Source organism: Marmota monax, unplaced genomic scaffold (genome assembly GCF_021218885.2).
Source record: "Marmota monax isolate L192 unplaced genomic scaffold, Marmota_monax_Labrador192_F-V1.1 WCK01_AAM20220418_F8-fsc00003, whole genome shotgun sequence".
NCBI classification, from domain to species: Eukaryota; Metazoa; Chordata; class Mammalia; order Rodentia; family Sciuridae; genus Marmota; species Marmota monax.
The window spans coordinates 3,742,725-3,846,650 of NW_026694084.1; the positions used below are offsets into that span (position 1 = coordinate 3,742,725).

At 36.4% G+C, this 103,926-nt stretch overlaps 1 protein-coding gene across 3 annotated transcripts; it reads right to left on the reverse strand.

The window, feature by feature from the left end:
* Positions 1–11,276: 11,276 nt before the first annotated feature.
* Virma (vir like m6A methyltransferase associated) lies at positions 11,277–76,705 on the reverse strand. 3 transcript variants are annotated; one of them, XM_046464758.2, is made up of 24 exons: positions 76,538–76,705; positions 65,813–65,928; positions 60,139–60,225; positions 58,556–58,604; positions 56,525–56,693; positions 53,315–53,437; positions 52,077–52,349; positions 49,050–50,190; positions 43,958–44,446; positions 42,488–42,642; positions 40,157–40,239; positions 36,908–37,001; positions 36,233–36,777; positions 35,472–35,707; positions 34,790–35,042; positions 32,547–32,764; positions 30,441–30,573; positions 19,243–19,395; positions 18,401–18,561; positions 17,025–17,121; positions 14,824–14,990; positions 13,917–14,248; positions 12,801–12,944; positions 11,277–11,616 (listed from the first exon to the last, which is right to left on the reverse strand). In XM_046464758.2, exons 1-24 carry the CDS (start codon positions 76,598–76,600, stop codon positions 11,462–11,464), a joined length of 5,436 nt encoding a protein of 1,811 aa, XP_046320714.1. In that variant the 5' UTR covers positions 76,601–76,705; the 3' UTR covers positions 11,277–11,461. The 3 variants fall into 3 exon arrangements, with proteins under 3 accessions (XP_046320714.1, XP_046320716.1, XP_058441605.1); XM_046464760.2 differs by lacking the exon at positions 60,139–60,225; XM_058585622.1 differs by lacking the exon at positions 76,538–76,705 and having other exon boundaries at positions 60,180–60,225; positions 65,813–65,829.
* Between the last annotated feature and the right edge of the window lie 27,221 nt (positions 76,706–103,926).

Genomic DNA, 103,926 nt, shown 5'->3' on the forward strand with positions numbered 1-103,926 from the left:
AGAGAAGGGGAATAGCTGGGTCAAATGGTGGTTCCATTCCCGGCTTTCCAAGAAATCTCCATACTGCTTTCCAAATTGGCTGCACCAATTTGCAGTCCCACCAGCAATGTACAAGTGTCCCCTTTTCCCCACATCCTCGCCAGCACTTGTTGTTGTTTGACTTCATAATGGCTGCCAATCTTACTGGAGTGAGATGGTATCTTAGGGTGGTTTTGATTTGCATTTCTCTGACTGCTAGAGATGGTGAGCATTTTTTCATGTACTTGTTGATTGATTGTATGTCCTCCTCTGAGAAGTGTCTGTTCAGGTCCTTGGCCCATTTGTTGATTGGGTTATTTGTTATCTTATTGTCTAATTTTTTGAGGTCTTTATATACTCTGGATATTAGGGCTCTATCTGAAGTGTGAGGAGTAAAGATTTGTTCCCAGGATGTAGGCTCCCTATTTACCTCTCTTATTGTTTCTTTTGCTTCAGAAACAAGCAGGAGTGTCCATACTCATATCAAATAAAATAGATTTCAAGCCAAAGTTAATCAAAAGGGATAAAGAGGGACACTACATACTGCTCAAGGGAACCATACACCAACAAGACATAACAATCATAAATATATATGCCCCAAACAATGGTGCAGCTATGTTCATCAAACTCTTCTCAAGTTCAAGAGTATAATAGACCACCATACAATAATCATGGGAGACTTCAACACACCTCTCTCGCCACTGGACAGATCTTCCAAACAAAAGTTGAATAAGGAAACTATAGAACTCAATAACACAATTAATAACCTAGACTTAATTGACATATATAGAATATACCAGTACAATGTCATAGAAGGCACTCAATATATACTTGAAGAATGAAGAGTTGTGTGAAAATCAACAGAGCTTAATGACTGCTCCCTTTTAGAGGAAGGAGATTGACACTCAATTTTCACACATCAGTACCAGCATCAGAACCCTCTGAGGGATTGCTGGACTCCTCTGGAGAGTTTTGGATTCTGTGGGTCTGATCCATGCTGATAATTTGCATTTCTAATGAGTTTCCAAAGATGTTACCAGTGAAAAATGCAAGATTTTAGGGATGAGCCCACAAATTACAATGCTATGTTCTTTTTGTTTGGTTTGGTGATGGGGATTGAACCCAGGGCCTTAGTGTAAACAAGGCAACCACTCTACCAACTGAGCTATACATATCCCCAGCCTCAGTTACAATGCTATGAAGATAAACTACTACATAAGCTACATGTAGTTGCACAGTATCAGGCACACAAAAAAAATACTCAATAAATGCTAAGTGTGCATCTGATGCTTCCTTCCAACTGTGACTGAATTAATTGCTCTGTGCTTATCTTAAAAAAAAAAAAAGAACCCTGGAACTACAAAAAAAAAGGAGGAGAAGGAGAAGAAGAATAGCAGCTCCATTCTGTGTCAAAACTCAAGGATCTTTCACAAGACTTCCTTCCATTAGTTTAGCATAAATCTTCTGTTTGGAGGGGCTTTCTCCATCTGGCAACAGCTTCTCTTTTAACAAAGGGTCCAGAGGTAAGGCATGGGAGATGAAGATCTGTTCCCACTTCACTATCACTCTGTCCAGCTAAAACTGTGGACACTTCAATAGAGGTATGTCAAATTTTCTCTAAGTTTGGTGGTATTCCGAGTTATCGTCAAACTGAAGTAATAAGCTTCTTTAAATTGCACTCAAAGAATCCATAATCAGATCCCTGTACAACCTTTATAACCTCATCTACCTTGTACTCTCATGTTGGTGTAGGACCTCAAGACCCAGGCCCAGCATTAGATGACCAAACCCCTAGGCCTCAAAGCTGCAAGACACATCCTCACCCAACCCCCATGTCAAAACCCCTCCAGCAGCATGTAGCACCTCAGGTGTTGCACAATGTTACCACAAGATGTTCCATGTAGATAACCCTAACGGGCCCCCTATCACAAGATGTTCCTTTTAGACAGTCCTACTGGTTAAACTTGAGAACTAGGTTTAAAAACAGGAACTGAAAGGACAGAATGCAATTTTATGGTTTTTCTGAGAACAAAAAGTTGAAAAACAAGTTTACCCCCCTAGGTGACTCAACTGCTGAATTCAGAGGGACCAATAGGAAGGCTGTTGCTGTGCTAAGCTAAGACCTAACCCACCTGTTCCATATAAAAGATCTATACCCCAAAGCCCGGTGTGCCAGCTCATCGAAGCTCCGGCTGAGGTTTTGCTGTGCACCCGCAGGCGCCTGTGTGAGAATAAACGCCTCCTGCTTTTTGCAGCCAGTGTCTCGTGTGGTTCATTCCGGGTTTGGGATCTGTGGATATTTCATTGGGAGTTCCCAGACCACCCCCGGGTTCCATGACTTGCTAGAAAGCCTTCAATCTCAGAAAAGCTTCTATAAACACAATTGTGATTTATTACAACAAAAGCATACACACTAAAATTAGCAAAGGTAAAAGGTGCATAGGGCAGATTATAGGAGAGATGAGATACTAGCTTCTAGTTGTCCTAGAACAATATGGGACAACACACCCAAAGTATTGCCAACCAGGAATGCCATGTGAACACTTGTGTCAAGGATTTTTGTTGGATGTTGTTGGACCACAGAGCACCCACATGGCTAATCTTAGTTACACAGTCTCTTCCTGAGGTCAAAGTTATAAATACCTCAAGACCTGTACCATAAATCACATTGTTAGCATAAGTTACCTACCAAGGTACCAGGTATACAGAAACACTCTTGACAGACAGGATATTCCCAGGACTAAAAGGGACTGGTACCTCCCTTCCCAGATGCTGTTTATCCTCCCATACCCTGACTTTTGACTGTAGCTCAGGGCATAGCTGAGGTCACCATTCATAGAGTTCAGCAAGGCAAAGTCCAGACAGCACTGCACTCTCTCAGGAAATAGGTCACCTAACACTTCCCTTTGACTGCCTGTCAAGACACTAACTAACTTATGGGAGTCTTTTTTTTTTCTTTTTTTGGTCCTGGGAATTAAACTCAGGGGCACTCAAACAGTGAGCCACATCCCCAGCCCTATTTTGTATTTTATTTAGAGACAGGGTCTCACTGAGTTGCTTAGTACCTCGCTAAATTGCTGAGGCTGGTTTTGAACTTGGGATCCTCCTGTCTCAGCCTCCAGAGCCTCTGGGATTATAGGCTATGCCACCATGCATTACTGGGAGTCTGTTTTCTTATCAGCCAACCACTGTTGAGTTTACCTCATAAGTTTTTCAGATTTATAGAATTATAGAAGAAAAAAAAAAAGGAAATCCAAGCTGATGATATGACATTGCACCAAGTTATTCCAGAGGTGCCCTTGTATGAGACAGTCTGGGATTCCAAGTGACTCCCAACTACTTTAGCCTTCCCAAGGGGGCAACTCACTTTTCTTTCTTTTTATATTTTTTTAGTTGTTGATAGACCTTTTTCATTTTTTATATATTTACATGCGGTGCTGAGAATCAGAACCAGTGCCTCACTCGTGCCAGGCAAGTGTGCTACGGCTGAGCCTCAAGTCTTAGCCCCAGCCCCAGCCCCTCTTTCTTTCTTTTAATGTTTACCATGGGTTTTAGAAATTAAGAGGTTTTATTTCTATTATTTGTAAGTAAAATTGCAGATAATGTTCCAAATCATCATCAAAAATTCAGAGCACCTGATTTTCACATGTCAGTACCAGCATCAGAATCCTCTGATAAAAAATTTGGTTTACATAGATTCTCAAGAGTTCACATCATTAAGTACAATTTTTGGTTCATTTTAGCACTGGCAGCAGCGTTCAGAACAATTCAAACCCAATGCTGAAGGAAGCATTTCTGAATGTATATGACGATATGAAGGGCGCTTAATCACTGAGCCACATCCCCAGCTCTTTTTATATTTTCTTTAGAAACAGGGTTTCACTGAGTTGCTGGAGGCCTTGCTAAATTGCTGAGGCTGGCTTTGAACTCAAGATCTTCTTGCCTCAGCCTCCCAGCTACTGGGATTACAGGTATGTGCCACCACCTGGCTGGCAGACATAATTTAATGGAAGCAATTCAGTCTTCTGAGTAGCTGGGTTATAGGTGCATCAGTTTCAAGTACTTTTAAATTAATGTCTCTACATTGGACTTTTTAAAAAAGATAGCATATCATATCAAACTTATATGCACTGGGGAACCAAAAAAGTGTGTAACCCATTCTATTGAGATATTTGCTTTATTGCAGTAATCTGGAGTTGAACCCCCAGTATATCTGCAGGATGCTTTTTGTAGGAGCACTGAGCGCAGAACTAGAGCTTGTAAGTTACAATTTCCTCTGCATAGTGACTATTTAGTATTTATTTCATCATTTCAGATTTCTTCATTTGAAAATCTACCAATAGAAAGATATTCTTGGATGTTTTGTGGAAACTGAGTTTTCCCTTCCACTTTTCAACAGATGTCTTTGCTTTTCTACTGCGATTAAAAATATATATTTATTTTTTTAATTATAGGTGGACCCAGTGTCTTTATTTTATATTTATGTGGTGCTGAGGATCGAACCCAGTGCCTCACACATGCTAGGCAAGCGCTCTACCTCTGAGCCACAACCCAGCTCTCCACTGCAATTTTTAGATGAACTTCCAGAATTACACAAAACAAACAAAAACCACCTTGGTACCACTTTATTTACCTCCAGCAAGTTTTTGTTCCAGGATCCAGTCTAGAACCCTACAATGCATTTAGCTGTGCTACTTCTTTAATTGCTTCCAATCTGTAATAATTCCTTAGAATTCCTTTTTCTTTCATGAGCTTGACACTTTTTTTCCTGATAGGAGGAGGTACTGGGAATTGAATGTTGAAGCGCTTACCACTGAGCTACATCCTCAGTCCCTTTTTTTTTTTTTTAATAACCCCAATTGTACCTAGGATTTATTTGTTTCAAATATAGATCCTGTCTTCTAATCCTGTCTGGATTAGAAGGATGACAATGGGAGAGTCCTCACTTGGACCAGCTGAGCTGGTCACAGGCAGCACTCCTCCACAGGCATGGGTTTCCTTATAGGCCATCCAGATGTCTTTCCACCCTACAGGAGGAAAGCTGAATGCTCCCATATAGTATAGAAAACAAAGATGCAGTCCAGGAGGAAACAGGCTGAAACATACATTGCAGCTGAACCAAGCTGAGGAGAAGCAGGTCCTCTAGGTAGTAATGCCACAAGTAGAGATTATTACAGTTTAAGACTTGGGAGGTTCAGGGGAGCAAATCTAACATCCTAAGCAGCAAGTCTCCATTACAATTATTTGTAACTGATAAATACCTAGGAGAACATGTTCTGAGATAATGTTAATATCCTCTTTCTACTCAGTTTTACCCACTGGTTTTAGCATCTATTTTGCTGATCATAATTTTCAGTATGATATTTACCCAATGGGATTACGTATTTCCCTCATTCCTTATACATTTATTAGAATTCTTCTATTAGGAAGAGTTCTGCTCCTCTCCTCCACTTATTTACCTATTTGATTGTTTATTTTTTTCAGTATAGAATCAAAGATATTTATTTTATTCTGTGAAATAATCGAGTTTATCAATATTTTGTAAAATTATTCAAAGTTTGGTCATTAGAGGTTCTACCTTAGCTCATCTGGTCTACTATAATGAAATACCACAAACTGGGTAGCTTATACACAACAGAAATTTAATTCTCACATTTCTGGAAGATGGCAAGTCCATGGCACCAGCAGATTCAGTGTCTGATGAGGGCCCACACTCTGGTTCATGGATGCTGCCTTCTTGCTGTGTCTCTTGAGTGCAGTGAGGACTGCACTCTCATAACCTAACCACTTCCCATAGACACCTACATGCTAATCTCATCACATTGGGGGCTTTTTAATTATATGAATTCCAGGTAGTCTTAGAATGAAAAAAAGAAAACTCTTTTTTCCTACACTCCAGTTGACTCAACACTTCTGAAACTGGATGTGTGACTTCTGTGGAGAGGGCAACAGTTGAATTCTGGATATGTTTTGAAGACAGAAGCCAGCTATCTCAGAAGTAAAGTGTGAAACTGAGGAGGTAAGGACAACTCTAGGTTTTTAGCCTGAGAAAGCTTGGAGTTGCCACTTAGAAAAAGAAGATGGCCAAAGTTCAGTTTGTTTATGTCAAACTGGTTATGTCAAACTGAGGTGCTTACCAGATATGTAGTGGAAATGTTGAGATGCAAATCTAGGAGTTACTGACATAGGTTGGAATTTTAAAGTATGTAGACCTGCTATTTAAAGTCATGAGACTAAAAGAAATCAAAAAACAAATGTAGTTTAAAAAATTAAAATTTGATCCTAGTAGCTCAGGAGGCTAAGGTAGGAGGATCTAGAGTTCAAAGCCAGACTCAGCAAAAGCAAGACACTAAGCAACTCAGTGAGATCCTGCCTCTAAATGAAATACAAACTAGGGCTGGGGATGTGGCTTAGTGGTTGAGTGCCCCAGAGTTCAATCTCCGGTACTCACCCCACAAAAAATTAAAAGTTGGGACTAAGGATGTAACTCAACGGTAGAATCCTTGCCTAGCATGCACTGCACAAGGCCCTGGGTTCAATCCCAGAAACCACCAAAAAAATAAATAAAAGTTTTATTCAATTATGTGAACTGAACACAGTAGCACACACCTGTAATACCAGCCACTTGGAAGTCCAAGACAGGAGGATCATAAATTCAAGGTCAACCTTAGCAACTTAGTAAGACCCTGTCACAAAAATAAAAGGACTGGGACTGGTGAGCGGGGTGCGGTTGTACACACCTGCAATCCCAGCAACTCTGGAGGGTAAGGAAGAAGGATTGCAATTTCAGCAATTTAGTGAGGCTCCAAGCTATTTAGAGAGCCCTGTCTGAAAATAAAACATAAAAAGGCTTGGTGAGTAAGCACTCCTGGGTTCAATCCCTGGTATCAAAAACAAAACCAATGGCTGTGATTGTGGCTCAGAGGTAGAGCACTCACCTAGCACATGAGGCACTGGGTTCAATCCTCAGCACCATATAAAGTAAAATAAAGACATTGTGTTCACCTATAACTAAAACATTAAAAAAATTTAAAAATGGTGATGTGGTAAACCAAAATTGGTGTAGCTTAGTGGTAAAGTGCCACTGGGTTCAATCCCCCATCCAAAACAAACAAACAAACAAATAATTAAGAGGACTCAGACATCTTTAGAAAAAAACATATTGGTGGGCTGGGGATGTGGCTCAAGCGGTAGCGCGCTTGCCTGGCATGTGTGCGGCCCAGGTTCGATCCTCAGCACCACATACAAAGATGTTGTGTCTGCCAAAAACTAAAAAATAAATAAATAAATATTAAAATTCTCTCTCTCTAAAAAAAAATGCTTCTTAAAGAAACATATTGGTAAACTTCAGTTCATTTCCATCTTTTTGTTTGGGCGCAGGGTACTGGGGATTGAACTCAACCACTGAGCCACATCCCCAGCCCTATTTTGTATTTTATTTAGAGACAGGGTCTCACTGAGTTGCTTAGTACCTTGCTTTTGATGAGATTGGCTTTGAACTCACAATCCTCCTGTTTCAGCCTCCTGGGCTCATTGTGTGCCAATGCGCCTGGCTCATTTCCATCTTTAATCATTAAATACCAAAGTATATCACCACTAAATATTTTTTGTAAGGATATTATGTTATCTTCAGTTTCAGGTGATGTTACACAAGTATTGGAGGTATTTATAGGGCAAATAATAGTAAATCAATACATATATATATATATATATATATATATATATATATAATCAAATCATGATTACCATCTCTTTAAACATTAATAATTTTTATATTGGGAATTTCATGCTCTTCTTGTCATCTTGAAATATATCATTGATAGTAGTAACCACGTTATGATACTGTTCTATAGAAAACAAGACCTAATTTGTCCTCTCCCTGTAAATCTTAATTTTGAGTTAAAAAGCATTATTTATTAGTCATGGTAATGACAGCTAACTGGTTAGCAAACAACCAACATCCTGGGAGGTAGAAAGAAGAAAAAGAATTTGGAGACCTCCTTTTAAACTGGTTCCTCTTTTTTTTCTTTTGAAATAGTACCAGAATTGGACTCAGGGCCTCACTACTACTAAGCTACACCTGCAGCCCCTTTTTAACTTTTGTTTCAGACAGGGACTTGCTAAGTTGCTGAGGCTGGCCTTGCCATCATCCTGCCTCAGTTTCCTAAGTTGCTGGGTTACAGATGGGCCCTGTGCCCAGCAACCCTTCTTTTTCCAGTTGTTATCTCATTTGTCTTTTAGTAACACTGTATCAATTCTAAATTGCTTTTTACTTAATTGCTTTATATGTCAGAATACAGTTTTTAATTTATTTTTTTATGGTGCCGAGGATTGAACCCAGTGCCTCACAGGTGCTAGGTGAGCACTCTACCACTGAGCCACAACCCCAGCCCTAAAATTCATGTGTTTAAAAGATCCCTGATGATTTGTTCATAACACATAGCAAATTAATGATTCATTAACCAAGCCAGGATTAATACCTAGCTCTTTTCATTACTAATTTTCCTACTTTTTCAACAGAATAAGCTTCAGAGATAAAATTTTGTTTTATACAATTCTTTCAGATGAATTATTTTCAATTTTTTATTTAACTTAGAGAATAATAAATTTCAGAGAACCCTAAGTTGTTCAAGAAGGGACAGGTGAAATGCTTAAACAGCAAGTGTCCCGTTCCGGGGTTACCAAAATGTCTAAAGAGACATTGCTCCACCCCAGGATAAATACTTAAAGCAGCTGCAGACTTGGGAGAGGAGTAGGAGAGCCATTAAGCCTACTTCAGTTCAGATCTTTACAAAAATACTCCCAAAGTCTCTCCAGCAAACCAAGAGACCTTCACTGGAGAATAATATAGTTTGCCAACTCAAATAATTGTCAAGATTTATTAACTTGAAAACATTTTAAGAATTTTCATTTGGTTATTTTAGGGTTGTCTTTTGCTTTAACATGAAAGCCACGGCAAAGTGGGGTGTTGAACACCTGTAATTCTAGCCACACAGGAAAGCTGAGGCAGGAGGATCACAAGTTCAAGGCCAGTTTTGGCAACTTAAGCAAGACCTTGTCTCAAAACTAAAAATAAATAATTCTTTGAAACTCCACTTCCATTTGATTAATTCTGTTAATACTTAACCTAAAAAGTAGCTTCTTACTTTTCCAAAATGGTCCAGAGGTAAGGAATTTGGGAACTAGCCAAGCTGGTTTTAAATACTATTTCTACCATTTTTTTTTTGGTGGGGGGCAGGGGGATTACTGGGGGCTGCACCTAGGGGGGCCTAACCATTGAGCCACATCCCTAGCCCCCCTTTTTTAATATACATTATTAGAAACGGGGTCTTCTGAGTTGCTAAGTTGCTGAGACTGGTTTTGAACTCACGATCCTCCAGCCTCAGCCTCCCCGGCCTCTCGGATTATAGACGTATAATCTGCACCTGGTTTATCTGAGTCAAGCTCCTTAGCTTTCTCCATCTGAAAATAAGGATTAAACCTCCCTTGCTGAATTGTTATAAAGACTGAGTGATATATGCAAATAAGGTGATCAACATGTTGGATTCCTTCCCTTCTCATTTATCTAGAAACTTTCAGTTACTCAGGACATTTTCAAATTTTCCTGACATTGCTTCTACACTAATAATTTATTATCTTTGCTGACCGGCATTACTGGGTAATAACCTAAAAGACTTATAAGGCAAAAACAGTTCTCTGATATTTCTTTTGATATTATATTCAACTTTATGGAAAAAATATCATAAAATATGTATCTATATATAGTCAGATCTTCTCATTCAAGAAACAAAGTTACCTAGGAAACATTAACATGTATTTGTGTCAGGCATTATAGACAAATTTCTAATTCATCTAATATGTTAAAAATATCTTTAGAGAAGATGAACCTATTAGGTTTCAGGATTGAAGGAGGTTTAGATTAATTTATGTGCTAAATTTCTATATTGAAACTAACCCCTGTATGTGAGCATATTAGAAGATGAGGCCTTGGGGAAGTTTGGTTTAGACTGAGGGTAGGATCATCATGATAGGATTAGTACACTTATTAAAAAGAAGAAGAGACATGAGAACTTGTTCCTCAAGGAAACCATTGAGGAAAGACTGTGTGAGAAAAAGCAAGAAGGCCCTCATGAAAACCTAATCAGGCCAGAACCCTGATCTTAAGACTTCTAAGTCTCCAGAAACGAGAAAATTTTGTTGCTTAAGCCTGTGGTGTTTTGTTATAGCAGTGAGAGCAGGCTAAGACACTTTGGTTTTTCGACACCATTAGTTATGAAGATTTCCACTACCTTTCACTTAAACATCAGAATCTTTAGAGCTGAACTTTTCTTTAAGGCATTTTCTTAAAAGAACTGAGACTTTCTATTTACTCACAAATAATTTCCCAAAACAAAGAGTGATAAAAGAATGGAATAAGACTCATACACGTATTTTTTTGTTTAAGAACTCTATATTTTATGCCATTTATATAGGCTCAGTGTGTTAAGACATACCTTGGGGATATGGCTACTTTCTCAAAATTATAAGCTCCACTTCTGAATATAAAGTCCAGCATTTATTAGATGTTTCTGAGTCCCAAAATAACAGTATCAGGATATGCCTCATTTCAGGCTTTAATTAACTATATAATAAAACAACATCAGAAGGTCCAAAGCTGAAACACAAAGTAAGTTTGTCTTTCTATGTAACATGGGAGAGAGAAGTGTTTTGTTTCTTTTGGTACCGGTATGGTTCCCAAACCTTACCAGGGCACCTTAGTAAATTAACATGAAGGCCAGAGAATATTTTAAAATTGTGAGGAAACATAGCAACACCATTTGGACACCACATACACTACTAATTTGAGGTAGTTTACATTTTCAACATTAGATAACATTATATTCCTTTCTATGACAGCATATCTTTGTAAAACTTTCAGCAGTTGGATAAAAAGTACTATGAAATAAGAATAGTAGAGAAGGAAATGCTGCTGATTCCAAATTTTGAGATGGTGTGCAATGTCCGCAGTTACTAGTGATGTTAACATAAACTGCCTGGACCTAACTAAATATTTAATAAACAGAAGTATCAGATATTTCTTTTGGCCTAGGTATGCTGTAAAAAAATTACTGTGACATTAAAGGGTGCCATGGGCTGAGAAAGACTGGGAACATCTGTGGCATAGGCAAGAAAAATACAAAACAATTCATTTAGTCTTTCTACCTAGAAATTTTCTAAATAAATAGTCATATAAAAAAGGGGAAAAATATATACAAACATACATACAAAGTTTGGCTTTTTATTGAAATCTTAGGTTAGGTATCAAACAAAATCTGCTTTCTTCAGATAAAAATATTCTCTCAGATGTCTCCAGATAACTGCTAAGTCTAAATTGGTCCTTAAATGTCTTTTTATTGTCCTCATGAAATGTCCATATACACTTAGGATGTTCCCCAAAGCATTTTTATCGTGTAAAAGACCGTACATGACGACCTCTACCACTGCCTCCACTCACAAACTTTCCTCTGGAACCTCCACTGCCACTATTAGCACTAGCCCAGGAAGGTCCAAGTCCCCCACGACCTCTAGAAGCACGGTCTCGAGGACTTGGGCGGTAACCTATAAAAGAAAGAATATTTTTAGTTCCATCATCCTTTTCTTTCACGATAATTAAAAACAAATTTATGACACTGTTCAAACCAAGAATTCCTCTTCTACTTTTTTTTTTTTACCCCTCCTGCCAGTGATTGACCCAAGGGTACTTAACCAATGATCCACATCCCCCCCAACCCTTTTTAATTTTTACTTTGAGACAAGTTCTCACCAAGTTGCTTAGGGTCTTGCTAAGTTGCTGAGGCTGGTCTCAAACTTGTAACCCTCCTGCCTCAGCTTTCCAAATCCCTGGGATTACAGGAAAGTGCCACCACACACAGATTCTTTTTGTTATTTAAAAACTCTTCTAAAATCTCTGGGAATGTGGTAAAGACCACTGAATTGTATACTTTAAGTAGGTAAAGTACATTATATACAAGAATTATATCCCAAATAAAACTGTTGTTTAATAAATGTGCATTTAAAACCAAAGCTACTTCTGGCAAAAATTCTGAATGTGATATAGTAATGTTTAAGAAAAAAGTAAGATTACAAATCAGGCACAGTGGCACACACCTGTAATCCTAGCTACTTGGAAGGCTAAGGCAGGAGGACTGCAAATTCTAGGCCAGCCTCAGCAAATTAGCAAGATCCTATTTCAAAATAAAAAATTCAAAGGGCTAGATGTAACTCAGTTGTAAAGCACCCTGGGTTAAATCCTCAGTGCTGAAAAAACCCAATACGTTCTTATATACACAATAAAAGTAAACGAAAACAGAATAAATCATATAGACATTTCTATTACCAAAATTCTTTACAGTTAACCACAAGAATGGGATCCTAATTAGAATAATTTATATTCCATGTATGTATAATATGTCAAAATATACTCAACTGTCATGTATATCTAAAAAGAACAAATTTTTAAAATACTTTATGGTTAAATAGGTATAATACGTTAAATGAGTATAAGGATTGACTTTCATTATTAAAATGGAGCACATCACCATGAAATGGTAGTTCCAAATATAAAAATATGATTACCTTGACAGAAGATGTGTATTGGGCATTATTTCACAGATATAAATTTGACTCTAGAATTTATGTCAACATTCTAAATTATTCTGTCTCAAATAAGAGTCATTCAACAAATAGAAAAGAAGGAATTCACTTCCCTTCTATCAGTAGTATCAAGTAGGAAAAACACATACCTGTAGAACTAAGTGGTCTTAATGGTGGAAGAGGGCCCCTGTTAAAATTGCTCTGGCCACCACGACTTTCATTGTAATTTCCTCGAGGAGTATTCTGAGCACTCCAACTGGAGCCTCTAGTTCCCTCCCGACGACTGTAGTTTCCTAAACACAAATAATGCAACCAGAATCTACATTTTCACAACCTCAGTTGGATTAAGGCAGATGTGACAAGTTTTTCTTAACCATCAAAAGTAATGGAAGAGAAACTGAAATTCTATGAACTGAATATACTATAAAGTGGAAGCATCACCCAGTGGTTTATAAGCAGAGGCTACCAGCATTCAAACACTAGTCACCTGAAGGATAATTTTATTTTCTGTAAAGTGGGGTATTAACAGAACCTACATCATGGGATTGATACAAGAATACTATAAATAGTGTTTATAACAACAGTTCCTGAAACTGCATTTAAGTGTTTGCTATTAAATTCCTATCCTGTTCCCCCTATCCTCCTAAATCAGCAGTTATAAAAAAACAATTCGACAAGTCACCAGTAAAGAGTAATTCATCTAAATAGAGTCAGTTTCTAAAATATTCAAACAATTGAAAATACATGAAGCTGTAGCTCAGTGGCAGAGCCCTTGCCTAGGATGCATGAAGCACTGGGTTTGATCCTCAGCACCACATAAAAAAATAAACAAATAAAATAAAGGCATTCTGTCCATATACAAGTACCAAAAAAAAAATAAATAAATAAAACGCATTAAATACAACACTTGGAAGCAGAGATAAGAAGCAATAGTGAACTACACAGAACAATTTCAAGGAAATTGCTAAGTTCAATTGTGAAAATAATGTATGAATATTACATAGGACAAATAAAATTGTCAGGGTAAAAAGGAAAATAATTAGCCAAGATTTATTTTACATTCCTCACTAAAACTACACTGTATCAAAGGTCAACTTAAAAAGCAGAGTATTCTACTTAATAGAGTATTCTGCCAATAGTACAACTGACCTACAAGCAGTTTAACTGAAGTAAAAGAAAAACACTTTATCTGAATCTGCCATTTGAATCAGATACTTTAATAGTCCAATATTCTAACCTATTAGAAAATACACCTAAGTTCTTACCTTTTGAAGCAGGTGGTGTAAAAAACCTATTTTGACTATGAAAAGCACCGCGTCCTCCTCGATTGCCTGAAAACCCACCACGAGAAGAAATCTTCTGTGATACTTTGAGAGGTCGTTTTGGTGGGGGTATTCCATCTTGAGGGACCACTTCTTTACTTTCAGCTGCAACAAAGTCATCCACATGCATAGATGGTGGCCTACTTGTGTTCTGTTTTCTCTGACGAAAAATATCATGGGGTCGTATTCCCTGTCCAAATCCTCCCCTGCCCCTTCCTCGTGGTGGTGGCACAACATGAGCTCGTTTGGCAGGTTCAATGTATTCAGATTTTCCACTATTAAAACAAAAATACTTCATGAAACAATTTTTCTTCATATTTCTCATGAAAATAGTCAATTTTGCAATACTGAAAATTCAATTTCATTTCTTTCTTACTCCAATTCTGTTAACTTTGCAGGTATCTATATTACTTTCTGCAATAATACAACAAACTAGCTAAGAATAGTACTCACATTTTATATAATCAATAATTTTTTAAAACAATTCAGTTCACTTCTTATTCAACACTTCCAAACTTTCATAAAGAATAGCATAATAGGGGCTGGAGCTAGCACAGTGGTAGAATGCATGCTTAGCAAATATGAGGGCCTGGGTTCAAGCCCTAGTGTTAAAAAGAGAGAGACATAACAAAAATACTGAATGTGTACTAGCCAAATTTTCTTTTTAAAAAAAATCCAAATAAGGGGCTGGGGTTGTGGCTCAGTAGTAGAACCCTCACCTAGCATGCTGGGTTCAATCCTCAGCACCAAATAAATAAATAAATATCCAAATAATATTCACAATTCAAGTGCTATGTTTAATAGTCATGCATTTATCTTAAAATAAGATCTTTAGCAGAAAAAGTTTTACCTTGAAGTTATAAAAGTCTCATGTTTGTGCTTCCCAAGTTTGAATCCTTTTGTAGTCTTGGTTCTCCCTGGAGATGATGGTTCTGACAAAAATGAACGCTCTAATTCTGAGTGCAAATCAAAGTCACTACAACATTTTTCAGACAACTCAATTAAGTCAACCTTTACCTGTGTCATAAAAATGAAACAAATACATCTTAAATGTAGTTATCAATGTAACATTTGACTACAGAAATTATAAATTATATTTAACTCTCACAGTTAATAAATTATAGATCTACCTCTCCTCATCTTTTCAGAAAGCAACATCATTGATAGTTAACAATAATTTTAAAAAACCTTAGGAATTCAGTAACTTACTTTAGTGGAACTCTTCTCAAAGCAGGACTATAAATCTAGAGAACTTCTGCTGCCTAAGAGGGAACTCAGGATTTCTCCATATAAATTAACACTGCAATACCTCCAGATCATTTCCAAAAGAATCTGAAAATTATGTACCCTGCCAGCCTTGTATAACGACCATTTCTACTATAAAACAAATCTTCACCACAGATTCCCAAAGCTCTGTGTATTTAATGAAGTTCCAATGTAAGTAATTTCAGAGAAACAAAATATAGTTTACATTTCAAACTTATCATGCTTAAGAGACCTAAAATTTCTCTAAACCATGGTCACAATGATCACTGCAAGACAGTTATGGTTCAAATTTATGGTTTAAAGTTACAAAAAGAACAACTTTTGGGGGGGGGAAGGATTGAACCCAAGGGCACTCAACCACTGAGCCACATCTCCAGCCCTATTTTGAATTTTATTTAGAGACAGGGTCTTACTGCTTTGCTTAGCACCTCACCAAGTTGCTGAGGCTGGCTTTGAACTCACAATCCTCCTGCCTCAGCCTCTAGAGCTACTGGAATTACAGGCATGTGTCACCGTACCCGGCCAAAAATTACACCTTTTAACACAAATATTTTACCTCTGTACTGCCCATATGTAGACACTAATTGCAAGTACTTTTTAAGTCTAAATTAACTAAAATTAAATCAGAATAAGATTCAGTTCCTTAATCATACTAGCTACATTTCAATCCCACAAAAGTTACATGAGGCTATTACTGGCTACTGTATTGAACAGGGCAGACAGATTATAAAACATTTCCATCACTGAATAGGTCTTACTGGAAAACAGTTCTAATGGTTCACTGATGAATTTATACTAAAAAGATATTAATACTTTAATGAAATTTTAATTGAATTATATGTGATTTTTAAACAACCTTATTCATTTATTTATTATGGTACTGGGAAATGAACCCAGGGTGCTTAACCACTGAGTCACATTCCCAGCCTTTTCATTTTTTATTTTAAGACAGTGGTGCATGCCTATAATCCCAGTGGCTTGGGAGGCTGAAACAGGAAGATTCCAAATTCAAGACAACCTCAGAAACTTAACATGGCCTTAAGCAACTTATTAGCGAGACACTGTCTCAAAAAAAAAAAAAAAATCCCCGCTGGGGATGCGGCTCAGTGGTTGAGCACCCCTGGGTTCAATCCTTGGCACCAAAAAAAAAAAAAAAACTAAATGCAAGAATGAACAGTTGAGACTGTGGATGTAGCTATGAGGCAGAACAAGAACATGTGCCTAACATGCATGATACCCTGGTTTGAGCCTCCCCAAGAAGAATGAACTGTTATTTTGTGGGATAATTTTCTCTATTCTATACCTTAAAGACATAAGAAAACAAAGTACTTTGAAGCAGTTACATAAAAATGTGATTCTGGGGCTGGGATTGTGGGCTCAGTGGTAGAGTGCTCGGCTTAGCACGGGCGGAACCCGGGTTCGATCCTTAGCACCACATAAAAATAAAGGCATTGTGTTGTGTCCATCTACACCTAAAAAAAAAATAAATATTAAAAAAAGAAAAAGAATATTCTTAAAAAATAAAAATAAAAATGTGATTTTTTTCCTCCTTAAAAGCAACATTCCCAAAATATAAATCACTAAAAAGAAGCAAAACAATTAGCATGAAAAACAGAGAGTTCTACATACCAGGTAAGTAGGCAACTGGCATAATAATATTTAATACTCATCATCAAGTAGACCTGACCAGCTATACAATATGTAAACTGTTATAATGCTAACAACACAGAGAAACAAAAAAATCAGTAACTTTTTTCTAAATATTTGGTAATAAAATCTTTATACCAAATCCAGATCTGTATCAATCTCTTCAGCTTGAAATGGAGTAAACCACATAGATTTCAACTGATCATCCATGACATCAGCTAACACATATGCAGTCCTAGGAAATGAAAAGTATTTGGTAAAAAGCAGAATTTCAAAATCAAATATTTTAGCTCATCTTCTAAGTATAAGCTACAGAAAGGTACAATTAAAAATATTACCCTCTGAAGTACTACTAAAATTAGCACAGACAATTTCAAAAAGCTATTCAATAATTAAGAATTCTTTAAAATTAGTAACTTCAGAAATAATCCTGTTGTAACAACTTTTGACCTTTGGTAAAATAAAATGGACCCCTGGCCTTACTTCCAAAATGGCAAGTTCATTACACTGTACCAATCTGTACAGAAACTGCCTATATTTAATTTTTCTAAATACATAGTTTAATTCTATCACATTAAATGGCTATTAGAAGCCAGGCATGGTAGCAGATATCTATAACACTAATGGACCAGGAAGGCTGAGGCTAGAGAATCCCAGGTTCTGAGGCAAGCATCCCTGGGTTCATTCCCCATTACCACAAAAAAAACGGTCATTAAAGCTATAATGCACCAAAGATTAAGAGGTATATATCCTCTACATTGTCTATTGGTTTGGATTTTTTTTTTTCTTGAAGCATATGGTGATTTGGTTTATTTATAATGAATTTTCCCAGACACATACATTTCTGTAGTCTACAAATCTAACATAATCAATTTATTTATTACACTAGAAATCATAGGTTACAATAATTGTTATAATCTTAATTTTTAACATGGAAATTTTCATATGCAAACAAGAGCACATGGAATGAGAAATGCTTTTAAAACCTTTATAAACTTCAGTAAATGTTGATTTCCTCTTGTTTGGGTTGGATTATTCCTGAACACATCCTCCCCTTACCTTAAACAAATTCGAAATATCACATCATTTTATCAGCATCATTTACGTTATTATTACAATTGCATATTTTTTTAAGTTTTTCTTAAAAAAGCAAAATAAGCTGAGCACAGTGACGCACACCTGTAATCCCAGTGGCTCAGGAGGCTGAGGCAGGAGGACCACAAGTTCAAAGCCAACCTCAGCAAAAATAAGGCACTAAGCAACACAGTAAGACCGTCTCTAAATAAAATACAAAATAGGGCTGGAGATATGTTCCTGAGTTCAATCACCAGTATCCCACTTCACTCCCCAAAAAAAGCAAACATGCAACAGAGAGGGTATATGTGACCTGCAAAGCTAGAATTTTTACTGACTTACCCTTTACCAAAAAAAAAAAAAAAGTTTGTTCACCCTCTCTAGCCTCCAAGCATTGTATAGGTAATATGTACTCAAATACAAAACATTACTTGATTTACCTATTGTTAAACAGATTCTGGAGAGATTCTGGAGCTGAAAGTACTGGTTCTACATCCTGGTCACTGAGAGGTAAAGGATCACCTGATGACTCCAGCATCTGCTTAAGTCCAACTACATTGTCCAACAAAGAATCCAGATTGTCGTCATCTTTTGAATGTTCCTATACATAAACAAATGCAGAATAAGAAAGTGCAGAAAGACCTTGAATAATTATAAATATAATCTACTGACTCTTTAGGAGAAAAGGCTAAATTATTGTATTGCTAAACAATGTGGAACACCATCAAGAAATCATCAACTTAACATTAAACATATTAAAATAAAACAAATACCAAAATCATACATCTTTTTTTTTTCCTTTGTTTTCTTTTTTCAGTGTTTGTGATTGAACCCAGGGCCTTGTGCATGCTAGGCAGGAGCCCTACTACTAAGTTATATCACCAGCACCCCCCATTTTATTTTATTTCTAAATAATGGCAGCAGGGAGTAACCTGCATACAGAAATAGACAATTCCAAAAATACTGCCTTTATTTACATTTACTCCTTTAAGATTCATTATAGTATAGAGGACTTCAAATTATTAATCCAAAGACTTATCAGAATGGTAGAAATATCCAACTAAGGATTATCTCTTAGCTTTTTGTTGTTATTGTTTTGTACTACTGAAGGATTGAACTCATGACCACATACATTCTAGGCAAATGTTCTTCTACTGAGCTATATCCCCAGCCCTAAGGATTAGTATTTAAAAAGGTCACTATGAAAAACTTAAACTAAGAAGAAAGTATGCCTCAGGAATATTCTGCTTTTGTTATTTTGTTTTTCTTTTTTCTTTTTTACCAAAACAAGCTTCTCTAGCTCCAGGAACAAATTTTCTGGACTTTCTTCTTTGCTTTGTAGAAGTTGTTTTAACTCTGCTGCATTAATACTCATTGTCCGTGATGGATGAGCTCCCTCCACTTCCATGAGACCACTATCATCTCCACAACATCCCTGGAAATATCACACACAAGTTAAATTTGAGAGCAGAAAAATTTGCAAAGATGCTTCCAAACTTATTTAGATATTTAAGCTATTTGCTGCGATCTTCTCCTCAATGTTATGGTTTTACATTAAGTATGAACAGATAGTTTAAAGGATTTTAGTTGAAGCTGAAGTAAGTTTGAGACTCACAAAATAAACAGGTAAACACATATGTATATTCAATTTACTGGCACCAAGAAGTCTCAAGAAAAATATTAAATGGCAAACCCTCTGGTACTTATAGGACACACAACATACTAATTGATGTTCAAAAGTTAATAAAATATGGTCAAATTACACTGTTATGTTGTATACATGTACTAGTATATAACAACAAATATCATCGTTATGTACAACTATAATGCACTAATTAAAAACGTGAAAAGAAAAAAGAAGCTAATAAAATACTTACTAAAACAAAGAACTGAAAGACCCTAAAATTGTATTTCTAGAGACAAGGCAAACAACTAAAGAAAACAGTAACAATCACACTTAAGACTACCTTCTGTCAAAGTGAATATTTTCTATTTTAAAATCATCCACATTGTTACATATGAAAGAAAACTTACAGTACAGCATCATGTACAAGCCTAACAGTACTTCTAAATCTTTATTAAAAAAAAAAAAAAAGAAAGAAAAGAAAGAAACACCAGATGGGTTCAGTGGTAAATTCTACAAAATATTTAAGGAAGAAATTAGACCAGAAGATAGACACAGAGGAAATACCTCTTAAGTCTTCTACGAGGCCAGCACTTCCTAATATACTCAGGCAATGCAGAACAACACTTTGGGTAAACAACATAAAGCACATACTACAGTGATCCCCTAAGGTTATAATGAAGGTGAAAAGTTCCTATCACCTAGTGAAGCCACAGACATCACTACTGTGTTGAAACTGCCTACAGTATTCAATATATGTGAATACTGCCTACAGTAATGTGCTGCACAGGTTTGTAGCCTAGGAGCAAAAAGCTATAGCATATAGCATCTGGGTATTAGTATGCTATACCATATAAGTACACTCTATGGTGCTTGCATAACAATGAAATCACTTAACACATTTTTCACAATGTATCCCTGTTGTTAGGAGACACATAAGAAAACCAGATAGATGTTACAAGGCCAATATATCTACAACTACAGGCCAATACATCTCATGAACACAGATAGAAAAATCTACAACACATTATTAGCAATCAAACCCAACAAAGCATAAAAAGAACTAGTGGAATTTATTCCAGGGGTATTTAAAGATGTTTTAACATTCTAAAATCAATGTCTATCACATCATAGGGCTAAAGAAAAAAATCCACATAATCACATTAATAAATGTGGAAAAAAGTATTCAACAAAATCCAATACTCATTCATGATATAAATTTAGTTAACTATGAATACAAGAAACTTCCTCAACTCATTTATCTACAAAAAAATCTACAGCAACATCATGCTGAATAGTGAGAAACTAGAAGCTGTCTTACTAAGATCAGGATCATGGTACCAGAGATTTAACTACTCCTTTTAACTAGATTCTATAAAAAGACAAGAATGGATATAAAAGATACAGACAGAGAAGGAAGAAATTAAAATGTCTTTCATGGAGGCAAGAGATATGTGCAAATTCTGTACTTTCTACTGTTATTTCATTTAAATTTTTTTAAAAGTCCATTTAAAGGGGGTGAGGTGAAAAAGATTACTAAAGTTTGTTTATTTTTTAGTACTGAGGATTTAACCCAGGGGCAATTTACCACTGAAACACATTCCTAGCCCTTTTTATTTTTTATTTCGAGACAGAGTAGCACTAAGTTGCTTAGGGCCTAAGTTGTTGAGGTTGGCCTTGAACTTGTGATCCTCCTATCTTAGTCTTCCAACCTTTTGGGACTATAGACATGAGCCAATACACCTGAGGTAAGGTTTATTGATATAGATTAAATGAAAAAAATTTCAAGGGAAGAAATCAAACTATGAACTCATTAAAATATTTGGAATGATCTAAAATTTTCATCTCTCCATACTACCTTTCTTTTTTATCATTATGAATAGAAATCGTTTTGAGCAAAACAAAATGCCTTTATATTCTAATCCAATTGCTTGTAATTAAGAGTAGTCTTAGAAAATCTAGAGTCAAATTTAGTGTATTTTCAAGTTTTCTGTATTTACATTACTGTGATAAGTAGCAACAAAGAAATTTTTATTTATTATTTTTAATTATTTATTTATTCTGGCAGTGAGGATTGATTTCAGGGGCCTTGGTGCCTCCACAGTTAGCAGAATTACAGATACACCCAGCAAGATTTACATATATATATATATGTATGTATGTGTGTGTGTGTGTATATGTGTGTGTGTATGTATATATATACAGAATTGTTTTAGGAAAATGGAAATTCTATAAAATTTGTGTGCAATACCATTTCAGTTTTTGTTATTCATTTGTTGAACACCAGCTTTTAAACTGTATGAGATTTTCTCTTGCTTTTTAAAAAATTTTTGTTCTTTTGGTTTTTTGGTAGCAAGGATTGAAACCAAGGGTACTTAACCACTGAGCCACATCCCCAGCCTAATATTTTATTTTGAGGCAAGGTCTCACTAACTTGCTTAGGATCTCATTAAGGTGATGAGTGACTTGCAATCCTCCTGCCTCAACCTCCCAAGCTTCTGGGATTACAGGTGTGCACCACTGTGTCCAGCTAACCCAGGGGTTCTTTACCACTGAGCTATATCCCTAACCCTTTTCACTTTTTATTTTAAGAGAGGGCTGTGCTGAGTTGCTGAGTCTGACTCGAACTTGTGATTCTCCTGACTCAGCCTCTAGAGTTGCTGGGATTACAGGTGTGTACCACTGTGCCTAGCTTGTATCAGACATTTTACGAGTATTCTGAGAAAAAAACAATTCAGATTTATGGCCTGAGCTAATTTCACAAAGTAGGGTGGGGAGAAAAAAATATGTATATATGATTTATAATAAAGAAATCCAAGTAACATGCTATCAAGAGCAAAGAAGGAAAAGTAAATCCAAAAAAAAACTGCATCTAATAGAAGAAAAAGTAGGCCCTAATCTCCATCATGTGGGATTAAACCCTAACTTCCTTAATAAGACTCCTGTGGCGCAAGTTAAAAGCCAGCCTCAGCAACTTATGGAGACCATGTCTCAAAAAAAGGGGGGAGGGAGGCTGGAGATGTGGCTTAATGATTAAATGCCCCTGGGTTCAATCCCTGATACCAAAAAAAAATTAAATGCCTAAGAATTATTTCTTTAGAAAGCAAAAATAAAAATTCTGAAGTGGAAAACTGCAATAACTAAAATTAAAAAGTTGGGCTGGGGGTTATAGCTCAGTGGTAGAGCACTTGCCTAGCACATGTGAGACACCGGGTTTGATCCTGAGAACCACATAAAAGTAAATATATGGGCTGGGGATGTGGCTCAAGCGTTAGCATGCTCGCCTGGCATGCGTGCGGCCCGGGTTCGATCCTCAGCACCACATACAAACAAAGATGTTGTGTCCGCCGAAAACTAAGAAATGAATATTAAAAAAAAAATAATTCTCTCACTCTCTCTTAAAAAAAAAAAAAGTAAGTATATAAAATAAAGTTATTGTGTCCACCTACAACTGTGTGTGTGTGTGTGTGTGTGTGTGTGTATAATTGAAAGTCAGTAGAAAAGCTCAATAGCAGATTTGAATTGACAAAGAATCAGTGAATTGGGGGCTGGGGATGTAGCTCAGTGATATAGTATCTGCCTAGCATGCATTAACCCCTAGATTCAATCTCTGGCAACAACAACAACAAAAATCAGTTAAAAGATAGGTCAACTGAGATTATGCACCTTTAAGAAACAAAGAAAAAAGAATGAAAACCATGAACAGCTTCAGAGATCTGTGGGATACCATTAAAATCATCAACATATAACAAGAGTTTCAAAAGAAGAGGAAAGAAGGAATCAGAAAGAATATCTGATCGAAAAAATGATTGAAAACTTCCCTAATTTGATGAAATAAATTAATCTACACTTGCAAGAGGCCCCACAAACTCCAAGTACAATAATCTTGAAGAGATCCTCACTTATTATGCCACAATCAAACTGTTAAGAGCCAAAGACAAAGAGGTGACACATATAAGAGGAAACATCAATGAATCAACAGCCGTTTTCTCATTAGAACCCATGGAATCAGAATGCAGTGGGAAGATACATTCAAAATGCTGAAAGACTATCAATTATAAATCCTTTAATTTGTAAAACTATCCTTTCAAAAATGAGAGAGAAATTAAAGACAGAATTTACCCTAGCAGAACTACTCTACAAAAAATACTAAAGGGAGTATGTCATGCTGAAATGAAATAACATTAGGTATTAATCTGTATTCATATGAAGAAATAAAAAGTGCCAATAAAAATCAACTACATAGGTGAATATTTAAAAAGTACAAACATATTTGTATCTCTTTTCTTCCATCTAAAATAAAAGAATAAAAGCCAGGTGCTAAGCAACTCAGTGAGACCCTGTCTCTAAATAAAATACAAAATAGAGCTGAAGGACTGGGGTTGAAGCTCAGTGGTTAAGCGCTTGCCTCGCATGTGTGAGGCACTGGGTTAGATCCTCAGCACCACATTAAAAATAAATAAATAAAACAAAGATATTGTGTCCATCCAACTAAAAATAAAAAATAAAATTGGGCTGGGGATGTGGCTCAGTGGTCAAGTGCCCCTGAGTTCAATCCCTGGTATCCTCCCCCCAAAAAACACAATATGGATGAACTCTCAGTGTATAAAGATGAATTCTGTATGGCAGTAACAGCACAAAGGAAGGAGGGGAAGGAAGGAACAAAGCCATATTGTAGTAGTTCTCATATACTACTGAAATTAAGTTGGTATTAAGCTGAACTTGATTATATTAAGTGAAGATGTTAATTGTAGTTCCAGGGTAATCACTACAAAAATAAATTTTAAAAATTAGTAAAAGTAATTGGAAATTAAATAGAAAATATCTATTTAATACAAAAGACATAGTAAATATAAAGAGGGGGGAAAAGATGTAAGATACATACAAAGTAAATAGCAAAATGTCCAACATAAATACAACCTCACCAGCAATAAAACACAAATGAATTTTCTACACCATCCAAACTGGAAGAACACAAGAAAACAAAATACAATTCAACTCTATATGCTATCTACAACAGACAGATTTTAGATTGAAAGACAAGCTAGGTACAGTGGCACACACCTGTAACCCCAGCAGCTTGGGAAGCTGAGGCAAGAGTATCACAAGTTCAAAACCAGCCTCAGCAACACAGCAAGGCCCTATTTCAAAATTTAAAAGTTTTTTAACAAGGGCTGGGGATGTGACTCAGTGGTCAAGCACCACTGGGTTCAATCCCTGGTTTAAAAAAAAAAAAAGGCAAAATAGGCTGAAAATAAAACAGAAAATACATATGTTATACAAATGGTAACCAAAAACATAGGTAGAATAGCTGTACTATTAAAATAAATGGACAAGAAATAGAGACAAAAAAGAAACCATTTTTAAGACCCAGGAAGACATAATAATCATGAATATATAGCACATATAGTCAGTCATATATATACATATGTATACATATATATACATACACATATATATACATATATATATATCTGATAACAGAGTCCAGAGATACATGGAAAAAAAAAAGAAAAACTGACAGAATTAACAAGAGACAAGAATAACTGAAAATTTTAGCACTCCACTTTAATAGTGGAAAAAATCTATAAGGAAACAGCTTAAATAATTATAAATCAACCACAGACATTTATAAAACATTCCTCCAAACAACCACAGAAAACAATCTTCTATGCATAAAAACACTCTTCAGAATTGACCATATGCTAACCATTAAAAAAAAGGCTCAACAAATTTAAAAGGACTTCTTCAATCAAAGTATGCTCTCTAATCACAAGGAAATGAAACAAGAAACTAATAACAGAAGGAAATTTGGGGAATTCATAGGTATGTGAAAATTAAACACATTCCTAAAAAAATCAATAAGACAATGAAAAAAAAATCACAAGGGAAATTACAGACTTTTGAAATGAACAGCAATGAAAACATAATATACCAAATCTTTTAGAATTCAACAAAAGCAGTGCCTAGAGGGAAATTTATAGCTATAAATGTCTTCATTAAAATGGAATCTCAGTAACATAACTTTTTACCTTAAGAAACCAGAAAAAGAATAGCAAACTAAATCCAAAGCGAACAGAAGAAAAGAAATAATAAACACTGGAGCAGAAATAAATGAAATGGAGAATGTAAAATAGGGAAAAAAAAAAAAAAAGGTGTTTACAGTAGTACGTCCATTATCTATAAGGGAGACATTCTAAGACTCGACAGTAGATGCCTGAAACCATTGATATTACTAAAGCTCTACATACTATGCTTTTTCTTCTACATATATACCTATGATAAAGCTTAATTTACAAATTAGGCAGTTAGAGATTAACAACAATAACTAGAAATAAAATAGAGTAATTATAACAATATGCTGTAATAAAATTTCCATCAGTTAGATAATGAAGATAAATGTAAAGGGACAAATCTGACTTCACTGGTAAATTCTACCAAATGTTTAAAGAATTAACAACAATCCTTCATAAACTCTTCCAAAAACAAGAAACCTTTCAGGTTACTCAATAAGGCCAAAGATATCACAAGAAAAAAAAGTTATAGACCAAAATTCCTCTAGACATTAAAATAAAGCAAACTTAATCCAGCAACATTTAAAAAGAATTACATTATCAAGATCAAGTAAGATTTATCCCAAAAATGCAAGGTTGGTTTTAACATGCAAAAACTCAAATGAATGGTGGGGGTTTATCAAAATAAAAGAGTGAGCAATGGAGTAGAAGAAGGGGATTAAAGGGAAGGAGAAAGGATGAAATAAGGAAAGAACAGTGGAATGAATCTGACCTAACTTTCCTATGTACACATACGAATGAATAATGTACACATATTGAATGAATACACTGGAGTGATTCTCACCATTATATATATCCACTAAGCATTATGTAAAACAAACAAACAAACAACAACAACAAAACCCATAAGTAAATAGCAGAAAAATTAGGAGAAAAGAGAAGGAGGGAACAGGGAAGTACTGGGGAATGAATTAGAGCAAATTATATTCCACGCTTTCATAACTATATCAAAATGAATCCAATATTATGTATAACTAAAAAGAATCAATAACAAAGACGAAAAAAACCTCAATGAAATATATATCATTTGGTAGACTATGAAGAAAAACCACATAACCATTTCAATGGACTCAGAAAAAGCATTTGAAAAAATCCAAAAACTTTTCATGATAAAAACCCTTAATTTAGGAATAGAAAGGAACTTTGCTAATCCAATAAAGGGCATCTTAAAAAAACATAGCTTGGGCTGGGGATGTAGCTCAAATTGGTAGAGCACTTGCCCAGTGTGCTCAAGGCCTTGGGCTTGACTTCCAGCATAACACACACATACACAAAAATAAATAAATAAAAACCATAGCTAAGAAATTTAATAATGCAAGACTGAAGCCTTTTCCCTAAGATCAAAGACAAGGCACGGATATCCTTTTGCTACTTCTGTTCAATATTGTACAAGAGCGTCTCACAAGGGCAATTTAACAAGAAATAAAAAGGCACCCAAATCTCTGATCTTGTATATAGGGAATCCACTAAGAAACTATTAAACTGAACAGTGAGTACAGCAAGGTTGCAAACAACATTGTTATAGAAAAATAAATTGCCTACCTTCCTTCCTTGTTCTAGGAATTAAAGCCCAGGGACCCTTAACCATTGAACCACACCCCCAGCCCTTTTTATTTTCATTTTAAGACTGGTCTCACTAAGTTGCACAGGGCCTCGATAAGTTGCTGAGGCTGGCCTCAAACTTACAATTCTCTCCTGTCCCGCATCCTGAGCTCCTGGGGATTACAGGCATGAACCACCATGCCCAGTAAATACACTATATTTCTAAAGAGTGGCAAAATCAATAAAAATAAATAAAAGTGAAAAACTCACAAATGAAATTTTCAAAATAATTCCATTGGCATTAAAAAAAATAATTCCCATATTAGGGACATAAACTTAACAAAAGAGGTACAAGACTTGCATACTGAAAACTACAAAATTTCTTAGGAAGAAATTAAAGATGACCAAAATAAATGAAAAGATAATTCATGCCTATGCACATGAAGAGTTAATATTATTAAGACAGTAATATTCCCAAAATCCACCTACAGATTCAATACAGTCCCAATCAAAAACTCAGCAGTCTTTTTTGTAAAAATTGACATAAAGACAGAAAATAAATTAATAGTTGTCATGAGATGGGGAAAAAGGTAAAATGGGAGTTTAGGCTAACGGGTATGGGGTTTCTTTTTAAAGAGATGAAACTAAGACTGAATTGTCAGTTTAAATAGGCAAATCTTACAGAACATGAATTTTTAAATGTCTGAAAATGTTATTTAAAAAAAAAAAAAAACAGAAACCAGCCAGGCATGGTGGTGCATGCCAGTAATCCCAAAGTCTCAGGAGGCTAAGGTAGGAGGATGAAGAGTTCAAAGCCAGCCTCAGTAAAAGCAAGGAGCTATGCAACTCAGTGAGACCCTGTCTCTAAATAAAATACAAAATAGGGCTGGGGATGTGGCTCAGTGGTTGAGTGCCTCTGAGTTCAATCCCTGGTACCCAAAAATAAATAAATAAAATAAAATAAAAAGACCTGGGCATGTAACTCAGTGGTAAAGCACCCCTGGCTGGGTTCAATCTCCCATGCACCAACCCCCCACCCCACCCCCAAAAAAAGGAAGAAAAAAAAAAAAGAAACTAAGGTATATGTTAAAAAAATAAAATAAAACAAATTTATGGGAAAGACCATTTGATTTTGAATATTTAATGGTTAGTGGTTATTGACTTGGAATTATTTAAAGACATGTGTAAGAAGCTCTGTTATTCTGCTAACAACATCCCTTAGGATCCAGTGAAACCGATAAGTAATCTTCATCAAGTAAAACATTAAAATATAAAATCTCCTTAAGGTAGCCACATCTCTACTATTAAATATGTCTATGTTTTAGAATCTAAACATCTGGTAAATGACTTCAATAAACCAGACATGATACAAAGCAAATAATAATTTGTCAAAAAAAATGGCAAGACAACATCTACAAACATAACATGCAGCCAAAGACTGGCTGGATTAGACAGTCTCAATATAAATTTTACGTGTAAGAAAACACACACACCAAATAGTAAATGTATATTTTTCTTATGAAATACCATATTTATTTTGGAAACATTACACCTAAACAGGTCCTTTACAATGCTCCCCAAACAGAAATCTTACATATGAACTGAATTTTTTAAACCAGTGTTAACAGAGTACATGCTGACCCACAGAGTACACACACACACACACACACACACACACGTTTTATAAGCAATACATTTAAGCAAAGCTGCATTAATTGTAAAACTTTCAGGACCTATTAGAGATTTTACTATAATAATTTATACAGATAAGCTTCATTGGGGGAAATTTTTAAAAAAATTTTTTTCAGTTATACATGGGTACAATATCTTTATTTTGTTTATTTTTATGTGGTGCAGAGGATTTAACCCAATGCCTCACATATGCAAGGCAAGCACTCTGTCACTGAGCAATAGCCCCAGCCCTGGGGGAAATATTTTCATAATTATTTTACCCCAAATATTTCTTGTAGGAAGGCCTATTAATGGTTGCTGGAATTTAGTCAGCAATACAACATGATTTTGAAAACTACTAAGAGGAATCTTTTTATTCAGGGAGGCAAGGGGAGTACTGAGGATTTAACCCAGGAATACTTTACAAGTGAGCCAAACCCCCAGCCCTTTTTTTCATTTTTTATTTTGAGACGGGGTGTTAGGGCCTAACTAAGTTGCTAAGGCTGTCTGCGAACTTGCAATATTACTTATCCCAAATACTCTGGTAAATGACTTCAATAAACCAGACATGATACAAAGCAAATAATAATTTGTCAAAAAAAAAAAAATGGCAAGACAACATCTACAAACATGACATGCAGCCAAGGACTGGCTTATATATTTATTATTATAAACTTCAGTCACCCCAAAATCACAACATCTAAAATACAGTTAATGCTTAAGTGACAGTAAATAAATACTTTAGAGACTAGGGTTGTGGGGAGAGAAAAGGGATGTGCTGGGAAGTGATACTGACCAAATTATATTGTTAAATTGTGTACATTTACAAATATGTAACAACAAAACCTATAATTATGTACAACTATAATGCACCAATAAGTAATGTGGGGGGAAAAAAAAACATCACATTGTACCTCATACACTGACAGGCTATCGTTTAAAAAAACAAAACAAAACAAAACTTCCTGGATGATTTCAAATACTTGACTATCATGTGCCTAAGGTTAGTTATATAGAAAATAGTGAAAGAGGATCTGTCTTAGTTCCTTTGGTCTCTCTTTTCCTTGTCCCCTATTTTATCCCTTAACTTTAATTGATTTTCAAGGAATTAAAGAAGAGATAAATTATTTGCCCTTTAATTTCAAAATATTGGAAAATGTCTCTTAAACAAATGCATATAATCGTTTTATTTTCTTGTTCTTTTTCTATAAGTTACAGATCACTCAACATTAAAATGGCAAAACTTGACTATACTGGTTGCTATAGCAAGGTAACTCAAGGACAAAAATTATTTACAAATGAAGGCAATATAGGTAATACTTTTCTCCCCTGAAAAATAATAGGGTTTTCATAAATAAACAATGGCTACCAAATTAAAAACAATTCAATATATTCTACTCTTCAATATCATTTTTCTCAAATCAATCAGAAGCCAGTGTTTAGAATGGGATGAGGGTAGAGAAAAAAAGCACTCTTCTAAGTTCCAAGATATTTTTAAGCTTAAGTGTTTTTTAAAATTATGATAAAGTTGGTAAAATTTAAAAATACCAAATATACACACACACTTACCATTGTGTCAGAGTTAAGAATTTGTCTCATAAATTCCAAAAATGAAGATGCAAGTTCTCCTGTGTCCTTACTAAATGTGCTGACTACTCGTTTTAGTAAACTATGCAGAGCACTACTGTTTTTCCTTAAAGAACTGTAAACAAAGAAAATAAAGATGAAATATTGCATTGGAAGTATGAGCACATAAAGCTAGCATAAGAAATAAATGAAGTTCAGACAGAATAAAAATATTTAATAATATAAATATAAAACATTTAAAATAAAAACATTTTAAAAAATGAAAAAAATACTTTCAAGTATACACAATGTAATAAAACAATATTTATAGCTACCAACTCCTTTTAGAGCTTCAAGCTTGTAAAGAAAAATTTTTCCAAATAATAAATTTATAAAACCTACCATGAGAAACTTAACAGTTCCCTATTTGTTGAGGGACTTGAGGACTTCTCTAACATAAAATGGGTATAACTGAGGCTGGGGTTGTGGCTCAGTGGTAGTAGATTGCTTGCCTAGCATGTGTGAGGCACTAGGTTTGATTCTCAGCACTGCATAAAAATGAATAAATAAAAAAATAAAGTCCACTGACAACTAATTAAAAAAAAAAAATGGGTATAGCTAACTCGAAAACCTGCCCAGAAAGAATCAAAGGTCTAAAGCAGAAGTCATCAAACTTCTCTGTTAAAAGTTAGATGGACCCAATCGTAGTAGCACAGGCCTGAAATCGCAGCAGCTCCAGAGGCTGAGGCAGGAGGATTCTGAGTTCAAAAAAAAAACAGCTCAGCAACTTAGCAAGGCACTAAGCAACTCAGTGAGACCCTATCTCTAAATAAAATACAAAATAAGGCTAGGGATGTGGCTCAGTGGTTGAGTACCCCTGAGTTCAATTCCCAGTACCCAAAAATGAAGATGCAAGTTCTTTTGTACATTTACAAGTATGAACAACAAAAGAGAGAATTTCAAGGAAAAACTATTAGAATATTTAATTGTCCTTTTAAGTTATAAAAAACATAGCTAGCCAAAATGGAAATAAATATAATATTAATACTAAACATGCAGTGTTTATGTTTGGAAAATATGGTTAGATTCTGAAATGACATCATGCAAGACTTTGGGGAAGCAACACAAAAGGGAGAACTATAAGATTCCAGCTCTTGAGAACTTAACAAAATGGAAAGATACAGCAAACAGGAATGAGAAAATATGAAGACAAAAATAACTGTTAACAAAAAAAGAAGGGGTTCAGAATTAGACAATACAAATTACTAGCTGTTACATAAAACTTGAAGCAAGTCTATGAAAAATAATATAAGCTGCAGGTACATGCCTATAATCCCAGAAAAGTTCCAGGCCAGCCTGGGCAACTTATCAAGACCCTGTCTCAAAATAAAAAATAAAAAAGGCTGGGGATGTAGCTCAGTATTAGAGTGCCTCTGGGATACAGGGGAAAAAACAAAAAAGAAGAAAGAAAAAAGAAAAAAAAATGTATTAGAATATCTAAAATAAAAAAACCTAGCAAAGCTGGGTACACTGGTACTGCCTGTGGTCCTCACTATTCAGAAGGTTGAAATTTTAGAACTACTTGAGCCAGGAGTTCAAGGCCAGTCTGGGCAACACAGCAAAAACCCTTTAACAAACAAATTAACTGACAATACCAAGTTCTGATAAGAATGAGGAGCAACTAGAACTTTAAAGCACTGCTACTAGGAATGCAAAATGACAAATCTACTTTTGGAAAACAGTTTGGCACTTTCTTAATAGGCTAAACATATACTTACCATATGACCAAATAATTCTACTCTAAGGTATCTACCCATGAGAAACATAGGTAGGTACACACTGTATACAAAGGTTTAGAACAGCTTTATCATAATCACTAAAAATTAAAAATAACCCAGACTGCTAGAATATTACCAATAAAATAAAATAAAAATTTAAAAATTCTTTTACTGCACTGCTAATGAGTTTTTTTCTATAAACATAAAAATTTTCCCATGAAAGAAATCATACCTTCAGCCTCTACAATAGATATAAATCAATCAATTTGGGGGACGTGTACAACAGTAAAAAATTAAACCTAAGAGTATATTATGTTTGACAAAGCATTACCTTTTTAAATGAAATAATCCATAATCATGCTCTGCAAGAAACATCATTGTTCGAACACATGTTAGCAAACAGTTGTAACTGCTCTCAGAGTTAGCTAAAGTAGCCAATAGACAGTCACAGATTGAGGCCATCAGTTCTTTGTTTGGTAGAGAATTGGAGAGCTGCTCCAGTTCAGAAATAGAACCTTCTGAAGACGCTGGCAAAATAAGTGCAATGTCCTGTAGTGGAGAAAAGGAAAAACATAGATTTTAACTATTTATTCAGATGTTAACTATTTTAACTATTTATTTATTAATTACATAGCAATTAATTCTTAACAATTATCTAATTAAAATTTTGTCGTTGTGGTACCATCCATAGACTCAAATATATCAAGAACAAAGAATTTGTTTGGCCCTTATTTTTTTTTTTAATATCTTCATTATTTATTTATTTTTATGTGGTTCTGGGGATCGAACCCAGTGCCTCATACGTACAAGGCAAGCACTCTACCACTGAGCTACAGCCCCAGCCCCTTGTTTGGCCCTTTTATAAAAGTTAACTTAAAGCCAGGTACAATGGTGAACACCTATTATCATCTTTATGGGGACCGAGGCAAAAGGATTCCAAGTTTGAGGTCAACCTCATCAATTTAGTAAGGCCCTGTCTCAGAATGAAAAATAAAATGGGCTGAGGATATAGTTCAGTAGTACAGCATCCCAGAGTTCAATTTCCAGTAACACACACACACAGAAGGAGTTAATATATGAATACACACCTAAAGAAATGCTTAAATATTTCATTTTACAATATTTTTATTTTAAAAGAACATATTTAAAAAATATTTTCCTTCTATATTTTACTAAGTGTAGCTTCTATTTCCAAATGATTCATTAAAAAGGTTTTTGGGGACTAAAATATTTTAAATCACTTTATTATTTTTTCCCCTGTATCTTTTTTTAGCTTATAAAGAAACCATTCAGAGAAACATATTTTAATAAACATATCAATACTGGAATTTAAACTATCATAAAAAGTAATGGAACAAATAAACATTTAAGCAGTCCTCCAATTAAATATCCCCCTCTACTTTTTATATACTGTAAAATACTAGTTTTCCATAAAGAGCAAGTTTAGCTAGTGATAACTCTAAAAACTTTCACAACTCTTTTTACAGAAGCAAACTGAAGTAAACAGAGGTATTCTGGGGGTATATTTCATCACCTTTAATTACTTCAAAAAACTGCAAATTAGTACTCAAGAAAGCTTAGGGCTGTAAAATAAAGGTGTGAATCAGAAGGGAAGGATAACAAAGTGAGGCCACAGATGTGGTCTGTGTGATATAAGAATAAGGATTGTCACGCAAACATGCAACCACAGATGGGTTACTTAAATACTAATCAAGTGGACACTTTGAAGTACAAAGATTTAAAATAGCCTTTGACCACATCCAAATTATTTTCTATCAGGTCCTTTTTTTATGAAAACAAGTCACACAAAAAATATTCCTCCTTGACTTGAATTTTAAATGTAACCAACTAGATTTTTGTCTTCTAACCTGGGATTTTATTTAATAATATCCTGCCTGGAAAAAAATCATATCAGATAACCACTTGACATTAGCAGACAAGATAAAATACCATTAGGCATGGAAATCTTCTTTAAAGATTTCAATAACAATGGGCTTTAAAAGCTAAACAATTATCATTATCTCATGAAATAATAATATACACAGTAAGGGAAAATACTACACTTTTAGCCAATAGTCATAGCACAGTAGTCTGAAACACACTAAAACTGTCAGAGTAACCTTTGATGCCTTCAAAAGTTGCCCTAACAAGATAATATTTTAACTCAACCAATAACATAGCTATAAAATTTAAGAATCACTTGGTATGTAATAAAACTGGAAAGAAAATTAACATAGCAGATATTAACCAAACCTTAAAAAATCTAAACAATAGCATATAAAGCAATTGCCTAAGTTTGCAATCTTACAAAGGAGAAGAAAAAATTTTTTGCAGAAACCCATGAAATATGAACCCTATGAAGCACAAGTGAAGTTCCTTCACTTATCAAATTTATCTTCCTAAACAGTAAGAATAATAAAACACATGAGAGCTCTCTGTTGAGTCAAGATGCATATAAAGATCTCAAAAAAAAAAAAAAAAGATGCATATAAAGACAAGTTTTAAAGCACATGCGCGCACGCACACACACACACACACACACACACACAGACTTTATAAAATGATTATAAATACCTGATCACATAGAGACTGCAAAATGGATGTAATATATTCAACACATTGCTGACGAATAACACTGTCTCCAGGAGACCGCACCAAAGCTAAAAGATCCTGGAATATCTCTGCGTATCTTTCATCACCTTTAATAGTTCCATTAATTAGATGCAAAATTGCTAATTTACAAGCTTTGTGTGAAGCCAGAGCATCAAGAAGAGCAAGCAACCTGGTGGTTTGGCTAGTATACTGTTTTTCTTTATCTTCTGAAGTGCTGAAATAAAATCAATACATTTAGTAAACAAAGTTCTTAATTTTAAAGGCATTATTTAAACTTACACAAATTTTGCATGAAACATTTCATTCCTTGAATATAATGACAATTTTTCTGGAATTTTACAATTACTATAAACTTTTATAAATTCAGGTTTCCAATAATATATTTTCTGAAGTCACTATTTCTTTATAGTTCACTTTTCAAAAATCCAAATCAAGGTATCTTATATATAAAATGATGAAATAAAGTGTTCTAATTAAAAATAACTTAGGTATTTATTTATACATACATGTATATGTGTATATTTACAATGTATATATGTTATCTGGGCATTCTAAACCATGGTTTCCAATTTCTAAGTGAAAAAAAGTGTATCTGTGTCAAGAATAACTTGAAGAAAAATTTCTTAATGCAAAATAAAAATACCTTTGCAAGTCTTCTACAATCAAATCCAACACAGTTCTCATAATCAGAAGTGCAGTTGGTGAGGCAAGGTCACACAATTGAACACAAATACGCCGCAACATATGTTGAATGGGCTGGCAGGTTGTGCCAGAGAAAGAGCGAACTATTTCTTGGAGCAACTTTGCTTGAACATGAAGGTGCATGCTCCACAATTTTCGGGTGTTGAGTGCCACTGATATATCATGTGGCTCAATAACCTGTTAAAAAAGTATAATGTGTGTGTACGTAGATTTTTAATATTTATTTATAGTCACAAAAACTGTTCAGGAAGAACCATTATAAAAAGAACATCTTTATGCATGCTTAAAACATTTAATTTTCTATTATACAATTAAACATTTGCTTTGAATTCAATGAGTCTAAAAAAATCTCATGGTTCTCAGGTTAGCAGTCAGTTGAGCAGAGTCCATTGGTGAAGCAACCTACTTATTTGCAAATTCTAACACATGATAAAGGGGGGAAAGGATTTAAAATAACAGAAAAATTTAAGTACAAATACATGTAACAGCATAATAAAACTCACTTTAACAAAAATTTATTTAAAACATTACCCCCATACTTCTTCAATGACCAACTTGCTTCAGTTTTAACTCACCCTCATGCAGTATGTCTTTCAGGGGGAAGAGGGATGAGAATTAGTTTTTGTTTTTAACAAAATCACTGGCTTTATTAAAAGTGTTATTGCAGTCATTTATAAGATGCATGTTATATGTAAGTGATACCTGAGTTGTTTGCATGGGCAAAGGAAGAGGCAGCAGCTCTGAAAGAAGTATGAGACCAGAAAAAAATCCTTCAGGAACCTTCAAGATGGAAGAAAGAACTTCTTTTAACATTAAAGACCAAGTATTATTGGCCAGAGTCTCTTCTGAGATTGTGAGTTTTTCATTAACTCCTTGGGTAAAAGTCAATAAAATATCAATGATGTCATTTTGAATTTTCTGTTCGTCACTATCCAAACGACCTGAGAGGGGGATAGAGCACAGGAGCATGTGTAAAGTAACAAGTGCTGAAGGAACTCGCATGTCCTTAAATTCAAAGGATCCACCTCTCAGGAGTTCCGTTAACATAGTTTTAAGAAGAGTGAGCGTGCAGCGAGCCATTGAAATAGTAGTAACTCTGTGAAGGGTAGTCCCCATGTTCACATGGAGCCTCCAAGGTTGAGTCAAAATACTGTTCAATTTTTGCAGAACCCGAATAAAGGTGTCCATTCCTTCAGCAGAAAAAAGCTGAATAACAGCAAGATTCCATTTCAGGTCTTTCTGCTGACCTTTAGATAAAATAAAGAGATAAAATTAATTATTTATATGTTAGTAATCATTTAAGAATTTTGATTATTTAATAAATAGTATTTATACTAGACTTAAATAGTAGTTTTTAACATATAATAGTCACATTACCTTCAACAGGAGGTGGTGGGCATGCCACATTACAGAGAACACGTAAAGCAGTAGTAAGGCCAACTCCTTCTGCAGTCATCAAGTTATCAATATTCTTTAAAAATAAAAATGAACAGTGTTTAATTTCTTCATACCCATAAAATAAGAGAAAATTTCAGAATGGCATTAGTTAAAAATATGAGTTTCCAGTGGTAGAGTGCATGCTTAACACGTACAAGGCCCTGGTTTGATTTCCCAGCACAAAAGAACAGAACACCAGAAAATGGGGTGGGGGGAAAAAACAGCTTTTAAGTTAAATACACAGGATATTTTACATTTTATATATTAAAACACAAGGCTCTCAAACTAAAGAAATTTATCAAAGTTCTTTTATCTGGCATATGTTGTAATACATTAGTATTACATAAATAAAAAGAACTGTAATGTACAAATATATTTACACTACTTAAACAAAGCAAATACACAGAAATGTATGAGATGCCCTGTATTAAGAGTTTAAAATAGCTTCTTTCTGGATACCCATTTTATACATCTCTCCCCCAAAAGCAATGGCCATACATTTTAAAAGCCCTTGGGCTAGGGTTGTAGCTCAGTAGTAGAATGCTTACCTAGCATGTGTGAGGTACTGGGTTCAATTCTCAGCACTGTATATAAATAAAATGGCCATATATTTTAAAAGCCCTTGGGCTAGGGTTGTAGCTCAGTAGTAGAATGCTTACCTAGCATGTGTGAGGTACTGGGTTCAATTCTCAGCACTGTATATAAATAAAGGTCCATTGACAACTAAAAAAATATTTAAAAAAAAAAAAAAAAAAAGCTCTACCAGTACTAAATCCCTTTCAAAAATGGAGAAAGCCTGCAATCTGTATTTGGGGTAAAATTGGGAGTTCATAACCAACTTGAATCTAATGTATGAAATATGATATGTCAAGAGCTTTATAATGTTTTGAACAACCAATAAAAAAAAATTTAAAAAAAAAATGGAGAAAGCAACATTGAATGCTTCTGAATTACATAGCATAGCCTGGTTAGAGGAAGAAGAAATACAGTTGTTCAAGTCTTCAGCTCCTGCCTATGCTATTTCCTGACAACAAATAGTTAGACTTGTTTCTATAACTTTCATAGACTAGCATTAAAAATGATTTTAAAATGTGAAAAAAATAACATTCAAAATTTTAACATTCAACATAAAAAATCTCAGAATATAAACAAAAAATTTTAAAATTCCTTTCTCATGTTTCCCACTTTAGATAATGTTTTCCTCTAATCTTTTTCTTACAGCTCTACAAAATTACATAAGGCAACAGGGAGCCATACAGTGAAGTTTCAGTCTTGGATCTACTGCTTTGTTTTCGTTGTTTATTTTTTCTTGTTACAGGGGATTAAACCCAGCAGTACTTAACCACTGAGCCACATCCCCCAGCCTTTTTGATTTTTTATTTTGAGATAGGGTCTCCCTAAGTTGCTCAGGGCCTTGCTAAATTGCTGAGGCTGGCTTTGAACTTGTGATCCTCATGCCTCAGCCTCCAGAGTCACTGGAATTGTAGGTGTGCGCCATCACACCCAGTTTGGATCTACTGTTTTCAGAATTTGGGATAAGAATTATGTAGGATAACAGCAATTAATAGGATAAGAATTTACATAAAACTCAAAACTTTTAATTATAACATATAATACAAATTTCTAAAACTAAATTTATTACTAGTTAAATACTTTTACTAAAGCTATTTAATATTTATTGGACATCCTGTTAATTCACTCTGCCATGCACAAGTACTCTGATTACATGACCATCTAAATTTATAGGACATTAATTATATTTCTGCTAAATAAAAAACAACACAATTAAAAACTGTATACGTCATTTGAAGCAAGAGTTAAGAACATAAAAAGACCTATGATGGCACCACAGGATTTAAAAGTATTCTTAGAAAAGAGTGAAAAGAAAAGAGTAGAGATATTAATCTGAAACAGATAAATAAGACTGTGCTCTTAGGTCAGAATGGAAACAAAATGGATGATATATATAATATCTATTAATTGCTATTATCCTAAGTTGTTCTAAAAACAGTAGATCCAAACTGGGATTGTGTGCTTGTGTTTAAATATATATATTTCATGTACACATATATATATTCACACACATATATATCTCATGTGTATATAGTCTTAATTAATACACTGCAATTTCAAGACCAAAATGGTTTACACGTATCCTCCCCCCGACACACACCACATCTGCTAAATGAAAAAGGAGAAAACTCAAAGTCCATATTGCCTATCAGCTTAAAATCATTATGTATCTTTTAGTGCTTTTATCCTTCCTTCCTATGTTACACATTGATTAACTAAGGAGCCAAGAAAAAAAGAAAAAAAAAAAATCCAAGACTAAGAATGCCATGAATATTACATTACAAATTGTTTTTAAATTACATTATTATTATAGATTTTAAGAATTCAGCTTTTATGAATTATTTTAATTATAGACATGACTATCCCAAATTAGCAACAGAAATAGTACCCACTGCATTGAACCTGGCCTATCAATTTCCACTTAAGTATTTTATTTTAATTTGTTCTAATTAGTTATACACGACAGCAGGATGTATTTCAACTCATTGTACACAAATGGAGCACAACATTTCATTTCTCTGGTTGTACTCCATGCAGAGTCACACCATTCAAACAATCATACATGTACATAGGGTAATAATGTCTGTCTCATTCCACCATCTTTCCCCTGTCCTACCCCTTCTATCTCCTCACTCCCCACTGCCCAAATCCAAAGTTCCTTCACTCTCCCCTTGCCTTACCCCCATTATGGATTAGCATCCACTTATCAGAGAAGACATTCGGCCTTTGGTTTTTTGGGATTTCCACCTAACTATTTTGAATGAAATTCTTTTTCAGTAATTAAAGTTTAACTGAAATAGTTATATGCTACATTACCACAGCATTTAACTTTAAAACACTTTAGTAAATGTTATCAAAATGGCAAGTGGTATCTCCCAATTCATACGAAAAATTAGGACAAAACCTGGTAGCAGAAAGCAATACAGTACACAGGGTTATGTGCATGGGTATTAATGTACCCACACAATTATCTATAACCATATACCAATTTACCTACAAAATCGAATAAATCAATGAAGAATACAATTTCTATATTACCTACACAAGCGATTTATGCTTTATTACTACATACTATCACAAAATTCCAGAAAATCAAAACACAAAAGTTTTACTTACCTGTTTAACATATTCAATTAGGTTTGGGATGCAGTTAATTTCAAATCTAAGGTTTTTCAGAGGTTCAAGCCACTTGCCAAGTTCTTAAAAACAAAAAGAATAATCTATAATTTTTAAAAATAAAAGACTATTTCATAACAAAGGAAGTAAGGTATTTTTCCTCAAGGAAAAACATTATCAAAACTGAACTGATTTCAATATCTAAATTGAATATGGGAATAAATTTGTGTCTAATTGTTTAAACAGTTTTAAAATTAAATAAAAATATAGCCCTACTATATATTGGTTCAAAAAGAAGTAGTTGACTACTCTTAGTTTGTTTTCTGAAGACTTAAATGTAAATGCTTCAACAGTCTACCTAATTAAAATGAATAGTTTGCAATTTACAACATTAAAAAAGATTTATAAAACTGCTTTTAAATTAATAACAATACAGGTGTATTTACCTACCCTTGCTGCTGCCAAAAACATATAAACAAAATATATTTATTTCCCATAGGATCAACCCCATGAGAAGATATTTTGTTGAGTACCTCCTCCCTCAACACAGAATTTTAATGTTGTCAATTTCTTAATTTGCCTTTAAAAAATTAATCACTATCACCACAAAATAACGGCAACAAACTCTGATTATCAAACACAAGTGAAATACGCCATTTACAGCAACCAAACTAAAAACTCTCCAAGAAGTTAAACCTTAATACCTATACCCTATATCCAAAAATATTTTTAGGAAAAGCATTCTAGTGTAAAAAGTGATATACCAGTTTCAAACTGATTATAGACATGATTAAAGGAAAATAGTGTCACATCTCTCTTTGGATCTATACTCCTTCAACTATGCACCACTTAAATATTTTGCCCATGCATTTTAAAATTAAGTTTTATATACAGAATATATAGCTCAAATAAAAGATATAAAGAATAAAATACTAAAAAGACATATCCATGTACCCATCACCAAGAAAATATCATCATTAAAGGTATTGTATGGGCTGGGGATGTGGCTCAAGTGGTAGCGCGCTGGCCTGGCATGCGTGCGGCCCGGGTTCGATCCTCAACACCACATACAAACAAAGATGTTGTGTCCGCCAAAAACTAAAAAATAAATACTTAAAAAAAAAAAAAAAAAAAGGTATTGTATGCCTTCTTTTATAAGAGCATACTTCAGGAAAAAATAATCTACTTCACTATGGGAAGTTGAGTTGATACCCAAGTTTTAACTGGAGATATCTCACATAAGATTTAGGATTAAAAATAAAAGAAGACCTGGGCACAGTGGTGCACAACTGTAATCCCAGCAGCTGAGAGGCTGACAGGAGGATCCGAGTTCAAAGCCAGCTTCAGCAAAAGCAAGGCACTAAGCAACTCAGTGAGACCCTGTCTCTAAATAAAATACAAATAGGGCTGGGGATGTGGCTAAGTGGTCGAGTGCCCCCAAGTTCAATCCCAGGTACCAAAAAAATTAAAAATAAGAGGCTACATGCCATTTTACAGCATTTTTACAATATTTACTCAATGTTATCAAAATTTCTACTTGATAATGTCTAGAAAGCCATGAAACAAAAAAATAATTTAAAAATTGTGATTAGCTAACTGACATGTTTTTAAGACTGCCCACATAAGGTTTGCAAAATCTTCACTCAATACACATTGGTATACTTTAAAAAAAAGCTCATATTCATTATTCTTCATTTTTGAGGATAACATAAATAAGTTAATCCATAAGTAGATTTCTTTTTTTTTTTTTGTGGTGCTGGGGATTGAACCAGCATATGAGGGCTTGTACATGTGAGGCAAGCACTCTACCAACTGAGCTATATCCCCAGCTCAACAAGTAGACTTTAAGTTATATTTAGAACAGTGTTTTACTTAGAAATAAATATATATAAGAAAATATATGCACAGGCAAAGCTATACCAAAAACTAAATTTTTGAGTTCTTTTTTAACCTATCTTTTGTTGTGTGTGTTACTGGGGATCGAACCCAGGGCCTCACACGTGCTAGGCAAGCACTCTACCACTGAGTCACATCCACAGACCTTAAGCTATCTTTTCTATTTTGATTAGAAACTTTAACCAACCACCAACTTTAATAACTTTTGAGAAAAAGGCACTTTTAAACCTTTTCATTTATATATAAAAACAAATCGAACCTTCAAGTTTTATAAAGATTGTTCTATAAACCATCTTCACAAAAGGTCATTTCAAGAAGTTAAAAACAGTATTTCTATGTGTATTATCAAAACATGATAAAGCATTAATTTATAGATATTCTAAGGTTTTTCCCTTTATGTATTATAAATGGTTAAAATAACTTCAGGTACCATACCTTGCAATTTAGCATTATTTTCATCTGCTTTACAAAGCTTCAAGAGAGATGCTGCATGTTGTTCTAGCATTTGAACATCACTGGAAGACTGAACCACCACCAAAATAAGTATGCATGCATAATTATAAGCTACTGACTTCTTAGACTTGGAATCACTGAAACAAAATAACGTTTTTAAGTATGGGATACAAAAACAATTTTTTAGGAATAAATTTTAAACATTATTTTCTATTTGGGTTTAAAGAGACTAAGGAAATTTACAATGAAACATAACTAACTTCTTAAAGATAAGAAATCATATTTTACAGTTCACATCCAGTTTACCTGAAAACACTACTTAACAATACAGTCGTCCCTCAGTATCCATGTAGTACTGGTTCCAGGACCCCCTGTGGATACCAAAATCGGTGGAGATAAAAGTCCCTTATGTAAAATGGCTTAGTATTTCCATATAATCTACACATATCCTCCCATATACTGTAAATCATTTCTAGATTACTTATAAAACTTAATACAAAGTAAAGGTCATGTAAATAGTTATTATACTATATTGTTTAGGAAATAATGACAAGAAAATAAAAGCCCATGCATATTCAATATAGACACAATTATATTTCCTGAATATTTTCAATTCAAGGTTGGTCAAATCCCCAGAAGCAGAACACACAGATAAGGAGGGCCGACTGTATATAAAAATAAAAGCAAACAAATTACAATAGAAAGTAAAGTACTCCTAAGACATAAAAACAGAATAATAATGAAATATTAACAAGTATATTTCATTAACAATGAAATATTAGGACTATACTTCATTGATCTCTTTTAAATTCTTTGTCCAATCTGAATAAACAGAAACAAATGTGATCACCTGACATTATCACTCAGTCTTCCATTACAAAACCATTAAGACATAGCTAGGCATAGAAGCCACTGTGGTTTGCCTTTAACAGGCTCCAAAGAAGAGTTGTCACTCAAGAAGTCACCAAGTCCACATTGTGAAGGCAGTTATCAAGATGTTACTGCACTGGAAGAGGGCATGTCTCTCTTCTCATGCACTACAAACTCTCTGCCCTAGTGGGCAGTCTCTTTAAAATCATTCATTCTCAATTCCCCCCACCTAATCAAAGCAATTCTGAAACCAGAGCACTACAAATGACTTAGAAGGCAAGATCGAAAGACAACAAGAGTGCTCACTAGGTATCCCTGGGATTCCCCTCTGCACATATCAACAGTGTTACTACAATTACAATCTTTGTCATGACCATAGAGCAAATGAAAGACACTATCAGAAGGTCCATTGCTTTGGAGCCACATATTATATTTTAGATATATTTCTGTCATTCTTATTCTTAATTAACAAGGTATGCATTATGTCAAAAAAATAATTTTTCATTCAAAGAAACACATTTTTCAAAGAAACTAGCCCATTAATGATCTAACTGAAAATTTAAGGAGTAAGTAGAAAATTACCCCAAAGCTTCTTTGGAATAGTACTCCATTAGAGTAATGAGACTTTGGAGATTTTTCTCAAGACTGAAAACGTGGCCAACAGCTGATCTTCCCACAGGATTAAAAGTAATCAAATAAAGATTGTGAAGGGTTCCCAAGAGATCTGAATGGTCAGTTTCTTCACTGGCTGTACAACGTTGAAAATGGCTGAAGAGTTCTGTTATACATTGCAACGTCTGAGTTGAGTCCTGTAGCCACAAAGCAAATGCATCATCAACACCATCAGACTGGAGACCTTCCTCTTCATCTTGATCATAAAGGTGACACAGAGCTCGGATTAACAAATTTGTTGCTTCATATTCTGACATAAAAAAAAGAAGACCCTTTTGTGACTGTGCAAGAAACTTTAAAACATCTTTTGTAGCTTGTAGCACACCAGGGTGGGCACTTGTTACTGGAATTGACAGAAGCAAGGTAACCAACTCCAAGAAGTGATGACTGTGAAGATACCTGTGGAAAAGTTAATGGATATATTGTCAAATAAATGCAAAACATTCTTCATTTATTCAACATTCACAAAACAGGGCAAGAGTAAAAAAATTTAATGGCTTTAATTCCTTATCCTCAGAAATATGCTGCTTTAACTAAAAACCACAAAAATAATGATAATGTGATAATCAAGTCTTCTCTCCATTGGGCCAAATAAAAATTAAAGTTCTCTGAGGCTTCCTCCTAGTACACACTCAGTGAATCTTCAATAAATAAATGTGGAAGAGTTTTTTTCTCCAGTGTTAACCTTCACTCTAAATTCTAGACCTTTTTTTTGAACCACCAATCAAATGTACATTTTTCACCATGGTCCTACTCTATCTGAAGCATATCAATATGTGAACTAGTGTACACAGGGAAAAGATACCACATGTAATGTAGAAATATAGTAAACATATTTACCAGAGACCTAAGTATCTCTAGGGGGAAAAAACCTTTCAAATCATCATTTTTAGCATTTGAATAGTTAATACTACCACATATAGATAACACTCTTATCAAATCGAAGTATACATAATTTTAGGGGGAAAGTCTGAAATTTACCCAATACTCCAAAACAGACAAATGCCACTGACAATTTCTTTTGAGCATCAGGTTCCTTATCTGTATGAATTTCCTTCCTTACTTATAGGCCCTACCAGGCTTAAACTCTTCTAAAATCAACCTTTTCAAAATAAAACTTAAAAATGATTTTAAAACATTTTTAAAGGCATTTTTTTCCCAAAAATTAAAAAATGGGGGGAGGGATCTAACAAAACATCTCTTGGTTACAAAAGAAGATTTGATTAATGTTAAGTTTGTAATTCCGAGTCACAAAAAAATTGCTAATTTTTTGAATGCTAAAATTATTTGAAAGTCTGACTCTACATTTTTAGTTACTGCAAATGGTGACAGAACAGTTTCTGTAAACAACTGTAACAAGTAGATTAAAGACCAGAATTTGGGGGCTGGAGTTGTGGCTCAGTTATAGAGCACTTGCCTAGAATGCGTGAGGCACTGGGTTCGATCTCCAGCACCACATAAAAATAAACAAATAAATAAAAGTATTTTATGGTCCCTCTACAACAGGAAGGAAGGAAGGAAGGAAGGAAGGAAGGAAGGAAGGAAGGAAGGAAGGAAGGAAGGAAGGAAACCAGAATTTAGTGGGTTGGGGCACAGCTCAGTGGTAAAGCATTTGTGTAGCATGCACGAGGCCCTGGGTTCAATTCCCCTGTACAGCAAAAAAAAAAAAAAAAACCAAAGACCAGAATTTATTTTGCTGGGTTCAACCCTCAGCACCACATAAAAATATACAAATAAAATAAAGGGGTGTGTGTGTGTGTGTGTAAGCTAAAATTGATTCTTCAATTCTGTTATTGCTCAGGCTTCTATGATATTATATTTCTATCATGGTTTTTGTGACGATATATATCATGATCAATAATTTGTTAAATATCATGTTGCTGGTAATAATAAACACCACCCAGCTGACTGATTACCACAAACTCAAATAGAACTCTGAAGAAGACAAAACCCCAGAATTATTCTAAGCGTATATCTTTAACTATCTTAAGGACCATTCAGAAATAGTTAACACAGCAGGACTCAGACTACTCATCCTTAGAAAAACCTGCTTTTGAGGATGGCCCTTTCCAGCACATAGAAACTTGAATTCTGAACAGATCCTATGCCGTCAAACTGTTAAGAACCGCTTACTGTGTTTATTTATGCAACAATATGATTTAAGCTGAATACCTGCTTTCCTTCTGAGGATCTAGAATTCTAGTACATGGTAGCTACCATGAATGACTACATGGCTATCTCACAACAAAAAGCCTGGATGCTAATTAGCTTGATGTAATCATTCCACACTGTGTACATATATCTAACCACTACATTATACCTCATTAACATATACAACACATACAATAATTTGTCAATTAAAAATTATATTTCTTTAAAAGCCTGGACAACATTTCACATTTGTTGTCACACCTGTTGTTGAGGGAATTAAGCAGGCCCTTTGTGACTCTTATTGTGTCACCTTATTCCTAGACAAATTGTGTTTCGGATCCTTTGCTGAATACAACTACATGCTAAGTTCTAGGAGTCCTCCTAAAAAATCCTCGGGTTGATCTTGGGGACACCAAAAAAGTGTCAACTTCCCAAGGTTGTTAAAGCGTTGTTATCACTTCAAACTAATCCCTCCAAAATTCAATTATCCACCTTTAAAAATTCAGTCTTCCTCTTAATTTGCCAGTTTATATCAATGAAAGCACAGTTCCTTTAACTAGAGTTAACTAAGGTCTCCTTAACTAGAGACCTCAAAATTGTTAGCTACTTCCCACTTTCTCTTTTGTCTACAAGATCCCAATGCTAAGTCCTAGTCATTGTTCTGTTTATATATAAATTTTTTTTCAGTTGTAGATGGACACAATACCTTTATTTTATTTATTTTTATGTGGTGCTGAGGATCAAACCCAGTGCTTCACATGTTAGGCAAGTGCTCTACTACTGAGCTACAGCCCCAGTCCCACAACTCTTGATAATAAGCATAATATTTGTCCTTTCATTCCTGGTAAGTGCCACTATATTAGTCCTAGTACTTAATACCTAATATTTAGAATCTTCAGACTAGTTTATTTACCGAATAACTCTAAATTCTCTTCGACTGCAATATATCTGGAAACATAAAAATTTAGAACACTACTTTAATCAAATCTGCTACTCCAAAATATTCAAATCTTCCCATTTCTAAAAATACAATTCAAATTCCTTAGCACAGCATTCAAAGCCTTAGTCTTCTCTAGTTTGATATGAAAACATATCTCCTCCAGGTATAAGGAAAATAACATTTAATAAGCAGTTAATTACTAGTTTCTCTTCTGTGACTGAAAGCAGCACCTATATTTCCTACCCTCAGTCACCCTCAATGCATGACTTCACATCTTATTTCATTAAAACTGAAGTTATTAATAAGTGCCACAATTCCTTTATTATCTCAAACACTACAAATGTAACTATATTTGCATTCTCAAAAGGCTTCCTTTCTCCTCTCTAAAATTAAACACCCATATCTGTACTCTTTGACTTTGCCTCCTACCAAAACTTGCATTAGCAATTAACATCTCCTACTCCTGTATCAAATTATATCTCCCTCTTTCCTAACTTTAAACGTCACTCTTCTCAGTCTACAAATATGTTCTCCAACTCCTAAAAAACTACAAATCTTCCTTTTTGACCCCAGAATCCCTTTCTGGCTGCTGTCTCTCATTTCTTAACTTTCCCTCTTAGCCAAGGTCCTCAAAACAGTAACCTAGACTGCTTTCACATCCTCATTTCACAGTAACTCTTCACACTTCCTCTCCCACTACTACATTAAGCTGATTTTGCCCAAGTTCCAATTGCAATCTATATTGTAATATTTATTACATGATTTCCTGTCCTTATTTTCTGAAATCCTCCACTGAATTTGACACAACATACATTTCACTGTTTCCCAAAACTACCTTCTTCCTCAGTTTTCAGGGCAACATTCTTTCCTAGTTCTCATTTTACCTTTTTATTCCTTCTACATATCCTCCCTAAACTCCTACCCTGCATACTACTGCTCCCCAAGGTTGCATCACTGACCTTCTCCCACTATTCAGTCTGTGGGCTAACAATACCCAGTCTTAAGTATTCACTTCGGGCCTCTCTACCTTTCTTTCTCAGAGCTTTCTCTAAAGCCAATAAGTTTAAAAACACCTCCTTTCCTGTCTTTTCTCTTCTCCCTTACCTTATTTTTCTCATACATTTGTTTCCTAGGATAACCTCTCAAACAAAGAACCTGCATCCAAGACTTTGACACAACTTATGCTTTGAGGGAACTCAAAAGGACAAGCTCTTATGGCTTCAGCTAAACCCAGGAATGGATAGGTACAGATTTCAAAGTGGACAGGGATCCCTTTCCTGGTAGTGAACTTTGCCCCAAATCAAGACAATAACTAATCCCAGAAATAATAAAGTATAATAAAAATGCCATTTTTATGTTGGTTAGAAATTTATTTATAAGCAAAATGCCAAAAAAGTAAGCCTCAAAAGTTAAAACAAAATACCCATTGTTGGAGGCTGGTGCTAACAATGGTAAAATTGTATCAACTAGAGGTAAGTAGAGAGGTACATGGCACAAACAGTTATAGAACCCTGAAGATGTCTTCAACCAGGACTAAAAAATTAAGTTAGCAAAATAAAATTTTAACTTTAATTAGAATATAAGTGTATTAGAGTAATAGGGAACAAAGGGTTTCACAGAAAAGGTCTCTCCTTCCTACATTATGTCTTTCTAGCATCTTCCCAGAAGCAACTCAGTAGTTCCTCATTTATTTTTCCTCATAGACGTGCTTATACAATATCACTGTTAATTATGTACTATCTTTCACTTATGTTCCTAAGTCTGCTCTAAGTACTAACACAACATATTTCAGTTCAGTATTGAATATCTACTTTGATATATATACCTACGAAAAGATATTCTAAAAATTGCTACATAAAATTGCCTTCAATGATTTGTCAAACGTATTTCCCCAAAACAATTATATCTCACCTAAAGAGAACAGGGTATGGATCATCTCTCTCTGGAGGTCCAGTAATCCGTGCCATCGTTGGGAAAGACTTAACAGGAGGTTGGATCATTGTATGAGGTGCCGTTTCCATTAGATGAAAAACTTCTTCTAGGAGGTTAATTAGCTTTTCTATTTCCCCTTCGCTTATATTTGAGGATTCCAAAAGATCCATGTCCATAGAAGTTTCTACCTCATTTTCATATTCTGGGTTTGTTCTCTCAAGTCCAGCATCTGTGTCATGATCAGTTTCACTGTGGTTAGGAACAGATGAAGTCTTCTCTGCTAAATGGTCACCAAGTCTTTTAATCTCTGACAAGATTTCATAGAAATGGCATTTTTGAAGAATAGCTGAACCAGCAGTGACAACCCGCACAGTCTGATCTAAAAGTATAAGCTCTAGAAGTTTCTGATAGCCACTTTTTTCATTCTGCCTACCTCTTAAAAAAACTTCCATTCCTTCTGTCATACTAATGACACTGTCCAAAGCTTTAAAAGCATTTAACTTAAGAGAAGATGAAACATGATCAGCAAAGAGGAGCTCAAATAACACACTGATCACTCCAGCTTGCAGCAGTCCCGTGACTCCTTGAGCCCCACATTCTGCTAGTGAAGACACTAATTTAGTCCCAGCTTTCAGCTGCCGGACATTTAAGGCAATGGGTTGGCGAAAGGCTACTTGTAAATTTAAAGCTTGCATTGTCCAGTCTACCAACTGACCAAGGCAGTCTTGTTTTGTGTTTTTCAATTGCAAATAGCTTAATCCTTTTATTATCAAACTTGGAATTTCTTCTAAAGCTGTTACCCATTTTGCACCTCTGTCTTCCCGATACAAATCTAACAGTTCAGTTAACTTAACTGAGGCTTCTATTGCCCCAGAGTTTTCTTTATCTGGGCCTTGATCCTTCATTCTACTGATTTCAATTTCAAAAGTAGTCTTGTACGGACAGCTGAAGTATAACAGCGGTACTAACTCCCTGTCATATGGATCATATGTCATAGGAGGAACAGAAGCTAAGTCTTCAGCAGTGTACTCGACATCAAAGTTTGGATACTTAAATGTTTCACGTTCCAAGTCAGCAATTCCATCTTCATCACTGGAAATTTGTTCATAACCATCATCACCTGAAAATTAGTTTACATAATATGTAAGTATCACATCTTTGCTGTTTAATGCATAAATTTTGGCAGATCAAAAAAAGTTTATAGTATGGCAAACAACAAGAATTCATAATTTGCTGAACAAAACCAAATTCTGCACCCACTCTTAACAACTGCCAAATTTCATAATTTCTAGTAGTATAAAGCAAACTCCCCTATTATAAATGTTCAGTTTTAAAATAAACTCTGTAACAGATAACTTTGCCTCAAAGAAATAAAATTAGAGGGGCTGGGGTTGTGGCTCAGCGGTAGCGTACTCGCCTAGCATGCATGAAGCACTGGGTTCGATCCTCAGCACCACATAAAAATAAAGACAATAAAGTCCATCAACAACTAAAAAAAATTTTTTTAAATAAAATAAATAAAAAATAAAATTAGAAATACCTCAGGAGAGACAAAATTAAGCTTGCCTTCTTGAGAGATTACTTTAAGATGAAAAAAGCAAACAGTACACAAACGTTATTAAAGATAAATACATTTAATACCATAATCATAAGGTTAAATTAAATGTTTTCAGATGAATATTAGTTTTTTATATTTAATCTTCCTGAATGTTTACTTTTCTATATTTGTCTGTCACACAGTTTGCTAGGTCTATGTCATATTGTTATGGAAAATTTATTCATTTAAAATATTCAGCTTTGCCAAAATAAAGCTTTCTTATCATGGCAAGTGCAGCTTTTTCCTCTAAGTCAAATAAAACAAAACTAAAAACAGAAAACTTGTTGGTTTTAATTTCTAACTCTACTATTGCCTGGCTATGGTAAATGGAAATGAGCAATAATGGCTCAAGAAAGAAAACATTTCCAGAGAATTTCTCCTGCCAACTTTGGCATTCCTTTGCTTAAAACCTTATTAATACATGCTATCTGAAAAGATAAAGGCCTATTAGGGGTCTTGCTCTAAGAATAAGCCAAATATCTCATATTAAAAATTAACTAGCCTCATTCTTTCACCTCCTCTGCCAAATTGTTCAGATTAAGAAAAGTACTGGTTGAAATTTATTTGCCAATAAATGTAAAAATATTATTTGATAATCTGGGAATGAGGGAAACTAAGAAAAGCATCACTCAATAATCAAATTACATGTGTATTTTGTAAAAAGGTCTATGATTCTGAAATGACCCTCACCCTTATTACTGTAGGAAAAAGTCACAGCAGATTATCTGTCATTTTGCACAACTGTATTAACATTACATATAACATTTACAGGACAAATTAAGAGTCAATTAACTCAAATATCTCTCATTTTTGGCTTTCAAAGGAAAAAGAAAACCTAACTAAAGAACTGAATCATTTTGCCATATGTCCTTGAGTAACTGAAATCTCAATTACACCTAAATTTAATTCACCCCTAAATTTCAATTCACCCCTCAATTCATCCCTACATTTCTAAAAATAATGTAGTATTTTGTTAAAATGTCTATGTGCCAAACATCTTTAAGAATTCCATCCAGTTTACAACACCACTCCTTACTCTGAAAGCAGCTGTCAAATCCTAACTATCATGTATTTACTACATGACACTGTTTCCCTGGCCAGAGCTGATGGCATCAAGGAGCAACTCATATCATAGCAAGCCAAACAGAATCTCTTTGCCAGGAAATTGGAAATGTGACTGACAAAGGTAAGCAGTTTAGACTGGTTAAACAGAGATTAAAGCTGTCAACAGTTAATTGACAGAGAATAAAGTAGACATAAAAATGATGAAAATTTCATTTATAGTTCTATCTTGGGGCTCAGATACCTAACATTTGGGTTTCTTGAAACCCACATATCTTTGCTATAAATCTTCATGCACTACTTAAAAAGACATATAGTTTCAAGTACATAAAATCAAAAAGTCCCACCTTCACCTTCTTCATCCTCTTCACCTTCTTCTTCTTCATCTTCTTCTTCCTCCTCAGGGATACTATCTACTGTATGTCGATCATCCTCATCCTCATCCTCTTCTTCCTCTACATCCACATCATCTTCATCATCTTCTCCTTCTTCTTGTTGTTCCTCTTCTACTTCTCCTTCATCAGAATATTGACCTTCCTGAGGAACAGAATTTCGATCAGGAGAAATGGGCTCAAAGTAATCTTCTCTATGGGGAGCATCCTCTTCCTTGTCACCAGACACTGGAAAAAAAAAAAAAAAAGATTTAAGACAGATTAATAGTTTAAATAACATGAGGCACTGGATACCACAACTACTCAATGACATTTGGGATGATTTAGTTCAAAAAAATCCTTTTTTAAAAAGTGGAAGAATTGGGTTGGGGTTGTGACTCAGTGGTAGAGCACTCACCTAGCATGCACAAGGCACTGGGTTCGATCCTCAGCACCACATAAATGTAAAACAAAGATATTGTATCCACATAAATTTTTTTAAAAAGTGGCAGAATTACTTGCTTTTAAAAGATACTAAGAGTCTGGGGAAAGTGGCTGGCTCAGGGTTTGACAGAGGGAAGACAAATAAATACCGTATTAATAAGAAAAAAAGAGTATACATTGTGCTGGGCATGGTGGCACACACCTATAATCCCAGCAACTCAGGAGGCCAAAATAAGAGGATCATAATAAGTTCAAGGCCAGCCTCAGCAACTTAGTGAGACCCTGTCTCAAAATAAAAAATCAAAAGGGCCGGGTGTGTGGCTCAGTAGTTAAGTACCGGTGGGTTCAATCTCCAGTATTTGGTGGGGGACGGGGGACGACGACACATTGTACAATATCATAAAGTGAGAATTAATAAAGTTTACTATTTTATATTCATATGCTAATCCTTTTCTTTTTATCCTTTAGGTAACTTTATAGATTTTTATCTCTTCTGATACACACTACTTATTTTTAATTGGTACTTATCTGTACATACATTACAGCACATTATCACTTTATTTTCAAAGGAATACTGGTATAGCTTCAAATGAATTAACTTTTTTTTTTTTTTTTAACAAATTCATATGCCAACAGAAAAACACAATACTGAGCAGGATGAAAGAAAGGGAGAGAATTATCAAGGTCAGCATATAATTTCTTTCATTTAATTATAAAGCATTAATTAACTCTAAATGGAGACTTCTTCTTAGTACTGATTTTATTCATACCTGGCAAAGGCATAGGATCATCTTCATCATCATCAGGTGGAGGAGGTCCTGGAGGAGTTCTTGGTCCCCTTGGCTGTGGTCTTGGAGGGCTTCCATTAAACTGATCTTCTTTCTCACCATCAGCTAAGGTTTTATTGGATAGAGAAAGACACCTTCAAATTATTAAAGTATAGTGAAATGAAAGCATGAAAAATGTTTTTCATCATTCATATTTTTCCTCTTCAGAATTTATTGATATTAACTTTTTCTTCATGCAATCTTAACAAGAATTTTGCTAATTAATTTATATTGGTAATATTAGAATTTCCAACTTCCCATATTCCAAAATACAATACATATACTCTTGGGCATAATCCCAGAAAAATGAATAACTATAGTTATAACTACTATTTTAATGCAGGAAAATGTACACAAATGTTGAACTTCATTTGTAATAGCTGAAAATTAGAATCTACTCTCAAATGTCCTTAAATGGTGAAAAATTAAATAAACTGTGGTATGGGCTGGAGTATAGATCAGTAATAAAGCATGTGCTTAGGGCAAGACCTGGGTTCAAACCCCAGCACCCTAAAAAAAAAACTGAAGGGTAAAATAAAAACAAATTTAAAAAAAATGAAAAAGGGAGAGGACAAAAAAAACTACTATATCCATACTATGTAACACTAATCAGTTGAAAAAATAGAACAAACTATCAATATCAATATGTGCAATCAAGTGGACAATTCTTAAGGAAATTATGCTGAATAGAGTTAATCTTAGGGCTCTGGGTATAGCTCAGTGAGCATGTGCTCAGCATAAGCAAAGCCCTAAATTCAACCCCCAATATTGAAAAAAAAAATTCAACTCAAAAAGATACTGTATGATCCCATTTATGGAACATTTGTGACTATAATTACAGATATGAAAAACAGATCAGTTGGGGGCTGGGGTGGTGGCTCAGTGGTAGAGCGCTTGACTAGCATGTGTGAGGCACTGGGTTCGATCCTCAGCACCATGTAAAAATAAAATATATTGTGTTCACCCACAACTAAAAAATAAATGAAAAAAATAAATATTTATTAAAAAAAAACAGATCAGTTGTTGCCAAAGTTTAAAAATGGGAAGATGGGCTCAATCATTAAAGAGCCGTCACAAGGACATCTTATGATGGTGGTAAAGGAGTGTCTTGATTCTGGTGGTGATCATACAAAGCTTGCTACATGACATAAAATTGCAGAGCGGGGGACACACAAACACAGTCTAAATGATAAAGTCTGAACAAGCTCTACAGGTTGCAGCAATGCCAATTTTCTAGTTTTGATAGTATACTATGATTATAAAAGGTGTTAACATTAGGTGAGGCTAAAGAATATACAGGAGTTCCCATACATTTCTTTGCAACCTCCTATGAGTCTATAATTATTTCAATGTAAAAAATTTAAAACATATATTTACATATATATATATATATATATATATACATATTTACATTTATATATATATATATTTAGTTGGATGAAAAAAGTTCTAGCATTCTATTGTATAGTACTACAGATGATGATAATGTACTATATATACTTTTTAAAACTAGAAGAAAGGATTTTGAATTTTCTCATCTTAAAAAAGTGATAAGCATTTGATAGAATGTTTGAACATTCGAACATCACATAATACACACATGTATCAAAACATCTCATAGTACCTCATATATATATAATTTGTATGCATCAATTTTTAAAAATTAAAAAATTTGAATTGAAATTTTTCCAGGTGCAGTAGTGCACACCTGTAATCCCAGCAACTTGGGAGGCTAAGGCAGGAAGATCACAAATTCAAGGCCAGCCTCACTCAGCAACTTAGCAAGACCCTCAGCAACTCAAAATAAAAAATAAAAAGGACTGGGATATAGCTCGATGATAAAGCACAGTACCAAAAAATAAAAATAAAATAGGTTTTAAAATAAAATATATGAGCTTATGTGTTACATTTTTAAAATGTCAGTAAATAATAAAATTTTAGAGTTGCCACTATATATATAAGACACTATGGTAAGGCTTTTAAAGACATAATTATAAGTGAACATATTTTCTGTCCAGAAGGAGTTCACAATCTGGTAAAAAAAAAAAAAAAAAAAAAAGAGGAGCATAGAAGAGTAAAGGATTAAAAGAAAAAGTAGAGGGGAAGACAGGAGGAAAGGGGGGGATTCATGAACTGAAATCAATTTCCATGCATGTATGAGATTGTTGGGATGAACCCAACTACTACATATAACCATAAAGCTCTGATTTAAAAAAACTAAGAATGAAAGAAAAAGTAAAAGATTAACTGTGCATAGCAGGTAAGATATAAGAGATATAATAAGTACAATGTGCGACCACCATGAGAGAAAAATAGCTCGCACCACACTATTATATCAGCTTAAAGACAAAGACTATTTTAATTGAGCTTATAAAACACTAATTTTAAAGCAAAAAATTTTCCCATGGCCTCAATTATAATTTCAAAATGTATTCCTGAATTTCATTTCAACTCCATATAGTAATTAATATCAAAGTAAGCAGAAAAGACACTGTGATACATGAGTCCTGCTGCCTAACAAAAGTGTACTGAAGTTCTTATTTTTCTTTCCAGTTAATGATTCTTAAAAGGGGGGAAATCTGCATTAGTTATTAAGATTAATCTATTCAAACAAACTTATACTGCACTCCTGAAAAAAAATTCCATTAATGTAAGGATTTCAGGAATACACAGCAAATTTCCTAACTATTCTTTAATTCTTGTAGAGGTAGTTTTGTTGGAAAAAAAAAGAAAAAGAAAAGAAGAGTTACTAGATTGCACTATCACTGACATTTTAAATGGAACATCCTTCCAACAACTTTAAAAGCTTATAAGTAGAGGAAAAAAAATAAGAACTTTAAGGGCTACAACTGTAGCTCAGTGACAGAGCACTTGCCTAGCATGTGTAAGGCACTGGGTTCAATTTTTAGCACCACATAAAAATAAACAAATCAAATAAAGACATGCTGTCCATCTAAAAACTACAAAAAAAGAAAAAGAAAAAAAAAGAACTTTAACATTAAAATAAATTCTTACAGTAAAGAACAGGAGACGGGCATCTTGCCAAGTCTTAGGCAAGGATCAAGGCACTTCTGTCTTGATCAAGACACTCTTTGAATTAGCTTTTCTTACTGTAACAGACATGTTCAATGGCAAGTGAATTTAAATTCTCACCATGTTTTGGATTCCTTTTCAAACTTGGCTGTGGCTGGGGTGGTGGTGGAGGTGGAGGTGGAGGTGGAGGAGAGTCTCTGTCATGACTTATCACTCTATCCACTGATCCATATATTGCCAGAGTCAGACAATTATACCAGCCCCTTAACACCAGACCATCAGTATTCACCTGATTGAGGGGATAGGAGAAATAATTCAAATTGATGTTTTAATATGCCAGAAGTAAACTGAAATCAAATTACTTTAAGGTTCAACTAAAGACCCTACAATATGCTAAAGATGCAAAATTTCATATTAGCAAAATTCACCCAGAGGCAGTTTTTATGTAGCACTCTAGGGTTTCTATATCTAAACCTATCCTAAGACTATACATTTCCAGTCCTATACATTTTGTTAGACATATTCAAAAGGATAACCAGACTCTCAACAAAGAGCAATGAAAATAAAATTAAGTGGGAATTATTGCTAACAAATTAAACCAATAGCTACAGGGGCCACAGAGATACATTTTTTTGTGTGCTTCCTCTCAAAAATAAAGTCCATGCAAATGTACAGCATTCTTCTTAAATGCCCAAATTATATCCAGAGGTATATTGTATGTGCCCACATTGTACTTAAAAAGTATGGCTATCCAGAGACATTAAACAAATTGTTTTTAAAAAGAAAATTTCTCCTAAGATCAGACTTTACCAATGCCATTAACTTTTCAATCTTTCCTTATAAAACAAAATTAGCAACTTTGCTTTTCAGAGCTTATCTACATTAACTGCTAGATGATCACAGTAAATATGAGAGGTGGTCAAAACAAACATTATCATTTCTTTTTAACAAATGAAAATGAGAGTGTTGAAAGAATCTTCATTAGAAATCAAAACCCCTCGCTGGGCACAGTGGCGCACACTTGTAATCCCAGCAGCTCAGGAGGCTAAGGCAGGAGGATCACAAGTTCAAAGCCAGTCTCAGCAACTTAGCAAGGCCCTAAGCAACTCAGCAAGCCCCTGTCTCAAAATGAAATATAAAAAGGGTTGGGGATGTGGTTTTCAGTGGGTTCTATCCCTGGTGCTAAAAAAAGAAACCAAAACTCTTGGCTTATGAATTTTCTTTCAACCCCACCATAATGGGTAAAATGAAATAATAAGTATCACTGAAGCCCCTTCTGAAGGCAAATAATGAAGAAAAAAATTATTATTCTCCTTAGTAAATTATACAGAAAACTGGGGAAAGGCTCAAAGACTATACCCAGGGATTGATAGCAACTCTAAACAGAAATCCCATTTAAAGGAAGATAAACACATAAGGAAGATAATTTTTAATCTAAACGTAATTTTTAATCTACCCATTCCTCCAAAATCAAACAGTAAGTTGAGGAGTCCCTTAGTAAATCACTATTATTTTTGCATTTAACTTCCATTAGATGCTTCTAGAATGGCATTTGGCATGTAAAGAAACAAGACGTACTTCTAGTACATAAGGAAGAAAAACGAAGAATGTATTTTTTAAAAAAGACCTTATTTAAGGTTCAATATGTCTATTAACTTATCTGTTTGTATCTGCTGAACCTGCCCATCTAAATAAAAGAAAAGGCAACTAAAAAAACATTAAAAAACAAGAAACGGGGAGGGTTGGGGTTGTGGCTCAGTGGTAGAGCCCTTGCCTCGCATGTGAGAGGCACTAGGTTCAATCCTCAGCACCACATAAATAAATAGTTGTGCCTAACTACAACTAAAAAATAAATATTAAAAAAAAAAGAAGAAGAAGAAGAAGAAAAAAAAGGCACAAATGCTGGCCTCTTCAGACTCAAATATAAAATTAAGGGGAGAAAGACTCTTAGACTCTTTAGGTAGAGAAGGACATTGTAATGTTCTTGCTCCATTTTAAAACAACTTCAGAATACAAAAGGACACACACAAGAAATGACATTGTACAGCACTAGAACCAAATTCTGTATCACTGATTTATTTCAATCAAAAACTGTGAATGAAAATGAGAACAAACAGCAGTAACAAGGTGAAAACTGACTTCCACAATTACCTTTGAATTGGGTCTAAAGATGATAGATGTATTCTCATCATATTCCAGGCTGCCAAAAGAGTAGAAATAAATATACAGATTCAAATACTGAACATCACAGACCATGAAGAAATCTTTCCAAATTTGACTATCTGAATATAACCAAATAATATATTTTTGTTTGGATTCAATAAACCACAAAATTTATTTGCTGCCCCAAAAACTTCATCAAGAAAAAGTATAAATCATATTTCCATGGACTGGTTTAATTGACTTTGGGTATTTTTACAAGTACTCAAGGTGACTGTAACGTACAGCTAAAGTAGATAACTGCTCCATTACAGTCTTTTAAAAAAACGTATACTAGGAAGAAAAATTTTAATCACTCTATGGCTGGGGGCAGTTCAGTGTAGAATGCACGCTTAACATACATAAAGCCACCAGTTCAATTTCCAGAACCAAAAAGAAAGCAAACAATCTTTTCTTATCAATTAAGTACTGACATAAAAACATCCTACTTTATGAAAAAATAGCTATTTAGATTATCTTGATTCCCTGTCGTTTAAAAATAGGTCAGGCAGGGGCTGGAATTGTGGTTCAACACCACATCAAAAAAAAGTAAATAAATGAAATACAGATATTGTGTCCATCTACAACTAAATATATAAATAAATATTATAAATATATATATATATATTTTTTTTTTTAAATAGGTCAGGCAGAGAATAGATAGGTAGTAGGGTGCTTGCCTAACATGCACAATGACCTAGGTTCAATCTCTAGCAATACGATAAAAAAGAGAATCGAGGAAAAAAAGGTTAAATTATCAACTTCATAATAAATGAAAAGGAGCAATTAAAAAAAAATGAGGTGGAAGAAGCTTCTAATTGCAGAGAGGAAGAGAAAATTTTCCATTTTTAAACTGCCTTAATTTTTTTTTTTACTTTATTGATCTTTAAAAGTGAGTTCTAAATAAACCCACTCAATGATCAATTTGATTGCAGACATGTTAACAACCATTACTAATAATATCTAGCATGTATTAAATAATCCCAAAAGTCTCATTTTCCAAAATGTTACTACAGAATTTCAAATTGTGCAGTAGTGTGACATAAAAGACGCCCTCAAAATAATAGCTCTCATTTGCTATTTAATTTCTTTAAAGCAATCTTTCTGGGCTGGGATTGTTGCTCATTGGTAGAGTGCTTGCCTAGCAATGTGTGAGGTACTGGGTTCGATTCTCAGCACTGCATATAAATAAACAAAATAAAGTCCATTGACAACTAAAAAAATTTTTTTTAAAAAAAGCAATCTTTCCCAAATTAGATGACTAACAAATCATGATAGTAGCATGTGTATAAGAAATGCATGTACAAGTAAAAAGTAAACAAAAGGTGGCTAATGTTTCACACATATAAAATTTTATTCTGTCAACTCAGCATCTTCTTAGAAATTTGACATTTCCTTTGTATTATCAATCAATAAAAATTAATCCTAGAATGCAGGTCTACCACCAGAAAAGGGCTTTTATCCCATCTAAAGAATGAAAACATTTTGCTTATTAACTCCTGAGTTCCTGATGAAATTACCTAGCAGGTACATACCTTCCCAACCTATCAAAAACTGGGGCACTTGGTTTGCTTACATTGTTGAAGAATAAGTCTAACTGAAATGTATGCGGAGATGTCTCCCTGTGAATGAAAAAAAGGTACAAATATCAGCCTTTCTAACAATTAGTTCTATATTAAAATAAAAATATATCAAGTACAAAGTTAAGAGCAATCCTAGAATTAGGACATAATATCCTAAGGTTTAAGTAACAAAAGTACACAGTTAACTATGGTATTTAATGAAATCTATTCATATTCAATTCAAGTAACCAACTGTTTACTTTATTATTAAAAATAGTCTGGGTGTAGTGGCGCATACCTGTAATCCCAGTGACCTGGCAAGAGGACCACAAATTCAAGGCTAGCCTTAGGAACTTAACAAGACCCTGTCTCAATGTTGCTCGATGGTAAAGTGCCACTGGGTTTAATTCCAATAAATAAAGAAATATTAAAGATAAAATTTTAATCATCAAAATCCAGATTATTTGAATCATTTTTCATTTGCTACTTGGTAATTACCTTAAATATTTCAAGTTTTAATGTGTTTAAAGATAATTATTGTGACATCTAGTGTTCTGTTTATCAGCAAAAAGAATCATAAAGCCTAAATTAAAATTTGTATAGTAACAATTTTCCAATTTTGAGTTTTCTCTTTTTTGGTAGATTTTATAGTTAAGATTAAATCCTCTTTAATTTGTATTAGACTAAAATCTTCTTATACTTAATGTAAAAGATACTATATCATAGCACCTTGACTGAAATTCCTTAGGCTCAACTAAAATTTTGATTTTAAATATCACATGCTTTATTGTTCATTTGCATAAAAAAGTACTACAAAAATGATTCCTTCATGAACTTCTGATAGAAGTACAAACAGGTACAATCATTCTGAAAGGCAATGTGGCAATAAAATTCAGAAATCTGAAAAAAAAATTCTTATCATTTGACATAATCTAGAATATTTCTATGAAAATACTGATATCAATCAAAGACTTTTTTCAAAAGCATGTTAAACATGCTATTACCTATAATTTCAAAACTAAAAATCATCTAATGGTCCCATTATCAAAGGACTGTCAAATCAATTATAGCATAGTCATTCATTATAGACGATGCAGCTATTATAAATCATATATTCAAATAATACTTAACACTATAAAAGTACTCATATAATATAAAACAAACAAAAATACAAAAAAGGATAGAGTCAAAGTAACAGCATACATTTACTTTACTTGAATTCAACCACTATGTGTCTAGCAACTCTACTGTCTTCCTCCTATATTTCCTCTTTATACTAGACCATGGCCTCCAATGTCTTAAGAAAAAACTTTTGAGCTCCCAAAGGCTCAGGTCTTAGTCACTGAAAAACAATGTAAAGAATCAAATATGGAAGACGGTTGTGGTGGCACAGGCCTATAATCCCAGCTACGTTGGAAACCTGAGGCAGGAGAATCACAAGTTGCAGACCAGCCAGCCTTAGAAACTTAACAAGACTCTGTCTCAAGACTCTGGGAGTATAGCTCAGTAGTAGAGTAGGGTTTAATCCCCAATACCAAAAAAAAACAAGAGAACACTTGGAATGTAGCCTTTGAGTTACCTCTTTAAAAGACCCCTGTTCTGCTGATATAAAAGATATAGTATATAGCCTTTGGGACAGGAGTCCTTGTGTTCTTCTTTGCTAGCAAAGCAATAAACCTTCTTTTTCTTTTTTCTCAAAACTGTGTCCTCATTATTGGATTGGCATCGGGGACAAAGACTGAGCTTTCAGCAACACTATTAAGGTCAAAATGTATTCCATAGTATGGCTAGACCATGAAATGGCATCTAGCCACAGCTAACTACTAGCAGACATGTAACTGTGGTGTAAACACCAGAAGGCAGTGTGGTTAGAAACCAGCAGTGGTAGATATGGGTAAGAAGTCCACTTGGATGTGCCATCATGCATAGGACAGGAAGATGCCACATAGTTGGGATAGGCATAAAGGTGTCAATGTATCTGCCCTAGGTAAGAATCCAGGCTGTGAGCCAGGAGAAAAGAGCTGGCCTACCAGGACTCATGCTCAGTCGTTTCTCTCTACATATTAAGATCTAGTCCCTCTCTGAGGACTGGTGCCTCTTCCCAAAAAGTGACGATTTAGTCATTAATATAATTTCTCATCTACCAAACTGGCAAAGATAAATGACATTTATAATTGGTTAAGACAGAGTAAAATGGAGTGGAATACAACTTGGCAACATCTCTAAGGATTAAACACAAAGACACTTAACCCAGAATATCAGGTCCAAGAATCTCTATCATAAAAGTGTGCTGGAGCACACAGGATTTATGCAAAAGACTCCTGGAAGAAGCAGGGTTGGCTATCAATTCTGCCTTTCCACTGCTCTCACCTCACTTGGCAGCCCTGCAGATTTGAATATCAGCCTGGGCCAGCCATAGAGACCCACACCAAAACACAGGAGGATTGGCACATGGGCTTCCCACTTGGACAGCCTTCAGCCCTGAATTTGTCCTACACAAATGATACCTGTTACTTAAAATAATGTCAAATTAGTCACCTAGCCATGGTCCCTACTCCTGGAAAAGGACCTTCCTTTCTATTTCCTGGTGATAAACCAGGGGAAGTGTTCTACAATGTTCTTATAACAGTGGTCTACTTTATTCTTTGAATATAGCCCTTGCTGCTCTGCCACTGCAACTTATTTTAAAATGAACATGTTTCTTTCTCTTCCTGTCTTCCTAATCTCTCCCATCCCTAACCTCAGGGAAAATAGGATTACCTTCTTTCCCATTTTAGGCAGATTTATCTGTCCTTGAGTGCACACCTACCACAGGAACGAAGCAATCCAGACTTTGGGGATGGTACTGGAAAATCTCAGAATGACTATCTCCCAAATTAAGAAGTCAATCACAACTCCAACAGAGAACATGTGGAATGTAGCCCATGAATCACCTCTATAAAACCCCCTGTTCCTGATGATGGGCAGAATCACAGCCTTTAGGACAGGAGTCCCCTGTGTTTCTCCTTTGCTGGCAAAGCAATAAATCTTTTTTTTCCTTTGTCTCCAAGAAAAAAAAAAAAAAAGAAAGAAATGTCTCCAGGCACAGTGGTGCAATGTAATAAATATTCATATCCATTGCAGCTAATGACAGAAATCAATTTTGCCTGCTATGGTGGCCAACTTCCAAGATGGCCCATTTCCTAGTATTCACAACCTGGAGAGTCCCTTCCCACACTGTCCTATAGTATGTAACCAACAGAATATGGTAAAAGCTATAGTTTCAGTTCTAACACTAAGTTATAAAACACACTGATTGTGGCTTCCTTCCTGAGCCCGCTCTCTCACTTTTGGATCATTCCTGAAGAAGCCATGTCATGACGTGAGAAGAATGGATCCCCATGGGGTGGATCTCTTAGCAACACACAAGTGAGTTTCTTTTCTTTTCTTTTTTTTTTTTAATTGCCCATTGACTTTTTTTTTTTAATATGTATTTTTTTTAGTTTTCAGCGGACACAACATCTTTATTTGTGTGTGGTGCTGAGGATCAAACCCGGGCCACACGCATGCCAGACGAGTGTGCTACCGCTTGAGCCACATCCCCAGCCCACAAGTGAGTTTCTAAGCAAACTCTCCAGTCTCACTCAAATCTTCTAAAACTGTAGGTAAGACGGTAGCTCTGACCTGCATCTTGACTACAACTTCAGGAGGGAACCTGAGCCAGCTAAGCCCCTACAACTCCTGACCCTCAAAAACAATATAATAAAATAAATTTTTACTGTTTCAGACTGTAAAAATCTGCAGTTATTTGTTAAAGAACAATACATAACTAATAAATCTTTCTTGGTCAAAAGCATTGTAATTAAACAAAACTGTGGTATATGCTATCATTACCCTCTCTTTTACATTCTACATGTGATAAGAAAAGTAGGAAGAAATGTACAGGAAAACATGAGTTTTAATTTCTTTTAAGTGAAAAAATATATAAAGTGAATAACAATGAATTCTCTTTAAAAACATTAAACATGCCTGTTTTATTTTTATGTTTTAATTTCTGAATAGTACTTCTGAAGATTTTATGACTATTTCTGTAAGAAAACAACTATTTTTCACAGGAAGAAATAAGCCTTTAATTTTGATTCTGTCCCTTAAAACCATGAAATAGTAGGTATAACTCTTTTATGTAACAGAAATTGAGCTACCCATAGTATCTATAGAATGGAATGTGGTATTGACACATAAAAATAATATCCAGGCTATAAATTAAAAATGCATAAGATATATTTATTATATGTATTCATGTTCCTACAGCCAAAATGTGGCTCATAACTCTAATCCATGTATTAAAATAATGATTCATATTAAGTTCTCTGTTTTTGTCGGTTGTTAAAGTTATTTGTATCTCCATGTCAGGATGAAGGTCTTACATTTTAATTCCCACAGAACCTAAGAAAGAGAAAGTACCAAATAATTACTTAGTAATTACAATTAATGGTTCATTTGAAGCTACTAATTTATAAAAAGATACATGTACTGAACTAAGATCACTGAGTTGTAAAAACTGGCATCACAAAAAAATTTAAATAATGCGTTAAAAATACATTTCTAAATATTTAAACTAATTCTTATTTATTTTCAAGGAAAAAGTCAAATTAAAGGGCTAGGGCTGTAGCTCAGTGGCAGAGCACTTGCCTAGCAGGTGTGAGGCACTGGGTTTAATCCTAAGCACCATATAAAAATAAATAAATAATATAAAGGCATTCTGTCCATTTACAACTATAAAAAAATTTTTTTGAAGTAAAATTAAAAATACTTTATCGCTGGGCATGGTTTGCACACGCCTGTAATCCTGCTGGCTTGGGAGGCTGAGGCAAGAGAATCGCAAAAAAAAAAAAGCCAGCAAAGCTAGCCTCAGCAAAAGCAAGGCACTAAGGAACTCACTGAGACCCTGTCTTTAAATAAAATACAAAATAAGGCTGGGGATGTGACTCAGTGATAAAGTGCCCCTGAGTTCAATCCCCAGTACCCCCCCACACACAAAAAAAACACTTTATACACTTGATTATGTTATCCCATAATATTTTGTAAAATGTAAATGCATTTCTATCAACTTTTTAAAAAAAAGGATAAATTTTTAAAAATCTTACCTACTACTTAGGTCAAATAATTCCTCCTTTCAAGTTTATGATGATATAAGCATTATAAAGAAAACTTAAGAGTTAATTACAATGCAAAGTGACCATAAAGTTACAACATTTTATTATTTGCAAAATAGTACCTTAAAATTCTGCACTTAAGTTTCAACCACAGTGAGTCTCAACATCATGTACATCCATAAGACTGGGATCCAAAAATTAGAATAAGAAAAACTCCATATTTGAACAAATATGTCAAAATTGACTCTACTATCATGTATAACTACAAAGAACAAATTAAAAGAAAACGAATTTAAAAAAAAAAAAAAAGAAGAAAAAGAAGTTGTTTCAGGGACTGGGATGTAGCTCAGTGATAAAGCACGAGCCTAGCACTCACAGTGAGGGCCAGGATTTAATCCGTCAGCACCCCAGTCCCCACACACACACACACACACCCATACCCACAAGAATAGGTTTCTAAGACATTCTTTAGTTAAAAAAAAAAAAAAAGTTTTGCAAAGAGAGTAACTTACCCATATGCTCTATTGTCAGGCAGACTACTATGGGCTCTCACTCCTGGGGGTATGACTCGAACTTCATTGATATAAACCACACATGGAAAACGAACCACATCTATATGAGAACTTTGCTTTAAAAAAGGAGGGAAAGAAGAGACACATTGTAAGCAAAACAATGCTTCCCAATTCAAAATATGCTCATCTTTTAATTATTTTCATTCAAAGCATCACAAATAACCTTAAAATAACCATATCATTAAATATTTTACAATGCTATATAAATCATTTTTAATGGCTGATGATAAAATGCACCTGTTAAGTCTTTCACTTAATATAACATTTTCTGCAGTGCATTATCTCTCTGCTGATATTTTGCTTAGATCAATATAGTTCACAATCTCTTAAATGAAACTTTTGGAGCCAGTTGCCTTTCAAAATCCTGATTTTTTGAATTTTTAGAAAGGTATTTTTAGAAAGGTATATGATACAAATACTACATATTACCTAAGAATTCCAGCAGCTTCTGTGACATCAATATCTTATAATCAAAACATCAATATTTCTACAGCAATATGTATGAACATTCACACTAAATAAAGATTAAAACTAGTATAATATTGGTTCAAATTAGATTGTATAGCTAAATGAATTCAGGACAGTTTCAAGGTTTTATTATTTGCAAAAATAATACTTAAAACTTTTAATTTCTGAATTTTTGAATTTCTGGTTAAAAGGTTGCAGATCTATACTTAATTAGCTTACTCTAAATTTTACATACTAAATAATGTCAAAGGATCAGAAAAACCATTTAGATACTGAATAGCTGAGGAACTCCCACCAAAAAAAAAAAAAATTAAATGGACAGCATAAATTATATTTATTACATACTTATCCCTATGTAACATTTTTATTAGAAAAATGCAACTCTTGTGATCAATAAAAAAAAATTCACATTGATTTGGAATATTTTTCATCATTTTCGCCTAGCATTTCAATCAACCATCATTTTATTTAGTGGTTAAGTTCACCATAGGTTCACATTATTTGCATTTGGAAAGGCTAAGTCTTGAAGCTGCAAAGAATATCATGCCTACCATAACAGACCAAAGGAATAACATGTTCAGGTTAGGCTTCCCTGGAAATATAACAGATGACTTCCTAATTTTGCATTTTAAACTTGGAAATTATAATATACAGGCATAGAAATCTGCCAGTAATATGTTCACTATTCAAATGTACTTCAAACTCTCATTGGAATAAAATAAATGGAATAAACTTAAAGTGAGACTAACTGCTAATTATTCTCCAATATCCACTTTCCTCTTCTTCTAGAGAAATTTTAGCTGGGCATAAGTGAACCAAAGGCTATTTCCCAGATTCCCAAGATGCAAATGTGAACATGTGACTATTAAATTCCTTGATATAAATGAAAATGATGTAAGCAATTCTGGGCCATGCCCTTAAAGAGAAGGTTCAGACTTTTGGACCTATCTTCCACTTGTTCTTCCAATGGTCTAGAATATAGACGTTATAATGAGCTATTATGGGCAATACAGGCAATGTTATAAAGGATAGCAAATGATACAGATGGAAAGGCTGGGTCCCCAACACTGTAGAACCGTTATATGGGCCCTAGGTTATTTTCAACTAGATTACTGAAAGAGAAATCCTATTTTATGTAAAGCTACTATTACGTTTGTTTTTTGTTAGAGCTGATCTTGTATCCCAATTATTATGATTATACCTTATACAGTCAACAAATACCACATTCAAGGGGTTGGGGCTGTGGCTCAGAGGAAGAGTGCTCGCCTACCATGCGTGGAAGCACTGGGTTCAATTCCTAGCACCACATACAAATAAAATAAAGATATTGTGTCCACCTATAACTGAAAAAAAAAATCACATTCCTTTTATATAAAAGAAATATAAAACAACTTACTTCAGAAAATAGAGAAAATGCCATCATACAAACAGTACAGACAAGATGCTTTAAAAAACTCAAAAGGGTACTTACCTAGCTCAGATTTTGAGCAACCATTTTGGGGGGAAGAAAAGATGTGTCAGGGAAGGTATCCCCAAAGAAGTTGTACCTAAGTTAAGTAAGTCTTCTAAGAAAACAAGAATCAGTGGAAGAGAGAGCTTTCTTGGCAAAAGGAGAAAGAAAGCATGTACAAAAAGAATGTAAAGAAGAACTTGGAAGGTTCAAGAAATTGCAAGCATAGTTCACCATGCCTAGAGAGCAAAATGAGAAAGGAATGTAGGGCAAAGTAGCTGAGCACAACTATCAGAATTACATGAAATAATTCATCCACAGCCAGAAGGCAACTTCATATCTGTATCCCCATCTGGGACCTCTCTCCTGAGCCCCTGACTGTTATACACAACTAGGTATCTCCACCTGACTGTTATACACAACTAGGTATCTTCACCTGAATGTCCCTCAGGCACCCAAAACGCAGCAATTCCAAAACCTAACTCTCCTACATTACTGATGGCATTATTATCCACACAATGCCCAAGAAATTATCCTTTTGTTTCTCATTCTCATCTAAATCATCCATTCATTCAAACACCAATTCCTAGTGATTACATTCTTTTTTTAAATATTTTTAGTTGTAGATAGAGACAATACCTTTATTTTATTTATTTATTTATTTTTATGTGGTGCTGAGAATTGAACCCAGTGCCTCACACATGCTAGGCAAGTGCTCTACCACTAAGCTACAATCCCAGCGCCCTAGTGATTATATTCTAAATAACTCTCATATCTATATTTCCCTTCATTCCTGTTGTCATTCCTTTAATTCTATGACTACATCACTCTAATCCGAATTATATCAAGAACAATCCTTCATACATGTATTTTGGATAATAATGATCATCATATTCAACCATCATTAATTACCCCATGCCCTCTCCCCTCCCCTCCCACCCCTCTGCCCTATCTAGAGTTCATCTATTCCTCCCATGCTCCCTCTCCCTATCCCACTATGAATCAGCTTCCTTATATCAAAGAAAACATTCGGCATTTGGTTTTTTGGGATTGTCTAACTTCACTTAGCATTATCTTCTTTAACTCCATCCATTTACCTGCAAATGCCATGATTTTATTCTCTTTTATTGCTGAGTAATATTCCATTGTGTATATATGCCACATTTTTTTTATCTATTCATCTATTGAAGGGAATCTAGGTTGGTTCCACAATTTAGCTATTGCGAATTGTGCTGCTATAAACATTGATGTGGCTGTGTCCCTGTAGTATGCAGTTTTTAAGTCCTTTGGGTATGAAGACACAAATTGGTGTGAGTATACTATGTATACAACCAGAGATATGAAGAATTAAGCTCTATATATGTAATAAGAATTGTAATGCATTCAGCTGTTATACATAAATTAAATAATTAAATAAATAAATAATTGCATAGTGGGCATCATTATAGAATATCTTTAGTATATCAATAATTGTTTGTTTAGGACTCATTCCTAGAAATGAAATTGCTTGATCAAAGGATATGAATGGAATTTTGGAATATAGATCATATAGTCACTTTCCATACGAGCTTCACACACTCTAAATTTATCAGTTTAGATTCTCTGGATATGAGCATGTGTACATTCAACATTCAGAACCATTGTAGGAATTACAATTTTTTTTTAAAAAAAATATCCAATTTGAGAGGTAATAAATGTTATTATTTGTTACTTTTAATAATCTCATTTAATTACTAGTAAGTAATAATATTTTCCATATATTGACTTTTGTTTCTGCTTTTGTGAATTATCTGCTCAAATATTTTATAGACTTTTTTCTATGGGGCTTATCTTTACTTTAAATCATAGGAGTCTTTTATACCTTAATAATGGTAGTAGACCTATTCTTACAAATATATTACTTTTAGCTCCTCACTTGCTATAAATTTCCATTATGTTTATTAATAAACAGTCCTTTTTAGCAAACAAACAAACTAGCTGGTTTTGTGCTTTTTTTCTTGCTCCCCTCCAACCCATTCTCCTACTGCAACATGTTCTCCCTAAATTATAAACATATCATCCCCCTGCTCTTTCCTATAGCCAAGCCAAATTCCTGGGTCTTATAGATAAGATTGGCTTCTTAATCACTCCAAACTTATACCCCTAGCATACCATGCTCTTTTCCAACTTCATGCCCTCATTTATGCTGTTCTCCTGGTTTAGAACCTTCTGATACCCCTCTGCCCCAACTCCCTGTAGATGTCAACTTTCTTTTCTTTACTGGAGACTGAACCCAAGGGTACTCTACCACTTAGCTACATCCCAAGCCCAAGACAAGGTCTCACAACTTGCAGAGGTTGGCCTCAAACTTGTGATCCTCCTGTGTCAGCCTCTGGAACAGCTGGGATTATAACTTTCAAGAGAAAGTTGATCAAGCCTAGTTAAGCACTTCTCCCTTGTGTACCCAAAGTCCCTTATCAAACTGAATTGTAATTGACTCTTTTAACTCTCCTCATTAAAATATATGTTGCAAGGAGATGAGAACCAAGTCTCAGTTACTGTATATTCACAATGTCTGGCATATTTTTTAATGAATGAAGAACTTTTAATAGGTGCTTAAAGGGGATCAAATTGTTCTTAGAGGGTTATAAAAAATACAAGCAGGATGACAATAGGAAATCATGGAAGGTTTATGATCAGTCAGGTAACAGAAATGTGAAGAACAGACTGGTCAGATTCTATGACTAAGACACATTTATCCATAGGAGTTATTGTGCATTTAAAGATCACAGCATAGCTATCTACAGCTCCTTATCTCTAGAACTACCTTGTCTTCTCTTTCTACCCACTCCCTTAGCTATCTTATCTGTTTCTATCACTAATGCAGATGAGTTACAATATAGTTTCATAAACTCTAAAATGATCATTACAAAGAACTTTCCAGCACTGACCACCTCCTCAAGACTATATTTTAACCCAACCATTCTACTCTGAAAAGTAATATTAAAGAAGTAAAGATGTATAAAATAATTTAGGCCCAAGAATATCACAACACTGTTTATAAAGCCAGAAATCTAAATGTATGAGAACTTAGTAAATAAATAATAACATTACTATTTACATAAATATTATACAGCCAATTTTAAATATTTTACTGAATACTCTTTTGTACCTTTTGAATTTGTACCTCATACATGTATGACATAGTCAAAAAAAGAAAATTTTTTTAAATGAAGTTTACTTTTTAAGTGATATATATGCAAATTTCTCGATGTACAAGGATGCACAACACAGGTGAAAACAGAAACCACAAACAGTACTGGAACATTAATGTAGGTAGTGGGTTCATATGTTTAAGCATAATCATATTCACTAGAAGATTTGGTAAATATTAATATAAAGAAAACCATTAATTACACCTATAAAATTCTAATACTGACTATAATAGGTGTGGGGGAGAAAGAAAGGAATTTACATCATATCAACAGGAATATCAAAATATAGCATCTCTCTACTCATATACTTATTTACCAGCTAGTCCTACTTAAATCTGACTTTAAACAATTTTTCAGATATATGTTATGTTAATTTTAGTTTTACCTTGTTTTTTTTTTTTGTGTGTGTGTGTGTGTGGTACTGGGGATTGGACCCAGGGCCTTGTGCATGCCAAGGCAAGCACGATCTACCAACTGAGCTATATCCCAGCCCTACCTTGCATTCTTGATTTGCAATGTTAAGTGTTTTATTCATTTATTGGAACATTATTTCCCCATCATCAAAGTCTGTTAATAAATTTAACTGCTTATCTTCTGAAACCCAAGAGGATTGGCCTTATAAATGTTTAAAACTTCCTTATGTAATAAAAAGGGGATTATTGCAAAATACATAAAGATACAGAATGAGCAAATAGTATTAATGACAGTTGTCACTAAGAAAGGTGATACTATGAAAGCATAGCTTTTCGGGGCTGGGATGTGGCTCAAGCGGTAGCGCGCTCGACTGGCATGCGTGCGGCCTGGGTTCGATCCTCAGCACCACATACAAACAAGGATGTTGTGTCTGCCGAAAACTAAAAAAAAATTAAATAAATAAATATTAAAAAAAAAAAAAAAGCATAGCTTTTCAGCATTTTCTAATTTTTCTAGAATGAAATTTAAATTTACTAAAATATTTATTTTTTCATTTTTATAAGAGTATCATACAAACTACAAACATAATTTGTAATTCACTTTGCACCACTCATATCCCTTTAAGGTAAATTAAAAGTTTAACTTCCCTACCAGATTACAAATCCCTCTGAGAACAGACAATAGATTTTGTTTTATTTTTACTTATATTGCCCCTCCTGGAACTGTACTCTCACTTTCAAAAGCATTTTTCATAAGCCAGCTGCAGTCACACATGCCTGTAATCCCAGTAACTTAGGAGCCCAAATTGGAAGGATTGCAAACTCCAGGCCAGTCTTGGAAACTTAGTGAGGTCCTAAGCAACTTGGTGAGACCCTGTCTCAAAATAAAAAAGGGCTAGGATGTAGCTCAGTGATAAAGCACCTCTGGGTTCAATCATCAACACCAAAAAAAAAAAAAAAAAAAGGTATTTTTCATAAATAGGTTCTAAACAGATTCCCAACTTCCTACTGGGCAAATCTGGCTTACTACTAAACACACAAAAAACTAAAATTATCAGGCTGGTGTTGTAGCTCAGCAGTAGATTGCTTGCCTAACATTTTCACGGCACTGGGTTTAATCCTCAGCACCACATAAAAATAAATAAATAAAATAAAGGTATGTGTCCAACTACAACTGAAAAAAAATTTTTTTAATTAATAAATAAAATTACCAGGCATGGATACAGAGCTCAATGGTACAGCACTTGCCTAGTATGTATGAGGCCCTATGTTTGATCTGCAGCACTACAATACAAAAATCTAAAAAAAAAATAATCTAAAATTTTAATCTTTTTCCCATCAAACTCACTATCAACAGCCCCACCAGTTCCCTAGTCTCTAAATCTAAAATTCTACCATTTTAACTACAATATTCAGCTTCCATCCTACTGAATATGTGTAGTTAAAAATTATATCCAAAATGTATCTTATATGTATTCCTTCCTATTTAGTATCACTGGGTCAGAGTATACCATGGCAGGAAAATGCATGCTGGTGTATCTTAAGCTAGTTATGCCATTTTAGGAAAGACATCTAACCTCTTGGGCTCCATTTCTGTATTTCATGAAGATAAACTACCTTTTCAAAATGGATGGAAAAATCAGAGATAATTTATTTAAATAACCAACACACAATAGGAAAGATAGTAGAACGAACTGAATATAACTTTCCTACGTTCATACATGAATACACAACCAGTGAAACTCCACATCACGTTCAACTACATGAATGAGATCCTAATTAGATTAAGTTATACTCCACGTATATATATGTCAAAACATACTCTATTGTCATGTATATCTAAAAGAAAAAAATTAATAAATAACCAACATACTGCCTCACTCAAAGAAAGTATTCAGCCAGGCAAAGTGATGCATGCCTGCAATCTCAGGTACTTGGGAGGCTGAGGCAAAAAGATGGCAAGTTTCAGCTCCATCCAGGCAATTTACCAAGACCCTGTCTCAAAATAAAATAAAAAAGGGTTAGGGATGTAGCTCAGTGGTAAAGTGCCCCTGGGTTCAAACTCCAACACTGGAGGAGGGGGGGGCAGGGAGTATTCAATAAAGGCTAACAAGCATTAATTCCCATCTGCTAAGTCAACCTTTCATTATGCCTTATTTTTTTCGTCCTGAATTTGACACCTGTTTTCTTTGAACAATTTTAGGTATTACTGATCAATTAATCTCCCTAATATAGTTCACTAACCATATAATTTGCCTGCTCAAAAACTTTCCACTTGTACAACAGATCTATGCTCCTTCATTGAACATTCAAGGAGCTCAATGATCTGGCTTCGAACTGCCCCTCAGGTGCCACTTACTTGAGCATACCTGAACAAATGACTATTCCAGTAAAATACCATCCTTTCCTAACTATAGCTGAGGTACATACCCTTCCACCAAAGACCAAGTTCATATGGTAAATGCCTAAATGAAGTCTTTCTTAATACTCTCAAAAGAAGAGTATCTCTCCCTTCTGAAATCATGCAGCCTTAATATCCACAAAGGAAGTTAAATATAAACTAGGATTCTAATACGTCCAATAATGAAAAGCATTTTTTTAAAAGATGATAAACTCTAAGAAATCACCATTGTGCCTCTTTATGCACTTTATCACATTCTAACTTGAATGATAATTTTGTGGAGCTAATCTACAGTTCAGTTAAACTTTTTTTGTGTGTGTGGTATATCACTATGTTACCCATGCTCTCACTCTCCCAAGTAACTGGGACTACATACAGTTCTACATCCCCAAAACCAAGTTGGTTATAAATTTTTTGAGAAGAAACATTTGAGAACAAGATTTCTTATCTTTACCAGGCATAGGGCACACACCTGTAACCCCAGGGACTCAGGAGGATCACAAGTTCAAGACTAGCCTCAGCAACTTAGAAAGGCCCTAAAGCAACTTAGCAAGATCCTGTTTCAAAATAAAAAATAAAAAGGGGCTAGGGATATAGCTCTGTGGCAAAGCACTTCTAGATTCAATCCCGCTGTACACTGAGAGAGAATTTTAATATTTATTTTTTTAGTTTTCGGCAGACACACATCTTTGTTTGTATGTGGTGCTGAGGATCGAACCCGGGCCGCACGCATGCCAGGCGAGCGTGCTACCGCTTGAACCACATCCCCAGCACCCCCCCACAAAAAAAAAAAATCTTAGCTCCCATAAATTTTTCTTTCAAGACTTGGTTCAAATGTGACCTCTACTAAAGCTTTCCCAGTCATTCCCAGAAGATGGCATTTACTACATGCCCTGTCTTCTCATAGCCTTCAATGTTTGTCTAAGAATGAAAGAAAGAATAATCGATTAAATAATGAATGAATGAATGAATGAATGCCAGTTTTCCTAAACTAGAACAGTACAGGACTAATTCACCATATGCTTTCTTCAAATATTTACCTACTTTCTACTTCTGTATATGACAGGTTCTGCTACAACTATTGCTGCCATTGTGGGTTTTCTAAAACTTAGCTAGAATTACAGTCAGAATACAGCCGTTATTAAACAAACCATGCCAACTGACCCACATGGAATGTAAGGCCAAATATTATTTCACTGTCAGTAAGATATAATAACTCAAAGTACCCAAACTTTTGACTTTTACTGACCTATAAATCATTCATTAAAATAAAAGATAATTGGGTTGGGGTTGTGGCTTGGTAGCAGAGTGCTTGCTTCACATGTGTGAGGCACTGGGTTTGATTCTCAGGACCACATATAAATAAATGAATAGAAATAAGGTCCATCAACAACAAAATTTTAAATAAATAAATAAAATATCAAAGAATTAACCACTTCCCATAACATCACTATTTCACAAAACAAAGACTATTCATTTTAAACATTTTGCACTCAAACATTTATTGAGCACCTACATTTTTCTAGATACTGTTGTAGCACTCGAAATACAACCAAGAATAAGAGACTCTAGCTAACCTCTTGGAGCTTGATACAAGAACATACTCTTAATAAAAACAGAAGAAATAGTCTAGCTGGGCTTGGTGGCTCACGCCTGTAATTCTAGCTACTGGAGAAGCTGAGGAAGTAGGATCACAAGTTTGAGGTCATTCTGAGCAACTTAGAGACATCTTGTCTCAAAATAAAAAGGACTGGGGATGTAGCTCAATCGTACAGCGCTCCAGAGTTCAATTCCCAGTACCAGAAAGGAAAAAAAAAAATCTTCGAAGAAAGAACAATTCTCTAAAATGATTTAAGTTTACATTAAGACAGAAGAGGAAGTTCGCGCGCGCTCGCTCTCGCGCACTCTCTGTCTCAGACACACAGACACGCCAATTTCTCTTTGGACTTCGTTAAAGTTCATTTTCGACCGGCTTTCAGAAACCTGCAGTTAACTAGCTATATTCAAATATCACACGTTCAAGAACCCGTAAATAATTTGGTACAGAAAGATTGTACCAACACTGTGCTATACAACACTGTGCCCTCGCCTCTCAAAATGACAATACATTTGCTTGCTGAAAATAATTCTGATTACGATTCCCTCAATTCTTCCTACTTCTAAATAGTCTCCACGCAAAGAGGTTGTACGCATCTCATGTCCTAATGTGTGAAACCTCCTTCGAACGATTAAAAGTTTCATGACAAACTGAAGAACACTACAATCCTGAGCCCAAAGTGTGGCAAAACTTCCATTAGAAGAATCTAGCCGAAGGAATTTAGAAACGTCGTTAATTCGGGAACCACAGAGCCCGAGGGAGCTGCTCAGACTCCTGCACTACGGTCAGTGACCAGCTGCCCAAGACACCTCCTGCACCCAGAGAGGTTACCTGAGAACCTCGACCCTTCTCAAGGCCCAAAGTTGACAGAAAAACATAGTAACACTAAAAAGTAATGCCAGCAAAGCAGCCAACTCCAGCAAGACGCCGCGGAGGGGGATGCAAGTTAAAGCAAGGAAAAGAAGGCTCTGCCGCCCCCTCCCTCAGACGCAGAGCTCACACCCAAGCTGGGGGATGGGATGTGTGTGCGCGAGGAATTAAAGCGACAATCGGTGGGAGCAAAAAATCTAGGACGCTAACGATTTTTTTGTGAAAGTCCTCAAGTCGAGGAGTAGGGTCGGAATCAAGTCGCCAAGCCTTACCTCAGCGCTTGGATGTTTAAAAGTGTCTAAAAATAGCAGCTCCATCGCCGAGTCCACCGCCATGTTTGCCGCGGGCGGAGGACAGGGGGAGGACTTCCGGGGCAGCGCTCCAACTTCGGAGACTGCAGCTCAGGAGAGGGAGAAACGGAAGCACTTCTGGTGATCAGAGCCCCAGCGCTTCAAGCCTCGGCCTATCCCAAAGCTCCTTGCTGCCTGAAGCGGCCGACCCCGCCTTCTCCAGCGCGGCGAAGGGCGCCCTCTGAACGCCCAGGGGGGACAGAGCGGGGAGGAGGGGGAGGAGACTACGGTGTATCCAGTGGTCCAAACCTTGTGGTTCTGTAGCGCTACGGAGCCACGACGACCTCCGGGAGGAGTGGGTGGAGTAGGCTTTGAAAGGCTGGAGGAGGGAGCATTACCAACTCTGGAGGACCGGCCTCCTATATCGTCACCAAAGCAATCTTTCTAGCATCTGGAGATGCAGTGAGCGAAGTTGCAAAGTAAAGCATTATTTTTAGAAGAAAGTGTTGTTTCAGCAAATGGAGACTCTTTTGTTTTCTTACCTGTAAAATGTGAAGAATAATATGTAACCCATAAGATGATTGTGAGGATTCATTGAAATAAAATTCAAAGAATTGTGTAAGTGAAAATGTCATGAATAATATGAAAAGGTGGTCAGTGAAAAGACTGTCATGTACTGAAGAGTATTGGAACAACTGGAACTGCACACAGCTGGTTTCGTCACGTAAATTGGCACAGGCCTCTGGTAGAGCACTAAGGAAATGGCAAGTAAAATAACATACGCGTACCCCTCTCTTATGGAAAATCTAGCGCACATCCCAAAAATGCCTAGAAATATGAGAATGTTCATACACATGTCATACTTGCACAAAAGCTGAAAACCTAATTGCCATTGGTACACAAGAAATAAGTACAAGGAGGTGTAGAGTATATAGCAGGCGTAAAGAATGAACAAATCTGTGTATTCTAATGTGGATAGTCTAAAAGCCAGAGGATGTGGCTCAGCAGCAGCGGTGCTTATGTAGCATGTGTGAGGCTCTGGGTTCAAACCCACTATCTATTGAGAAATTGTGTAAAATAGCACTTACACAGTTTTGTAAAAAATGGAAAATAATATAAAATTTGAGGGGCATATGTACCATAAAATTATAAAGTACATTGGAATGATTACAGTACTGAGGTGGAGGGATTTGCAGTGAACAAGAACAAAAGGGCTTCAAATGCTTTGACAATTTTTTTTTTTTTTGAGAAAAAGGAAAAAGAAGGTGTATTGCTTTGTTAGCAAAGGAAAAATGCAGAGGACTCCTGTCCCAAAGGCTGTGATTCTGCACATCAGCAGGAAGAGGTTTTTTTAAAAAGAGGTGATTCAGAGAAAATGAGATTAGGAAAGAGAGATCATGAAGAAGATCAGGGAGGAGAATGTCAGGGAGAAGAAGGCTGGGAAATAGAAAAAACATATAAGTTTCAAAGCCACAAGGGATACAGTCAAAGCATCAAATGTAACCCCTGTTACATTTCCCCACTGTCTATTTATAGCTTCCATTTCTATGGAAAGTGGGCAACCACATCTCCAAGGTAGTTCATGCTGAAAGCGGGTGAAGTAACCCAAAGTCCTTGTTCTCTGGACAGTTAAAGGCATTCAGCATCAGGACAGTCCAGAGATCCACAGTGGCAGCTGGCAAGTGAGTGGACAAGGCATACATACATCATGCTAAGACAACAATAAAGACAGCAAAGCATTACTTTTTTTGTAAACAATTAGCACAAAAATGATTAGTATTTTAGCCAGTCTCTGAAAACCATGAGGACCATAACACATAGTTTTTTAAAATATGTAGTTTTTCAGTTGTACGTGGTCACAATACCTTTATTTTATTTTTATGTGGTGCTGAGGATCGAACCCAGTGCCTCACATATGCCAAGTGAGCACTCTAGCACTGAGCTCCAGCCCCAGCCCACAATTCATAATTTTATCAGCAAAAAAAAAAAAAAAACAGATCAAGTTTGTCAATGTAGGAGGTTGGGAAGATTTGTATACCTATGAAATCAGACTCAAATGAACTTGGGACAAATTTGCGACTTTTATCATTCTTATTATTGAGCACTCTAACACAAGAACCCTACCTTTATAGGGTCCAGCTTTACTTAATTTTGGTAGGGCTGACACAAGTATGTATATTAAGTTTCATTTTTTAAAAAACAATGTTTTTCCTTTTAAATGTCCATGTAAGACTGTGCTGTTAGGCTATACTCTCCTGCAAGGTGTTTAAGACCAAGTGGTTGGACAAAACTGAGCTTGTTCCTATCTATTTTTAAGCATCAGCTGAGATTCCTCAGAGATCACTCTTGGAGACATGTGCAAAGCCTCCTGGCTCCTTTAGCTTTCCTCTACCAGTGATGCCACTTGTCAGGATGGGTCAGGGTCTGACTGACCTTATGTGGCTTCTCTTGGAACAATCAGGAACATTTCTGTCTCCAATGACCCTTCTCTTTGCAGAATGTGCACTGGTTGGCTTCCTGTTCTCTAGGGGTCCTCTGGATCTCCCTGATCAGCAGATCAGATCAGGAGGGGAGGCCTAATGAGGAAGAATGTGTTTAACAAGATTCGCCAGAGTTGCAGGACCCAGAGAGGGAGCCCATCATTCTCTGCATCCTGGCCGACCTTAGAGGGCAAGGGCCAAAATGTTGGCTACTTATTCCTTGGCCTTTTCACTCCCTTGACTTGGTCTTCTAGCTTTTGGTTTTAAACACCCAGCAAGCCAGTTTCACCAGTCTTAAAGAGAGACTAACAGGTTATAACTTTAATATCTATAACTTTACAGATAACTGTTTTCATTTAATTAGGGTTAGTTTTAGTATGGGGAGTCAGCATTATATAGTGAAGGGAAAGCGAGGAACAAAAGACGGGTAAGCAAGAAATAAAAGACGGAGACCAGGCAGAGATACATAGGAGAGTTTATTTGTCAGAGCTGACAAATAAAGGCCATCTCTCTATAAGAGAGAGGGGCAAAACAGGCTTGAGTTCTGGGATTTTTATAGGGCAGGCTCAGGAATCAGAGCCGAGCAGGTCCTAATGCAGGCGGTTAAGGTTTGGGTTGGTATGAGGGAGGTGAGCCTTTCTCAGAAAGGTCTTAGAGTGGGAAAGCAAAACTTTTTCCTTAAAATAGTGGCTGTCACTTAAGATGGCCATCCAGATGCTAAGCAAAGGCCTTCTATTCCCCCCTTTTTGTTTTTTATTGGGATCCTTGGGCAACAGGGACATAGATCAATCTTCTATAACTGCTTTCTCCTGGGAAGGGGCAACATTTGAATCCCTCAATAGGGGTGCAGAATGTCATTAGAACAATGACAGAGGTTGAGTGGTGGTGGAATGCTGTCCCCTGTGCCCCAATTTTGGGTGAGGGACTGGTTGATATTCCTGTAACAAAAGCTGGTTTATAGTTTAATTAGAGATTTTTTTTTTTGATCAGGTCTTGAACGAATCTAATGACGCAGTGGGGAAGCATTAACAGAAGGCCTATGCCAAGGAGAGGGGTCAGGAAAGGGGGTGCCCACTGGAGAAGGGGGTTGCTTAGCTGCCATCCTTCAGTAGAAGAGAGCTGTTGTTTCTGATGTTCAAGGTCCTGTTGGAGTTGTTTTATCTTGTCCTTTACTATACCAGATTGACATAAAAATAGCATTCCTCCTGTAGGTACAAAGTCCTCCCTTTGGGGCTGTAAAAAGATCAGGGTTCCTTCAATTCTGCAGAACCACAACAGCTAAAGAATCAAGTGGTACTATATAGTTAGTATACTTTGAGCACGTTGCTGTAAGTCTCCTTGAAATTGGAATGATCATTCCTGGTAGTAGTACCCCTGGGTGGTGAGTGCAGAATGAGGAAGGAGGGAAAAAATGAAAAAGGGAAGGATGGTACCCATGGTTCTGCAGTGTCCTCGTGATCCTCAGAGTCAGAAGAAAGACTGGGGATTCCAGCCTTGGAGAAACGCAGCTTGAGAGGGCCTGTGGGTGTCACTGTATAAAAGGGCGGAGAAAACCATTATAAATGAGAATTACGAACCCAATATGGAATGCCCTCAAGGCGGGCCACTGAGGGAGTGGTAAGAATGACCCAATAGGGTCCAGTCCATTTTGCGGAGAGCTGAGAGGAGGAGGGGGCCCTGTTGGGGAGGTTAAAAAATACCAGGTCTCCATGAGACAGAGTGGGAGAAGGGAAAGAGGCAGAACTAGTCTTTGCCAGAACAGCATTACCATATTGCCAAAGAAGTTTCCTATTCATGCAAGAAGGGGCCAGAAAAGATGAGGAGCAAGGGGTAGTGGAGAATCAGAGGTTGATGAGCTGAGCAGGGAAATAGGCTGTCCATATAGAAGCTCAAAAGGGGAGATGTTGAGTGGCTTCTTTGGGAGGGCCCATACCTAAGAATAAGAAGAGCCAAGGGAAGAAGTTTAGTCCAATCTAAGTGTAATCCAAGGGATAGTGAGAATGTTCTTCAAGGTCTGATTCGTATGTTCTACCTTGCCAGAGGACTGGAGATGGTAGGGGATATGAAAATGCCAGGAGATGTTGAGTGTCTTAGCTACAGACCGTGAAACATGGGAAGTAAATTCAGGACCATTATCAGACTGAATCAAGGAGCGGAGGCTAATTGGGGAAGAATGTGTTCAACAAGAATGCTGGCCACCATAGGGGCATATTTATTGGTGGTAGGAAAAGCCTCGATCCGTCCTGAGATGGTGTTGACAAGTACCAAGAGAAATTTGTACTGCTAGACCGGTGCCACATGGGTAAAATCCAGCTGTCAATCAGAGCACTTGCCTGGTGTAATGGGAAGGCAGGTAGGCGGAGATTGGAAGTGGGATTGGTTTTTTGGCAGATTTTACAGGAGGCAGAGAGGGTAGAGAGAAATTGTAGGTCCTCTGGACAGAGTTTAAGGTGGGAAGTGAGAAATCGTTTTAAAGATGTGGTGTTGGGGTGAAAGAGGTTGTGAAGGAAGGTAAGCATCTGTTCAGTGTCAGGTGGGGCAGAGTCCGTCAAGGGACTAGCAAGGCCGAGGAATGCAGGTGGTGTAGGCTGTTGGAGGGCAGTAGCCCCCGCCTCAGAGTCTGCCTTGTTGTGAAGGAGGTGTCTATCTGATGGGATTTACAATGCGAGATTCCAATGGCAGTGGGAAGCTTGGAGGCCTGAAGGAGATCGGAGATAAAGGAGGCATTTGTAATTGAAGTAGCCTTGGTGGTAAGGAATCCCGCTCCTTCCAAATAGCAGAGTGGGAGAGAAGTATGTGGAAAGTGTATTTAGAGTCAGTGTAGACATTGAGGGAGGCTCCCTTTGCCAAAGTGAAGGCTCTGATGAGGGCAACAAGTTCAGCCTGCAGATTGGATGTATTATCAGGGAGGGGAGCTGCTTCCACAACCGAAGTTAGAGAGACTATAGCATACCCTGCCTACAAACTCCCTCCTGAAGGAAGGAGGAGCCATCTGTGAACTATGTGTATGTTGCCTGGAGCAGGGGGCCTTCCTGTATGTGGAAGGGTTGTGGAAGAAGCTCCTCCAGAGTTTCAATGCATGAATGGGTAAGAGGAGAAGAGGTGGAAGGGTCCTGAGGAGTGGGCAGGAGAGTAGCAGGGTTTAAAGGTGAGCACATGTGGAAAGTAAGACAGGATCTTCTACCCGTGAAACCTGTAGAGATAAAAGGTGACAAGGGGCTAAGGAATGTAAGCCCATGTAGGTGAGGAGTTCTTTTAGGTGATGGGGAGCCAGAATGATGTGTGGGGCCCCAAAGGTGAGTTTCTTTGACTCTTTAATGACTAGAGAATCTGCAGCCAACGTTTGTAGGCAAGGGGCCCATCCCTGAACAGTAGGGTCAAGACCGTACGATAGATAAGCCACAGGGGCAAAGGTTGGCCCCAGCATGTGTCTGAGGACCCCTAGAGCAAATCCCTACTTTTCAGCCACGTAAAGGTGAAATGAGTGTGTGAGATCAGGGAGATGGAGAGCAGGGGCCTGGAGGAGGGCCTGCTGGAGCCTGGTGAAGGTTTTGTAACAGAGTGCAATAAGGCTCCAGAGAGTGGACCCCGGGGGCTGCATCATATAGAGACTTAGCCAATATAGAGTAGTTAGGAATCCAAGCCCTGAGGAATCCTGCCATACCTAGAAAGGAGAGAACTTCTTCCTTAGTAGAGGGTGTTGGTATATTAGCGATAAGGCCCTTTCTATCAACGGTAATGGCTTTGTGTGTAGGGGTCAGGAGGAGGCCTAGGTATGTTAACATTGCCAAGGATGGAGAAACCCTATAGCTACGGGAAGAAGCGAAGTTGAAACACCTGAAGTTTACAGGTGTCCTGATGACTGACCTCAAATGAGGGACTGCAAAGAAGGAGGTCATCAACATACTGTAGCACCATAGACTGAGTGAGATGTGTGAAAGTTAGGTCCTTAGCCAAGGCCTGTCCAAAGATATGAGGGCTGTCTCGGAACCCCTGGGGGAGAACTGTCCACGTTAGTTGAGTGGAGTTACAAGACTCAGGGTCTATCTATGTAAAGGCAAAAATGTCTTGAGAGTGAGAATGGAGGGGAATAGAGAAAAAGCCATCTTTCAGGTCTAAGGAATAAGAGGTTCTGGAAGGAATGGTGGAGAGAAGGGTATAAGGATTGTAACGGGATAGATTGGGATGACCGCAGAGTTGATGGAATGGAGGTCTTGGACAAAGCAGTAGGAAGCATTGGGCTGTTTTACTGCCAAGATGGGGGTGTTATAAGGGGAATGAGTAGGTCTAAGGAATCCCTTTCGCAAGAGGTCTCGAATGAAAGGCTGAAAGCCTAGGAATTTTTGTCGGGAGAGTGGGTATTTTGATTGGGCCAGAAAATGAAGAGGGTCTTTGAGACAGATGTGAATGGGCTTGTGGTGTGAGGCGATAGAAGGACTTGAAACGTCCCGGACAGTAGGGTTGACCTCTAAAGTGGGTAATGGGAAGGCACTAGCAGACAGAATAGGGGATGGTCCTAAGGTAAGGGTGAGGATCAGGGGAGCGGCAGGCGAGTCTCAAAGGAAGTGTATATGAGGGGAGAAGGAAAGCATAGCCCCCGACTTTGTGAGGATGTCCCTTCCCATTAGAGGAACAAGGCACTTTGGAAAGACAAAGGAGTGGGTAAAAACTAGAGAACCAAAAGCACCAAAAGGGCTAGGTGTTTATAAGGGTTGGTAAGGATTACCCTCTATCCCGACAATAGAGGTCATAGAAGGAGTAGTAGGCCCCCAGAACTCCTTGAGGACTGAATATGTAGCCCCAGTGTCTAGAAGGAAGGAGACAGGCCTACCTGAAATATGCAGAGTTACCCTGGGTTCCCGAGAAGTGATGGTAGAGGTCCGGTGATGGGGACCTGGGCCTTGTCAGTCCTCTGCAGCCAGTCCTAAGAGCTGGAAAGGGGAACCAGAACGGCTGGATGGCTGGAGGCTGCTATGGGCTCAGCGACAGTCAACGGCTCAGTGTCCCTCCTGATGGCATTTAGAACAAGGTCCCAGAGACTTGCAAGGCTTGGGACATGTACAAGCCCAGTGACCCATCTGATCATATTTAAAACAGGTTCCGGCCCGTCCCAAGGGACCCTTCCACGGGCCAGTGGAACAAGGGACAGATGCTGAGACCAGACGGATGGCTTGAGCAGTATCTGATATTTCTGCTTCCAGGCCTTCTCATTTTTCTCATTATACACCTTAAAGGTCACTCCCAGAACCTCAGCTTGTGGGAGTTAAGTGCCCCCTCTCAAGGCACTTTAGTTAGGCCTTCATATTGGGGAAACTCTGGGAGAAAAGCAGGTCATTAGTAGATGTCTCCCATTTGGCGCCTCAGGGTCCAGATTAGTATATAGTAATGAAGCGTTGGTCAGGCAATCTAAAAATGCTGAAGGATTTTCATTCTTACCTTGGATGATTTCCTGGAGTTTTTCATAATTGATGGGCTTATGGGCTGCCTTTCTAAGTCCTGCCATGAGGTAAGTAATGAATTGATTTCTTCTAGTTACTCCTGTAGGTGAATTATAATCCCAATTGGGATCCTGATTAGGAAACGCTTCAGTGCCAATCAGATGGGCAGGGGAGGTCTGATGTACCTCATCAGCATAATTTCTAGCTTGCTCCCAAACTCAGTTGCGCTCCTCCAGCAGGAGGGTATTAGACTCATATGGACATCGTGGAAGGTCAAATTATATGACTGAGTCAGATATTGAAACTCTTTTGATATATATGGTGGGACTTGAAATATAGGACCCGAGCCACTTTTCTATCTGTGAAAGATCTGACAAAGAGAAAGGTACATGAACCTGGATTACACCATCTACCCCAGCCACCTCATGTAGAGGACACAGAAATGCTAGTTGGACAGCAGCAGCCTGTGAGCGTGTGGTAGAAAAAAAGAAGGGTGGAGGGACTGAGGGGACAGTTGCTGCAGCAGCTTCATTAAAAAGAGAATTGTGATATGGTGGGGGCTCATCCACTGGGTAGGGGAGGTGAGAGCTAAGAGGACTTTTGTGGGAGAGCAAGAGTTGCAGAGAGAGGGCTTAGAGAGAGGAGAAGGCCTAAATGTATGATATCTCTTTCCATTTTCCCAAATGCTCACAAAAGTTGAAAACATCCCTGATGATATTGGGATCTAGAGTGCCATTAAGCAGCCATGTAGAGTCGTTATTCAAAGGATATTGAGACCAGATCAGATTGCAGAAGCGGATAAGTTCTTTGGGGGTTTAGGTCCGGGGTAAGAGAGAGAGAACCTGGGTTAGCCAGGAGGCAGCCTAGGGGACTATGAGCGAGAATGGATGAGAAGCTGCTCATGGTGAACATAGGAGGTGAGCTTAGAGGTGGAGCATCCCCCAGTCTCTAGTATCACCTAATTGAGAGGACTGTTATTCTCAGGGGGTTGCCACCACTTCTGGGTAAGTGTCAGGGAAAGAGGCACTTTGGTGTCTGGCCGGGACTACATAGTAGGGGCAGAAGCCTATAGAAGGGGCAAAGCCCGTAGAGCTGAACCCAAGGCTGAGAGGTCTCACCAGGAACAACTCACAATCATCCTCGGTGGTTTTTTCTCAAATAAAAGACGACATATAGACTCGGTTGACAATAGGGATCAGCCATAGCTGTGAAAGCTGTGGCTGGGGATGCTCTCAACCACACGGTAACTCTGGGAGTGCCCGATGGTCAACAGTCACTTCCTGGGACCTGTAGGTCATTTAGGTTGACCAGAGACAAGGGTCTTACCTGAAATGTCTGGTGGTGGGTACAGAGAGAAGTTCAGCAGAATGAAGGGTCTGGTCACATGATGGAATTCAGATCAGGACCCGGGATGCTCAGTGACCCTCAAAGAGGGGAGCAGGCACACTGGGGAACACAATCCCAGGTTTCATCACCAAAAGAAGTAAGTGAGGAAAAAGAGACGGGTGAGAAATGAAAGACGAGGACCAAGCAGAGCTACACATGAGAGTTTATTCATCAGCACTGACAAATAAAGGACATCTCTCTATAGGAGAGAGAGGCAAAATAGGCTTGGGTTCTGGGATTTTTATAGGGCAGTCTCAAAATCAGAGCCAAGTGGTCCTAATGCAGGCAGTTAAGGATTGGGTTGGCCCTTGAGTGGGAAAACAAAACTTTTTCCTTAGTATGGCAGCTGTCACTCAAGATGGCCATCCATGTTACTTTATCCAGCTATAAAACATCAAATACATAAATAAATACCAATCAAATTTGTTATTTCTATACAAACCCAAGACTTTTGCTATCCTAATTTTATTTTGAAGAACATCAACTTGGCAAAGTGGTCTCCAAAGCTTTACATTTAACTAATTTTAACTTTTAAAGTACAATTTAGAATCCAGAGTGTATGGTACCAATAATCAAAGGTCTGCATGGGTGTTAGGATGGCCTTAGTTCTGAGCCTAAGCAACTCCATTTTAAAAACTCCAGTTTGACCTGCAGTTTCACCAGGCAACAAACCCAGAGCCCTCCAGTATGGCCTCAAACAAGTTATTTCCTCTCACCCTGATAAACAGAGTGAAGCCCCTGGCAGCCTGTCCTATGTTACAAGAGGGAAATTCCAGAAAATAAGGGTGGAGACCACCATTCCAGATGTTTCTGACCCCAGGGTAAATGATGTCACTGAGAAATCTGGTGGTAGCTGATAAGGATTGAAAGGGGGATCAAAAGCTCCAAAATTTAGTATAAATGATAGAACAAATGAACAGGAATTCAGCCAGCCAAAACAAGGATGCACTCAAGCTAGATAACCTGATGAGGACCTGACATGCCATCACTTGTCTTCGTTCCTAAGCCTCTGCGTGATCCTCACAGCTCTCAAACTCTACCGCCTCGTCTGGACCTTGGTGAGAGCTGCAACTTCTCCCTACAACCCTCTCCTCCACCAGTCATCCACTCCACGCCAGGAAAAGCCTGCCTTGGTTCCAGACCCAATGCCTTGGTACCGCCATCTGAGTGAGTGTGCATCTGCTGGACATTTAGACTTTTGAACTTAGCATGCAAAGGAAATGTCTGCCATTAGCCTATCATGATTAAGTGTGTCTTGCAGTGCTTAGAATTAACCTAGAATTTTTTGCTGTGAATTAATTAATCTAGAATTGTTTGCTGTGAATTGATTATGTCTATTGCAGTGCCTAGCATTAAGGATTGTCACTTTCTTGATTAAGAACCTATAGAGTGCAATTGTATTGAGTAATTTGAGTGAATAAAGCATTGAAAGGAGCAGAAGTGCGTGGACATTCTTTGTTTCTCCCCTCCACTGCATATGTTGCAATTTTTGCCCCCTCGAAACAAGGGGTTAACAAAAATCAAGGGAAACAATGTTAATGATCATGAATTGACTTAGTCAAAGCAAACAGATATAAGACAGGCCTTCAAATGAGAGTTTGGCCCTCCTATGTCAGATACAATATATAAAAGAGAGCACTCATTGGTTATCTTGCCTGTAAACTTACATAAATTTACATTGTATAAACTTTCTAAGGACACTGCACTCTGGTGCTTATACCACAGTTATGTCTCTGCTGGTAGTTACCTATGGCAAGATGCATTTCATGGTCTAGCCATACTATGGAATACATTTTGACCTTAATAGTGTTGCTGAAAGCTCGGTCCTTGTCCCCGATGCCAAACCAGTAATGAGGACACCGTTTTGAGAAAAAGGAAAAAAAAGGTTTATTGCTTTGCTAGCAAAGAAGAAACACAGGAAACTCCTGTCCCAAAGGCTATGATTCTGTTTGACAATCTTTTTTTTTTTTTTTTAAGAGAGAGAGAGAGAATTTTTAATATTTATTTTCTTTAAATTTTTTGGCAGACACAACATCTTTGTTTGTATGTGGTGCTGAGGATTGAACCCGGGCCACACACATGCAGGCAAGCGCGCTACCGCTTGAGCCACATCCCCAGCCCCAATCTTTTATTCTTAAGGTTGGCAGTGGTTTCACATGGTGTGCCTCATGTTATTGGTTGTACCTATTAGTATGTCTGAAATATTAAATTAATTTTTAAGTAAATCTTCCATGCACCCTCTTCCACAGCCTGCCAATTTTCTCTATTAGTTAACAGTATATCCTTTTTGCTGTTAGTTTTTTTTTTTTTTTTTTTTTTTTTTTTATTGGTTGTTCAAAACATTACACAGCTCATGACATATCATCTTCCATACATTTGATTCAAGTGGGTTATGAACTCCCATTTTTTACCCCAAATACAAGTTGCAGATTCTGCTGTTAGTTTTTTAAAAGAAACAGTTTTTTTCTTCGTATTTGTTTCTAATATTTTCTGTTTTCTGATTACTCAGTTTCTGCTTTTGAATTTGCTAATTCTTTCCTTGTGCTTTCCTTAGGCTTATACACTCTTTCTAATTTCTTTTTTTTTTTTAATCTTATTTTTTTTTGGTGGGGTTCTTTTTTTTGTCTTTTTTGGAACTGGGGGTCGAACCCAGGGCTTTGCGAATGCAAGGCAGACGCTTTGCGACTGAGCTACATCCCAGCCCTCTTTCTAATTTCTAGAGTTGGTGCTTAATTTATTTATATTCATATTTCTTATTACTATGCATTTATATCTATCAATTTCACTCTAAGTTCTGCCTTAGTTATAACAAATATACCTTCATTATTAGTCTTTATATAGTCTCATTGCCTTACTGCTACAGTTTGGTTCTGAATGTCCCCAAAAGTCTCAAGTGTTGAAAACTTGGTCCTCAATGTAGCAATGTTCAGAGGTATGTCTTTGGGGGAAATTATTGAATTATGAGGGCTCTGACCTCTTCAGTAAATTAATAATTTGATGGCATTATTGAAAGGTGGTGGAAACTATAGGAGGTGGGACCTACAGTAGGAGAAGTGTCTTTGCCCTTGAGGACTGTATCTTCTCTCTCTCTCTCTCTCTCTCTCTCTCTCTCTCTCTCTCTCTCTATCTATCTATCTCTCCCTCCTGGCTGCCATGAGAAGAGCAGTTTCCCTCCACTATGCCCTTCTCCCATGATGTTCAGCCTTACCTTAGGCAAAAAAAGCAATGGACCCAGCTGACCATGGACTGAAAACATGAGCCAAAACAAATCTTTTCTCCTCTAAGTTGTTTTTTCAGGTATTTTGCCACAGTGACACAAAGCTCACTAACACTTAGCTTTGATAGTCTTTTACACCTTAGATTAGTGTGTGACAGTTTCATTCTTTTTTTTTAGAGCAGTTTACAGGAAGTTGAGCAAATATTACAGAAAATTCCCATATACTTTTTCCTTCCCCATTCAAAGAGTCCCCTCTTATTATCTTATATTACTTTGTATATTTCATACAACTGATGAACCAGCATTGATACTATTAATAACCAACTCATAGTTTACATTAGGGTTTACTCAGTATTGTACAATTTTGGGGGGTGGGGCACTGGGGATTGAACTCAGGGGCAGTTGATCACTGCACCACATCCCCAGCCCTATTTTGTATTTTATTTAGAGACAGGGTGTCATTGAGTTGCTTAGTACCTCACTTTTGCTGAGGCTGGCTTTGAACTCACGATCCTTCTGCCTCAGCCTCCCAAGCCACTGGGATTACAGGTATGCACCGCTGTGCCCAGCAGTATTGAACAATTTTGACAAATGCATATTGCCCTCCATACAGAATAGTTTCATGCCCCTAAGAATCTCCTGTTCTCTACCTATTAATCCCTCCATCCCTCCTAGTGAAAAAGTTCTTATCTTTTGTAGAAACAGTTTGCCTTATCTAGAATGCCATATAGTTAGAATCATACAATATGTAGCCATTTCAGACTGACTTCTTTGATTAAACAATATTCATTTAAGCTTTATCCATGTGTTTTTATGGTTTAATAGCTTTATGAAAATTTTTTTCATTGTCTGAATATAAAACAGTGTATTTATTCATAAATCTGGGTGCAGGAGAATGCATCTGTATCCCCAGCTACACAGGATGCTGAAACAGGAGAGATTCATGAGCCTAGAGTTCAAGACCAGCCTGAGCAATGTAGGAAGAACTTGTCATTAAAAAAAAAAAAAAAAAAAAAAAGCTGGGGCTGGGGATGTGGCTCAGTGGTAGAGTGCTCACCTAGCATGCGTGAGGCACTGGGTTCAATTCTCAGGACACATAAAAATAAAATAAAGATATTGTGTGCATCTAAAACTAAAAAATAAATATTTAAAAAAAAAAAAAAAGCTATTTCAGGTGCAGTGGCACATGCCTGTAATGCCAGCAGCTCAGGAGGCTGAAGCAGGAGGATCGTGAGTTCAAAGTCAGCCTCAGCAACTTAGCAATGCCCTAAGCAACTCAGTGAGACCCTGTCTCTAAATAAAACATTAAAAAGGGATGGGGATGTGGCTCAGAGATTAAGCACCTCTCAGTTCAATCACTGGTAACCAAAAAACAAAACAAAAAAAAAAAACTATCTTTAGAAGAACGTTATGCTTTCCTTCAGTTTGAGGAAATATGAATAAAACTACTATAAACGTGTGTGCAGATTTTTGTGTAGACATTAAGTTTTCTTCTCATTTAACTAAATACTTAGGAGAACAATTGCTGGATCATATAAGACTATTTTTAGCTTTGAAATAATCCATTAATGGGTTGGCGATGTAACTCAGTGGTGGAATGCTTGCCTTGAATGTATAAGGCCCTGGGTTGGATCTCTGGTACTGAAACAACAATAAAAATTGTTTATGTGTCTGTATCATTTTGCATTCTCACCAGCAATGATAAGTGTTCCTATTCTTCTACATCCTCATAAGCATTTGGTTTCCCAGTGTTTTTCATTTTGACCATTCTAATATGTGTGTTGTGGTGTGTCACTGTCTAAATTTGCAATTTAATAATGACATAAACTATTGTATATCTCTTAATGTGATTACCTGCCAGCCATATATCTTTGGTGATGTTCTTTTTTTCAAATCAGTTTTGAGGATTGGTACCCTGAATTGGATCACATAGACCACTCACATTCAATGATACGGGTGAGGGTTTACTGTTACAGTTTAGATCTAGAATGTCTCTCAAAGGCTCATGTGTTGAAGGCTTGATCCCCAGTGCACCAATATTCAGAGGAGGAGCATTGGGAAAATGGTTGGACCACGAGGGCTCTAACCTCATCAATGGAAAAATGGATTAATCCACTGATGAATTCATAACTGAATGTTTTATTGGGAGGTAGTGGAAACTGTAGGAAGTGGAACCAACTTGAAGGGAGTAAGCTTTTGGGGCCTATATCTTGTCCCTGAACACACAGAGAGAGTCTCTCTCTCTCTCTCTCTCTCTCTCTCTCTCTCTCTCTCTCTCTCTCTCTCTCTCTCCACCCCCTTCTTCAGAGTCACCCATCATGATGTGAGCAGCTCTGCTCCATCACACCCTCTCTGCCTTCATACTCTGTCTCATCGCAGGTCCATAGCAATGAAGCCAGCCAATCATAGACTAAAACCTCTGAAACTGTGAGCCAAAATAAGTCTTTTTTCCTTCAAGTTATTTTTCTCAGGCATTTTGTCAGAGTGATGAAAAGCTGACTAACACACTATCACATTCAGGATATGGCAATAATAACTAAACTTTGGGGAGAATCCAGAATTCTTTATCCATACTTTTCACAGCACATGAGACCTCAAGTTCAATTTGGCTCACTCTTTCCCGTTGTCCTTACCATATCACCTGGGTGATTCAATCATTCCCAGCTAGACTGAATCCCTTAATACAGAGGTATTTAACATTTCCATGCCCTTACTTACATGGTGTCCTTTACCCTGAATATGACCTCCTCAGTGTGGCTTTCAAAAGCCTACATAAAGTTCAGTAGCATCCAAATGAATAAACTACCTAAGGAAAAAATTTATCCAACAAAGTGAAGATTTATACACTGGAAACTACAAAACATTGCTTAAAAAATAAAGATTATAAAAATATTTTACACATTCATAGATTGGAAGGCATAATATCATTAAGATGGCAATACTGCCCAAAGTTATTTACAGATTCATTACAATTCCCATCAAAATTTCAATTGCATATTTTTCTGCAGAGATGAAAAAGCTGGTCATCGAATTCATATGGAATTTCAAGAGGCTCCAAATAGCTAAAACAGTCTTTGAAAACAAAACAAATTTGGAGAACTTGCAATTCCTGATTTCAAAACTTAACTACAAAGCTGTAATAATCAAAACTGTGTGATGAGTGTGGTAGAGAACATGTGTAATCCAGTGACTCAGGAGATTGAGGCAGGATTGAAGGTGCAAGGCCAGCCTCAGCATTTTAGCAAGACCCCCTTTTAAAATAAAAAATAAGGGTTGGGGTTGTGCTCAGTGGTACAGTGCTTGCCTAGCACATGCAAGGGCCTGGGTTCAATCCTCAGCACCACATAAAATTTAAAAAATAAAATAAAGGTTTTGTGTCCTACTACAACTAAAAATTAAATATTTTTTTAAAACAAAATAAAAGTAAAAAGGAGTGGGGTGTGGTTCAGTGGCAAAACAGCCCTGAGTTTAATCCCCAGTACCAAAAAAAAAAAAAAAAAAAAAATCTGTGATAATGAAATGAAGGTAGACATATAGTAGTTACCCTTACCCATCAGGTATGTATTAAATATACTATATTTTTCCAACACATACCTATATAAATTTAAGGCCTTTTCCATTATAATTAAGTCCTTATTATACACTAAAAGTTTTAGAGTATGAGGAGAGGCAACAAAATCTTCACATTTTCAGATTTGTTCTTACTGTAGATCTTAAACTTTTTTCTTTCCTAATAAAGTCAAGAACATTCATCTTGGGGCTGGAGGTATGGCTCAGTGGTAGAGCACTTGCCTTGCATGTGTGAGGCACTGTATTCAATTCTCAGCACTACTTATAAGGAAATGAATAAAATAAAGGTCCACCAACATCTAAAAATATATTTTTTAAAAAAAGAACATTCATCTTTTCACTTAAAGGAAGCTATTTATTTATTTAAGCTATCAGGGACACAACTCAGGGGTGCTCAACCACTGACCCACATCCCCAGCCATATTGTATTTTATTTAGAGACAGAGTCACACTGTGTTGCTTAGCACTTCGCTTTTGCTGAGGCTGTCTTTGACCTTGTGATCCTCCTGCCTCAACCCCACCAGCCGCTGGGATTACAGGTGTGCACCACAGTGCCTTGCAAAGGAAGCAATTTATGACCTCTTTTTTGGCATATTCAAATTGTAAGCATTATTACTCTCGATCTTTGCGGCCATTATTAAGTAAGTGTTACTTGAACACAAGCACAGTGATACAGTGAGAGTCACTCTGATGGCCAAGCTGGCTATCTAGTGACTAATGAGCAGATATCATATAGAGAGTAGGTGCCGCAGTCTGGCTGGGCACAGGTATGTTGGAAAAAGGAATGATTTATGTCTCAGACAAGATGGAGTGTGATGGCACAAGATTTCCTAATGCTACTTGGAATAATATGTAATTTAAAAGTTTTGAATTGTTTCTAGAGTTTTCCATTTAATATTGTGGCCCATAGTTAACTGTGGGTAATTGAAACAATGAAAAGCAAAACTGTAAACAGAGAAAAACTACCATATAGACCAATAGAACAGAAGTAAGAGTCCACAAATCAACTTTTACATATTTGGTAAAATGATTTTCAACCGTATTGCCAAGATCAGTCAGTGGGGAAAGAATCATCTTCAACTAATAGAGATGTAACTTAATATTCACACACAAAAGAATGAAAACACGATATCCACATGCAAAAGCTAGGCTTAATATCATACAAAAATTAACTCAAAAAAGTATCATGGAGCTAAACCATACAAATCTGAGAAGAAAACAGAGGGGCATATGTTCGTGACTGGGGTTTTGGAAATGAATTCTTGGATATGATACCAAAAGCATAAGCAACAGAAAGGAAAATAATAAATACGACTTCATCAGCACTAAAAGCTTTTATGCATTAAATAACACTATCAGGAGAGCAAAAAGACAACTGCCATGGTTTCAACATTTGTCCCCTCCAAAACTCATGCTGAAATTTGGTTACTTTAGTGGCAGTGTTAGAAGATAAGGTCTTTGGAAAAGTAATATAGCCAAGAGGGCTCTTCCCTCATGGGTGGAAGTAATACCATTATGAAACAGCAAGTTTGGGACTGGGGATGTGGCTCAGTTATAGAGTACTTGCCTACCATGCGATTGGAACCCCAGCACCAGAAGAAAATAATAAAGTATAATGGCAGGTTCCATCCCCTTCTGCCTCTTTGCCCTTCCAGCTTCTGCCATGTGATAATGCAAGAAGGTTCTTGCCAGACGACTGGCACCCTGACCTTCGTCTTGCCAGACTCCAGAACTGTGAGGCAGTAAAATTATGTTTATTATAAACTACCCAGTCTCACCGGGCACAGTGGCACATACCTATAATCCCAGCTGCTTCAGAGGCTGAGGCAGGAGGATCACAAAGTCAAGACCAACCTCTACAACTTAGTGAGCCTCTATCTCAAAATAAAAGTGGTAGAGGGCCTCTAGGTTCAATCCCCAGTACCACAGAGAGAAAAAAATATTACCTAGTCTCAGCTGAATGTAGTAGTACACACCTGTAATCCCAACTACTCCAGAGGTTTAGGTAGGAGATCACAGGTTTGGGGCCAATCTTAGCAAATTAGCAAGACCTTGTCTCAAAATTGAAAAAAAAAAAAAAAAGGCCGGGGGTATAGCTCAGTGGTAAAGTGGCTGTGGGTTCAATCCATAGCACTAAAAAATAAAACTAATAAAAATTAAATAAATTACCCAGACTTAAGTCAGTTCCCATTTATAGCCTGTGAACTTCTTTCTTTTTTTTTTTTAATATTTATTTCTTAGTTTTCGGCGGACACACATCTTTGTTTGTATGTGGTGCTGAGGATCAAACCCAGGTCGCACACATGCAAGGCAAGCACGCTACCGCTTGAGCCACATCCCCAGCCCCATGTGAACTTCTTTTGATATAATGATAGTTCACCAATACATCCCCAGTTTCTCTCAAAAATGTTTATTAAATTAATTAATTAAATTTGAACTATTTTGAACCTCATTATTGAATAGCATATTGTGCGTATTTGTATAGCATTGTGCGTATGTCAAATCCTTGGATTGTACTGTTCAAGTTCTTTCATTTTTGTCTGTCTTGCTCATTAGATTATAGAGTCTCACAGAACAGGGCTCTATAACCAGTGTGCAGTAGCTACTGCGTATTTTACCAGCTACTGTGTCCTTCCTTCTTAGATTTTTACCACCTTTCAGTGAAAAGAGATCTTTAAAGAAAAACAAAAATCGTCACTAATAAGAAAAGGTAATTCATGCAAATCTGAATATTTACTAGAAACAACTTGACAAAAAGAAAAAAGATGGGAAGAGAGATCCAACTGGCGGACAACAGTTTAAGGTAGCATTTATTTGGTAATAAATGAGCTCCGTTCCAAGTGACTGGCATTCACACAAGTACACAGAGCAGGAGGGTGGTCTGAGTGAACTGCCAAGTATTTCAACCTCTCCTGAGAACAAGTACCTCTTTCTCTTGGAAAGGAACAGCTGATTTGGGAGTCTGGCAGACTACCAAATACAAGACATTTATCCACCATCAGGAACATAAAGTGTGTCGTGTCCTCTCTCTAGTAGCACACTGAGAGTAATAGCTGCCATCTTTCTCGAGGACACATGAATAGAATTCCCTGCAGCCCCCAGTTTGCTGTGAATTTTCCAGATCATTCTTCAGTATGTAGCCTGGAGATTAAGATCAAGATTTGAGAAACATAGGTTGTAATCTATGATATATATAAACTGCCTCAAAATAAGCATACCCATTAGTGCTAGTTGTTCTGAAAAATTTAATGACCCCAGCTATTTTTCAACTGATTTTCCACCCTGGTGAAGGCATAACATACTTCTCAGGAATCCTGTTCCCTGAAGAAGCCCCATGGAAAAAAGTCTGTGATCAAAAATCATTTGGGAAACCCTGCAAACCGCTTAGAGTATCCCATGCAAATTAGTATAACATAACTCACAGTTATACAGGAAAAAACCTAACTTTTTAGATACTAATTATTAGCAATTATAGCTTAATATAAATTTGATCTTAACTTTATTCCTATACTCTTGAGGACTAGTGACTTCAGCCTTTTCATTAATGTCCATTTAGCACCTATGTATATGGGTGTATATGTGTGTTTTTAGTACTAAGGGTTGAACTCATGGGCACTCTACCACTGAGCTGCATCTTTAGGCCTTTTTAAAATAATTAAATTTACTTTTTGAGACAGGGTCTCGCTAAACTATTTACAGCCTCACTAAGTTACTGAGGCTGTCCTCAAACTTGAGATCCTCCTTTCCTCAGCCTCCCAAGTTGCTGGGATCACATATGTGCACTGCCATGCCCAGCCCTTTCTATTTTGAGATTAGGGTCTTGCTAAATTGAGGAGGTTGGCCTTGAACTTGTGATCCTCTTGCCTCAGCCCCCCTGGTAGCTGGAATTACAGGCAGGCACTACCCTACCTGGTTTAGCATTTTGTTTTTAAGAGTAAGTAAAAATGCTAGGTAGAGTTGAAGGTGCTGTTAGCATTAAATGAGTTGTCAAAAGACTTGCTTTTATTTAAGAACTTACTCAACAAACATCAGAAAGATGACCAATTATCTAAGACTGTTCATAAAATTATAGAATATAGTGTAAAGAGAGTGCTAGCCAGACATGCTGGCACAGACATGTGATCCCAGCAACTTTGGAGGCTGAGACAGGAGGATCACAAGTTTGAGGCCAGCCTCAGCAACTTAGGGAGGTTGTAAACAACTTAGCAAGAACCTCTCAAAATAAAAAGGGCTGGGATATAGCTCAGTGTTAAAGTGCCCCTGGATTCAGTCCCCAGTACAGAGAGAGAGAGAGAGAGAGAGAGAGAGAGAGAGAGAGAGAGAGAAAGAGAGAGAGCACTGAACTTGGAGTAAGAAAACCTGAATTTTCAAGATCTGGGATTCAGGTTGGATATGACAAGAAAAAGGTGGGGCATTCCAAAGATTTAATTCAAGGATTTTTCTTTCTTTCTTTCTTTGTTGGAAGTTGTGAGTATCAAATCCAGGCATTACGAATGCTAGACAAATACTTCATCATTGACCTACATCCCCAGCACCCCCAAAAAAAATTTAAAGAAAGATCATTTAGGGGCTGGGGATGTGGCTCAATGGGTAGCGCGCTCGCCTGGCATGCGTGTGGGCCAGGTTCGATCCTCAGCACCACATACAAACAAAGTTGTTGTGACCGCCGAAAACTAACTAAATAAATAAATATTAAAATTCTCTCTCTCTCAAAAAAAAGAAAGATCATTTAATGAAACATTTGAGGCAATGAATACATTCATTATATTGATTGTGGTGATGGTTTTACAATGGACACTGTTAAAACTTAGCAAATCGTATATTTGAAATACGTATGCACTTTATTGTATGTCAGTTATACCTCAATCAAGTTAAAAAGAAAAGGAAAAAAATGTTCAAAGAACTATTTACAAGCATGAGAGCAGAGTCAAGGTTAAAACATCCATGCATCCTAAAGGAGTACCACAGTAGGGCTGAAGGAACCAGGGAAGGAGACGTCACAGAAATCATCAGAGATGAAGCATAAGCCATGAGCCAGCAAGTGATTTGATGCTCTCTGTGATGAGTTAAGTACAGAAATTGGGAGTGAGCATTTGGAAACTTCAATAGCAAATAATAAAAAACCTGGGGATATTTTTTATGTCTTTCATTTTAATTTTTTTGGTAATTTTTTTTTGTGTGTGTGTGTGTGGTGTTGAGATTGAACCATTCGTAATTCATTTTTTTTTTTAAGAGAGAGAGAGAGAGAATTTATTTATTTATTTATTTTAGTTTTCGGCAGACACAACATCTTTGTTTGTATGTGGTGCTGAGGATCGAACCCGGGCTGCACACATGCCAGACAAGCGCGTTACCACTTGAGCCACATCTCCAGCCCGGTAATTCATTTTTTATTGTCATTTGAAAAGTACTAATCAGGAGTGAGATGATAGACTTAAAAAGACTGTTTACCACTGACAGTGTGAGAAACACTGGCTGAGCAGAATTCAACCCTGATAAAACTTCAGCTTGGCAGGAAATGCATACCTCAGATTCTCCTTCAATCCTCTGATATCTCTCTCTCTCTCTCTCTCTCTCCCTCCCTCCCTCCCTCCCTCTTTTGAGGGGGAACAGTACTGGGAATTGAACTCTGGGGCACTCTATCACTGAGCCACATCGCCAGCCCTATTTTTGTATTGTATTTAGAGACAGGGTCTCAATGAGTTGTTGAGTGCCCTTCGAAGTTGCTGAGGTTGGCTTTGAACTTGAGATCCTCCTGCCTCAGCCTCCTGAGCCGCTGGGTTTACAGATGTGTGCTACCGCACCAGGCTCTGTTTCTCTCTTTTAACCCAATTAGAAGCCAAAGGGTAGAGAGGTACAGGTAATGTGGCATATAGTCAACCAGCATGGAGTAAGGAAGAGAAGAATGAAAAAGGAATTTGCAGAAGAGAGAATAATCTGCCAGGTGCCAGTGGTGCATGCCTGTAAATCCAGCATCTCCAGAGCTGAAGAAGGAGGATCACAAGTTCAAAGCCAGCCCCAGCAATTTAGCAAGGCTTTAAGAAACTTAGTGAGACCCTGTCTCAAAATGAAAAAATAAAAAGGGCTGGGGATGTGGTTCAGTGGTTAAGCACCCCTGGGTTTAAACTCCTGAACCAAATAAATAAATTTAAAATGTCCTTGTCTCTTCTTTGCCAGCTCTCTATTTAGTTTTCAGGACTTGGAAAAACTCCCCCTGACCTCCACACCCAATATTAGCAGGGGCTTCCTGGGTGCTCTTATTGTACACATACTTTATCCTGTAACTTATTTTTCCTGGATGGTGTGCGAATTGACCTTCCCTCTAGAAACTGTAATCCCCTTGAAGGCAAAGACTGCATCATTTTCCTGGTTGTATTTCCTTGCCCAATAGAACCTAGATACAACAGAGCCCCCTTTATATGTCTGTTGAATGAGTACATACAAGAGACCTAGCATTATTAGTTATTCTTCAAGGAAATAGAATTAGAACTAGGTGGTTTCTAAAGTATAGATAAGAATGAGATAGCCAGAGAAGAGGGGAAAGAGTTCCAGGTTGGAATAGTAATTTGAGCCAAGGTAGAAAGACCAATAAGTTCAGAAAGTGGATGAGTTTGAATGAAAGAGCTAAAGATGAAATGGGAGATGTCAACTGAGATCATATGGAGGAAATACTTCAATTCCACAGTGGAATTTGTTTGTAACCTGGAAGTGAATTAAGGAATTGATATTATGCATTGAAAATTTGAAAGAATGAAATTACATGAAAGATTTGTCAGGAAGACTATTACTCTTCCCAAGGTATTTACAATTAATATAAGTAATGGGAGATTAAATCCTGTCAGAATGGCAATCATCAAGAATACAGGCAACAATAAATGTTGACAAGGATGTGGTAGAAAAGGTACACTAATACATTGCTGGTGGAACAGCAAATTGGTGCAACCATTATGGAAAGCAGAATGGAGATTCCTCAGAAAACTGGGAATGGAACCACCATTTGACCCAACTATCCCACTCCTTATTTTATACCCCAAAACTTAAAATCAGCATACTACAGTAATGCAGCCACATCAATTGTTCATAGCAGCCTTTCAATAGATAAATGGGTAAAGAAACTGTGGTATATATACATAATGGAATATTACTCAGCATTAAAAGAGAATAAAATTATGGCCATTTGCAGGTAAATGGATGGAGTTGGAGAATATCATGCTAAACAAAGTAAGCCATCCCAAAAAGGCAAAGGCTGAATGTTTTTTCTGATACGTGGATGCTGATCCATAATGGTGGAGGGATGAATGAAGGAAATTTGGATTGGGCAAGGGGGAGGGAGGGGTGACGAGCGTGTATGTGGGTAAGAAAGATGGTAGAATGAGATGGATAGCATTACCCTAGGTACATGTATGATTGCAAGAATGTTGTGATTCTACATTATGTACAATCAGAGAAGTAAAACATTGTGCTCCATTTGTGCATTCTGCTGTCATATATAACTAATTAGAACAAATTTTTTTAAAAGAAGGAGAAGCAGAGAGAGAGCTCTACTCAGCAAGGACAGAACACATATCCCAAAGGCATGCCTCCAGGGACCCACTGCCTCCAGTTACCACTCAGTTAATCCCTAACAAGTGGATTAATTCCCTCTTTAGATTAAGGCTCTCCTAACCCAATCATTTCACCTCTAAATCTTCTTGAATTGTTGTACATATAAGATTTTATGGGATACGACATACGTTTTGTATGATGTATTTATGACTTTTTTTTCCCTCAGTGCTGGGAACTGAACACATACCCTCATGCATGCTAGGCAAGTACTGTACCCCTGAGCAACACCCCCAGTCCATGTATTTACGGGATTGTCTAGAACTCCAGGATACATATAATAGTCATCAGAAATGTAAGCTATAGCCAATAATGGGTGATTTCACTGGAATGTAAAAGAGAAAAAATAAATTTAGCTCAACTAGTAAATACTATTTGAGCTACTCCCTGTACCAGGAATTATATCAGGCACTGGGGACACAAAGATGAATAAGACATAGTCCTTGGCTTCATCAAATTCAATCCCTCATTATCTTTCCACCAGGCTATTGATTGCATTAGCTTCTTGACTAGATTCCCTCCAGTCTTGCCCTTTTTTAAGTCACATGCCACATTGCAGCATTGCAGACTATCTAAAAATCTGAATATAATTTTGCTTGAAACCATTCCCAAGTCCACATTCTTCAGTATTGCAGCAAAGACTGTGAAAAACACTGCCTTCCTCTATCTCCAATCACTCATTGCCTTGACATTTAAGTTCCAATTAATCCAACTCCTATACCTTTCTACATATAAACTATATGAACTTATAACTCTGAGCCTGTGTCCATGGCCTGAATTTCTGCCAGGTTTGTCCTTCTCAGCATCTTCTTCCAGCTTGACTTTATTCCTTCTCAAAAGTTCAGCTCATTTCTACATAAATACTTTCCCAAATTGGATGGGTAATCGAAGTTCTTTCATATGACCAAACTTATCTCTAACACTGGACCTAGCATATTTATATTAAAAGCATCTGTGTACGTCTTTCCTCTTGCCACTGGCTCTTTGGAAGGCAGAGGCTGTCCTGTTTATCTCTGTATCCCAACATCTGCCACAGTCCCCAACCCATCGTCTACCATCATCTACTGTTTAGTGAATAAAATGGAATTGAATTAATTATCTTTAAGATAATTACTCCTCCTTTGAATTTCATGTGTGTTAAATGAAGTTAAATTTTGCTAGTGTTTTTTTTAGAGAGAGAGAGATAATTTTTTAATATTTATTTTTTAGTTTTCAGTGGACACAACATCTTTATTTTATTTTTATGTGGTGCTGAGGATCCAACCCAGCGCCGCGCGTATGCCAGGCCTGCAGTGCTACCGCTTGAGCCACATCCCCAGCCCAGCCGTGGTTTTCTTCTGTTAAAAAATTTCAAATATTCTACTTTTGACAAAAATAATAAGGTTGGATATAATTTCCTACCAAATGACAGTATACTCTCATAAGAAAATCTCTTCAACCAGTCTCAGTAGCAGACACTTTAATCCCAGCTCCTTGAGACGCTGAGCCAGGAGGATGGTGAGTTCGAGGACAGCTTTGGAAAACTTAGTGAGACCCTGTCAAAAAAAAAAAAAAAAAAAAAAAAAAAAAAATATATATATATATATATATATATATATATATATATATATATGTTGGGGTGTAGCTCAATGGTAAAGCAAAGCACCCTTGGGAATCCCCTGAGAGAAGAGAAGAAGGAGGAGGAGGATAAAGTCTCTTCAGCCTCAATACAATCCCTGAAATAAATAATGGCACGAATTACAGCTTTATTTATTTATTTATTTATTCATTCATTTTGGGGTACCAGGAGTTGAACTCAGGGGCAATCGACCACTGAGCCACATCCCCAGCCCTATTTTGTATTTTATTTAGAGACAGGGTCTCCCTGAGTTGCTTAATGCCTTGCTTTCGCTGAGGCTGGCTTTGGAGTGATTCCCTGCCTCAGGCTCCCGAGCTGCTGGGATTACAGACATGCATCATAGTACTTGGCCTACAAGCTTTATTTTTAGAAAACAACCATTAACCCAGTGTGGTGCTGGGGAATCAAACCTAGGGCCTTGTGCATGCAAGGCAAGCACTCTACCAACTAAGCTATATCCCCAGCCCAAGGCCAATCCAATTTTAATTCCCATAAAAGCTGTTTGTGGATGACAGTCATCTTGAAAGTAAACTTTCTGGACAGATGTGATTTATGTTCCTCATAGACTTTCCCTTGAGAGCCATTTTATGTGGTCCTGGTGTGAATACAATCTTTGAATCCCTCCCTGTGAAAGCTGCCTTCAGATGAAGCTACCCATGTGGCAACAGTGATAGCTGCCGAGGTGGATCCATGACTCACACTGGAGAAAACTAGAACCCTTCCAGGGACTACTGCATCTTTCCAATGAGGTAAGGAAGCTGGGAACATGTGAAAATAAGGTGGTCAATGGCATCAAATTGGGTTACTGACACTGGCAACCAGAAGAGTTTTGTTGAATTCAGCAACATGGGGAACTATTTTAAAGTAGACCATTTCCAGTAATGATAAGTCAACAATACAACCTTCTACAACATTTTGTAACTATGACTACGACTAACATTCTACATTTTGTAACTATAAAAGCAACCAACCTTCTGTATTTTATGATTGTAAACAAGGTTAAATTTTACAATACTATATAACCATAAACGCAAACAAAATTCTGCATTTTATTACCATAAAAGCAAACAATCTTCTGTATTTTATAAACAAAGCAAAACATTACAATATTTTATAACTGTAAACATGATATGAATGACAAACCACCTCTATGATGTTTTGAATATATTTAAAGACTTAGAAAATATTGGCTTATCAGTCACTGAACATGTTCAGATAACAAAATTTTGATTATTTAATGCATTTAGTGTTTTTTAGCATATATAATCTCTCAGCATACATCTCAGTCATTCTCATTTATGTAATAATCATAAACACAGGTAATCACTATAATTTACTCTGAAATGTTTTTTTTTTAAATCACCATTTTTTTTTTTTTAAAGACAGAGCTGGGAGAAGATGGTTCAGAGGTAAAGCTTACCCTTAGCACATGTGAGGCCCTGGGTTCAATCCCCAGGAACAAAACAAACAAAAAAGAGACAGAAGAACAACAACAACAACAAAAATACTAAACCTGCAAATTTTAAAGAACTGTTTTAGAGACTAACCAAATTGCAATACTTAATGAAAATAACTTAGACCTTTCAAAATACATGTTAGGTGGGTGCAGTGATGCACACCTATAATCTGAGTGACTCAGGGGTCCAAGATAGTAGGATTGCAAGTTCAAAACCAGTCTCAGCAATTTAGCAACACCCTGTCTCAAAATTAAAAATAAAAATGGCTATAGATGTGGCTCAGAGGTTAAGTGTCCCTGGGTTCAATCCTCAGTACAAAAAAGAAATATAAGTATATATAAATATATAATATGACCTAATCTTTTTTTCTGTTGAATCATTAGATAAACCAGAATATGTTTTCATTTTAGTTAATTATTACTTTTATTAATTTATGTAGTGGTACTGGGGATTGAACCCAGGGCCATGCCTGTGAGCTCTACGAGTGAGTTATACATGCCTAAGCCCTTTTATTTATCTTTTCTGATTCACTTTTACCTTATTAAGATACATAGGCTAGGCTAGGCGTGGTGGCACATGTCTGTAATCCCAGTGTGTTAGGAG

Excerpts from the sequence above, each read along its gene's own strand:
- Virma (XM_046464758.2), bottom strand. The coding sequence starts at position 76,600 with ATGGCGGTGGACTCGGCGATGGAGCTGCTATTTTTAGACACTTTTAAA. Across the intron at positions 30,574-32,546 it reads GGATTATTTCATTTAAAAAG|TTCTTTAAGGAAAAACAGTA; the intron begins GTAATGCTTTGT and ends CTTTGTTTACAG. Across the intron at positions 14,249-14,823 it reads GAGACTTTTATAACTTCAAG|TGGAAAATCTGAATACATTG; the intron begins GTAAAACTTTTT and ends TTGTTTTAATAG.